Source organism: Falco biarmicus, chromosome 4 (genome assembly GCF_023638135.1).
Source record: "Falco biarmicus isolate bFalBia1 chromosome 4, bFalBia1.pri, whole genome shotgun sequence".
Classification (NCBI taxonomy): Eukaryota; Metazoa; Chordata; class Aves; order Falconiformes; family Falconidae; genus Falco; species Falco biarmicus.
Window position 1 is genome coordinate 43,538,886 of NC_079291.1, and position 134,802 is coordinate 43,673,687.

The 134,802-nt window shown below is 40.2% G+C and overlaps 3 protein-coding genes across 5 annotated transcripts; 1 reads left to right on the forward strand and 2 right to left on the reverse strand.

Annotated features, from left to right (window-relative positions):
• Positions 1–330: 330 nt before the first annotated feature.
• PRTFDC1 (phosphoribosyl transferase domain containing 1) lies at positions 331–49,478 on the reverse strand. 2 transcript variants are annotated; one of them, XM_056334440.1, is made up of 9 exons: positions 48,113–48,264; positions 43,974–44,080; positions 40,817–41,000; positions 19,995–20,060; positions 6,273–6,290; positions 4,785–4,867; positions 4,321–4,367; positions 2,254–2,330; positions 331–1,635 (listed from the first exon to the last, which is right to left on the reverse strand). In XM_056334440.1, exons 1-9 carry the CDS (start codon positions 48,170–48,172, stop codon positions 1,588–1,590), a joined length of 690 nt encoding a protein of 229 aa, XP_056190415.1. In that variant the 5' UTR covers positions 48,173–48,264; the 3' UTR covers positions 331–1,587. The 2 variants fall into 2 exon arrangements, with proteins under 2 accessions (XP_056190415.1, XP_056190416.1); XM_056334441.1 differs by lacking the exon at positions 2,254–2,330 and having other exon boundaries at positions 48,113–49,478.
• Positions 49,479–52,860: 3,382 nt separating this feature from the next.
• Positions 52,861–70,800, reverse strand: ENKUR (enkurin, TRPC channel interacting protein). The gene is made up of 5 exons (XM_056334439.1): positions 70,677–70,800; positions 67,194–67,339; positions 63,831–64,057; positions 62,088–62,234; positions 52,861–57,946 (listed from the first exon to the last, which is right to left on the reverse strand). Exons 1-5 carry the CDS (start codon positions 70,751–70,753, stop codon positions 57,773–57,775), a joined length of 771 nt encoding a protein of 256 aa, XP_056190414.1. The 5' UTR covers positions 70,754–70,800; the 3' UTR covers positions 52,861–57,772.
• A 3,640-nt stretch (positions 70,801–74,440) lies between these two features.
• THNSL1 (threonine synthase like 1) lies at positions 74,441–81,559 on the forward strand. 2 transcript variants are annotated; one of them, XM_056334438.1, is made up of 2 exons: positions 74,441–74,532; positions 74,961–81,559. In XM_056334438.1, exon 2 carries the CDS (start codon positions 75,020–75,022, stop codon positions 77,240–77,242), a length of 2,223 nt encoding a protein of 740 aa, XP_056190413.1. In that variant the 5' UTR covers positions 74,441–74,532; positions 74,961–75,019; the 3' UTR covers positions 77,243–81,559. The 2 variants fall into 2 exon arrangements, with proteins under 2 accessions (XP_056190413.1, XP_056190412.1); XM_056334437.1 differs by having other exon boundaries at positions 74,442–74,532; positions 74,958–81,559.
• The last annotated feature ends 53,243 nt before the right edge of the window (positions 81,560–134,802 follow it).

The following is a 134,802-nucleotide window of genomic DNA, read 5'->3' on the forward strand; positions in this document are numbered from 1 at the left end:
CTTCCAGGGGCTGTATGGGTGTGTCTTCTTTTCTGAAACAGAAGAAAGTTATCCTAAGAGGGAAAGCTTTTCCACAGAACTCTTTAAAAATATAGGTTAAAACAGTAAAGAAGAGAAAGCTAAAGCATTTCTCTTGCAATCACAATAATTCTTTGATCTTTATTCCATTAACATCATGGATTTTATCCAAATAACAATAGCTTATGAGCCACAGAATACACAACACAAGGTGTGTTTAGGTTACCAGTTAAATGCATATTTTTGAAAAGCTTTTAAACATGTGTGAAACATGCTGAAGCAGAAAAATAAACAACTGTGCAATGTAACAGGTGTTTTTAATGTTTCTTTATTAAAGGAACCTGAAGCTAAAAACAATCTGCCACTTACAGTTCAGAGCAAAGCTACTGATACACAGACACCTTCTTTGCATTGGCTTCTCTCAGGAAGTTGTTGAGAACAGCTACGTACAGTACAGAATTAAATTTTTCTCACTTATTACAGCATGTAAATTATCAAACTGCTTCAAACATGATGTATAAGGGAAGGAAGGAATCTAGAGTCTACGGTATTCCTATGTCAAAACCATTCCTATGGTTTTCTGTTTCCCTCTATTTTTTTTTCTTTTTTTATACAAGTCTTCTCCAACATGGCCAGCTCTGTATTCTTAGAAGACAATGCAAGGTTACAGAGTCTCAAATTAGACATGCTACAAAAACCAAATCATACCTGAATAATTGTCTGACTAGCATTAAACTTTTGTGCTTAATGAGGTTTAATTAAGAATATATGCACAGGAGAGCACCATGTTATTTTTTTATTTGTTTGTGTCCCATAGGATACCACGCAGAAATTGAAACCTGCCTGGCATTGTTCTGTCATGACTACAATTCAGCACATTGAACAGGTTAGTTCTATGGCTACATGACATACCAAAACCATGAATGACATCTTCCAATTTCAAGATGCACGGTGTCTTGCAAAGGCTCATTTCGCACCAGCATTCTAACTTGGCACATTCTGAGAGTTAAAACTTCTGTTTGGAAGAGGCAGTAATGAACTGCTAGAAATGTACTATCATACAACATACAATTTCAGCTGAAATTTTTTAATTGTGGAATTGTATCAAAATAATACTTTCAATTTTGCAGCAGTGTATCTGAGCAGGACTACAGGGATACTTAAGTCATTAAAATTCTGTAAAATAATCTTCACGCACAAAACGGCACTTTTGAATGATCTTATGTAACACAGTGAAGTACATGAATTGTAGTGGGTAGGAAGATGGACTGAGTGAAGAAAAGATACATGCACAATGAGACTTGAGGCAAACAAATTATTAGTCAAAAGGTATCATGTGGTAAATTTAATACTTTAAAAAGGTAATAACTTTAAAAGCCCCCTACTTCACATTTTAGGTAAGAGTTCTCAGTTCTGTAAATATTAATCAGTATCTCTAGAGTAAACGCCTTATATTGAGTTGAAAGAAACACAGGTCAGTCAACTGTTCTTCTGGGAGATGCTTAAGGGAGTGTAGTCAACCTTCTGCTTCACTGAGCTTTCAGATCTTCAGGTGAGGATGTTACTGCTTCAGACTCTGTATTTTGCTTTGCCATGATCATTGATAACACATATGTGCTGAAAAAAAATTGAACACTGATTGCAACAGCATATTTGATTACATTATTAATGAATTGTTCAGAAATAATTTTGCTTGACCAATCTAGTGACCTTGTAATTACCCCTTCCTTTCCAAAGACCTGGAATTGAATTCCGATTTCACTTTCTAGCTACAGTAAGTTCTCCCGCTTGCAATTCTCAGCTTTCAGGTCTGCCCCTGGGAGTACCACAGGAAGCAAAGGCAAGACTCAGGGCTTTTATCAATCATTATCCTTCTGTGAAAAGGGGCAGGCAACATAGCAGTAAAAGTCCAAACCTGTCTGAACTGTAGCTGTGTTTCGTTTTTTACTGCTGTGTCTGCACATACCGGGAATGGTGGACCTGTGAAGTCCTAGGCTCACAGAAGATGGAAGTGTAGCAGAGGTACGACAGGGGAAGAGATGAAGAACTGTTCACAGCACTGAGTAGTGACTCCTTTGGATTATTTGAGGTTTTTCAGGGACTACACTCACTGAAAGGGTCCCAGCAATGACATTAAGGCCCCAGGGAGGAGGCAAATTATGGGGTATTTAAGACACCCTGGAAAAGTACAACAGCAATTTTTTAACTTTTTTTTTTTTTTTTTAGGAAACTTACATTTAGATCTCTGAAGTGCTCGTTGTAGTCTAAGGCATAACCCACCACAAATAAATCTGGAATTTCAAATCCATAGTCTGTATTGAGACAAACAAGAAACACTATCAACACAAGATCAGTGGCAGTTATATAGCCCTTAAATTCATGTGTTTGTTCTCTGACAAACAGAGTACAGATATATGCAGTCAGTTTTGGTTATGTTACTTTTGACTCAGAAGTCAAGGTCAGCGGTAGCCCTATAAGCAGTTCCTGCTCATAGACCATTTGTGACAGGGATGTGAACAGTCAGTGGAGAGTAGGAGAGTTCTGGACAGTTATCACTGGCACAACAGGCACACTGCAGAAGGAAGCCAAAATCAGAGCTGAAAAATTCTGCCTATGTTTGGAAGCTCTATTGGTACATGTGTATGATGACAACTGTCCAGTATCACGCTAACGACAAAAAAAAAAAAGTAATATTATAATTCAGAAGTAACTTTGAGGGATTTATATATTTTCTTCTGCGAACAGCAAAAGCTATTTTGCATATTATGCTACCAAAACATGTCAAATGTTTCTTAAATTAAAGCAAAGCCCCAACCTTGTGAAGACTCATGCACAAGCTTAACAAAGCAAATGCATGCAGTGTAGCTGAATCATACAACTCACACACTGGAAGTTAAGTATAGGTATGTATCTTTTTGAGTGTGAAGGTCTGCACAGTATCAGCACTACGTAAATCAAGTTAGACCCTTTCCAAATTTTTCACTAAGTAACTAGAGAAAAACACAACCTTAGGGACACAAAAATAGGTCAGCATACAAAATTTTACACATATACAAGTAATGTATTTACTCAATTGTTAAAAATTGTGGGTAACAGACACTTTGGAATCATAAATTTGGGTGAGGATATCACTGCCAGTGATTTACAAGAGAGATCTCTGATGTTTTATAAAATCCATCACACTATGAATAAACAAGGACAAAACCTTTCATTTTACAAGGTACTGCATAAAAATATTAAGCTACCTTTCACAAAGTAATTTTACTGTATTTTTTTATATGTTTAACATTACTGAATCCAGTCATACATTTTTATCTATTGGATTAACTTCTATATGTTAAAAATACCACTATATAAGAAGTTGTACAACAAAGTGTTTCAATCACAGTTCAGATTTGGCTTAAACCACAGGGCCATGCCCAACACTGAGCAAATTTTGCTTCATAAAGTTTCCGTCTCTCCCACATCCCAAATCAAGACCCTTCATGCTGCCTCCCCGTACTCACCTACCTACTGTCCTACCCTCCTCCCCAGCTCAGCTGACCAGAGCCTTCTTCAGTAGTCAACATAAGTCAATCTCTTCTAGACAGTTCCGATGCTTTTCAGTATTTAGCCACATATACCTGTTATTACATCATTTATTCTAATAAGTCTAAAATGGCAACAGCTCGGTATAGCTCCATTTATGGCTTCATCACAGCACAGTAAGTAGATATACCAGTAACTCAGAGAGAAGAGATGCTGGTGTGACACAAACAAAGAGCAGCAGGAGGAAGTTTAAAAAGCCCAATTTAACTTTTGCTTTTTGGGGGTGGGATTTCATTGTAATATCATTGTTTACCCTTTAAACAATAACACTTCTCAAAAAATAACAAAAAGTGTTATTTTATTATAAAAGTGTAAACCTTGTGAATAACTGGGTCACAATAAAACACCTTTCATGTTCAGATGGAATCCTGCAGCTCCTCCAAAGAGATGCACTGAGGAAGGAAAAGGAAGAAATGGACTTTCTCCGCTATATAGTTTGCCAGAGACAGAAGATAAAAACACCTTTCATGGATAAAATTAAACCCTTTCATAACTTCCCTATAAAGTTAGTACTCTGCAGAAAACATCAGACTATAAGGAGGCTAGGCTTTCTAAACTAAACCACAATTACACAAATCCTCCCATTGCATCCCATAGTCCCATTGACAACTGGTATTTTACAATGCTTCTAGCAGTCCATAGAATGATATGCAAATGGTAGAGTAGTGGTAAACTTTTGTACTGTCATGTACTGATCTTCACAACAACACTTACAATCTGGTCTGTACCCATCAGGCTGAGACGTTCTTTTCACCAACAAACTGTAATTAAAAACAAAATAAAACTCATGTAACCCTAGATATTTATCTGAGTAACAGGCATTAAAACTATTCCCTTTATCAAAAAAAACTTCCGAGCTATGTGAATCACCATTCTCATTCTGCCTCTCCTCCTGACACTGTCCTGATGGCAGGGAAAAGATGGGTGTGTTCCCCTTCAAAGTCCATCAGTGCCAGGCTTGAAATGGCTGAAGGGTCATTGCCACTGCAGAACAATACAAAAACATTTCCTACCCTTTCCTCCGCCCCCCTGTTAGTGACTCAGGCAGCTCCTCCGCAGAGCTCCCCATGCGATACTGCAGCATCAAATTAAAGCAGGATCTTGGAATGGGAACCTCCACTAGAAAGTATGTTGGGCTAAACTAATTCATTACTAAGTTTTGCGACGGTTTTACTCACCTTGCCACTTTAATCATTTTTGGCTTGTATTTTTCTATATTATTAAGCAGAACCTTCATAGTCCTTCCAGTTCCAACAATATCCTCACAAAACATGAAAAACAGAATAGGTAAGAAACAAAGGAAAGCTGAAAACAGGAAATGTGGACAATGACTGAGCAGTTCCACCTTCTTATTCTGTGGAAAATCTGTATTTTTCCCAGCGTATTGTGAGCCACATCAAAAAAAGGTCATAATTTCTACTCATAAAATCACCAGTTAAAGGACTGTCCACTTCCTCTTGAAAATATTTGTGTTTTCAGTACTTGGGATGTAACACGGGACCGGAGATGCCTTACTGGGCACTGCAAGGATGCAGGGATCAGACTTTTCGTATTCTGCTCAAGACTACATTATGTCAACATCTCTCCATGTGGGGGCCAAATCTGCCCTACTTGTGTTTTATTAGTCCAGTACAAATGAGAATTCTCTAGGGCTGCTGTACCCAACCTGATCTGAATATCAGTAGATACCTGGCTACAAAACTGACCATGAGATGGAGAGCAGCTGTTGATGCCGAACTCTGTGAGTGTGGATTTTGTATTAGCAACACCTTGTCTCTGCCCCTCAGCTATCTAAAAGCATTAACAAAATTTGCTGCGGACATTTTTCATTTCTGTTACAGCAGTTAGCATTAGCAAATACGGAGCTCCTAGCAGCTATTCAGGTAACCAGCCATCTCTGAGGCTGATGACTTTTTTCCCCTCCTTTGCTAAGAAAAGACATTCCAACATTTATGCATTTCCTTCATTACACTGTCCAGCTTATTTCCCACACCAGCAGTCCGGGCCTGAAATGCCAGTCAGATCCTGAGGTGCTCTCTAACCTTCCCAATTGCTTTTCCAACATTTTAAGAGGATCACATACATTAATTAAGAGAGAATTTGCAGCACCAGTGAGGAAACACATTCTTTTCCTCTACTGCTGATTTACATCAGTAACATATCTGTGATGGGCCCTCCCCAGGGGACACTGCAGGATGCAGTGCTGAGGAGCAGGAGCCATGGGACTTGACAGAATGACTGACATTCTCAACCAGTGTGTGAACAACCCTGAAGTTGTAAAGCATGTGCAGGGCTACGCTACTATTTCAAAGTCACGCAACTGAGAAGTGCAGGACATCACTGCAGTTGATCCATTGTCCTCCAAGGAAAAGAACAACTTGCAGAACAGGCGTTGATGAAACCATAGAAAAAAGCCAAATCAAATTACACAGAAACAAAGACTCCTGGGTATCACAGGAGAGTACCAATTAGAGCAGCAGCAATCTAGTTTGGTCTGTCATACAATTGCAAAAACACTGAGAAGTCATTAAGCAAATCGACCCCTCTCCCTCTTCACCGCTTCCCAGCTAAAGAAGTGTAAACACAGACAGGTTTTAGAAATCAAACACACTGACTTGACTATGTGACTTTAGCCAAGTACAATATGATATAAGCACCCAGCTTACCTCCACGATTAGAACGTTCTGAAAGAAACAAACAAAAAAAAGGAATACAATTACACAATATTCACAGACTTAAAGAAACAAATGTTTGAAAAGGCAAAATGAAGACAGATAGGTCCCTGCACATATGTACAACACGGTAGGACACAAGGGGTTTCCTGTTTCATTTCTGTGCCCTGAAAAAGAGCCAGCCATAAGAGCAAGCCCTGCAGGCAGGGGCTACGACTTCATTCAGCTCTGTCTAGATTATCTTCTTTGCGCAAGAATGGATGTAGCTTCAGAAAATAAAATTAGATGGAAGAAATCCAAATGGGATGAGCTTCGCTTCATTCCAGTGCGTCTAGCTGTGTACTAGTGTACCCTACAGTTCACTACAATACTATTTCCAATGTTAATATGAGACTACAGCAGTAATATTCTTACTCTGAAATAAACGCACTTCCACCCCCCAGAAATCTCACAGTGAAGGGTTACAGGCCGAGTTGTATCACTCATTCTCATACTGTGAAGCACCCTCTTTCTCTTCAAATCCTGCTGCTGAGATCAGTAGTATTACTTGAAGAGAAGGGGAGCGGTCCAGCCTTACAGGCTGATGTCAAGCCTTACAGGCTGATCTTTTTGCTGAAATGGTTCATCGCTGTTCCAGGAATCATAATATCTAAGGTGACTTCTGCTCTTCTATTAAAAGCAGTAATAAGAAGTAATCTCCCTATTGGAAGAAATAAAAATGTATTTATTAGTGGGCATTATCATATGCATGTTCAAAGGGATGGACTCTTACAACCTTGGATTAAGATCTACTTTCTGAGGTGAAACCTGCAATTGCACAAGGAAAGCCATTTCACAAATACCTGTATCTATCTATGTATAGGTCTTACACGCATGTGCACATTGTACATGCCACAAAACCTTAAGACAGTTTTATATCCATGCAGTATTCACCAGACTAGCTTACATTCCACTTCCTTTCTATCAGGCTTCTTCGCTTTCTACACACATAATGTGGGGACTGTCTGATTTCCTTTTCCATCACAGAATCCCAAGACAGAGTTCTGAGAACGACTCAAACACCACAGAGGAGTGTGTGAAGGGAGTATGTTCATGAACAACACACCTTTGACAGTTTCATTAAATTATATGTACATTTAAAAAAAATCTTCAAAACAGAAATTATTAATATAGATTATCCGTATTTATATTCATACTGCAGTTCCTCCTAACAATTACAGTGATTGGTAGGAAGACACAGCATGCTTCACGCACCAACTGCTGCAGAAACATGTTACCACACACTGTATTATACCTGGATGCTTCTGAAATGGCAAAACACTTGGTAAAGGTGTGGAGGGAACTCCCGGTGGTAGCTCAGCAGATGTCAGCAATGGAGATATCGCTCAAGAAAGCCACTAATTTAGACTGAGCTCCAGTGGAATGTGTGTTAATCTTGGAGGGTGGCTCCTTTTTGGTGTTTTCATAACAGGTTTCACTGGTGGTTATCCTGCTTGGCACTCCTGACTTTCAACCTCTCAGCTGCTGACACAAACAACTCTGGATCTGAAAGACCTAGTCCTGTGGAGGTAAAAAGTCAAAGGCCTCTTAACAACAGAAGTCCACAGATGTCCTGTCTCTAGAATTTTCTTCCTTTGAGAAAGAATGGAAGTATGTCAGTCCTCTAGATAAGATGAAGAAGTTAAAACCACATTCAGGAGAAGCTTATGACAGGTGTGCAGGGACACATTTTCTTGAAGGAAGCCATTTGAATCCAAAAAGGGTTTGGCTCTCATCTGGCTTCCTGGATGAAGTCATAACTAGGAAAAACACTTCCAAAGTCTAGCCCAGGACACCTGGGTCTGAGGCATAAGCAAATCACTTGATTCAGTCAGTGGGCATCTGAAGATTATGTGCAGGAGTAATGGTTTAACTATCCCTCAGGGAACTTGCACAGCTGGTGGTACACGTAAATATTTATATGTGTACATATACATACACACATATATGTATATATGATATAGGGAGAGAGCAGAAGAGTTGACAAGGAAAGAACCTCAGCAGAACTGAAGACGGAGACGAACTCTTTTCATATGTGCAATCAGTACAGGATGACTGCGAGTGGCACCTGGCAAGAGAGGCTGACCTGACATCAGCCTGACATCCTGGCCCATTCTGCCAGCTTTCTGCATCTCCTGCTGCTCTTCATACCGTTGACACAGACTTTCTTCCCAAAGGAAAAGCAAAGATCTTCTAGTGACAAGACCTACCCAGCAGCTATGGCATAAGATGGGACATACCCAAACTGACATGGCAGAGGGCTGCAAAGTCCTGCATTAGCAGACTGTGTCAGGGTGCAGCAAAGGCTGGTGGCTCCCCGAGTGGAAGGTAGCCATGTGTGGAGTGCAGTGACACAGCTGGCAGAGCAGGGGCCTTGCCAGCCAGGGCCCAGCCCCGCAGTGCCCCAGCGAGGCGAGCGGGCAGACCCAAGTCTTGTCCAACCAAGGGTGCAAAGCATCAGGTGAGTTCATGGTGACCACGCAGATCTGAGGTCAAGCTGACATGTCAATCCACAGGTTGGGATCAGGTCCAGTGAGAGTAATCATGATCAGATACAGCCTCCTGGTCTTCAGGCAGGTCCACAGCAATGAGACAGGTCCAAGGTTAACTGGGAAGTCAGTCTGTGAGTTAGGGTATAGATTAACTTCTATAGTAACATACAGGCATGGCTGTATCTGAGCTGAAGTTCAGTACCCATACAGCATAGCTCAAGCGTGGACTAAAAGCCCAGGGCTGAGCTGAACTGAGGTTCCTGTGCCCACAGGTCTGAGTAGAGGCCCCAGGTGACACAGGTCATGGCCACTAAGGCCTATTAGTGCACAAAGGGCTGTGACTGATTGAGAGAAAAGCGTAGTCCTGAGATGTTTTGTTGGTAGATGAATATGTTTCCTTGCTACCACAGCTGCTTCAGCTATCCTGTAAAGAGCAGCAATAGGGATTCTCTTGCTTATTCACAAGTGGAAATCATAAAATTAGACAGAATGAGAGGCAGCAGCCTCCCTGGCCAGGGAATCAGGATTAAACCAACAGGGAAGAGCAGACCTTACTAGCTGTGAGAAAAAAATCATAAGACATTTATAGAAAATAGGGCTGAGGAGACCATGAAATGTCATCAAGACTGTTCTGTTGGCCTGAAGAATCAACCTAAAACTATCCCTTGTGATACCTGATTTACCTGTTCTTGAACCTGATGAGTACTTCAGAACTTCCCTGGGCAATGTCTCAGTGCCTCATTATCTAAGAGCAAAAATACAATCAGAAAACTTCTGTTGCTATTTGATCTGAACTTGTTTTGCAGTGGACACGGAAAAAGCTTTATTTTCTTCTCTTTTTAACTTCTTTATATTTGAAGATAGCTGTATTTCCTCAGTTTCCTTTTCTTCAGATTAAACAGCCCCTATTTATTCAACATTTTCTCATAAGTTATATTTTCTCAATTTCTGATCATCCTTTTGCTCTCCTCTGGAACCTGTCCAGTTGGTCAGAATCCTTCTCTAGCTGTAGTGCCTCAAACCAGAGAGAAGCCTTTTCCAGTGGCAAGAAGAACAAAAGAACCACTTTGTATGCTTTACAAATAATCGTCCTTCCTATATATTCCAGTACAACAGTTACGCCTTTTATAAAGGTACGCTGTTGTCTCATGTGCAACTTGTGATCCACCTATCATCTCTAGTTCAGAACTCACTTGCGTTTATGCAAAAGATTACTTCTATATAAACACAGAAGTTAGTATTCATTTTTATTGTCATTACATGTCATTCTGTGAACTAAATTCTTAAAATAATTTTTTAAGGTCACAGTACTATCTTGTAGTATTTCTCCAGGTAGTCTCACTAGCATTAAATGCTAATTCTATCTTTTCAGTCATGAATTAAATATTATATAGTCCCTGGAGAACATGCTTTAATGTATCCAGTCTGACAGTGAAGCATAATTAACTGTTTTTTGAGAACAGCTTTCCAGCCAGTCATACATCTGTCTAATAGAAACTTAATCTTGTCTACATTTCCTTATCACAAATGACTCATATGAAGGAAAGAAGATTTAACATGGATCCAGACATGCCTGAAGGGTTTGTCTGGCCACAAGAGTGATAGTCACCTGCGCGTGACTTCAGCTGAAGTTTAAGATCTCATGTTTATTGACTAACTTGAGAAGGAAGAATATCAGTAGGCCCTGAAATTGTCTGACCAACACTCTTTTATATTTGCCTCTTCTCCTCAGAGTCAAGGAGTCCAACAGTTGCAAATATATACACTGGGAAGTTTGGTCCTTTGAAAGTCCCTTTAATCAGGCAGTTGTCTAGGTCAGGAAACAGATTCTGTTTTGTATTATGCACAGGCTCATTATTTCCAAAACATCGATGAAGATTTTCTGTATGTAAGGACTTTGTAGTGGAAAAGCCACTATAAAATATATAGATATGAAAACATTTGGTATATATAAATAAACGGGCATCCTGATCGTTGAGAGATACATTAATCCCTGCTTTGATTAGGCTGAAGTCGTCATGTTTAACTTTTGCTTATGGCTGAAGGTATTTAAAATGGTTTGCCATCCTCTGGTACCAGAAACTGTCACCTACAAAATGAGATGATGTGCTGGGAAACTGACTGTATTATTGTCTATCCCCTACTTTCTCCTGTTGAAGCAGGCTACTGATAGAAGGGTTCCAGAAAAGAGATGGCATAGCATCCATGAGCAGCCAAGAAGTGCTTTGATATACAGTATCCAAGTCTAGTCAGTAGTGATGTGTAACTAAAACTGGTTGAAATAGATTAGGTTATCCTTGATTAGATGGATAGACTTTGTGACTGCACATGGACATTTGCACTGAGCAGAAATAGTATTAGTGGTGTGAACTGAATCTACACAAAAATAAAATCTGTGCTCTCATATTCTTTTTTAGACAGTAGTAGAAATGGTTCATAGCCGCATGTCTTGGGACATCTTGAAAAAGCAGGTTTTTGACAATATTAGTACTGTGTAAAATGAAGAAGAAATAATTTCTAACCCCTGCATTCCATGGGACTTTGTCTCCCACGTTAGAGAGACACATTTTCACTTATATAATAAATTTCCATGTATCTGTGTAAATTTTTTAATAATGGACTGAAAACCTACAAAAAATTGAACATCTGTAGTTTACTGATTTTCAAAGCCACATGAGCTTACACACAGCAAGAAAGTAGGTTGTTGTTATAATACATGTAAGAAAAATCTTGACTCGTAATAAGCTGAAAAATACTCTGGCACTGAGTCAATACATTTCTATTGTTTACCTTCCCACGGGTCAGTAATAAATGGAACAACGTCAGCTAAGAAAACCAAGCAAAGTAATCAGATCACGCATGCCTCCTGCCTGACAGTAGTAAGTGTTATGGAAAATATTTTTCACCTCCCTGGAAAAGAATAACAATTTCTCTAGATTTTGATTTTACGTTCCATTCAGAAGACTGATTTCAAAGAAAAATTGCTACAAAACAGAAGTGCTTCGAAATTAGCACTGAATAAGAATTTGAGGGAAAGGCTACCTTTGATTTAACATAAACCATAACATTTTAACAAGGTAAAATGCTAATTTGCAAATTTAGACAGGGAGATTATTTCCTGGAAAGCAGAAACTCTTCTTAAGTAATTAAATAAACAACCATACTTAATGCAATACTACAGCTAAGAGGACAAACACAGCCCTTGCACATATAGCAAGAAAATTGAGTAGGTAAACAAAGAAGGTATCTTCTCCTTAAATGTTTCATCATAAAAGCCATAACATACATTTTTTAAAAAAGCTGTTTAAAAATACCCTGAAAGAACTCAATACTGGGAAAAGAATAATGATTTGAGACCTGGAAAAAACACCTTACAGTGTAGTAACGTTTGTGGCAGGAAGTAATAGCTTTTATTTAATTAACAGGCCAGTTCCCAGTGGGAGAACATTTTTCACAAAAGAACTCTGACCTTTCAGCCCACAACCTCAAAGAGACCACAAAATACCTTCAACAGTTGAGCCTGGGAACAAAAATTCAGAACCGCTGTATGCACTAGAAATCATGGACTCAATAAAATACTGGCTTTACAGCACATTACAATCTTCCACTGCAGCTGACCTCCAACTTATTAATCAGTGTTCCACAGCTGATAATTTGCTCTCTTATTTCAGCTCAGAGGAATTCTTAACACTTTTATTTGCCCCTTTGGTCATAGGGCAGGCAATCATGTAGGGCACTCACTGTTTTCTCCAAAACTGATTACCACATTAGGTTAAAACTAGGAATTTCTACAAAGCTGTACTTAGCTTGAAGCTTGCTGATTCTGTTCAGACCTACAGAAGGATCTACATGCTTGAAATTTTGTTTCTTCCAACTATATCATCTGCCTAGTATTAATTTCCTGTTATTAATTCTACCTTCAAACCTTGTCTCATTTACATCCTATGGTATGCTAGTACTTTACAGCAGCTCCCAATTAGTATTAGTTTATGTAAAAAAAGCTTAAGTAATGACTGGATGATAGGCAAATATGCAACCATATGGCAATATAAATTTGATAACGGCAAGCTGCTCAATCTCGCAGACAAAGGTATTAAAAAAGGCAACAGTGAAAGGAAAAAGCTATCCAAATTCAGAAGGGAAAATTAGGTTCACCATTTTAGTAGTGATGACAGTTGAGTGTTAGTAAAATGTGTCTGAAGTATGGAAGCTTTTCTAAATCAAAATAGTTGGTAGCTCAAAAGCTACCTCTTCTGCTGTACACACAGTGAAGAAATTATCATTTGGGACCCTTCAATCTAATTACCCAGAAGTTCAGACAAGAAAATAATGGTGCTTTTGGACCTTAAAATATAGGAACCTCTGAAAAAAAATGTTTGTGATCACAACAAATAAATGTAGTAAGAAAAAAAAATTAACGTGGCAAGATTTGCAGAATTTTTTAAGGAAGGAATTAAAAAAGGCAGATTTACCTGTCTTGTACAGCTCATTACAGGTAAGCAGGTAGCAAGTTTGAAAGACAGAACTTCTGCACATGCTACTTAAATTAGAAACTCCTGGCTATAGGATCTTGTTGGACTACAGGTGTGATTGGAGTTACAAAGAGATGATACAGACATGGATAACATTTCTAGTACTAGATGTATTCAAAAAGATAGTTCAGATATAAACTGGATTTTGGAAGTCTCTGTTCTTTCTGTGTTTCATATATCCTTTCCCTAACAAAATACCAGTTGTCTGGTGCTGAAGACCTGACACAAGCCTAGACAAGCCTTCATCCTATTTATTATAGTGGTAATGGTGGTCTTACAAGTGGAGAAAATACATGGAAATTGGGAACGATGGAAATACTTTCATTTTTGAGTCCCCATCAGTGTCCTGTGTTCCTTCTTCTCTCCTTCTTGGACAGAATTATTCTTAAATTACTTGGCGATACATATAACATATTACTACACCAGTTTATAAAGTATGCATGAATACAAAGTTGCTGGAAAAGGTGAGTTCTTTTATACATCTGGTTCTACAGATGAAGGCGTAATCACAAAAAATACAAAAGTACAAAAAAAAAAAAAAAGACACATCCCCTTTTTACCTATCTCTATTTCTTTTTCTTTCTCTTTTTTTCTTTTTTTTTTTTGGGGGGGTGGGTGGAGGTAGAAGGCTACAAAATAGAGTATTTTCATTCCCTTTAGTTCAATTTCCATTCAGAAGTCTGCATTTTCAGTTAGATTATTTCTAAAGACACCTTCATTTTCATTTGTACTCCATAGCATCAGAAATACATAAATCGATAATGTGATTCTTCAAACTGAATTGTTAACGGGTTATCAGCTTACTCACCACACATGCAGTACTTGCTTTCTTAGCATTGTATTTGGGGAAACTCAGGTTCTACTGTTTAAACAAGACATTTTATGACAACTTGTTAGGCTTGAAGAAGCAGTGCCATAAGGCTTGAAGAATCATCAGCAAACAAAGGTTAAACAATAACGCACCGAGTTTCAGTGAAAAGGTCCAAAGGAAGCGACAAGGACTGCTGTTAGAAGTGAAATCATTTTATGGTATGCACAGGAATGAAATCCACATATATTAAGACTTCATCAAGATGTTAGAAAATAATATGAAAGACTTGTGAAATTAGACATCTAAATGGGAGGTTTCTACAGGGTTCTTTAAAAGGTCACGAATGTCCGATTTTAACCTTTTGTGCTGGGCTGATCCGTATCTTATGGCATTCCTGAAAGGACAGACATCTCAAAAACATTGGTTTTTTAGACACTCAGTTTGGTCAGTGTCAGCTGTTGATGGGAGCAACCTGGGCAGTGCATTAACAGTCTGTATTATACAGACACCAGCTACTTAAAACTCTGTAAAACTAGTTCAGTATCTCCAAGAGTTAACAGAGCGGAGGACATGACGGAGGGCATGATGATATGCTCTCACTGACGTTTTGTTCTTAGAGAGCATTGTGCTGAATGCTGTACATGCACATGTTCTGCTTGCAGCCATCTTTACAGCATGCTTCTGTTGTGCATAAGAAGTAGAGAAAATTACCATACTCAATCTAAAGGTAATGCAGGAATGGATCACTGTCTCCAATCTCTTACCTGAAGAAAAAAGTGTAATATTCTGATCATCTGGAATTGGAAGAGGATTTTCTGGACACAGGTGAAACCAAAAGTTATGGACACGTATGATATAGAAGCAAGTAGACAGTGGGTGAGCAAAGCCCATGTGAAAAATGGGATAGGAAGGCTAGGAAGTTTTTTTTTGTACTTTGCTTCCTCAGAACAACAACAACAAAAGAAAATAATGGTGAACAATAGAACAGATTACCTAAGAAGCAAAGAAAGGTGATTGACTTTGGGGAAGAAAAAAAAAAACATAACTGCTTTTTTCTGTGGAAAAAGCAGTTAAGGATGGCAACTGTCAGAAGAGTAGACGGTATAAAATCTAAATGAGAAAAAAAGGAAAACCAAAAGTGACTAAAGATGGCAGTTAAGATACTGAACATGTGGAATGTGTCAAGACACATAAAATCAACATTTGAAAAGACGAAAAAAGCAAGGCTGCACATCTGATAGGAAGGCAGTAAGATGTAGAGATGAGTGGGGGACATGACTATTGAAAAAGTGTATAGTGGCTTTTGTATACCTTTACTGTCATATAAATAGTCTCTCATGTACATGATAGTCTAAAGAAAAAAAATTATTTTTTCTGCAAATTTATGGGCATTATTCCAGAAAGGAATGCATACAGGGAGAGAAAACACATTAGTCAAGGCAGTGCATACTGAAAGATAAAGAAAAAATAAGTATTGAACCAAGAGAATTCTCAGACACAAACTTGAAATTGTGGAGACTATAGTATGTATTTTAAATCTAGAGAATAAAACCTTGTGTTATACAGCTATCAAATACTGAAATGTTAATGTATTTTGAAGAATGATAGAGAGACAGCTCTCAGAACTGTTGTTAGAACCTATGGCATGCAGAGAAAATGGTTTAGTAAATTAAGAGAAGAAATGAGAGGCATAAGAAAAGAAAGTGAGATTGCATTATGTTCCTGGAACATCTTCCCATATGACAAGTGGGGCAAGAAAATGGTAGACAGTGGATAAATTGATTTAGATGAGACACATAAAGGAAGTTTGGAGATTTTATAGTACAAATCCTGCCAGACGGAAGTGAGGAGTGCTGCATGGTAGATATCTTCCTCTGAATGAAATCTCTTTCTGATATGAGCTGATAAGTCATTTTAGAAGAATATTAGAGTAGTGATGGGAGTGCTCAAACTAGCAGAATGAAGTGCGGAAAGAATACAAGACGTTCATTTTCTTTTGTTCTTGATCGCTATTTATCACCTTCTACACTTTTCTGAAAATGCCAAAATCATTGTTTGTCAACAAGATGTACTCAATATGAACAAGGGAAACAGCCCTTCATAAAGAACATAAACATTGACCCATATTACAGATAGATGTAATATCAGAAATTCACTGCTCAATAATTGTATCATACTAAGTACATAACTACTTTAATTAGTTCTTCTTAAGCCAACAAATGAAAATTATTTTGTTCACATTCTATGTTATGTAGAAATAGTGATAATGCCAAGAATATATGGATCTCATTTTGACATCAATTACATTATGCAATTGTAATAAGTAATTGCAAAATGATAAAAACTTAAGTTTATGATATTGTCTAACTGGTCTTATTTGCAAAGAGACAAGGTAAAGTGGTATAGGAGCTTTTTTGAAAGGTTACAGGACATGTTACATATAGAGTGATATACAGAATGATTCCGCTCAGTAGAGACTTTGGACTATGTAACTAGCTGCAAAGTTCCTGGGACAAAACATAGACACATACAAGTGTAAGACGTAAATGGCAGCGATAACTTACAACTCTGGTACAGCTGAATGTACTGAAGTTTCTCGATGTTTTAAAATTTACTTTGTTTAAATGCCACGAATATTTTAAAATGTGTTAAAATTTTTTACAGTATTATACAGTATGATTACAGTATTAACCCTAAACAGGGCTATATTATTTGTTCTTTCACCTCACTGCGTGAATTTTTATAGCCATCTTGCTTTGAAACAGTGCCTCCAGTTTTCTGGATAGTTATTCACTATCTCCCCATTTGCAAAATTAATTCCTCTTTACAAACATGAATGATAATTTTTACCCAATGATCATTTCAGCTTTAAAGCAATTGAAAACTAAGCAGCTACTTAACTATGAAATCAGCTAGGGAGAAATTTTATGTTCACCACTTTTGTCATTGGAGATTTTGAAATTATATTTTTCTGCATAGAAATGAATAGTTACAAAGCATTAGAATCTTATGCTATATCAAGACTCATTCTTTAAGCACGTTTATTCATGGTTCATGTCATGGAAATCTTTATTCTTGCCTCTATGGCCTTCTTCAAAGAAGAAGAATTTCAAATTGTGCATGATTTTCTTCAAGCAACAGTTTGGGTCTGTATGCTAACTTCTCTCTCAGAATATTTCTCTTTTTCATGGTTTGGGTCATTATAAATTTTTTCCAGGATTGTAATATTTTTATGAACAAAAGCATATTGTAGAGAAGTACAGAGCAGATATTCTTCCTTCTGAAGAGCTATTAGCCTTAACAGCCTCTTTTTAATTAGCTTTTAATTTTTTTTCCTTTCTTTAAGCTTTCTCAGAAAAAAATATTGTTACAGAACAGCATGTTCATGAACATACTCAGTAATCTTTTTTTCCAATAATAAGTAATACATGGAAATGCTTTATTTGTTCACTAAGATTATAGGCTAGCTGACATTCCAGGTATTATTACTTAATGAAGAGCACTTTAAGATCAAAATCTCAGAATCCTTTGTCTCCGGGTTTCAAAACTGTTTATATTATTGATGCTTTTAAACTTTACAGAAACTTCAGGGAACTTACATTTCGAACCCATGCTGGCACTTTTGAAAACACTTCCATGATCATTAAGTTAATGGGACTTAACCTGGCATATTAATTTTTCAATACAATTACAATATTTTCTTAATAAGTACTCCAAGCAGGCAGAAGAAGCACCCAACTTGCTCAAAAGCAGGAATTTGAATTCTATCAGTAAGTCTTCCACTAATGCACTCAGTGACTTAGAATGGTTACTAAAGCCAGCAGTTTTAAAAGCCAGCAGCTAAACTAAGGTACTAAAAAACACTTCAAGGAAAGATTTACATTGACCGTAGGAGGCTCTGAATCAGTCCACAAATGGCTGATTAGTAAAATGTGCTGAATACTTGCACTAATTGCTTAAGTCAACAACAGATGGAGGAGCTGGCATCCATGGACATAACACCACTCCTTCATATATCCAACTTTAGATGTGTAAGTAAGAACATTTCAGCTCAAGCTTCGCATCCCATCTTTTTGATCAGTAAAATAAGTCTTAAGGAAACCCCATTCTCACCTGTTATAGTGAATATGCTATTAATTATTCACACATCATCTCTGTCACAGAAAACCATACATACAACCAACCACTGAAGATGCCCTTTCAGCATGTCTGTTCCCTGGGCAGTCCCAGCCCTCCCTTCCTGCTCTGCTGCAGCCTCTGCACACCCAGCTTCCAGCACTGGGCTCCCTTCCTGACCAGCAACTACCTTCGGTCCCAAACCAGCCCCTTCTTGCCTACCCAAAATCCCAGTCTCCTCACCAGCAATCTTAAACTGTATCGCTCTTCAGTTTTTTCCTCAAGTATCCGCTAGCCTTCCAACAGCCAAATTATATGTCCTGTTCCATACGTGGCAACGGGAGGGTCGTGCCAAGGAGAAAAAGGTCACTGGGTATTTCAGTGTCAGAGAACAATTTACTCCTTTTTTGGAAAGAACAGAAATACTTGGGGTGAAGTTTTCCTTCTCCCTCATACACATCAGGACGCACACACATACACAAAAGTACTGCGAAGGAAAACAGTGTTTTGCCTCAGTGAATTCAAATATACTAGAAAGATCATGTCTGGAAAATATATTAATAACTGAAACCATTCATCAAGAAAACTTGGGATTAGAAGATAAGGAAGGGGAGCTGGGCCTGGAAGCTGAGAAAGTGTTTGGGCTATCTGGGAAAGAGAAATGTTAGGTAAGATGAAGAGGTGCACTGCTAGTTCTGCCCGTGAGGTAGAGAAACATATGCAAAATCATAGAAAAACAGGTAGCTCCAGTGTGTGAATATTAGAAAGTAGCAAATGAATTAGTATTTCCCAAGAAGATGAATAACACTTTAGTGATAATCTGGAAACACCCAGCAGGAGTATTTAGAAGTGCAAATTGATGACATATGTATCACTAAAATATTCTGAGTATTACAGCATTTTTTTCATATAAGTTCTAGTTGGATCAAAACCTATTTAGTATTAAGGAACTAATTAAAGTTGTTTTTCTCTTCTTTTTCTTGTGTGCAATAGTACAACAAAACAAGGAAGTTTGCTAGTGCAACATTTGAGTGCTCTGAAGAAACTGATACTGTTTAGTGCTAGCTAATAGAAGAGTAACTGCACATATAGTACAAATAACAGGCTACGTACTATGTTGCCTTGATGTGTAAGTAAAGAATCAATTTTTGACTGTTTTCCACATAGACCATTTGCCTAATGAAATCAGCCTTCCTTCTTCTTCAAAGTACTGCTTTGTACTGCCATGGCTAGATGAAAATAGCCTTTTCACTGACTCAAACCCTCTCTCATTACCACAACGTTCAAGCACAGTGCAAAGCAAATTCAGTCATACAGCCAGCCTGATTAGCTGAGTCAAAGGTTCCACAACCAAACTCTGTGCAGTCTGCAAAATTGTATTAAACTCCTCATATGCTGAATTCAACAGGGATACCCTATGTGCAGTTTACTTGCATGCACCCATTGAAGGCAGAAAAAACAAGGCTCCAAGACATAAGCTCAGAAGAAGCAATTTTGCCCACGATCTCACTGATGGTACATGTGTAACTATTGGGAAATCCCTACACTGGGACCGAGGAGCTACATTCCAACCTTTCTGGGCAGCTGCAAACTGAGAGCAATGGCATTACAGCAATTTAATAATAAATTTCTTTGATTCCACTATTAGTATCTGACAGTCCATGTGCAAAATTACACAGCTTTTCTCAAGTGTTTTTAGTGTTTCTTAAATTTAAAATTAACAAACCTTCCCAGTCAGCTTTGAAAGATCATCTCCTCCCATTATCTGCATATCTTGCATAGACTGATCATTCTGAAAGAAGAAAGACCAAACTTTGAAATTGGACATAACTGTATAAAATAAAAGTATAAACATGTTAATTTTTTCTGATCTTTCACAGTCTTGGTTACCAATATTTTTTAATGCTCATTAGTATTGGTGTTTGACAAAACCACACTCTCACTTGTTCCTGTGGCTTCTATCATCTCCTGCTTGTACTTAAGCTAACGTCAGGCTCCAGGTTTTACTGAACTAGAAAAAGTCACACCTTTCTTTTTAAAATAAATAATGTTCCCTTGCTTGCTATTTCTTAATATGATAAGCATTGAGTAATGTATTTGTCCCTTTCACAAAGGGAGGATGGGAACATCCCAACACTTGACCAAACACCTGTAACCACATTCTTTTTTTGGAACAGTCTTTAGAAACACAGACAAAATGTGCTTACATCTGTCACTCACACAGAGAACTGGGCTATTTTTGAAGAAATTCACTCAATATTTTTTTCCAGGGAAAAAAGTTTTGCAAAATTATCAACTGTTGCCAAGAATAGTTTCAGTGTTCTATACAGTTTCAAGAGGGTTTTTTTTTTTTTTGCCTTATCAACTAACTCAAAGATAAAAATCCTTGAGGTCAATTTTGTAATATTAAATACTGCCAATCAGGTCATACTAATGCAACAGAACAGTATTTGATTATCCAATTAGAAAAGGTGTTTTTAAAAAAAAAACAAACAGTAAAAGTTCTTGATTCGATAAATTTGTTTTACAGGCATTTCTTGTTGAAATTCATTCTGATGGAAAATTCTCAACCAGCTCTAGTTCAAATTCACTGTCAGCAGCACGCAAAGTCAAGATCACATAAGGGAGACACAGGGAAGCCCTGTTTTTAAGGGAAGACAATAGAGGCCTTAAAGAAGGTAGCAAATTAAAAAATATAGTCATGGCAAGGCTACATGAACTTTCCAGAGAATGGAAGACCAAAACTAAGTATAGTTAATGTGTGCAAATTGGTGAGTGTGCTAATCTAACCTCCCTACCCACAGGAAGACAGTGTTACTTCAATTTTAATAATAGCTGTAGTACCACAATGTGACACTGCAGTTTACTAGTAACATCAAGAAGCTTTATTATTACAAACAACTGACAAAAATGCAGTGCTTGAATACTTGGCTTTGATTTCATAAATCAAGTGCTCTGATGGATAAATAATGGCACGGCAGGACTTGTAAGTTAGGTGAGGATATACTGGGCTAAGGGGTTTATAGCTGTTCTTCCCCTCAAAAAGCAGCACCAGCAGAGGTAGCACGCACATGCCTGCCATGCAGCACGGTTACAGCTGCACGCCCGTGCAGATGGAAGCTGCATCTGCCCACGCTCACAGCCCAGGTGGCAGAAGTCCAGGGACTCTCAAGGAACCTTTGCAGCCGCTTGATCACAAGAAATTTGACAACCCCAGGAACTATTTGTGGTCCCCATGGGAATGGACTCTCTAAATTAACACAGCCTTCCTGAGTAACTGTAAGTAAAGGTTGCAGAATTCCCCAGATGACAATTTATCCAGGTTTGCATAGTGCAGACCCACCAAAAGGCTCCCTTTTTACTCAGACTCCAATTCTCAAAAAACTCTCACACCACAGCTTTGTAAGAGGTCCTTAGCAGTCATTGCTTTAAATGACAGTTTTTACTTTGCCTTTACTTTTTCTGCGCTGGATCAAGGAGCTTTAGATCCTTTCCATGCTGCCCTGATTCATTTCCTGGGAAACACAGCTAGAGCAGGAATAAAGGTTACATCCCATATGTTTTCCAAAAGAAGTTCCAGTATTTCTCTTATTTTTGTGAAGAAAAGCAGAAAGAAAAAAAGAAAAAAACCCTACCAGCAAAGCAAGCAACTGATTTCCTCAAAAGATAATTTTAAAACTAAATAAAAAGTAGAGATAAAGAAGATTTTGAGTTCAGGCTTAAAATGAAAAGCCTTTTGTTGTACAGCAAGACAGGTCACTTCAAAAATCAGGGACATATTCAGGTCAAGACTATTATAAGACTATGAAAAGCACACAGTTTCTAGTATTTACCATGGCATGTGTAACCAAGGCACTGACAAAATATTTTTTCATTTCCAAATGAGAAAGTCTGGAATTTCATTAACAACCAACACACAAGAATTACTGAAGAGGCAGTTTGTCCTTAGTTGCCAGTGAAAAAGACAGGGTAAAAAAAAAGGTGAGGTGCAATGAATTTATTTATTTTTAACTAAAGAAAAAATCTTTTCCAGCAGTTTTCACAGCAGCACTGTTTCCTTTGCATTTGGTATTTCTGGCTCCAGCTGAAAGGAAGATGCTGAAATAGCATCTTCATTGTTGGCAAGCAGTTAAGCAAACACAAAAGCCACTGAGTGCTGCGGGATCACAGCATCTGTCAATCTGCATATTCATACATTGGCTGTTGTGACACAACTGCACACAATTATGAAAATCCTTGTGTTCTGACTGGGGAACGATCACTGTCAGAGGACAGGGCTAAGTATTCACTGTGCCTAAAAACCATGTAGAAAAATCCAGCTCAGAGCCCTCCAGCCAAGGTGCTTTCAAGAAATACAAAGAAATTACTTGCATCACACAGTAGAGTAACTCCCTTGCAAAAAAAAATCCGTATCACTGATTTTAATGCCATTATAACTATCTCTACACTCATCAATTAACTCATATTGTAAAATACATACCTGCCAAATGGCAGGACTCAACACCACGATGTCACATTACCATAATCATAATGTTCATTTAGATAACGTGCACGCTATGGTTGCCATAGGAACCTCTCAATGCTTTTTCCTGAGTTCTCAGTTTATAATCTCAAAATAACACTGCACTAAATGTTAAGTGTAAAGTACAATAAATGTCAGGAAAGAAATAAAATCTGTTTCATTCAGTACCAATTACTGTCAATTCAGAACTGTTTGTTTAATTTTCATGGTCTCAAGTCATTCAGGACTTTTTTTTCCGTTTGGGAGTTGTTCCATACCTTGACAAAACTGGTATGATTGAGTCTCTAGGACTTCTTATAAATGCAGAGACATGAATTAAAGGTTCACTTTCCATCACCCAAAGTTCCTCAATACTTGCTTCCTAGCACCCCTAAACCCTATCAATATAATTTTTGCTGTTAAACGCTTGACACTGAATATAATGTCCCAGATAGAGACATATCAAAATCACGTTTTTGATTAACGCAGCACAAAATTTACTGCAGCTGTTTCTAACAAGACATGACACACTGTGTTGCACGCCTACACCTCATCCCAAGCTATATTTAATATTGCATTTCTGATTTTTTTCTGGGTTTAATAAATCTGCATTTTCCAGAATAAATCTCAGTTTCTTTGGTTTTACTTGCTGTGTTGTGCTTTTTCACCTGTTCATCTTCGGTTTGTAATTTTATTTCTTTCATACCTTGTCAATATACATCTTCAGATCCTATGAATACTTGATGAATGAAAGCAAGAATGTTACCATTTCCACCTCCATTTTTCACAGCATGCAAGGTAAAACTGACTTTCTATGTTCAATGGATGTATAGATATTTAAATTCCATCTATACTAAGTCATGTCTTTTGAACTGGGTGGGGCACAAAATTATTACAACTCTTTTACATCTCCTGAGATCAACACTTGGACATAGTTCAAGTTACAAGTGAAATGAGTTGGGTGGTCTCAGGAAAATTTATTACAAACAGCATTGCTCATCTGAAAATTGCACCAAACTGTGAACATCTGTTACTATTCCAAAGAAACAGAATCTGGAGTGCATTAATACTGGGCTCAGTGAAACAAAAATTCTTTAATCATGGCAAAAAAGTAGCTTTAACATAACAGTTTAAATGCATAACTAAATCACAGAAAATGGACACCAGGTCATTATCACATATCTAGTTACTATAGTCTGCAGAGTTCATATGGAATTTCTTTGAAAAAAACACGATTACCTTTTTTCTCTCAAAATTCACAGGGGAAACTCTTAACAAACAAGGATGTGACCAATGAGGCCTATTCTAATTTGCTTTCTGCCACCTGGGTGATACAAAAGATCTGCCAACCTGAGGACTTCTATGAGGACAGCTCCCTTACTTCACACCATCATCCCGCCTCCTACAACTGTGTTTTCCAGGAAGGTTTTGACCAAAAAGAAGTGATTGACAGATGAACACTTTCAGTTGCCCCTTGGAACCTCAAGCCATTGAATACAGAGTCAGAGAATCATAGAATGGTTTGGGTTGGAAGGAAGCTGAAAGATCATCTAGTTCCAACCCCCCTGCCATGGGCAGGGACACCTTCCACCAGACCAGGTTGCTCAAAGCCCCATCCTGCCTGGCCTTGGATGCTTCCAGGGATGGGGCATCCACAGCTTCTCTGGGCAACCTCTTTCAGGGTCTCACCTCCCTCACAGTGAAGAACTTCTTCCTTATAGCTAATCTACATCTACCCTCTTTCAGTTAAAAGCCATTCCTCCTTGTCCTGTCACTACAGGCCCCTGTAAAAAGTCCCTCTCCAGCTTTCTTGCAGGCCCCTTTAGGTACTGGAAGGCTCCTATAAGGTCTCCCCAGAGCCTTCTCTTCTCCAGACTGAACAACCCCAAATCTCCCAGCCTGTCTTCACGTGAGAGGTGCTCCAGCCCCCTGATCATCTTTGTGGCCTCCTCTGGACTTGTTCCAACAGGTCCATGTCCTTCTTACGTTGGGGGGCCCAGAGCTGAATGCAGTACTCCAGGTAGGGTCTCATGAGAGTGGAGGAGAGGGGGAGAATCACCTCCCTTGACCTGCTGGTCATGCTTCATTTGGTATAGCTCAGGATATGGTTGGCCTTCTGGGCTGCAAGCACAGATTGCTTGGCTTATGTTGAACTTCTCATCAACCACAGAGCACAGAGCTTCTTGTCAATATAAAGCATCTCTAAGGCTTCCCTTGCCCTTTCTTAAAGCTCAGTGAAATGGCTAGGACAGAATTATTGCCTGCAAGGTTTCTGACTTATACCCACAGCTGGCAGAGTCTGAAAAGCATGAGTCAAGCACTGCTTTACCAATAGGTTTGGTGTGACACGTCCACTAAAGCAGAGCAGAGTTCAGTCTCCACATTCACTTTGGCCTTATCTTTTTATTTTCTTTTAAGATTGTCATTAACAGCATGTGATCTATTCTGCTTAGGTTCTCATAGGGTGACCCATGATCTTGAAATGTCTTCATTAAAGACAGGATTACTCTGCTCCTAATTCAGGTATCTGGAAGTTTAGACATCTAAATCTATACATCCTGGGCTCCCTTCATAATCAATTGAGAAAACAAGATAGATCATACAAATCGTCTGTTTCACCACATCAGAAATCTACAGCAAGTAACTTACACCTAGACTTCTAACTGTGAGAAATCTGAATTTAGGTGAGATGACTCCCAGCTTTAGAAATGAGATAAATATTTTCTTCCTCAAAGCCTCACTGAGCACTCAGAAAGAGATTACTTTCAGTCACATTTACCACAGGCGTGTAAGAAGCAATGATCTTGACTATTTTCCATTAGTAACACCCTGAACTATCCGCGCAGGCTCTGTCTCACACAAACATTTAACACAATTCTCCTTGGTACCACTCCAGGATAATTAGCTTGCACATTTACTCAAAGGTTTAATTTTCATCCAGGTGAAATATATTTAAGAAGAGATTTCAAAAGATACAAGCAATCTAATATGTCTTCCCACTTACATAATGAAAAAAATATTGGCAACAAGTTTTTGTGGATTTTTTTTATAAAGACATTACACTGGATGATTAATAGGGCTCTACACTCTAAATTTCTTGGAGCAGAAATATAAATTTACCTGTAGGGTTTACCCACTGAATAATGAAAACAATTGGATTTCATGTGTGTGAAGTTCATCATGATCAAGAATAAAGTCTCAAAGAACCTCAACAAAACCATAACTTGCATTCGATACTGGAGGAAGGATAGCAGCTGGGATAGGCTACACTAACAGTAACTTTGAAGGTGATCTGAACAGCTACATTTTGAAAGGCACTGAGGGAACAAGGTGGATGGCATTAAAGCCAAAGGGGAGAAGACATTTTCCAAGTTAATGAATTATGAGGATTTGAACAAAATTTTTGCTAGCTCATACAGTAAAGAAAATCTGAGACTTTGAAACATCACATGGACGCAACTGACTTATGAAATGGATATGTGTTTTCAGAGACATGGCTACAATACACTGCTGCAACAGAAATTGAAATGACAGAAAACCCAAGCAGAACTATATACTCTGGCATACAAATTAACACATATTACAGATATTTTTTCAGTTAAGAAAAACCATGATGCTCAGATGAAAACAGAGCAAATATGAAAATAGATTACTTTTCAGTTAATATCTTCAAAAAATGAAACTGCAGAAGCAATGTCTCTCACATAGCTTTGAAACCGAAAATTATTACTTCTATGTGCCTTAGCTGCAGCAAATTGATTCATAACATAACCAAGATTGCTGTACTTAAAAAATAGTATTGCAGAAATTAATTGCAGGTGTTGGCAGAATTTAGATACATGTATCTGCAGTTATAAAGACTTCTTCTTTGAAATTATATACTGTTCAATAATTATGATACCTTTTGCTACATGACCATGCTCTACCATCTCCATCATGAACATAATAATTAAAGTGAAAATTTTGATGTGCCAGTTTGGATGCTGACACCCTAATGCGAAGCTTCATTGTTTTGCAGCCTACCTTCTGAGAAGTACTTCAATATATGAATATGCTGGTCAAGGAAGTGTCAGTATGGCATCTACATCATCTGTTAACCTATTCTGACTACTAGGTAAAGTCAAACCGATATATAAAGTACAGGCTATGAAATTATCCTCAGTAGATCAGCAGCAGTAAGAACATCGGTGGAGTGGTAACACATCAAAATGCTGTACTTACAAGCAACATACACTTGAACCGATACCATTTTGGGTTTCTTTTGGGTTTCTTTTCTAGAGAACAGCTAAGAATAAAGGACCTCAAGGGTGTAGGTCAGAACACAGACTGTCATGGTTCTCATGGCAGGCAATTAGAAGTACAGTCCAAGCTTAAGTAGCAACACTCAGAGGACAACTAGTAAGTACTGTTAAGCTGGAGACTTGCAAATGAGTGGAATGATACGGATCGCTTCCCAGTAAAGACTGGAAAGCATGCCTTCCCTTTCCCAGAATCGAATGTACACCAAAGGGAAGACTGCAAGCTCCAGGGCACACCCACATTCAAAATAATCAAGTGCCAGGTCACTGATATATTTGTAAGAGGTGCTTTGAATACCTTGCAAAGCAAGCCAACAGTGCTGAACCAACTGGATATCAAATACAGTAAACTGGCGAACATCCACATCACATACCCTGCAGGGACAGTAAAGGTACATTTGCACTGAAGCACTGATGGTTTTGTGTATCTGTTAGCTTTAAAGCTGCCTTCCTGAGCTGCTTGGTAACCACACCACTGACCATACTGCACCCATTGCTATTGCCAGGATAACCTGTGATAATAAACTTTAAACTGGTGTAGGTATATCTACCAAAGATCTACAATATAATTTGAAGATTTCACTTATTTTTTATTCTTTTTCTTCCTTGTTCTTTACTAAAAGCTCCATCTCGCAGGTTTGGAAGTGCCTCAAATTCAGGCTAGCCTATCCAGTTCCAGGGAAAGCCAGAGTTCTGCAATGAGGAAGTTGGCTTTGGACAGAGAAAGACAAACAATAAACTTACTGACAGCAAGGTACTCCTTATCATCTGACCTGTGGTAACACCTGTGTATGTTTCTTCCCTGCTGTAAAAGCAAGGCAGAACACTCCGCTTAAGCAACTCTCAAAGCAACAGGCAGTTATTAAACCTAATAATACAATCATCTGTTCATACATTCAGTAATTTCTTGTGTACCAGGACTCCTGTATGCCTTCTCTGTATTTAATCCAAAGAAGGTAAGGTATCTTGAAATAGATACTAGAAAATTCATCCCCTCTAAGAACTGCTTCCATGGAGATTCTCTGGTATCTAATAAAGTATAAACTGCCATTGAAGCTTTTCTTTTCCCAGTCAAGGGATTTGGAATTGATCTCTTGGGTGTATTCTCAGACATCAACAAAGGTGAACTCTCAAGCAATGTTAATGCAGTTAACACAGGTTAATACAGATTATACCTGCAACTAAGAACCTATTTGCTAAGGGCAAATATTAAAAGCTGTAAATTCTTTACACTCCTTTATTTTGCTGGAAGCATGTGCTCAACACTGTACTTCCACATATTACTAAGTTCTGTAGATATACAGAATAAGATATCTCAAATATTTTCAAATAAAAAAACATGACTGCACACATGATCTACCCCTGTAGTTTTATTGTGGGTAGCTTTCTTTAAAATCTCTAAACAGAGATAGGATTTCAGCTTTATTGGCATGAACATGAAGTAACTCTACAGGAAAAGGGCCAAACTGTTGTAAATTGCACCAGAATTCAGAACAGCTGACTTCGCTAATAAGGCTTATAGACAATAAATTATTTCATATTTTCCTTTCTGGTTTAGCAATTGAGTTTTACATATTTTCTAAGTATTGGTTTGATGAGTTATTTTGTTTAAGGATGAGGCAGTAAGATTGCAGCACCACACATAACCATATGGCACAAACATCACCTGTATACTTAAAAGATCAGCAAGAACTGAAATCAAGAACATGCAATACCAAATGTTTTGAATCATATATAAATCTGAAACACAATATATCCTAAAAAATTAGGTCAGTTTTTAGAGAGTATAGTCTGAAGTTTCTTTGTACTGTAACTTCTTTTTATTCTGTAAAATAATATTTAAAACATAGAAATAAAATCTGCATATGTTCCAGGACGAGAAAAGGCACTAGCAATTTCATAAGGCTGTTCAGTTGTGTGAGGTGAGGTTCAGACCACATACTCTCCAGAGATGGGAGGCAAATAAAATGTAAAACTTACAACAAAAGAACAATTTAGGAAGCATATTTTCCAGAACTGCTGTAATCCTATTCAGGTATTCTTTTTGGACTGCCAGGACACATTACTAAGGGTGTCCACTTTTTTTGATAATCATGTATAATAATGTGATAAAATTCCAAGCCCTAACTCTTGGAATAGATGGGCTTCTTTCCTTCCTCAGCTCTCAGAAGATCACTGTAAGCTAAAGTGTATAGGGAAAATCTTCCTCCTGTTACTTAAATGCATACACACCACAACAGCAGAACCAGATGTCATGTTTCCCAGCATTAATGTTCTCACAGGGTATCAGCATGCCAGTTGGGACACTACTAGATCCATATGCACCACCTTACCTTCTTTTTTAAATTGTGTTGTAAAGTAATGTACAAAAGTAAATGAACACTATGAAAAATTATAAAGTGAATTTGTAGCTCCATACTAAAAACCCTGTCCCTTGGGGGGTTCTGCAAGCACAAGCGAAAACAGCTTTCTCTAGACTAAGCACGAAGTACTGACCTTCTGACCCTGACTATCAGCAGTGCCTAGGATTTGGTGATGAAAGGAAGGTAGGAGAAGAATCTCCAAATTTGTCAAATAGTCACAGGCTGAGAAAACAGATATATAGGTGTAAGCAAATTCACAAAAGATGAGACTGATAAAACCATCAAATGCTTAGTGTCTCCCAGCAATGTGAAGTCTACTGTATCACTGACTCTCACAACTCAGTAGTGCTCTCTTTCACACCACCATGTTTAGTCCCTTGGCTAATGACAACTTGGAAACTTTCCACAACGCACATATCCTTTGTGAGTTTTCTTGCAAGGTTATTTTATAGTATCCCTTCTCTATTTAAATATTCTAACTTCTATCAAATGAGAAGGGAAAAGAATTTTGTATTTGTCATACAGGTAAGTACTGCAGTAATAGAGTACTTCTTGTTATTGCTATATTCCTTTAAAGAAACCTTTTTGTTTTATGCCTTACAGCACCCCTGGGGTGTGGCACTGCATGAACATTGCTCATGCTATGATCTGTCTTCAGAAACAGCATTTAAGAGATGCCAGTAAAAAGAGAATCATAGAATTCCTTGGGAAAATTAGAACCCTCCAGCTTCTTTTGATTAATTTTGCCCAATTTCAGATCTCCATATAAACCCCCCCAAACTAAATGGTATTATTAGCATTCAAATAAGTAATCAAGGTGATATTCTTCCAATGCATAAACATGTCATGGTACTTTCAAACTTGTCAGATCTTATTTGTACAACAGGATTAGCAACCATTATGTTCTGGACCTTTCTTATGCGTAAGAGCCTATCTCCCTGGCACTGTAAAAATCTGTGAGGCAGGCTGAAAATACAGACTACGGTTTCTCCTAATGATGACATGTAGTATTGCTGCAAATGTCATAATTTAGTAGTTGTTTGCTGTATTTTGGCAGAATATGAGAGAAAACATTTCACTAAGATTAAACTTCAATTTTTTAGGCTTCGTAACAAACCACTGCTTTACAACAAATGCTGTATCCAGGGGAACTTCAGAATCTCATTCTTTGAAAAGGCAACCTCTTGAATGCTTTTAATGAAATCCCTTGATGATCTGAATCTGTTCTAAAACTGACCAACTTTAAAAACATCCCTGGTCTCAAATGTTAAAGATGTTCCAGAAACCTGGATTGCTTAAAAATACCAAAGAATTAAGCTCACCACAAAAAATATTTAAAAACTTCAGAAAAAAGAACTTCAGATCTAAAACTCCATTTGTACATAGTAGCTGTATCCCCTGTAACATACTGTAATCTAAAACATTTATTGCAAATTGGAAAACATTTTTCAAAAGAAAACATTACAGCTTGTTAGAAAAATGTGACCCTTGGGGAGACAACTTTCTCCAGAGAGATTAGAAAATACCTCTTGTGGAGTTCGCATTAGATCGGAAGTCCAGAAGAACAGAGTACCAACCGACAATACAGGAAAACTGTAGATTTTTTTTTTGGTTAGTAAAAAGAATTCCACAGCTGAAAATCACAGATTAGTATAAGGGAAGATAATACCTAAGCAGGAAACAATAGATAAAAATGAAAAGTATCTTGAGAAGGCAATTAGTTACTTGCTTTAATAAGCCCCATAAATGTCTTAAAACAATATTTTTATATTGCTGGAAAGCTATAGCACAGCTCAGTACCACTCTGCCTTCGCTGCCACATCTGTTCTTGTTCTGTCCCCATGGCAATCAGGCCGCTTCCTACTCAGTTCTCCCTCCACCGAGCTGTTTGGTTCCCCCAAATCTTTCATATGTGAGTCACTGAAACACTTGCTCATACTTTAAAAAAATCACTAAGAATTCAGATGGTGCTAACATATTTAAGTGGTGTGTAGGTGTGTTATCTGATGCATACAGTTACAGAGATCATCCCTCTATGACTAAGTTTTACATTACAGATAAACTTGATAAACTGACTATATGCTAGACTTATTACGACCTTTCCTGAACTATGCCCACAAATTAACACCTACTTGTATTATTAGTAACCCTCCAAGCCCCTAAGCAGTGTCCAACAGGAAAATACTGTAAGTTTTAATTAAATAACTTAAACCAGAAACACTTCCTCCTTATACTCAAGACAGCCTTGAGCAAGTGATGAACTTAAGCTCTCAAATCTCACAACTCTGCCGTCAGAGTTCAGTGGAAGCTGTAGATACCTAGAAAGGAGAGCATCTGCCTTCAGACCTGAGAAGTTTCATGACACTGAATTTTCAGGTCACATTTTATTACACATAGTACAGCCTTCTTCAGTTTGCCTTAGAACACTATGAAAAGTAGGTTGGTTCACAAAAATAATTACAGTTGAAATATCCATGCTCCCTCTGATACCTCTGAGGAGCACCCCTCAGATAAAGAAGAGGGGAGTCTGAGGCTTGCACACCAAGCGTGTGCAAATGAGGGTCCCTTGATTATGGGCAGACATCTTTTTCAAGCAATAGCTGTGCTGACTACAGAAGTTACTGCCCACAAGCTGTCCCCAGCTGTTTGTAACTCCCCCTCTGGCAAAGGGCTACTGGCAGGCTAAGCGGCACGTGCACATCTGGGTCAGTAAAAATGAATCCAGCAAGTTGAAGTGGTTCCAATAGAAAGTCTCCTGTAACTGGTCTCATCTGGGCTGAGACAGGTTAGAAGTGCTCAGGAGCAGCTGAGCTGGCAAGTGTGACTGGCAGGAGGGCACTGCAGTTGCTGAGAAATGAACTGGAAACTTGTCATTGTTCCAGCCAGAGCAGATGCAATCAGAAAAGAGACCCATTTCCAGTGTTTTAGTTTTCACACCAAACCACTGTCTGTACCTGATGTAAAGATGAATCTGGCAGGAGAGTTTATTCTCAAAGTTGCCTGACTCATGCTGTTACTCTAATAAACCACCAGCCACAATTTAACCAAGAAACTGCCATCCTTCTCATAACATTTTTGTAAATTGCTTAAAAAAATTCATCAGCTAGTTGCAAGAATAAGCTTTTGGGACAACTTCTGCTACTAACACATTTTCAGCTATTTGTCTGAAAAGCTTTAGTGTCTCTGAGGCTGACATTTTGTGGTAAGACACTACTGCACGTAGAAGTGGATTTTGTTTCTTTTATGAAAACTATTCTATTTTAAAGCAAGCCTTAACATTTGGAAAAATGAACATTTGGACACAATTAGGACTGTGAATTGTAGCATCTCCAAACTTTCTATCCACACAAAGTATGATCTGTTTCCACTGTTCTTCAACTTCTTAACCATCTCAGGTCTTCCTAAGTTTCAGGAAATAACTGAACCATCAGCGATACAGAGAGAGCGATACAGAGAGCGCATCAGTGCCTGTCTAAGACTTGGGAGTACCTTTGGCTTGGAACTATAAAGGACCTTTTACTCGCTCATTTTAGCAAGTTTGAGCATTTCACAGAGCTTTCACTCAAAAAGATAGTACTACTTTAGGATGCAAATGCCATTTTATCCATTCATAGACATGGAAAAGGAGACCAAGATAAAAATCTGGCAATTCTAGGAGTAGATTTGTAATCCCAAATCTCTGATCTTTAGCTTGCCCATAAGACATCTATTTGGCAGCACCATCTACAATCACTAAAACACATTTATCAGAACAGCAACAACTTTAAGGTCCATATTCTTGACACTGGTAGCTTTTGTGGACTAAATTAATGTCATATTTTCATTGCCCATTAGCTTCTAAAAGTATATCATGCTGCAAAATTCTCTGTACAGGTGTTCACTGTCTACAGTGCTAACTGCAAGGCATGCATCTGAAAAAGGCAAAACGAGTATATTTTAGTCTTTGAATGTCTGGTGTAGGCACAACTTCTCTCTAAATTAAATAAACCACATTTTGTCTACACTGAAGATATTTATTTGCATGTCAAATTGCTAATTTGCAGATAATCTGGAGTTCAATCCTGTGAAATTAATGCAGAATTTGGCTTTGAAGTTGATAGGAATTCATTCTACCAGGGAGGCTCCAAGTTGTAATTCTTCTATGGCTACTCAGCATCAAGAAAATGACATGGTCATCATCTAAACTGTATGCATGAAGCAAAATAAAGGGAACTCACAACCCGCCCAAGACAAAACCTGTAAGTACAAAAGCTAATGTGGATTCTCTTTCATCTCAGGACATGCACTTTTCTCAGGAGATCCTAAGTTGTGCTTTCATGACACACAGGCATGGAGGTAAACAATCATTCTAACACTGGTGTAGAGTCTGCGTACAGATATGAATCATTAAATGCAAGCAATATACTTAGTTGTTTCTTTTGTGGTGTTAAATGAATAAAAACATTATGAAGCTACTTGCTTTTTAGGGTCAGGATTATAACATAGTGTTTTCAGATGTAAAGTTCATTCTGATCTTAAAAAAACAAGTTCCATATAGTAAAATTACACTGAATAAGAATAGGTTATCATGCAAAGCAGGAATGTACATTTTACACTGTTCTCTACTCTGATTATAGTCTGATGCCTCATGTTGTTGGGTTTTTTAAGATGTAAGTATTTAGTAATGGTGTATGAAAAGTAAAGCTACACAGCAGAAAAATAAATTATTTTAGAACATTTACCAACTGTCTTTAAACTTACTCATTATAAAATTCCTCTGTTTCCTTACTCTTATAGTAGAAAGATTTAGCAAAACTATCTACTGAGGTGGCTTCATATAGCAAAAACATTCAGATTTCTACTAAACAATGCTTGTTTTGTTGCCTATTTTCAGAATTTTGCAGCACTGATGGTCCTGTTTATGCCAAGATTAATAACCAACATTTGTAAATATATTTTCAAACAACCGGAGGCTGAAGAGGAAACAGACCATGTAAATGGATTTGTTTGTGAACAGACTTCAATGCAACCCTTGCGCATGGATTACAATTCAGAGGTCACTTTTCTATTAGTTATGTTCTGGAAACCATAAATAATGTATTCATTTTAAAGAATCACATGAAATGGCCCAATCCACATAATACTCTGTAAGTTTCCTCCAAGTGACTAGCACACAATACTCCTTTGAAGTTCATTCATATTTTTCAGGATGATTTTCAGCAATGTCTTCTTGACATCAGAAGAAAACAATGCACTTCTAGAATCTGCAATTCAGATACTATATGGAAAACAGACCAGTATTCTGTAACAATCTGTGCTCAAGATGGAATTAACAACTATGATGTATAATCTGAATATCAACAATTAATTACTATCCTCTTTCAGAAGTGCATTCCACAATTTCATAGAATTATAGAATAGATTAGGTCTTTAAAGGTCATCTAGTCCAAGCCCTCTGCAATGAACAGGAACATCTTCAACTAGATAAGGTTGCTCATTCACCTTCAATGTTTCGAGGGGCATCTAGAACCTCTCTGTGTAACCTGTTCCAGTGTTTCATCACCCTGATCATGAAAAATTTCTTCCTTATATCTAGTCTGAATCTAGCCTTTTTTAGTTTAAAACTGTTACCTCTTGTTCTATCACAACAGGCCCTACTACAAAGTCTGTCCCTATCTTTCTTATAAGTTCCCTTTAAGTACTGAAAGACCACAATAAGGTCTCCCTGAAGGCTTCTCTTTTCCAGTCTGAACAACCCCAACTCTCTCAGCCTTTCATCATAGAAGAGGTGTTCCATCCCTCAGATCATTTTTGTGGCCCTCCTCTGGACCCCCTCCAACTGGTCCATGCCTTTCCTGTGCTGAGGACTCTAAAGCTGGATGCAGTACTCTGGGTGGGGTCTCAAAGTTATTCAAAATAACAGGGTTTATTATAACAGCATTATTTCAAAATAACAGAGATGACTGATTTTCTGTCACTTTAGTCCACACAGGAATAACCAAAGAAATCACAAAAGCCTTAAGCAAAAGTATCAGTCTCACTCTCAGTTTAGCTCTGCATGAGTTTCAGTGAAAAAAAGTTATGCCACCAAGTTCACTTGTCCTTCCCCAAAACCTGAGGTTTACTATCATTCTTACATTGCAAAATATAGTAATTAAGAGAATTAAATAGATACCTATAGATAAGGATATGGGAATACTAAACGTTTCACAAGAACAGGTAGCAATGCATGTAGAAAGCACACCGGTCTGCCTAATAAAAGTATGTGGTGTTTTTCCTCTCTTCCATCAGCCCCCACCATTAGTTTCAACAATGACTTAGCCTGATTCTTTCAATTATTAGCTTTCATCACCTGTCCACTAAAGAATTCTTAATTCACATGCATTTACTGTCTCTTCTACTGACAGGCTGCTGAGAACTTCTCAAGAAATTCTACAGACTCTGCACACTTCCTCTAAACCGCCACTTAAGTTTTTCCAATTCCATGTCAAAATTGAGCTTTGCTTTAAAGATCACATTTGGCATACCTACCAAACAGGAGTAGGTGGTATTATTGCATCTATTAGTAGGGGATTAGACCTGATGAGCCAGAACATCCTCTTCTGTCTCAAGCTCTACTTCAACCTTTACCTTTATCAGCCTGCCCTAAATCATCTCTTCCACGCTGAACAAAAAGATCTGATTATTGTTTGTGAACTCTCTACTCTTCTGCTGTGGTTTTTTACTAATGGTTCTCACGCTACAGTATTTTACTAATGGTTCTCACACTATGTTTTTTTACTAAAACATATCCCACTCAACTCTTTTCTTCATGACATCCACATCCTTCTATTCCTTTGTTCACTCTCACTTTTGGTTCATCCTCAAACATTCAGTCATGTCTAGTCCTATCCATTAATTTGTAAACACCCTAGTAAAACACCCTCCTGGTTCCTCTGTGGTACTTCCTTCTGTATTTTTCCTAATTAGTTCTTTAATCTGCTAAAGTTATCAATATCACAAACATATTAAAGAATGTCTGGATCCATGTTTCTTACCTCTCTTGCTGGTGTCATACTCTCCTTAGATGACATTCCCAAGCCAAACTTCTTCCTCCATTACTTTACATCCTTGACTTCAACCTACCATGTTTCTGAAAATAGTTTTGAATTCTATCAATCTGAAACTCTCACCTCTTTTCAACTTCAGAACTCTGGTCCCCTGTAGAGAAGCACTCAGGAAAAAAATTAGTATGGTGAAAATTGAATATATTAAATTTTATTCACCCAGTTTTAAACTAAAAAATCTCTGCAGTCAATTCCAATGTTCCTAACATGTTGTATTAAAATCCAGTGTCTTAAAACTTAATATATAAGAAGCTGCCAAATTCTATCAGTTCTTACGACAGTGTTTCCAGAATACATTTCCCCTAAACTCGGCACTCAGCTTTCCATACCTGCATCATATTTCACGAAGACTATTATAGTGCTTCCTGGTCTACCCACTATACTTACTGCCTCACTATTCTTGAGTTCATTCAAGAAAGTATGTGTTTTCTCTTCTCTGCCTCTTAAAACTCAGAACTGCTACTTCTCACTCAAATTTTCATCACCAGATTTTATTTTCCTCTCCATCTACTTCCTGACTCTTACCCTTAAGTCTACATGATACTTCCATATCTGTTTATTTCTAACTCTCACCTCAGTGCTTTCTTTTAATTTTCCTGCTGTGCTAGAAGCTTATAAAGTCACCATACAGCCTCTAATGAAATCCCCACTTAAATAATCCCCTTATTTTGAGCTCATTTAAATATATAAAATTAAAATGAGAACAAGTATATCTTATCACCTGTAAGTCTAAAAGAAACAAGATTCTCCAAAAATCTTATTTCTAGGGAGGAAAACTTCATCTTCCAGTCATGATTCTTTTCCATTTCACAATTATTTTTAATATAATTGTTACTGATTAGGAAGCCTTAAAAATCTGAGTTAGAAGATTACCAAGTGCTTCTTCGTGAATTTTCTATTTCTCAATTTACAGATACAAAACTTTGTTTACAATTAAGTGCACCTAATTTTTTCTTTATTGATCTACACCTGAGCCTGTAAGTTTCTACCCACACATGTAAACTCCTTAACTTCCTCTAATGTACCATTTTAGCATTCTAGTGATAAAAAAACTAAAGAAATGGAAAAATACAGTTCAATTTCTAAAGTAAATAAAAATATGCTTTCAGACAAGGCTTTACCTCCAGTTTCAGTTGCAGGAATTCTGTTAAAGGTCTAAGAACTAATACTGATGTCTGTAGAACATAAACAATGTAACCATATTTATTCTTTTTAGGCTATGGTTTCCTTAGTTGGATTCCACTTTGTTGCCTCTAAAAATAATAATCAAATTGTATTTTCCCACATTACCTGTATATATACTAAATTCAGTAATCTTTCAAGATAATGGAACAAGACACCACTTGTAAAACACAGGAAAGTTTCTCATAAAAATGTCCAAGCTTAGGCACATATGTCAATACTTTGCAAACCAGATAAAACCATCCTAACCATGGAAGTACAAGCAGCCACTCATTAATATCCAAAGAATCTAAATGTACTTGTATGAATAAGTCTAAAAAAGAATTTACATGCCCAACTTTCAGCTACTTAACAGGAAAGCAGATCTTAACATACTAATTGTCTAAATTCTGGAAGATGATGACAGGTTTGCAAAACAAAGAGCCATGTAAAGCTGGCCATATTTGCATGGCCATATTTGTTGGTCATGTCCTTCTCCTGTAATCATGTTTGTATGCCAGACATCATAGTACAACATTTTCCACTGATACTTTGCAGTTAAGATATACTTTCACTGATGCCAAGACCTGACTTTGGGTCAAAATTACAGCCCATTTTTGCTACCCGATTAAACCAAGATATCCTAATTTAAATTACAACCTCTAAAAATTGACTAACCTTTCAGTATTGAAGTTGGAATGACACAATTCAAATCCCATGAGTTTGAGCTGAAATTAGTTGTTGGATTTAAACAGCTGGAGGGGGGGAAGGGAGACATATCTGAAGGAAGTATATTGAGAGCAGCAGGACTCCCTTTAGGAGAGAAACAGAGAACATTAAGTAAAAAGAAGCAGGATAAATAATGTGAGAAGAAGAGTGTCTATAAAATGAAAAAGGGATAAAAAGAGAGAGCAGTAATAAGTCTTATAGAATGTGGAACAGAAAAGACAAAGGGAAGCAAAGGAGTGGAACTGGTGATACTCCAAGACCTTATGTAGAGTCTTACCTCTATAAACTGTAATTATTTGCCTCTGATTAAAATGTAAAACTGTAAGAGGTATGTTATTACAGAACAAACTGATCTGGGGAAAGATCTGGGAGTCTCATATAAGGCTGGGATAGAGTCACTCAAACTAGTAATAGAGAGTTCCTCAAGTGTTCTGACTATGGCTATGTTGACAAGGGTACACGCTCTAAAACCTGCAATTGGACGGGACACAACAATCACTCAAAACACAAAGGACAGCAGGTAGTGGTACTGGTACTTCAGTCAGCATTACATTTATGCATATCTCATTGAATGAATCCACAAATATTAATGTAATTTCAAATTTATACTACAGTGTCATTCAGCTCCTCAAGATCAGGCAGATATGAAGCACTGTTCCAAGCACTAAATCAAGCACAGTTTCCAGCTCTAACTACATGATACCTGTTTGGAAGCACTTGTAAGAAAAAATGGATTTATTTTCTGAAAACTAGATGTAAGCGTTAGTTCTAGGGAAGGTGCTACCCTCCTGCTAGAACATGAGGCTAAGATCCAGAATATGCACAGCCATTAAATGCTAGGATCATCTAAGGACTTAGTCTTCATCATTGCACCCTTGCATAACAAAACTGGTGGTGTAGTTTCAGCTTGATAGTCTTCATCATTGCATCCTTGCATAACAAAACTGGTGTTGTAGTTTCAGCTTGATATTACACCCTTTTATTTTATTTCCTAATCAACAATATGAAGATTTCCACACTTTTGTGGTATACATCCCCTGCGACTCATCCGTTATAGCTTAGTATGGCTAATAAGAGTTGACTTGTCACCAAGGAAATACATTTTAGAACCAGGGTATCTTCATACTGGATAGGAGATTAATACAACAGGAAAAGCATGTGCATTACCTATATGCTAGGTTCAAAATAAAAAACAATTTAAATAATTCCACTATTTGCCAAGCAGTATTATTGAAGTGCTAACATTACTACACCAAAAAAAATGAGTGTAATTTACATGTGCCTTTGAGACAAACTTTGTATTTTATTTTATTAATTAGTTCTGTAATACTGCTAAATAGCTAGAAATTGTATAATATTAGTATTGCACATGCCCTTCATAGACCTGACTAATCCTTGAAAGAGAAGTCCCAGGACTCCTGACCAAATGGCTACAAAAGGCTCTCATACATTTTTCTTCCATGATGGAAAAAATACAGACGGGATTTGTGAAAGTTATGAAAAGTTTATGGTCACTGGAGCCAGAGCAAAATGCCGACCAACCAACCTGTGTCTGTGGAAAGGACGTAGCTATTGTGAGAACTACTGGACTCAGCAAGCTGCATTTGTGCTCTGAGAAAAACTGTATTATTGTTCCATTTACTTAGTGTACTTCCTCAGACATTTCTAGGACAACTTACTTGTAGAAACATTCCCTCATCATGCAGTGTGCACTACAAGGTGGAATACAAATGTATAGCTTATGCAAATAGAAATTGTAATCACACAGTCTAAAAAAGGCTGGTCATCTCACTATCATTGCCTCACTGAAACAAGTAATTATTGCATAGTTTCCTCTGCAGATAACAGGATTTGGTTTAATGGGTTATTTAATTTTCTTATAAAACACTATCATCATCTTATGGTATATTTTGCCACTATGTAAACTACATGCTATGAAGATGAAAGCATTTCATTTACTTAGCATTAAAAATTCAGAATAAGACATAGACGTATCATCTTGCAGTTCTGCCAAACCATGTGAGAGTGGGGGTGGAAAATGAAGTAACATGAAATTAACTTGACAGAACTGTTGAGGATTTTGAGAACAAACAACATGCTGACATTTTACATGATGGAAATTTGAATAATATTCTGTCCAAAAATGAAGACAGACTAAATAAAAAAATACAGCTTGAGGATGCTCCATATCCTCATTCATAACATACATGAAGTATAAAGGGACATGAGCAAATATTTTGAAAGAAAATCTCACAGGATTTTCAAACAAAAATATTTTTCATACTTTTTTTTTCTTATATTTTTCTTATAATTTGGGTGTGTGTGGTATGTGTGTGATAAATTTCCCACATACAGAAGTACACTATTTATTATGAACATACGACCAGAATCTACACAAGTTGTTGACTTACGTGGTAACTTTTCAGTCTAACAAAATCGACTTTCATGGAGATGAACCTTTCTGAATTTCTGCTGAGATTTTTAATGTGCTCCACAAGGTCAGCACAGAACTTGTAGCCACCTTTGAGGACACAGAGAACCACAATATCATTGTCTCCAATGTCTTGCATAATATCTTTGGCCAATCGTTCTGTCCTGGGGCAAAAAAATTAAGGATAAAATAACGTTAGATGCAGATTCTCTATGTTCATGGTGTGCTTTCCATGTGGTTACAAAGAAACTCTATGGTGAGTATACAGCTTGACTAACGGCCTGTTTAAGTATTTTGACTTGACTGGGTTTGGATCAAGTTCACAGTAGGCAGATATAGAGTGATGGATGCAAGATGCAAAGCATGTGAATCAAACTGGTTAACCTTAAATGCATAAATTCCCGTTACAGAAAAGGGAGTAACACATCTCAGAGTATGTTGAATTCATAAGCATTTCAGAGACTTTGGAGCAAAGAATGTAACTTATCCTTCCATTTTACCTCACAGGAAAAATCAACATAAAATATTCCTGTACAATCCCCTAATTTGTTATGTTAGTTACTATGCAAGAACAATAAATTAAGTGAAAGGTAGGCAAGAGAACTGTTAGAAATATTTCATACTGATAGGCTTTGGAAGATGCTACCCCTACAATTTAATAAAAATATACACAAATACTATAAAGAAATATACCATTGATCAAAATTTTATAAAAGGTACACATTATCACTACTTCATACAGCAAAAGAGTGCAAAGAGCTCAGTGACTTGTTCCAAGGTCACACACATGAGAATAATCACGGTTATACTCCAATGGAACCAGAACTGCAGGGTTCCCATATCTGTCTTCTCTACAACAATTCTGCATTTCAACCACAATGTGGCAGATGATTGAAACCAAAAAACGTAAATTTCCACCATGCAATAGTACATAAATTTTCAAGATAAAAATAATAAACATGAATGCTTATCTTAAGTAGCTTTGCTTTCTAAAGAACAAGGTAGATGGCATTTCTAGACCTAAAAAAGGGTACCAGGTAATTTCTAGATTTAAAGCAGATATCATCAGAATACTGAACAATGTCATTTCATGTTTTGAAGAAAAACAGCTCAGTGCATTATTTTCTGTAAACACTTATGCTGGAAAGTTCTTTGATTCTAATTCTCTCTGAATTAGATCAGTAGTTTCAATGAGAGTCGATCTCCTGCCAGGATGCAATTTTAAATAAACCTGTAATTTATCTCACCTCTTTCATGATTACATTTGTTGGGGTTTTATTTCCTCTACCCACTGCAATATGAGAATCCATTTGCCACTACATAAATACACTGAACTTTAATGAAATCTACACATGCATGTACCAGAGAAGAATAAGCTCTAAACTGAAGATAATATACTAGTTATGAGCAAAAGCTTGTGCTTCATTTTCACATCTTTGTACTTGTAATGTTCAAGTAAATTCCACACAGCAGTAATTAATATTTTTTAGATTTGAAAAATAGATTGTATGATGTGATCATCTTGTTTGACCTCAAATACATTATCCCTTTTACTGATGTAAGAATGAAGAAGTAAAAGACTTTCTCTTACTTTTCTGAAGACTAGGAAAATAGTCTTTTATCATATTTTATCAAGTCTGAGAATAATGGGGAAGACCTCTCATTATGAAGAAACACTTCTCTGGTGATTTTAATTTTTTTTTATAGTCTTCCTCAGATTGTTTGAGGAGCTGAAATTTCCAAAAATTCCAAAGACCACTTTCTATTTTAAAAGAGTATGAACTCCAGCATAGACAAAAATGTACTAATTTAAATTTCTAAATAAAAACATACCAGTTTTTTAATCTATGTTTATTGCTACCAAGCGACAAGAATTTTCTTAAGTGCTGAGCATTCTTCCTACATGAAAATTTTGTGTGATCACAATATATTCAGTTCTAAATTCTTTTTCCATTAGAAGAGAATCAGCCTTTTCAGTTGAAGTTTAAGGAAAAACAGTGGAGTTCATTCTAGTGGAGTACAAAAACAACACTACAGTTCAATGCTTACTTCAAACAAATTTATGTTGAATTCTATGAGAACTGAAGTTGTAACATACTTATTTAAAAAAGAAGAATTAAAAGTAAATTGACTCTAACCAAAAGAGATGAAAAATTCAACACAATGATAACTGAAAATGCAATGAAAGAAAGCTTGTGTTTAAAAAGCAAATACAGGTGTCATAGTGATGGATATTTACAATCTTTCCAGGAGTTCCAACAATTTCAGTACTTGCAACCAGCTGTTTAAATGTGGTAGGTAGAAAGCTGAAGGCTGAAAATATCCCATGAAATTCCATGCAGATATTCCCAATAAATACATTGAAAATTATGATTTCTATTTTGTAGCTTTTTAATAAGATTTTTAACAGCACGTCAAAATAGTAACCGAGCATGAACACTGAGTTGCGCTACCACAAATACCAAAGCAGCATTGAATGCCTACACTGAGAGCACATGAGAACTACTACAGGGTAAGGAATGAGGGATGATCAAGCTTTCCCACTGCCACCCTCCAAATCTAGCATCTGGACCCAACAGTCCACGACACGCTATTTGGTTGTGCCGAATGGCAGAAGTCAATGGTGTAGCCAGGAACTATTAGGTTAACGGGCATTAATGATTTGTACTAGGAAGTGTGAAAGTTGCACATAACTGAATGTAGTTTTTTCTCCTTTTTATATCAAACCCACATGACATAGGGCAAGTGGGATATTCAAGTATAACTATATACAAAGTTTTGTACTTGTCTTTTCACTTTCAGTTCAACTCTCTTGTAGTTTACATTCCAATACCAATTTCACTATATGATCACACTCTCCTTTTTGTGGGACCATTATCTCATTCAACGCCCAAATCAGAAACGAGGTGAAAGAAATCAGACAGGCAGTTGCAAAGGCAACTTCAAGTCTAGCATTTCCCAACCTTCAAGCATTTTTTTACTTTTCAAATTAAATAAATAAAAATATTTATATAATTTCTAATATAATATTTTAGGACAAATGTTATACACACACTGTCTGTGGATGACAGGCTTTATAAAAAAGAGTAATACTAGTGACCAAAGAATTTATCTAGTAACATTCAAACTACACATACCTGTCAACAATAATGCCATGAGGTATGAGCACATATTCCAGATCTCCATAGTAGTGCTGAGGATAAGTGAACAAATCCAGACTGTATCCAGGCCAATTGTCTGAAATCTGAATATCAAATAGCAGTGTTAAGAATACTTCATGGTGTTTGACAATACATAACGGATATAAAATCAGTGTTCTAGTACACTCTATTGGCTGAATTAATTATATGACATGCTCTCTTCCAGTTACAACTTACTATTTCACTTTTCCTACTAATTACTTTACTTCTCAGTATATCTCAGAAATTAAATGCTACATTTTTTCCCCCCACCGAACGTGGGAAATTTCACCTGAAATTACAAACAACTAGATAGAAAGAGTAAATATTTAATAGTAAACTAGTGGCAAGTCTAAGTTTCTTACTACTTTCAAACTCATTATGCAGATGTAGGATTATCAGCTAGAAGAGATTTTCCAATGGGAGACAGACAGTGGGATTAGAAGCCATAAAATTGTACATTAAAATTGTACATTTCTTGTTTAGAGGTATTTTGAAGTTGCACATAAATAAATAATTATTCTACAGATGAAACAGCACATAGGGATAATAAACTATGTGGTTCATGGATAGCATCTGTACAAATCAGTGGAAGACTGTACTTCCTGCCACAGGTGAGGTTCTTAGTTTGGGTAAGTTTACAAAATGCTTACATCTCACCTCACTATCAGCTAGCCTGTAAGTTGATACATTTACAGCAAACATATTTTACAGGTTTAATTATGTTAGTTTCATAGTATTAGAATACAACAATTAGGAGATCCCACAGTATATGATGGCATTAGAGATTGAGCAGGGCAAAAATCAGCCAACATATAAAGACTTCAGAAAGGTATGAAGATGAAAAGTCATCAGCACAAGAACTAAACAAACTCCAAACCAACAATTTTCACAATTCCTTATGAAAGACAAGACCTGCAGGTTCACAACTTATCTTGGAATCATTACAAAGCTTTGCTTCAATATTGGTTCAGGATAAAAAGCGACACCTAATAAGTTTTCTTTACAGTCATGTTCCTCAGGTCACATATTGTCTTTCTTCTTTCTACAGCTTGGCCACATGAACCTTGAGCAGAAGGATAAATGGCAAGAAACCTGCCTTTGTGAAGTGCACATCTTAACGACATTTCTGCTAAATATAGCCTTTAATGGACCATCACTGAAACTAACCTCTGCTTACAATTTCATGTAGTAGAGCAACAAACCATGCCTCAAAAATATCTAGGCTAACACAACATATTTGATGTTGAGCTGTTCCTCCACATCTAGTTTTCTTTAACTTAGGCATAGCCCTGCCTCACGCTGTACTGAAACAGTGTTCTGCCTCATGAAGTTTGTTTGGTTGGGGTTTTTTTGCATATTCGTTGACAGCTACAGACACCTCGACTGTTGTGTGTTCTTAACTCTGCCCAACAATTCCTGTATCAGGAAAAGCTACTTGTTGGTAACTAGTGCTGAACATTTGTCCATAAATAACATGATGCGGAGATCACTGGAATCAATGAAAAGTTTCCCGCCTGACTTGCACAAGCCTTGAAACTACACAAAAGAAAAAATTACTTAGTTATGTTCCTCATTTCCATAGAAACAGGAGACTTGTTGCTGAGTTTTTTAATCAGAGGCAAGTCTTGCTCCGGAAACACGGCTGCAGAAGGCCTGGGAAGCCTATTTTCCTGTCTTCATTTTCAGCACAGAGGGGTGGCTGACACTTCTTAAATGTTTTGTAGCAATGAACTGTCTGAAATGGTTTTGTTCAAAAACATTTTAACATAAAATGAAATAAATTCAGATAGTGGTTTAAACTGCATGAGTACTATAAATACCTACCAAGAACCCTTGTCAGTATTGTTTATTTATGCTTTCTCCTATAAAACTCATGCAAATTGCATGGTTTTAGTGTGATGCAGAAAATCAAACTAAATGGATGGAATCTGCTTCAGAATTCATCCAAACCAATAGCTTTTACTTAGGTCAGCCATTTATGAAACATGATCAGGATGAAATTTTGATTCTCCTATCTATCCTGCTTCTCTTCAGTGAAAGAACATAAACTGCATCACTTGGCAATACTACAGAAGTTCTCATTTACAAGTGCTCACTGGCATTTGACAAATAAGATTAAATTCACATGTACTTTCTAAATAATTATTTTTCAAATATAAACAGCCTATTTCATATTCTTCTTTTAAACAGGCACTTCCCAACAACAAGGCTTAGAAATTCTCATTTATCCTAAAGCTATTCACAGCATTATGCTATACAACAATCTTTAAGTAACTGTAAATTTTTAGGAGTATTCTGCTTGTGAATTTAAAAACAAGTGCAATTACCCTCAGTTTAATAGCTAAGCATCAAGTAATATCCTCCCCAAATTAAATGCAACTTCTCTTTACTTCTGCCTTTAGCCTTTGAAAATATGACAGAAGTATTTGTGATTGTTTCGATAAAAAGACAGTATTCAGCTGGATAAATAAATAAATATGCTAAATATATTGGTACACAAGTGTGTAATAAAAGTCCTACTGTGAAACAAAGAGCTATTTTTTAAGTTCAAGCTTGGCATGTTAAAGCAGCCCAGTAGAAATTCTTCAGCAGATCTTTAAAAAGTTGATGTGAATGTACACAAAAAGGAATAACAATACATGGCAATACCTGAAAGCTATTCCCTTGAAGTATAAGAGAAGCTGGAGACATTCAGTTGCAACACCTCTGGATGAACATTGCTAGTTTTGTTGTCTGGCGAAGTGGGTACATGTGAGCTTTGAGCACAGTACTCACCAAAGCAACAACGATCTGGATTCTGCTTTGGTATAAAGTAAGGGTGCAAGCATCAAGCAAAGTCCAGCTTTTGTAAACTTAGATCACACAGCATTGGCCTTACTTTTGGTTATTTTCTTTGTGGAATGCATGAACACATTAGTGTGTAGCGAGCAGAAGAAATGAAATCAGCATAGCAGAATATGGTTACGAGCATTCACCTCCTTTACAATATCCTCACATTGCTCTGGCACCAAACACAGTCACCCACTTCAAAAACGCCGATTATTAAACAAGTGTCAGGAGATGCATGGTGGTTTCAGACAAAGCTGAAACAGCCAGCGATGGGTTTCTCTGGAAGGGGGACTGAGGGGATGCTGGTGGGGTCAGGGTGTACCTGCTGCCTGCAGAGAGCCCCCCGCCCTGTGCCACAACCTGGGCAGGCGTTCTTCAACTCTATTAAAATCCCAGCGTCACAATAAAGTAAGAGCATGCCTAAGGTGGTGGCAGTGAGGGTATTTGCTTCACAGGAGAGTATGATTTGTCCCTCAGAACACGGAACATACTCGTTCATTTTTTGCATAATTTATTCAGCCACACTGGTCCTCAAAACGCACTGCACAAGTTCGGGCATCGTCCCACCACAGAAGCAAAGGCGCAGCCTGACAGCGCCCAGGGATCCTCAGGGCCCTGTGAGCACTGCGGTGGGAGCCAGACACCTGGGGATCCCTGGGGATCCCTGGGGAACCTCGTCTCAGTTGCTCAAGCAACCTGGTGACACGCACAGCCACAGCCGCCGCTCGGCATAACTCGGGACGGCAGAGGCCGAAAGGTCGGCGAAGCCCCGGGAGCCGGCCGGCCTGCCTGCCTCCCAGCCGGGGAGCCCAACAGCCACCCTCCCGCCGCAGCCCGGGCCAGGCACCGGCCCCCTCCGGCGGCCCCGCAGGGCTGGAGAGGCCCGCTGCGGCGTGAGGTAACGCAAGAGCGGGGCGGACAGCGGGGCGAGGAGGGCGCGGAGCAAGCGGGGACCCTCGCAGGGCGGCTCGGCGGCTGGGAAGGACGTTGAGGGGACGGACAGGGGCCGGCGGGGACCGGGCGGAGGGGCAAGGCAAGGAGCGGAGCGGGGCCGCGGCCCAGCAGGGAAGGGCCGGGCCGGCGCGGGGGGTCAAACACAAAGCGCCGGAGGAGCGACGGCGGTGGGGGAGCCACGACGGCGGGGGCGGCGCAGGGTCTGCGGCAGCGCATGGCGGCGGAGGGCGGGAAGGAGCGGCGGGAACGCGGGGGGCGCGCACCGCGGGGGGCGACCGGCCGGGGCGGGCCGGGCCGCGCTTTGCATTTACCACAACGCCGCGGCCTCCGCCGCTCCGCGCCGCCGCGCCGCTGCCGCCTTGCCCGGCCATCTTCCTGCGCGCCCGCCCGAGGGGCCGCGGCGGGGCGGGGCGGGGCGGGACAGGGGAGCGGGGCTGGGGCCGCGGCGGCGGCTGGGCGGGCTGCGGGGTGCCCGGGGCGGGCTGCACCCCGGTGTTTGGGGCCGGTCCCCCCGCCTCCCTGGGGCACCGAACCCGCGTTGTGCCCGCCGGCGGTCGCGGCTCACTAAACAGACCCTCGTCAGCTTTCCTTCCGCCGCGATGCGATAGGCTTGATTGGCAAAGGTCTCTGAAGAGGCGAGGCAGCGCGGGCTGTTGGCGTTGCCTGAGCTGTCTGCGGAGTCGCGGGCCGGGTGTGCGGGACGCGCTGGGCCGGGCACAGTGCAGCGGTGCCTGCGGGCGGGTGCCCCGCGTCGGTGCCACGTATCGGTGCAGCGGGTCCCCCGTGTCGGTGCAGAGGGTGCGGGGCGGCACCAGGTGGGCGCCGGCGGGGCCTGAGGGGACCCGCGCGCGGGGACGGGCCGGCGGGGTGGTGGGGAGCGCTGGGCAGAGCTGGGTAAGGAGCCTGGGCTGGATGAACTCGTGGGTAAGGTTAGGCTGTTGTGGTTTAGACTGACATTTTGATAGCTTGTTGCTTATACTCTAGAGAGAAAACAGGGTGCGAGGAAGCAAACTTCCAGTAGTTCATTAATCTTGCTTTCCATCCTTGCTGACTTCTGCACTGGTGTGCCTTGCACCCCGCCGCTGTGCACATGCTGGAGCAAGCCATGTCTTCCCGCACCTTCAGCCCGCTGCCGTGTTGCTCGTGCTGTCATTGAGACGTAGGTCACAAGTTACAACAAGTGAATCCAGAGAACACTATGGGTGTGTCTACAGTAGGAGTTTGGTGTCCAACACAGGCTGGTTTTTAGGTGCATCCTGTTAGCGCACTTACATTAGAACTGATAGGGCAAATAATAGCTCAGGAATCTGGTGTTAGGAGAGCTTCTATAAATGAATCACCAATTAAAGTCTGGTTAAGTACTAAAGCAACTGAAAATTATCTTGTGATAAATGCTTTGTTATATGAAGCCAGATCTGTTTGCTTTTTTGGTAAATTAAGGAGCTACTCTTAGAATTATTGCTACAGTTGACAACATGTCTGAAAGGACAGAAGACCAGGTTTACAAAGTACGACTCCAGAATATGTGTGCCTCAGAAGTGATATGGTATATCGTGTATATGAAGACTGTATCTATACATACGTATATGTATGCTGGAAAAAAATCGTTCCTGCTCACGGTGCTTTAAAATAAAACTTAATTAAAAGTGGTGAATTTGATAAACAGCATATACAGACTTGTACACACCTACATAAAGTCAATAAAAATATTTTTGTAAAATACATAAATTTTCATAATGGCCAAAATCCCTAAATACATTTGCATTTCAATTGCATGTCAACATTTTGTACAACTATTGAGAAAGAAAGTCATCAATTTTTTCATCTAAACTTTGGGATTAAATGCTACTGATCTGTACTCACAATCACTTTTCAAAATTTGAGGATTCTTCTTGCTTAGAGGTGGGCAAGAACCCCTTCTAAAGCCCACATTTGCCCTAAAGCTAATGCAATCTTTTTCAGTTATCACCACATTACAGATAAAGCTGCTGTTGCATAAACATCACAGAACTGGGCTCTAATAATTCTGAAGCTATTTAGATTACAACTAGAAACTCAGATTAATTTTGCCACTGCTGTTTGAGTAATGTTTTCTTCTACCTTTTGGACTAGTTTGGTCGCTATTACAGAGTTGTCTTTTTAGACAACATTCTTTATCAGACCACTGTCTGGCAGAGTCCACTGTCTGACCACTGCATCTCATAGCACTGGAGATTGTCCTAACCACACCACAGACAGAAGCTTAACGATTTGAAAAGGATTAACGTGAACAAGATACTAAAACATAAATTCCTCTGGGATTGTACTGAAGAATTTAGGCAGGAAATGTTTGTTCTTCCCGTCAAGGTTGGACAATGGCATTTTGTAGTCTTACTTTTGGTATTCTTCTCTTCCAGCATTTTTACAAAAATCACTTAAGAAGTGTAATGAAGTATCCTGTCCTGCTAATAACAATAAACATGGAAATGAAAAACTAGATAAATTTAAGTGGGGTACAGTTTGAAGGGTGGTGCTGCTATCAGTAACCACTGGTCCAATCCACAAAATTGCTCTTCTCCATGTAAGATTTTTTCATTAGCATAAAATGTAATACTTTTTTTTTTTTTTAGTTTGGTGCAAATGAGACAAATTCATGGTTCTGTAAACTCACAGAATTAATAGAAACCAGAATTAATGTGCTTTATTGCACATGAAGGAAATGAGGCTGCTAAGGATTTTGCTGTGATGGTATATGTACTTACTGAATGTTTACATGTTTTCTTTATAGTATGAACTGGTGCAGAATGAATGAATTTACAGTAGATTTTCAAAAACTTTTTTTAATTAGGGCCAAAATATGATTATTTGAAACATGGTATTAGGGCCTTAACTGTGAAAAAGTCCGTAAGCATTCTGAAGAATGTTTGTATTTGTTTAGCTGTTTGTTTATAAACTAAAAATAGGAGGAAAAGAATAAACACTTCTAGATACACAACCATGGGAAATGATCAAAGGGGGAAAGAACAAAGAAAATAGGGTAGATCATACTAACAAGTAGGTCTGGACACATAGCCAAGAGACATAAAGGAGCAGATGGAAGAAGCAACACACACAGAAACAACGCAGAGTTAAGGCTTAGATGCAAATCCCTTGTGAATGCATTTATATCTTATGCCTTTACCCAACAAATTTTATAATTTCAGTTACACATCTTTTCCTCTCTTACCCTGTTACTGATAAAAGCAGAATATAAAAATTCCACCCTTTCACAACTCTTAATGTAAAGAAATATTAAAAATAGAAGGTTGGGGGCAGGAATATACCAAGAAAGCAGTCCAAGACCAACATCATGGAGTTACCTGTTAGCCTTTGCAACTCGATTATGTATTCTTCTCCCAAGAAGTTATAACAAACAATTGACAATTCAGTTTAATATGATAATGTCAAAAATAGACATGAAAAGCATGAAAATCCAGAATATTTTAGGAGGTGTAGCTTACCTAGGTAAAAGCTTGCCAATTAGGGGATGAAGTAAGAGCACCTATTCTGGTTCTGCCTGTTGCTGCAGCTGTTACGTGAACAGCAGAACTGTAAGCAATCTTATCAAGCATAAACCTGCATTTCTTGGTGGTTACAAGGTAAGCAGCCCCGCCAGTTGTACACAGAAAGACATTTTTGGGTAAAATGGCCACTGAAGAGAATATTAAACACAGAAGTCTAGCATATGTAGTACTTTAGGACATGCTGAAAGCCATTCTAGGTTGCTTTCGTATCCAGTTTTAATATATTCCAGAATTTTGAGAACTTTTGCATTACCTGAGGCAGTTACCCAGCCCATAGGGTGGGTGCTGAAGACCCTGAGTGCAGCAAAACATACTTGAAAGACAGTGTTACAGACATCTGGGAGAACATGAAGCAGTATCTCAAACCATTCCCCCACATTCAAGAACCTAGGGAGACCATAGGAAATGCTGTCCAGTTAGGCAGGGTTACACAGCATCGTGCAATGTACAATAGTATAGATGCTATACTCCCCCTTTGCAACTACTGTACTACACCAGGTGATGGAGTGGCACTGCAAGCTGGAATCTAGCTTCCGTCAAACTTCAATTTCAGCAGAATTAGCGCCTTGAGGAACTGGAATGTTCCATTTCTTTAAAGCAATTGCAGCATCTAAGATCCACAAGGGAAGTTCAGAGCATTTAGCTATCACAGTTAACCTGTGCTGAGTCTATGAGACTGACTTAGACTTTGAAAATTACCTACAGTAACTTTGATATCAAGCAAAGGGCTAAAAGCTGTTGTTCAAGATGTTAGCCATTTTTTTAAAATTTTTTATGACCTTTAAATCAGTGTTAGACACTGCTTCACAGAATTCTGGGCTTTGACTTATTTGGTCCGTGATAAACATCTTTAATACAAAACTGCATTTTTGTTTGTTATTAATCTCAGTGTGCCAGACTTGAGCAGCGCAAACTTCACTTTCCAATTTCCTGGCTCCTGAAGATACTCTTCCTGCTTTTCAGGTTCATGTTATTAATATGGAGTTCTTTATACCTGAAATAAATGCAAACAAAGTTTCCTCTTGTCCTTTAATACTAGAATAAACTTTATTTCCCTCATAATACTATGTAAATACACCTCCTAACCAGCTATTGAGAAGTAATGACATTTAAATGATAAAGCATTATTTTCAGGAATGCTGTTCACATCATATCCTATGACAAAATCGTCATGCATGGCCATGAAAACTAGTCAGGGAATTGTAAATACATAGTGGGTCACACCCAATGTAATGAATTCAACTGTTAAGAGTTTCTTTCCTTTTTAAAGGAGGTTGTTCACTTGGCTTCATCCCTCTTTTTTTCTTCTAATAATCTACAGTAAATTTGGGAAAATCTGCAAAACAAAAGAATTCTGAGGGTTTTTAACCAAGTAAACAACAGTTTGAGGACTTCCCCCCACCCCACCTCCCAAATAGCGCAGTAATCTTTGATGTAATTTTGTATACTTCACAGCTTGCCTAGAACAAACAGTGCAGTAACAAACGTGTATTGAAAAGCAGAATCTGGTCCAGCAAGTTCTGTAGCGCAGACACACTACGTGCCTCTGGCCAGCCAGCCCCTGAGCTTCGTTGCTACACAGAATGACCCGCTCCCTAAGGGTGCTGGAATGCTGGATTTAGACCATTTGCTAATGTTATTGTTTGTGTAAAAGACAGACCGTTCCTCCTAAGCAAACAGCAAAACGTGGTCATTTCTTCACTGTGCAGTGCTTGGGGCCATATGTTGAACGCTACTGAATTTTTTTGCTTTGAAGAGAGCATTATTATAGTGCTTCCTCAGCTTTAATACAGCTCTCAAAGCAATGCGGGAACAGTTCTAGAGGTACTTGTCTATCTTTACAGCAGCTCTGGGAATTAGAATACTGAGTCACCTGAATTTTCCATATGGGGTCTCTCACCTAGTGAGAGTAAATGAAACATTAATTTCATTAATTTTGAGTGACCAGTTTGAGACAATAGCTTTCAAACTATTATATAGCCCTGTCTAGATTCAAAGCATAGCTTCTAACTTTAGGCACAAAAGTCCTGTATTTCAGACATATGGGCTCAAATTGCAGAAATCAAGAACCCCAAAAATGAGAAATGCAGTATTAATGACTACCAGTGAAAAAGCCAGGTTTAAATACTTTATCATTGCATTTCAAAAACATTATATGACAAAGACATGAATAAATCATATTGCTCCAGGGAGTAAGTGCTTTAAATCTCATTTCTCTTCCTTCAACTCCTACTTTCCAGTTGCTGAAACAAATGAAATGAGGGTTCTTGGAAAACAGATCCTTTTAGTAAACAACTTGAATCCATTCCCTTTATTGCATGGTCTTAAATCATCCCCAGGTGAACATCTTTATTATTATAAGCACATAGGAGCTGTACTTACAGACAAAAATTCTATTGTGTCAGATGCTAAGCAAATAGAGAAAAAAGATGATCCACACAACAGATAATTTACAATCTAAGCCTAAAACAAGAAACAACTGGCTACAGTGGCAGGGGAGTTCAAGTAAACCACACAGGTCAGTGAGATAAGCCCTAATCTCAGCTCACCAGCAGCTCAGCAGTTGTTAAAGTTTTGGTGGGCGCCATTACAAAGAACATTTGAGGAAGGATTTGAAGACAAAGTTATTCCAGTGTTTGCGTGTTTGTGTGAACTTCTCCATGCTGTGGAGTCAGTGTGGAGGCAGGCATGGAACAACAGATTAACTGCACAGGCTAGTACTGTGACTGAACAAAAGTTCATCCTCATAGCAGCACCAACAAGACCAGCTGACATGAACGTAGTCTACAACATGCCTATGCCTGCTTGTCTGCAACCATTTGTTGGAGGTGCAGTCTATAAAAAGAAATTAAATATGTTTTTTATAACTTGGTGAAATGGAAGTCACATTTACTTCAGCATCCTTTAAACAGCAAAGAAAAAAACACAAACAAGAAACTCATCTCACCTTGGATTCCTACCATAATGCCACTGCTTAGTCTGGAGGATGGAAACCTTGAATTTACTCACATTTTATTTACATAACATTACATAACAGAAAGGAACTGGAGCAAGATCGAGACAAAATGAAAAAAAAACACAAACCAAACAGTCTAGGCATTCAGCAGTCAAATACACATCACTACCTCAGATGTCCACTCATGGGAGGAGAAATGGCTTGTCCTCCTCAGCTTGGTCAGGCTCAATATGCTTCTAGTTACTGGGATGGACGATCCCAATTGGCTGCAGGGCTCAGCAGCTAGCTTCCTTGACTATGGGAAATGTCAGGCAACCTTAATAATAGGTTTTGCCACCTGTCTCTCCTGTAATTATATTATTAATATTACAAGCATCATAAAGCCAAGGATGAAAGCATTGACTACACTAGCATTTATCTAGGACTCTCATTAATCTGCATGTATGTGAAATTTTCTTTCTGAAAGATGTCTGCCTTCATTAGGACTGAAAATGTTAGATATGTTGTTCTCTGAAATGTCTGCCAGTGAAAGGACTAGGTTTTAGTTTTGTGGCAGAGCAATCACAACAGCCATTCGTGCTGCCAGTTTTTCACAAAAACATACAAAGGGCCGGAACATGCCCTCCTGCAATAATACAGAGACTAAAGAAAATGAAAACAGTGAGGAATTTCTCCCGTATTATTTCACCCACAGAATTTTGCCCTTACTATATTGTGAAGGGAATGAGGTTGCCCCTCTGCAAGGAAGATTTTGAGGAATTCTCTCAGACTTAGTCCCCAGGAACGCATGCAGAACCCAAGAAACCACCGCGCTTTGAAACCAGCCACATGGAGCCCATATGCTCCTGTCAGATCTGATGCTTGCTCGAGGCAGCTCTGTCGGAGCCATACAATCAGGAACTCCCTGTGTTTGTGATGATGCCATATCTGATCCCTTCCTTCCTGGATATAAATAGTTTCATTTTGAAGAACAGCCAGTGAGATATTTATCATAATTTCATGTTGCTATTTTTAAAAAATAGATACACAGTTTTGTCATGCACAACTTCCAACAGGAAATATTTCCAGTTTGTGGCAACATAACTTATTGATGAATAGAGTATTCATACCCTGTTTAGCATGTGTTTTTTGGTGGTTATCCAATTTAATATAGACCATTTATAAATTCCAGTTTAATAATTACGAAGTACTAAAAGCATTTTGATGATTTTCTTTCTCATCATTTCATTGACTACCAGTAATTGAATAGTGAATTCTCAGAATGTTTCAACTAGTAATGCTACTTTTAAGCCTATGGACAGACTTATTTCTGTTAATATTTAAAACCTTTTATGAAGGAACAATTCTATCAGAACAATTGTGTTTACTCACCTTTTTGCTTTAGTTATACTGATGGTACATATTAGTTGATTCGTGAACATTACGCCTTCAATTATTGGCGTTTCATGAACATACAAATACAGTTACATGCTTTGGATTCTGTGAATCTACTTTGTCAAAGTTCCCAGAGAGAGTTAAAGGGTAAGAATGTTACCCTTCTCTGTGTGTTTTCAATAGTATCATTATGATTTTCCATAATCAGAATTGTTGGTAGTTTGCATGGAATACACATCAAAATAGATGGAAGGAACTGTAATATCTCCACAGGGTGACAGAAGCTATTCACGTGTATCGAGAGGGGAACATCTCGTGTGGCAGCAGAGCTACCTGCAAAGCGCTATGTGAGGTTTATGCAAAAAAACCCCACAGTACTGTGAAAGATGCTAGTGAGAGCCCACTCAGCTACAGAAGCACGGTGGCTTTAGTCTCTCCCTCTCCTGCTAAGCAGGAATACTTTTTTCATGCCTTCCCATTCACTTCCTAACTTCCCAATAATATACTAAGAGCCGTCTGACAATTTTGAAAAACCAGTCATTATTGCTGGTGAATGATTAATGTGTCCAAGCATGGCCTAGCTGCTTGCCCCAAATTTTGGGATAGGCCATCACCTACTTTACATTTCCATAAAGTTAGCACTGATGATAAATGGAAGAACAGATCCTCAACCTAACTCAGACAAATGGTCTTTGGGGAACTAAAAGCTGAGAGTGAGGCAGTGGGAATGCATGCTGTTCTGGAGTCAAATCTAGTTTTTTATTTTAAGCCACAGGAAACAGCCATGTTTGATTATATTGCATTTCTTAAAAAAGGCATCTTGTACTTCACTAGGAGATAACGTGATGTGTTATTAAGTGCTTATAATTGGTGTGGTTTTGTTAAAATATACAGTATAAGTAATTCTTTTAAGTAAACAGTAAATGAAATACATATTTTACAAAACCACAGCTTTCTTCTGGCTTGTATCTTTCAAAAATAAACATGACTGCTGAACAGTAAGTTACAAAGAACAAAATACACATTCCTGCTCACCCACGCTTTCCTAGTGCAGGTCACAGACAAATTTAAGATGCACAAGAAATATAGCCTAGAACCACTGTGAAGTCTTCAAAGACATTCCCTGACAAATTTATGAAAGAAGTTTAATGTACGTGAAAATTTGGTTTTTAATGGTTCATTTGAACTGTTTTACTTCATCCTCTGCTGATGTCAGATACTGTGATGTCACAACAGCTGCTGGTGGTAATGACTGATACCATACAGAAAAAGCTGTGATCTAAAGCAAAGGTTAAGCAGTAAGAAAGAAAAACATTTTTTCTTTTTATGCAAATGATTGCAATATAGTCTACTGAATATAATTTCTGCCTAGGTCCTGACTTGCATGTTAATATATTGCTTTCATGCTAATATCATACACATAATGGCAATCAAAACACATTTTTCTACTTCAGTTGTAGATTTACTATAGTATTACATAATTAATTATACATAAACACACACAGCAAGCTACATGTGGTATTTGTATTGCGTGAAGTCTGTATTACTATGGGCTTCCACTGTAAAAACTGGTTTTGGTAATGAAAAATGAGTACACAAAATGTTATGCACAAGCCAAGCTGTTTAGAAATACAATCACTCAAGCTTTTAAGCACAACAGCTCTTTAATAACTAGTCCAGAAGCCAACCCACCCTGAAGTTCTATTTACCACGCTGTCTTCAGTACCCAATTGTTTCACTTTGTTTTGGCTTTGCATGGAAAGAAATGATCCAAACATATGAAGCAGGTTTTTTTATGCTTTTTGTATGACGTTTATAGAAGTCTCAGTAGTTAATAAAAATTACAAAGAATAATAAATTAATGTTTTTATATTCAAAGTTTAATTCAGAAATTTATTTCAAAACATTATGTGACTTATACAATGACAGCTATATGTAACAACTTTTCTAAGAAGCTATATGATTGTATTACTTAAATATGTTCTTCTGAATAGTTGGCCTTGTCAATTTCTTCTGAGAATTTAGGGGGGGGCACTTCTTGGAGATGTAGCAGTAGAGAAAAAAAAAGGAGGAAAGAGGCAATAGCTGAAAAACAGTCCTTACTCCTTTGCAACGTAGATAAATTTGTGCTTCTCAATTACTTCTATGTCATGCTCCAGTTGTTTCATCTGTGATTCCAGCTTTTCTTTATATAACTTCTGGCGTATGGTGTCTACTTTTATTGGAAGACTCTGAAATTCACGATACGCTTCCTCCCAGTTCTTTTTCAGCCCCTAGTACCATTGCATGAAAAGAAAATATATGAGGAAAACTTAATTCATTAAGAATAATAAGCACATGAACTACTTAGGGGTTTTTGTTAATACTGCGTTTGGTGTCACTGCAATGTTACAATAATAGACAATTATATGGATAATGTTTAATCACCTTAATTGGACCAAATAATTACTTAAAAGTCAAACCAGTTGCAACAAATAATTTTGACTCATTATGATGCAATATAAAGAATAGTCTTGAAAAAACTCTGCCTTGGAGAGAAAAAATGAGTATCTTTAAGAGGCAACAAAACAATAATTAAACTAGCTTATGAAGGACAAGCTACAAAAATGCTAAACTGAAAAAAAGTACGTCAGTGTGACTAACAGTAAACTCTGCAGCCTACCGGGAACTCAGGGAAGCCTGTACACTTAATTTCCAGTCCTCAGTATCTTCAAGAAAAACTCCACAAGGTAAATGAAGAGTGACTGTTCCTTAGTGTAAGAGATTTTCTATGCTTTCAGTGCTCTATAGGTAGGCAACTTTGATTGCTCCATTGTATCTAATGCCAGTATGCTCACTGAGGGACTACTAGGATTCATTAAAGCTGCCTCAAAACTCATACCACTTAAATGCCTTCTTTTCTCCAAAATGTAACAGGAATAGTCTTAGAAACTGCACTACAGAAACCATTCCCCATAAACAGCAACATGGCAGCCTAGCTACCACAGATATCACTACATCACGCACAGTGGTGTTGCCTACCTTAAGTAATCACAAGAGTACCAATAGTTGGAACTCCAGCCAAAATTCAGCAGCTGTTTCACTTTATGTCACCACCAGCTTCATTTTCTGTAACTGAGACTTTGCTCAGACCATAGACACCAAAGTGATCCCCCAATATTTTCATCTCTGTGAACTACTTTGAAAAAATCCTCAGTAATTATATTCCCTTCCTAATCTACGTTTACAATAACATTTACAGGCAACTTATTTATCATTTGGACTAAAAAAACTAGCTGTCACTGACCCTATCAACAATAATTTCAGTAACTGCTACCTCTCTTGAATGCTGCTATGCAAAGAATTACCTTACTAGATAAAATGAACTGTATCTTCCATATATAAAAGCCCAGGACTAAAACCCTGCCTAAAAAAATCCCAAGCAATCATCTAAAATGTACTTATAAACCTGTTATGAGTACCAACATCACAGAGACAAACTTTTGTCCACCAATATATGCTGAATGGAATCAGTCTGTGGTAGAAAAATTAAATTTAAAACTTGGCTTTACATCCTCAGAATTACTGCAACAATTGCTCTTACTTTCTTCACGAGGATAATCAAAATCTACACATCCTGTACATGCATATATGAGGATTTAGTAGAGTTTATTCAGTGCATCAAATGTCCTCATGAAAACTGTGTAAGTGAACTTAATAATCACACCTGCTACAAGGAACACATACAGCAATCAGTAAAGAATACAATATAGCTATCAGTGAGATAACACTTCTCCAAAATGTTTTTGGCTTTCAGTTCTGTTTCCTTACAGGAGATTACAAAGTATCTTCAAAAACCAAAACCTGAAGTTACTCCCTTGACAACTAGTTTTCAACTCTCCTCCATAACTAAAACCAAATTCAGCTGACACACTGATTTTGTGGCACATTGCGATCTCCAACTTCATGCCCTTCTCCAGTATTGCTGAGCACCTTTTCTATCGAATTGGCTAATTGATTAACATACTGAAGTTAAATTTAGAGAAATTATTCTTAATACATATTTAGCTTTGAAGATTGTTGCTTCTGTTTCAGAACTCAAGGACTCCTGTGCTCAAAAACTTGTCTGACTTTGTCCGCTGTATGAATTGATTTAACAGGAAAAAAAAAGACCTCTCACTGCCAATACTGATTAAGAAAAAAATACTTTTTAATGTGAACTAATATTTTACTGACTCAAAGCAGCGTATTTATTGCATAGCAATTCATTCTTTTTGTTTATTCATATTAAGCACCTAAGAGTTGTCCATGAAGGCTACTCCAACAATCTTCATATAAAAACATCTACATAAATTGAAAAACCCTACCTCAACATGTGAAACTTGGAGCAACATGGCTATTTATTTATTGTCTTGTAATGCTACTTGTCTTCGCAATCCAAGGCTACAAAGTACTTAAATAAAGCTCCTAGTCTACCAGGCATCAGGTATAGTTTACAAATATATAGTCATGAAAATAAATACCGTATTTCCAAAGCTTTCCTAGAAGAGTCATTCACTGCTTCTTTTAAATAATTCTTTGTGTACATTAGTAAAAACTAGTTTGGAAATCACTGAAAACAGTGAATTTTAAAACACATTACAACAGGCATTGATCACAATTTACTCTATCCCTACAGAGTGGAGAAATCAAAAGCAGATCATGACTCTCTCCATAAAAATCTCCCTCACAGCTCCTCTAACAGCAATATGCTGACCAATATTGCTATAGGCTAGATCACAAACTGACTATCTAACTCTGTATAAAGAATACATACTGGATCAGTGAGAAATATGTACTGCATTTATCAACATTCTCTTTTATTCTCATAAAATCCCAACCAAAGTAAGCATAACGGAGAGTTCAAAAAATGTTGGCACAAATTATTTCCCTTTATTTTTGTAAGTTCATGAGGCTTGATTTTGTTCTCAGACATCTATTGCCACATATTCTTTCAAAGCAGATTGTGCACATGTGTTCACTAGCAATGTCAATTATTTTAAAAGACAAGAATTCCCATATGTCTACAGCTGAGCACTGGGTAGAAGCCACATACCCTGGGGACACTAATTCCTCCTGACAATATAACTGTATAAGTAATCTGGCCCATGAAAGAGCAACGTTTTTTTTGTTTAAAAAAAAAAAAATTCAAAGAAAATACTGACTTAATAAAAACAATCTAAAACTTGCAAATTAAAAAATATTTCAGTGCACTCTATTTTAAAAATATACAATGTAATTTTAATCAAACTAAATGCAGAACTGTGAGCAGCTGAACTCACATGCCTTTTTGCACATGTATTTTTGCTGCATAGTTAACTTGCTGAACCATCAGCTTGTCCCATGCCTTTCCCACCATAAAAATCATCTTAATCTTCACCCTTTCTGTTACATTCTTTATATTTCTGTCAATGCAATACCCTCATCTCTCTCCCATACTCCTTCCTAGCTTCTACTGCTTGCTGCATAAGCAAGAGACAACCTTGTGCTAGCTATTTGGATCTTGCCAATTAACCAGTTAATCACTGCAAGTAGGTTAGACACCATGTTTTCTCTCTAGATATTCTGCTGGCTTTTTTTTTTTTTTTTGTGGGAATTGAGCATCTTGGAGATGTCCATCCATCTGCTAATTTGTTTCATGTGGCTGCTAAGATCAAGTTATTAAGGGACAGCCTGATAAACAGTTATCACAGTAATGTAAGCCTCACTTTCATAGGAAATTTGGCTAAAATGTGGTCATGAGAAATTCCAGTGCAAGGATATGATATACTTTTAAAATATTTCTTTTTTGCTCTACTTCTTTATGGTATTATTTCTTTTTAGAAAATCTTGTGCAATAAAAAATGTATGAAAACTGTATGAAAGACAATATCCAAAACAGCTTAACAAAATACAATTTTTCCAGTCATCATTCTGTGAATATATTGAGATTTAATTCTGTTTTCTGGTTTTGCCACACTTTAAAGCATGAGCTTATGCTTTAGTCAGTAAAGCCACAGTGTGAAGACAGAAACTGCCAATAAGCGTCGATGTTATGCATCGGGAGAAAAAAACCAGCCATTTGTATTTTTCCATGATTCACAAGAAAAGTGTCAGAACTGTCACTAAACCCATATAGGTAATTTTCTGCATTGATCTGAAGTTTCACTGAAATTCGAAGTCATTAAGCGGGATAGGAATCTTAACAGAATCGAAATACTTGCAAACCTGGACTAAAGCAGTAGCTAGATCAGCTCCCTTCAGTTCGGTTTACAATTGTTCTACAGCTCCATCTAGTGAAAAAGTAGCTACCTCACCTGCCTCGCCTAAAGTATCTACTTTTATTATTTATATGGACTTACACTGCCTTATTTAATCTTTTGTATGTTACTAATCACACTAGATCAAAATACATACCTGCAGAATACTTGTCTTTTCTTCATCAGATAGCTGTTTCATGGCTTTTTTCTTGAGATGCTCCAAGATACTGGCCTCATATTCTTTCTGAGCTCTCTTCATTTCTTCATTTCTCTGTATCACACATTTCGGTGTAACACCATAATTCTATAAGGGTGAAGAAGTTGTTTCTTATTTATAAGAACTGATGGTTCAGTGAGGAGTTTGAAACCTGTTAATGACAGCAAGCTATTGTATGTTTTTTATATGGTGTCAAGATTCTACGTTCTGAAACATATTCCTTAGATACTTTCTCTGAAAAGTTTTCCTGTATCCTGATTTTTGCTGAACATTGCATGCCACAGAAGACAGTATGTAGTGTTAATACATACATGAAAATTTACTACTTAGGAATCATAAACTGTCCCATACTGGACGTGGCAGAATTGTGTTTCTGGGAGGAAAAATAATTTCTGCATATCTCAGATGTACTTACGGGAACACATCTATTTTGCCTTATCCTTTGTAAAATGAAGCCTATCTAGCTCTGCCAAAAGGTGCTGGAGCTTACCTTCTTTCTATCAAGTGCAAATGATTCACAAATCTTGTAGCGTTGGGTAGCACTATGACTAGCATTGTTTTTTACATATACGTGTAGCCATGCAAAGGTATTGTGCAAGGGCTGCAGGTTCCTTTTTTTTGCATCTTCTCCCTCACAAGTTGTGCCATATATTGTGTCTCTCTCCACATAATGCTCTTTTGTGAGTTACCTGGTTTAGTAAGCCAGACTCCTGATACGTCTTGTTTTCCTGAGTAGTGGAATAGACTGTTCTTGTGGTTCAGGATGTTGTCCTTAAAGGCACGCTCAAGCTCCTTTGCTTTTCAGAGATATCTCCCTTGGGTTCCTACCTACTAGTTCCCTGAATAACCTGATGTTTGCTCTTCTGAAGTACAGGGTCTGTACACTACCACCTGCCTCCCTGAGGAGGAGAGGATCTTGAACTACTTCATGGCCTGTGCAACCAAGTCTACTATGGATTATCACACCTCTCACCAGTTCTTTCTCCTTTGTAAGTAGCAGAACCAGAAGAGCATGACCACTGGTTGCCCCATCCACCATCTTTGTTAAGAAGCTGTTGGTGACATGCTCCAGGAACCTTTCTGGACTGCTTTCATCCCACTGTCTTGTCCTTTCAGCAGATACCAAGGAAGGTGAAGTCTTCCATAAGAAGCTGCACCATGATCTGAAGATTTCCTCAAGTTGCTTCAAGAGATGGCCCATAAAAACCATACTTTTGACACTTACTGGCCTTTCCTCTGATCCTGACCCACAAGCTCAAGCAGGCTGTCACCAATTCCATAGCGGAGCTCCATATATTTGAACAGCTCCTTCACCCAAAGGGCGACACCTCCTCTTCTTCCCTGCCTATCTTTCTAAAGAGCCAGCATTCATTCATCACAGAACTCCATTTGTCTCCTCATTAGATATTCCCTGGGTTCCCAATGCAACACATATGCTATTGCTTTAGCAGCATCATTCTGCCAATTTTTTGCTGACAGCATAAGCAAGCGAATACAGAGCAAAGGCAAGGCACAACTGTAGTGCCAGTGATTTCTCCTTGATGAATTTCAGAGGTCTACCACAAACAGCACTGGTATGTAAACATCTCAAAAAGAATCATAAACATTTCATAGGAGAATGCAATAGAGAACCTAAAATAGGCACTGCTACTAGCATTTCCACTATAATTTAATAAAACTTACCTTTTTTTTAATATATTTTGGAACAAGTCCCGAAGTTTCAAGCAGGTATTTATCTCCCTGTCTTTTATCAACATAAATAGGTTGAGGCTTTTTAGGCAACCCCGTGATAGCAGCAACTGCGTTTGCATTTATAAAATTCTTTTTACTGTGAATTCCCATAACGGGGTGATCTGTCCTCCGTGGCACTGATAATGCAGGCAATTTCTTACTATCCTCTTCTTTTTTTCCTGTGAATTGAGCATGTAAATATTCTTAGCAATAACCATGAAGAGTTTTGCAATTTAATGTTATTACATTTTTCAAAAGGGAAAAAATACGTACAAAATTACATAAAAGCAGAAACCAACTGTATTGACAATGAAAGAAATGACTGGGAATATACTGTGATGAAAATGAGTGTGCTTGTTTGGCAAAACAGAAGTTTCATAACCTAGGAAATACTAGATGGGTTTTCCTTATAACATGCCACTCATTTCTTCTTAACTGCAAGAGTACAGGACTTTTTTCAAATGTGATTAAAACTACTCTTACTAGAGATGCTCATGGCCAGGGCCCTTAGGCATTAATAATGGCCCTGCCCAGTTTTATCTGGGGCATCCACCCTACACCCTTGGGCTCAGGACCACATTTCAGGCCAGCCATGTGCTGTCAGTGTCTGGCCAAGCTGTCTCTGCCATGCCTGCCCCTAGTCCTGTTCCTGAACAGCTATGTGGGATCAGTGGATGGACCCGGCCTGTTACCCCATCTTACCTGATGGTCACCAGGCCATTGACAGGACTCATTTTTGTCACCACCCCACTCTGCTTGCCTGCCTTTGGTGTGGAGGGACTGCACTCTGTTGGTGAGATCATTGCCCAGCCTGCATTGTGGTTGCCCTCAATTTCTGGGCCACCTCCCCTTAGGGAAAAGCCCTGTTCTTGCTGCTCCTTAACAGTCATAAACAACTTCTCACAATCCTTTCTCCAGAGAAGATATAAACTCTTCCTTTAGTGTAATCCTTTCTCCAAGGCACCAACAGAAAGTCAGTAGTCTCCTGAGTAGTCTCACTTCAGGTGAGTGACGAATGACAATTCATTTCCCACCATATTTCTCACTAGATATAACTCTGACTCATAGTCATTATCAGAGATAACTTGATTCAGGTTGTCTGAGTTCATGTTCTTTGGCAGAAAATAAGTGCAACATTACAAGTGACAGAGCTCATTCCTGTAACAGCTGGTTTCCTGATGCTGACCCCATGAACCAATACTTTCCTGGGTGGTGTTTTCACAACCTGATTGTTTGCCATAACAGTACCATTGGACACACAGACTAAATCTCTGTTTCTCTTTGAATGTGTTTGGAAACAATTTATCTGAAGCTTCTCAGTGAGCACTAGCTCACCCTTATCTGCAGTACACTGGTACACATTCACTTGCTGTTTTGGGAGCCCCCATTTCTTCTGGAGCCAGCAACTGAGCTTGGTTAAAATGAATGCCAGAGTCCAGTAATAATACAAGCTTCAGTTAGGAAACACACCTTTTGTAAAGAAGTGGTGAATAACCAGACTCCAAAAGAATAACACTATCCCAGACTTCAGGGGAAACAAAATTCAGTCTTTTTGTTCTGTCCTTACAATCTGTGTTTTAACTAATAAGGCAGCACAGATACCACAATCACAATGCCATAATCCCATTTAGACAGCTTATAACTGGTTAAATTCCAAAGGATGAAAGCGCCGTGCTTTAAAAGAAATGATTAAGCCTGTAACTTCTCTGAGGTAGGTATGAAATTCCATCCAACAAAGATACAAGAACTTTGAGTTAATGATACAGTTCCTTCTCAAGATCTGTTAGGATGTAATCATGGCAATGAAATTACTGGTCTGGATCAAAACTATGATGTGTCATAGTAATATTGAGGCTCTGGTACACTGATTCCAAATGCAAACACCAAGGCACATATTGCTATTATGAAGCCCTGAATCAACATGTTAAAATAGAAATAGTGAGCTGCTTGTCTGAGAAAAATGAGTCAGAGTGCTTACCTCAATATATAGCAACTTTAAAGTAGATAACATTAATTTTATAATACAAGTACTTAAAAGGGGTCTTACAGACTGCTCCAAACTATTGGTGAATCAACCTTCTTTCCTATGCCCATTTAAAATGCTAGTGTGGTAAATTAACAAGGTCTTGAGCCTGGAAGCATTCATGCTCAGATGTCATGAAGTATTACATTCCAGTATACCGAACACTTCAGATCTCCTCAAAAAGTGAAGGCTTTGTTCAAAAACAACCCAGGATGCCTACAGGACCTCTGGAACCAAAGTTTACCGTAAGGTTCTAATAAGGCATGTTGCCTGAGACGTCAAGACTCTAAAGCCTCCTGTGCTAAAGCCATTTGCATGTGCCATGCAAATTTGGGTGCTGGACTTCTACATTCTCTTAGACAGCCTTTTTTTTTTTTTTTTTAATATACTGTATGTTAAGCTCTTCTATTTCTCCAAACTAAAACCAATTTCAAGTTGAAATGTTATAACTCAATTATAAATTCTGGCAGCAATGTACTTAGAACTCCAGCAGCGCTAAGAAGTTCACTCTACGCTTGCAGAACTGGCCATGAAGCTAAACATTCGAACTGTCAACTTCTTAAACACAGAACTGTGGTTTGCACCCAAAGATAGGATGCATTTTGCAACAGAACACTCCAATTTTATTTCTGTGACATTCAGGTCTCCAAAAATGTCTATGTTTTGAATACCACCAGCCAATTTAATGGTACGGGATGAAGAGCCGACAGTAAGTGCTGAAGAGAGTAAAAGCTGTATGTTGCTTACAACATCATGAAAGGCACACTTACTTTTCCCATATCTCTTCAAGCATTAAAGCAATTAGTCCACTTTTAATACCCACATTCATATTATTTAATGTTAATGATCAGTTGCAGAAAAGAATGATGTACATACCTAACTATGTAATTACAAATTGAAATGTCAACAGGATAGAATGTACCATCAACACATCTTCAACATCTGAATAGTTGTACCCAAAAGAGATGTTTTTTTTTCTTTATATTTCAGCTACTTTTGTACCACATGACAGTAAATACTTATGGTAATTTCTACATATATAATATATAATCTCCTTGTTGCTTGTTTCAGTATTTTGCACAAACAGGAAACATTTTTGTAAAATAGAGAAGGAATTCTGATATCACAGATACTATAAAAGGAACAATGGAAACTGACCCAGCATACAAAACTGATCTAAACTTTTTTAAAAATTCAATCCTCCATAACTAACTGTTACTTTCAACATTAATATTACAAATTTTAAAATTTAAAAATGCATTACATTTCATATATTTAACGTCTACACTTACTTTCTGGTAGCTTGGGTTCTTTTGAATGTTTCTGCAGAAAATTTTTTGGAGATGGCAGTGCAACTTTTGCTGGTCCCATAGTTTTCCACTGAGCTTTATTTTTCTCTGCTTCAAGTTTCACGGATGGTCTAAATTTGGATATATACCTTAGACATAAAAAAATAGCCATCAAGAAGTTAAAGGTCAGAAAATTATTAAAAATACTTCTCCAAATATACATTTTTGCAGTAGTTCATGCCAAAACCCTAAGCTAATTTGTTTTGTACTCTCTCCCCAAAAAAGGCCATCATTAATATAACCTCCATGCTAATGTAAGCCCAGCACTGCACTGACAAATGTTTTTTGTGATTCTGAAGTTAACTGCTTCTTCCTTCTTCTCTTGTGTCTCCAAGGTCTGCATTATCATTCTTTGTGAAATGGTTCCTGTGTGCACTGTTCATATAAATGCTGAACACAGACATTTTGAAACAGAAAAAACCCCTAAATTTTGGAAATAAGCTGCTTTGAGTATTGCTTGCATGAATTCGTAATTTTTATGAGTTTGTGCATCACACACCTTGGCCTTTATTTCTTAACTAACACCATTTTGAAAAGTTTTTTCTGATGTTGCTGTTTTGTTCAAAAATGCATCCAAAATATGCAGCTGTTATGCATCTACAGGAAAACAGTAATCATGAACCTACTTTGATAGATTTTCTTCTATATTTTAAAGTTTGTAGTATGAGAAAGATGCAAATGCCAATTTATGTTGGCCATTTCAGGAGCTGCAGCTGCAGAACATTGTAGGGCCTTACCCAGCAATCAAACACATCTAAGGAAAAGCTCAGTTGGCTTCAAAAAATGTGAGGTCTGTATTGATAATGAAAACATTCATGGCTTCATTCTGTGAGATGAAACATGTTTTAGAGGTATGTAAAACCTCATGCTTCAGAAAACATGTCAAATGTAGTTGAGAGTTGGACATAATGTCCTTGATCATCAGTTTATCTTATGACTGTCCACCGTATTGTCTCAAATGTTCCTGTTGAACCATCTGTTACAGACCATTATAAGACATGAGATGGGTGGCTGCTCCAAAATAGCACAGCAAACCATGTATTTCTTGTATTACACAGATCTGAACTACTGTAATCGGTTGTTTTGGCACAAACTGAAACGGCTAATATGAAAATCAGTAAGGGCTCAGACGTGAAAACCTGTATGCACATGGTATGCACACACTGCTGTTTTGGTGTAACATTGCTTATGGCACTGTAAGTTCTGCTTTAATCATAAGAATGAAAACATTTTCTCCAAAAGAAGCCAAATGCTGATCATTAGCTGATTACCGGCACCTCGCCCCTATCTGAAGACCTCAGCTGTCACAGTTGTTTTCCTGAGGGACCAGAACTCCCCACTCCTGAAACTAAGGCTCCTTCATTGTACCTTTTAAAATCTGTCTATCTTTAAGAGACATGTTATATTAATTTATGATAGACAAAAGCTGATGAACAGTTACACTATTCCTTCACAGAAAAAAAAATGTGTTATGAAAACACTATTCCATGTTTTTAGCTAAGGAAATAAAGAACAAAAACCATTACATATAACACAACCTATTTTATGGAAATACTGAAATAGTATGAAAGTAATGTAATGCTGGGCCAGTGAAAGGGATTCATAGCAGCAACACTGATAAAAGCTTTTTTATGTGAGCTGCAAATGTCTAATGCGTGTATTTGTACTTGATCATAACATCAGAACATGTAAGAGGACTTCATTAAAAACGTGGAGTTATTTTGTCTTCTGGAGAGTTGATCTCCAAAATCTGAAAGAGAATTATGTACCTAAGATTATATACAATTCCAGAAATACCTCTTATTATAAGGAATGAGGTATTACTTATTTTTTCTGTTAAATTCATGGCAAACAACTATAGACATAGGAACAAACCCACCACATTCATAAATAATTGTATTCCTCACCATTTGCTGGGAGTGGCATTGTAGCTACGCAGTAGAGAAAGGTAAAAATTATTATACTTTATAAGGAGTTTGACCTAGTACAGTTCACAAAGACTCGGAATGAGAAGGTATTGAGTTTATTACATGTTGTCATAACGTGAAGACATCTTTTGAAGACAGCTGTGGGCATTCCTTTGGACAAAGAGATGTGGCAGTCGTATCTTTTCAAGTGACTCTTCAGGCCACAAAGGTGGCTAAATGCTGTCATACACCAGTATCATAGAGTTAAAGAAGGTTGTAAGGGAGAAAACACAGGTATAGGGGACTTAAAATCTTAATTCACTCATCATTTGGCAAGGGGAAAAAGACAACACATTTGTAAGAAGACAGTTACTGTTCCTTAGGTGTCATCTTGGGACATCAAAGTTAGGGAAAATGATGCTTGCCATGGTTTCACGAGTAGAACCTGGTCAGTTAAGAGTGAAATATATATTATTTCATTTGGGGGGCCGGACCCTAGATACTGTATGCACCAGTTAAAACTGGTCAGAGCATGCTGTTAGCGAGGTTCAACACTGTTGTTACCAGCAGAGTATCTGGCACATTGTGAACCAAAGGAGGAAGTGGGGTGACAACACAAGTCAATGAGATCAGAAGGGGATGTAGTCAGATTGTATCCAACCTAAGGAATCCCTTGCCTAAACTGAACTTGATGGTCGTGGAGTATCTAAATTCTTGAAAGGTGTTAGGACAGGAATGGATTTAGTGTGCTGTGTGTTTTGCCATACAGTCATTTCACTTTCCTGTGCCTTTCAGAAATATTTCGTTCACACTGGAAAAAAACCCCACAACTATGATCTGTTTTTACATGGAAAAGGTTCAGAACTAGGAATCTCACAAGTCTGAAGCCTTTTGTCTGAAAAGGAGTAACCATTCTGATGAGTGTCACTGGTACTTCTACTCATTTAAAGCTATTGAGTTATGATCGACATTAACCTTTCACTGAAAATGCCAACTAACAGCTTTCTTTCATATAAAGTAATAAGGATTTGAAAAAAACACATATGTTTGCATAGTTATCAAATAGGAATTTTACAAAAACTCTCAAAAGGAATTCATGCCAGGGGGCAAAAGGCTATTTTTGTTTTGTAGGTAGGGGGTGAGAAAGAGAAGCAAAAGAAATGATGTCAGAAGACGCACCTGACACATGAAAAGAATGGAAGTGCAGCACTGAGAAAAATTTTAAGAATACCCCAAGTTTTCATCTGCTCACTGAAAATTTGTTGTAGGTGCAAACTGTAAAGATGCCATGTAATTCTTCTGTGGGGAAAGAATGCTTTGTAAATTCTTTGTCAATGAAGATGATGGCATTGAAGATACCAAACTGAATCATCAGCTCATGGAGCCGGTGTTGGCTAGTGACTCATTTGGAGGCGCAACAACTAGACTTTTTTTTCTTTGATACCTGTTACCCATAGGATATATTGCCTTGCCAGAACCAGTCACCGTGTCTGCAAGTAGCACTGTCACACCGACATACCTGGGCGGTTTGCCAGACTTCTCCTCCAGGGGGGGCAGGAGGTTATAGATGCTCTCCTGGGCACGCTGCGTTGCCATCCTCCAGCCGAGGGGCCCGCACCCGAGGGCAGCGCCGGCCTCGCTCAGGGGGCTCGGGGCTCGCTCAGGGGGCCTCGAGTTTCCTCCCTCTTCACAGCTCCCGCCGCCGCTCACTCGCCTCGGCCGACTGCGGCAAACGGCGCCCGCCCGCCCCCTCAGGCCGCCGCGCCGTTGTCGCCGCGGTTACTAGGGAAACCCGTTGCTAAGTAACAGCGCCATGAGGGGGCGGAACCTGCGCCACCACGCTTCCGCCTCCCCGCGGCGGCAGACAGCCGCCGGCCGAGCTGGGGCCAGGAGCAGCCGCCGCAGCCGTAGCAGCAGCAGCCGTAGCAGCAGCGGCAGCAGCAGCGCAGGCGTCCTGCCCCCGAGCAAGGCCCAGCACCGTACGCCATCCGGGCGCGCCGGGCAGCTCGGCTGCGCGTGCGTCGTGACTGCGGGCGGAGTCGTGAGGGGGCGGGGAGGGCAGGTGACTGCGCGTGCGCGGTGGCGGGGGGAGGGGGCGCGCGTCACCTGCGGCAGCTGTCACTGCCCGCGCCGGTACGTGCGCGCGCGGCGCTGAGGGCGCTTGAGGGCGAGGGGCCGGGCCGGGCCGGGCCGCGGCGCGCCGCTCCGCTCCGCCGGGGCAGGGCCGGGCCGCCGCCGGTCCCGAGGGGAGGCGGAGCCCTGGGCTGCTCTGGCCGAGCGGCGGCGGCTAACCCGGCTCTGCGCGGTCGCGGTTCTTCAGCGCGGCGCGGTCCGGCCGGCCCCCTCCTCCCGCCCGCGCCTTGACACCTTCGGGGCGTCGAAACGGTGAGGCCGGAGCGCGGTGGTGAGGCGGGAACCTTTGCAGGATCTTGGTCTGCGGGATGGTCACGAGAAGGCTGAAGCTGAGTGGTTTGCTTTGGGATTATTTTTTTTCTCCATGTAAAAGCTCTGAGAAAAGTCAAGTGGAAGTTGTCCTGGGTTAGCAATTTTGAAATGTTTAAGCTATCAGTCTTGACCTACTTTGAGGTCTTTGACAGCTCCAAGCAGCCTCTGTGTTGTTTGGTTGCTGAATTTCAACTGTATTTTATATTGTTGCAAACTTTGTGTCTGTACTGGTAACAAGGCCCAGTTTTCACTAGAACTGTTGTCATCAGTAATAGTTGTTAAAATTGTGGGTGATTCCTAATAATACACAGGTGCTCTCAACATCAAAGTGAGGGGTCAAGGTGTATTGTCAATATTTCTTTGGAGGCATGGGTGTAAGCTCTGCTTCAAAACCCCCTCCACCTTTTTGGCATGGGATTTATATCTAAAGTTGAATGGTTTGGCATTCTAACTAGACTGCTAAACTGTACTAGCCATAAAGTCTTAATTCGAGCTGTTCTTACCGTAAGGTTTTGCTAATTGAACAAAGAATTATTTCAAAGAAACAGGTTGCATTCAATGGCTGCAAGCTTCTGTGTACATGTACTTTATGTGGGTACAAAATTGGATTACACTGAAGTGGGTTGAACTGAATAGCTGAATAAAGGAATTCCCTGCAAATTTTTTCACCTGATTGACTAAGTTGATTTCAAACAATACCTATGGCCTAGATTCATAAAGCAATCCAGATGTTACATACAGCAGCTGTATACATACCACGTGACTGCACCTCAAAGTGAATCTGTAATGCATCTAGACATGGCAGGCAGACCGCTATACTGGGCATGGTTTGTACTCCCTTTGCTCACAAATAACTTGAAGTTATTCTTACATTCAAGAAATAAAATAGCTAAAATGTTGTCTCTAGTTTTTTTGTAAACTTGAATATAACTTTCTTACATCTGGAATTTTAACACTAAGATCTCTTTCTGGCCCTGTAGTGATGAATAAATGCAAACAGAGCTGGAGTACGTTACTATTGCAGTACAGCTTTATAATGATACTGAACATTACAGCTACTATTCACAGATAGTTATTTACAAAAAAAACAATTAGGAAAAACTTGTATTGCATCTACACAGGATGATTCCCTTATACTTTACAGGATTGAGAAAAAAATGTACGGTATGATATGCCCATCTTTCCTCAGATCTGTGCCTTATAATTACAGCACATGCATGACAGCACTGGGTGCAAACTCATGACACTTAACTGTCTGCAAGCTCATCTCTCCACACAGAAGTGAGCAAATGCAAAGATTTAAATTATTAGAAGTGCTTTGACTTTGTAATGTATGCTCATAGTTTGGTAAAGAAAGTAAGAGTGTAAAAGATTGAGGAACACAGAGCACTGGGGTTGTTTAGTCTTAACAAGAGGAGACTGGGAGGGGGAATCTTACTGCTCTCTACAGCTACCTAAAAGGAGGTTGTAGGCAGGTGGAGGTCAGTGTCTTTTCCAAGATGTCTAGTGACAGGACAAGAGGAAACTGCTTCAAGTTGTGCCAGGGGAGGTTTAGACTGGATATTAGGAAAAAAAAAAAATCACTGAAAGGGTGGTGAAGCATTGGACCAGGCTGCCCAGGGAGGTGGTAGAATCACCATCCCTGCAGGTATGTAAAAAACACATAATGTGGTGCTTAGGGACATGGGGACATGGTTTGGTGATTGACTTGGCAGTCCTGGGTTAACAGTTGGACTTGATGATCTCAGAGGTCTTTTCCAACCTAAATGGTTCTATGATTTTATAGTCTAGAGCAAGGAGCATCTGGAAGTAGAGAGTCTTCAGTTTTGTGGTTTGCTCTGACAAAACTCGAGCTTCTCTGGCTTTTTTTTAAGTTTGTGACCTATATCTCTGTAGTCATTTGATATAATGCACTCTGATGGAGAACAGCAGGGTCTTTAAAGGATGGTTGTAACAACTGTAAACATGGATTAATCATGAGCGGGTCTTTGGAAGATGTTGCAGTTCCCACTGGTTGCCTTCTACTGCAATTCCAGGCCACCTTCTGCTCTTCACAGTGATAAAAGGCCATTGGACTGGAGAAAAGACACTGAACAATTGAAGGATTTGGAAACTTAGTTTATAGTGAATTCCTTTAATTGTTCTGTTTAGTCTGTCTTGGTTAATGTGGGAAACACTTTCTCATTAAAATTTTTTTCACTGGTAAAAGTATTTTAATAAACATTGCAAAGCAAATGCTGGGGTGCTAGCAGCTAGATTGAATCTTTAAAATGTAGTTATTAGAACCATTTTGGTTATGTGTTGCAGTGTCAGGAGAAAGAAGAACTTGCAGCTTAGTCAACCATCTCTCTGTATTGCATACTGTAGCAACCAAAATAATTTTTAAAAATGGTGATTTTATATATATATATTTCAAAAGCATGTTTTTATTTTGTATATATTATTTTTTTAGAGTTGATGAGCAAGCAGTGGGTTGGATTTTTAAATCTAAAATTTTATTAATTTCATAAACGGAAGTTCAGTATTGCTTTTCTTCAAGCATCTTTAGTCATTAAGAATGAAAAATTAATAGTAACAAAGTGCTTCTGCTTTGCCTACCTAAAATGAGAAATGAATCTATAGGGATTTTCTGTGTAAATTTATGTTTAGTCCCTGGGCCCCCCCTCCAGTTTTACGGAGATTTTGAAAGTCCTTCCCACTTTGTTGAGAGCTGCTTGCTTAATCTTTGCTGGAGATCCAACTTTCCTAGGGATTTTTTTTGAGGTTATAGTGTCTTCATGATGTATTTTCTCTCTGTCTCACTTTACACAATCTACACTCAATACAATTCCATTGTAGGAGTTCTTCACAAATCGTGTGCTTGGTTTGCCGCCCCTTCAGAAGAGAACTGGATGCAGCTCTTCCAGCCTGCCTTGCTCTTGCACAAGTCTGTGAGTTTTCTGTGTATTTAAGTGGGTTTTATTCAGAAGGAAAGTATAAGAAATCAAAGGTATCTTGGGAGGTGGGACATGCATATTTTTAAGGTTTTGATTACAAGAAGGTTAATCTTCCTTATTTGTTAATGTGTACTTAAAATAAGTCTACTAGAGGAAAAACTAATTGGTTTTGCATGTGTAGTGTTAGGCTTGGGTGTCCTCATTGGGGATGTAGACTGTTTGAAGTTAGATTTGTCAGTGGAAGTGAGCTGGAACTATGCAGGAGAGGAAAATGAGTCTTACTCTGAAAAATACCTCCTTGGCTCTCATGAAGTCATAACTGGATTTATGTTTGAATTCTTGTTCTGAATTTCATAATTTTTAGGTTTTTTTCCTAGATGTTTGCTGAAGGACTAATTACTGTTTTTTTCTCTTTGAAGCAGTTGGGTGGATTGCCAAGTTGGCTTGGGTAAAAAACCCAAACAAAACAACACAGCAGAAGATGTTTCACGTTGTTCAATGTCAGCCTTTAAGGCTTTTAACCCAAAACAGTCTTTCTGGCATGTGTTTAAAACTGATGCTTTCAAGACCTGTTGCATTTGCACAGATATGGAAGTCATGGTTCTCAAGCCATTCTCTTGTTGGAAACAAAAATATTATCCTGATGGGACTTCCGGGTGCTGGGAAAACAACGACTGGGAGAATAGTAGGTCAGAAGCTAGACTGCCCTGTCATAGACATAGATGACGATGTCCTTGAAACAACCTGGAATATGAGTGTGTCGGAAAAACTGCAGGATGTTGGTAATGAGCAATTTTTAGAGGAGGAAGGAAAAGTCCTGTTGACATTTTCAGCATCTGGAAGTGTCATTTCCCTTACTGGGTCCAATCCAATGCATGCTGCTGGCATGCAGCATATGAAAAAAAATGGGATAGTTGTGTATCTGGATGTGCCCACAGCAGTCATTATGAGCAGGCTGAAATCGATGAAAGTGGATCGCATTGTGGGCCAGTCTCCTGGTATTTCTCTCAAGGACATACTTCAGTTTAGGAAGCAGTTCTACAAAAAGTGGTATGACATCCGTGTTCTTTGTGGAGGGGATATTGCAGCAGAGATTGTAGCAGAAAAAGTACTTGATGCCGTGAAGAGATACCAAAACTCGGAACTGGAAACTTTCATTTCAACTAGATCTAGTAGGTCTGGAAGAAGTATGGAAAAAGACTCTCATAATTATTTCAGTGATGTTGTTATTCAGGGCTTAGCCCCTGACGGAGGACTCTTTGTTCCTGAGAGAGGACTTCCCAGATTCACTGCTGGAGAATGGCAAGGCCTAATAGAAGCAACTTACATTGAAAGAGCCCAGGTGATACTAGAAAGATGCATACATCCTGCTGATGTTCCTGCTTCTAAGCTGGCAGAAATTATTGGAACTGCTTATGGAGAAAACTTTACTTGTTCTAAAATTGCTCCAGTTAGACATCTGGCAGGCAATCAGTTTCTCCTTGAGTTATTTCATGGCCCAACAGCATCATTTAAAGATTTTGCATTACAGATGGTGCCACATATATTTGCATACTGCATTCCCAGAAGCTGCAATTACTTGGTTCTGGTAGCTACTTCGGGTGACACAGGGAGTGCTGTCCTAGATGGCTTTAGTCGCCTCCATGACACTGACAAACAGAGAATTGCTGTGATTAATTTTTTTCCTGAGGATGGAGTAAGCCCAATTCAAAAATCACAGATGATTGGCTGTCAGAAAGAAAATGCTTGGTCAATAGGTGTCAAATCTGATTTTGATTTTTGCCAGACAGCTATAAAGCAAATCTTTACTAATTCTGATTATACTGGCTTTCTTACGGTAGAATATGGAACAGCTTTAGCTGCAGCAAACTCCATAAACTGGGCACGACTGCTTCCTCAGATAGTTTATCATGCTTCTGCATACCTTGATCTTGTTCATCAGGGTATTATTCCTTTTGGAAGCCCTGTAGATGTTTGCATTCCTACAGGAAACTTTGGCAACATACTAGCGGCTTTGTATGCTAAAATGATGGGAATTCCTATTAGAAAATGTATTTGTGCTTCCAATGAAAACAATGTTTTGACTGACTTCGTAAGAACAGGTGTTTATGATTTGAGGGGAAGAAAATTAATTCCCACATTTTCACCAGCAGTAGATATTTTGAAGTCCTCCAATCTCGAGCGATACTTGCACCTGATTGCTAATGAGGATGGACAACTGGTGACACAATTATATAACCAGCTGGAAAATAAGGGCCACTTCCAGCTACGGAAAGATCTACTTGAAAAGCTTCAGCGAGACTTGGTGGCTGGGTGGTGCTCTGAGGAGGACTGTCTGGCTGCCATTCACTCTGTATACAGTACTACAGGATATATTTTGGATACACACACAGCTGTTGCTAAAGTAGTTGCAGATCGATTACAAGATAGAACTTGTCCAATTATTATTTCATCTACGGCTCATTATTCTAAGTTTGCACCTGCTATCTTGAGGGCCTTGAGGATTGCAGAAATAAACCAGAATCCCTTAAGTCAGCTTTACTTGCTGAGTTCTTACAGCCCTCTGCCTCCAGTCCACTGGGGCCTGTTAGAGACCTTGAAAAAGAAGGGAAGTGAGGAACACCAGGTCTGTGCTGCTGATATGAGTATGCTAATGTCCTGTATAGAAACCTTAATTCAGAATCGATTTATGAAAGTTTTCTGAGCAACTGATCAGATGTCCACTGTGTCAATTGTGATACGTTCTTAACAAGCTGCATGTTTTAATAAAGCCATGATTCATCTGGCCTGTGTCCAGTCCACAGCATAACGTCTGCAGTTTTATACTCTGTTGTCAAGTTTTCGACAGTATTTGTAAGTAACACATGTGAGATTTCTAGTAGTGGTGAAAGGTTGTGAATTGAGAATTTATAAAAAACTGGAATACTTTTTTGCGGGTCATATGTAGCAGAGACACTAGTACTGCTGGCTTTCTTTGGCAGTGCTGTCTCCTTCACAAGCCTGAAGCGTTCTCCATGGAAGGAGGAAGATAATGAAGTATGACCGACCTTTCTGAAACTAACAGCTCTGGTTTTGTTGCAAGAATGATGTGATCATTTGGTCAGTGGGTGATTAGTTAAACTTGAACTCACTTCACTTAGGACACTGGAACATGATAAGGTACTGTAATGATGTTCGTATATTACTAATGAGGGTTGATTTCACTACAAAGATTGAAGTATACTTGTATTGTTAATCCTTGAACCATCCAATCTGGTAGTATGTTATCGTCTATGTTATACATATCGTATATGTATTGTGAGGCCAGCATTTATGTAAAAAAATCTGGTAATTTTGGTTTTTACGCTTTTTCTCCCAGATATTTTCCTGTATAAAATAGAATCCTTTGTTTAATATTTTTAATATTTTTTCAGATGTGACTCTTCCTCCGGTGTGTTGTAGTCTCTTTCCTGTATCTTTTCTATTGGAACTTTCAACTTTAGAATCCTTTTTTAATGCTATAGAAGAATTTGCTAGTAGTAGCAGCAGTCTCCTTAAATAAGAACCAGACTTCACCATTTATTTACATTTATTTCTTGTATTCTAAGTTTTTAGAATGTAAGTTTTATCTTTGAGGTCATACAGCTTTCTTGTTCTAATAACTTCTGTTTTCATATTTTTCTTAAATCTTCTTGACATTCTATTCTATTCATACTTCGCTTGACTTAGTGTAAGAAAGAAGCTTCCCAAAGTACTTGGCATCCCATCAAGGAAAGCGAAGGATGAATTCTAGTGTGTGGAAAATGTGATAGCATCAGAGGTATTAATTGTGTAACCTAAAATAAATCTACGTTAGCAATCTGGTTTTGCTAATGACAGGCTCCTTATTGGGTTTTAGCATTAAAAAAACAATAGAGCAGTTTGTCCTAGGAGATCATGTGGTTATGGACAAACATATTCTGCTAACTGTAGATGGTATTTGGCAAGGACGTAAAATATAACTACATTTCATGCTAAGAGAAATGGTAAAATGATGTATTGGCAAGTTTTGAATGGCATGCAGTTAGAGGTAAAGAGCTAAGAGTCATCAGGTGTGAGGACATACAACTATGGGAGGTTGTGTTTCCCACCAAGATTCAAATAGGGAAGGTGTTGGCAAGAGAGATGGTAATTGATAACATTTTTTGCCTCTTTGAGAAGCGACATCTAGATACCAGGACTCATTTGGGGCTTTGAACTGTTGCCATATCTGCCAGCTTCCTTTGTGTGTCTGCTTGTACTTTTTGCCACATTAGGGTTAAGAAGATGTCATCTAGCAAACTGTTTTAAAGACTTGTCATTTCTTCCAGTGTAAGATAAAAAGACCCAAGCATGATGTGCATTTGCCACAGTGAATACATTATACAATAAAATTTAATGTAGGTGGTAGTAAAGGTGTGACACAGTAACTTTCTAGATTCCGCCATTCTTGGATGCCTTTTTAGGACCTTTCTAGTTCTTTTCTGTGCTAGGTCCTTGTTCACTATTTCTGCAGTAACTTTGGAAAATAATTTTTTATTTTCACAGAATCACAGAACAGCCCAGGTTGGAAGGGACCTGAAAACATCAATCTGGCCCAATCTTTCATGGGAAAGGGAGCCTAGATGAGATGAGCTAGCACCCTGCCCAGTCACATCTTAAAAACTTCCAGCGATGGGGACTCTTATCACATCCCTGGGGAGGTTGTTCCAGTGATGGAGTGTTCTTGTTGTGAAAAATTTCTTTATATCAAGATGAAACTTCTCCTGGTGCAACTGATAGCTGTTTTCTCTTGTCATCTCTGTGTGGCTACTTGTGAAGAGAGCACCTCCATCCTCTAGAAGCCACCATTTAAGTACTGGAAAATTGTGATGAGGTGCCATTTTGTTCTGCAGGGTGATAAGGCCCGGAGTCTCATTCAGGTTCTCCTCATAGGGCAAGAGGAATTTTAATCATTTTCCAGACACAGCATGAGAAAGACCATAAATACGGAATTAAAAAAATAATCAGAGTTCTGTAAGGACAATATAGCATACTGCCAAAAAAGCAGCATTGCTTGTGTGGGTGATAAGTGCACATCCACCATGTATTTCTGTATGTTTCAGACTGATTCTTAACAGTAGTTCCACGTGGAAAAAAAATAATGCTTTCTCTGGGTGTGCTCAGTACAAAACCAAAATTCTATATCCTTAAAGTAACCAAACCGAAACAAAACCCCCAAACAAACCAGACTGCCTGAGTTACCGGAACAGGAGGTGATTTCAGCATAAGATCTCTGTGGAAATCCTGCAGTACCTGGTTCCATGGGGCTCAATGCCATTACATCTCATAGGGCCATTTGTTGTGCACTGCTATGATACTTTCCAGAAATGTCCACAAAGAAGAGCTTGTTTTCATAGAAGGTACCTAAAAGAGAAAAGCTGAGATTCTAAACAAGATTAGTCTAGAAGCCAACATTCTGCCTTGAGTTAGCTCATTATTAGATAAAACAGAACTAAACCGAGGATTTATTTTGGCATGACTCAAACAATCAATATTTCAAAGTTCATGGCAGTAACTCAAGCTTGGCTTGAAGGGGAAAGTATTAGTAAAATTTCTAGTTGCTATTTGCATAGCACATGAGCCATTGTAACAGCTGATGAATAAGGAAATGAGCAATTACAGGCTTTAAATGTGGACTTAAGGTGTATAAAGGCAGGGGTTAAAGAGCACATAGGGTATTAGTACATTTCTTAGAATGTCTAAAGGCTTTTACAATACAGTATTTACTAGTTTTTAAAAATCATAAGTTAATTTTTGGACTTCTTATAACTTCATTGAACTATTTTTGTGCACCACATTTGCTTGTGGATTCTGGTAACGGGCACCTTAAAACGCTGCAGTAGTGTTGCGATCCTGGATGTACACAGTATCTGTGGTCTGGTGCTAATGCTATGTTGTGGTAGCTGTAATGTACAGTCTTCTGGTTTGCCTTGTCCTGCAGGGCCTGGAAGAATGCAAGAGAAAAAGTTTCCAAGTTTCCAGCATACTCAGTATAGCTGGCTGCAGGAGCGTAGGATAGTGAGGGAAGCAATCCTGCTTTCTCAGCCCAGCTTTTCTGAATGTCAGTCAGCAAAATACTGTGGTTCAATATTCTGCTACTGTTACTGTACTTTTTTTCACTACTGTCAGTGTTATGAAAGGTTCAAAAGACATTACTGAATAAGAGTGGACACAAGTGCCATTTTTTTTGTCTTTTGCAGACATCAGGCATGCTGTTGTCATGCAATGTTTTATATTAACTTCTTAAGGTAAAAGTGATAGGCTAGTGATACACAAAAGCAAATCAGCATGGTGATGGTTAGCAGGATTGTTTAAGCGTTTTAGGCTTGGTGTATATGCAGTTTGCCCCTATTTGTCTAAAGATAGGATGTTGCAATCTAAATCAACATAAGCCAGGTCTGCAGAGAGTGTGAACATGCATATATACACATTTCTACTAGCTTTGTTGACCTGGAGTAATAGCATAGCTTTAGTTAAGCTTTTATTCTTCTGTATAGGTAAATCTTTGCTGAACACTGATATTACATGAAAAACCTTAAGGACAAAAATAACAAATGTAAGGACAAATGTAATGCCTATGTTTACACTTTTTATTATAAGACTGTTTGTATGAAAAATACTTTGTTTTGCTTACAGCTGCTCATTACTTGCCTTTAGTCAGAGTCCTGCTTCTCAAGGTGACAGTGGTTTGAGTTAAAGGCTGAATAGAGCAGATAAGGATAACTTCAGAAGATAATTTTGTTTTCTTAGTATCTTACAATTTAGAAAGAATTGCAATTTATGTTTTTGAGGTGATGGAATATTTTAGCAGTAACAACTCTAAAGGGAAGGTTCTTCTTTTTCAAGAGGTCAACTCTGTTCTTCAAGCACATCAAGAACACACATTGTTATCAAGTATATCATGTTTGGCGTGCCTGAAGTATGTATTAGTCACTTGTATCCACTGTATTTTCTTTAAATAAATACTGCAGGATCCACTCTATAGCACTTTATTTGCAAGTATGTTCATAGTATCAGTGTGATATTAAGAAAATCTACTAAAAGAAGTGGTTTCAGAATTTTATATTCTTAAATCTTGAAAGACTTGTTGAGTCCTGTGTTTACTTGGAAGTTAGGTGCATAGTAAACAATCTAGTAATTCCCTTTGTTGAGACTGACATATTAGTGAGATAATTTGCATTATCCTGGGAGGAAAGTACCTTACAAAAAAGTAAACCCACATCAAAAATAGCAAATGGCTAAACATTCTGTTTATATTGCACCACAGACTTGTTTGGTGCTGCAGGGGAAGTCTGTGTATTGTGAGGAATTAATACGGAAATCTGACAGTTTAATCTTTCTTGTTCATGCTTAGTTCAGTGGAGGAATGAGCTGATTGTTAACAGTTGTGGAGCAGCTTTGGTTCACTTGGAATATGACTTTAGGATCACAGGCTTAAAAATTACTTGAATGGTTGAAGCAGCAATAAGAAAGGAGTAAGTAATTTCAGTGAATTAACGTGAACAAGCAGTTAATTATGAATATATATTAGCAGCTTGAGGAGGATTTAAATGTTACTGTGTTTTTTCACAGTATCATAAATATGCTTAGCATGCTTATCAGAACTGGGAAGCTGTTGCTTCAAAAGTTTTTCAGAATGAAACATTCTAAAAGACACAACCTTGGTCTTGCTCTCCAACTTAAGTAAAACTTTTGAAGGGCTCTCGGCATGGAGGTAGTTGTAAACTGTTTGTGCCTTTTACCTGAGAAGACTATTCCTTGGTAACTGTTTAAGATGGTCTCTGGCTACTTTGTTGACAGCAGAGGAAATAAAATGTTTAACAGGAAAATTGTTCAGCAGAATTAAGAAAACACCTGATTTACTTGCTTAAGTACAATTTCTTAGAAAATTTAACCAAGCAGAGAAGTCACAGTGTTTTTCCTGTGCAAGATGATGGGGACGCATTTTTAAATAAAACCTCCACAAAATCAGTTACATAGCACAGGAATTATTGCTCTAGCATTTTATTTAGGTATTTCATTACTAGTATTTGGAATACCCTTAGATTTTCAAATATTTTATTTTAAATATGTTATTGCTATAGAAACATGCAGTGTATCACCCCTAGCTTTAAAATTCATCATGACACTAATTGAGTCAAAACCTGAAAGATCTCAGAATGTAAATCCTGGAGGGACAGCTGTGACTGGACAGATTTGTTACGTGAGCTCACACAGGATTTGGCTCTTAACCATGGGTTTGTTAAGAACAGAGAAGGGAATAAAATAATGACTGCTCAAATCTATGGATGCTACAAAGCTTAAGGACCCACTTATTCTGTTTAAGATTAATGACTTAGTTGGGAGCTATAAGCAATCTTCATTTTACTGTAGCCTAAAGTAGACCTGTGTTTCGAGGAGCAGAGGTCTGAGGACCTCTACTTTACCAAGTAGAACAATTTGCTGTAGGAAATGCTGGGAAGATGTACATGCTCATCTGAGTATGGATATTCAGTATGCCCGAGAACATGGCCAAAAGGACCAGTGAGATCCTCAGGTTTAGAAACGGGAAGCAAGGGAAGCAATATTGCTGTCTATATTTGACTTAGGTGTAATCTTTTGTAAGTATGCTATGTCCAGCTCCAGTACTCACAATTTCCAGTAGCGCTGGAAAACTGGACAGAAAAGACTAATGAGGGTAATAAAAGGATTAAAAAGAAGCAGTGGCATGAGAGTCTCAATAAGCAGAATATATTTTGTTTAATGAGAATTAGCCTAGAAGAATCATGTTTGGAGCAAAAATTTGATAATAAAATAATGTTGTTCCATCTAGCAGAGAAAGAGTGATCCAGCGATTTTAAGCAGAAGCTGGACATGTTACAAGAAGCAATAAAGGCACGTAACAGAATGGTAAAGGTTTCTCTAGTCTGGACCTGTTAGATGGTTTCCTGAAGAGATGTGATTTGATAGAAAGAGGACTAATTCGGGCAAGTCAGATTCATGTTACACAAGAGGTCAAACTAAATAATCAAGGCAGTGCAATTTGGCTGCCCCAGGAATAATCGCATACTAAGGCAAGTATGAGCAGTGTTTCACAGAGAAGTTTGAGTGCTAGAGCTTGTGAACTCATTTCAGTCTGCTGTACTGTTACCAGTACACAGAACAAGTTGTGCACTAAGTAGGCTACTGGATATGGTTAGCCTTGGTTTTTTCTGTCTCTAGAGAATTGCGAATGGACTACTAATGCACACCGTGACTTCACTCATGGCTATTAGGATATGGCTCATCAGTTTTAAATTTCATTCTACAATATGTGTTGTGATGGTTTGGGCGATAGTATATACTTTCATTATGAAAATGAGATGAACATACACAGGAGGAAAGTGCCTATGCAAATGTGAGCTTTATTCAATGTAGCTAATTATTGTTTATTTTCCCAAGCTTTTAAAAGTTAGAGATCTTTTAAGGTTTATTAGATGCTTTTGGACCCCTTTTTTCCATTCTTGTTTACCTGGCATTTCTGTCTGCTTTCATGAGCAAGTTGCGATCCAGTGGCCATTTTCAATTAATTTTCAGCTCGTAATAACATCTATATAAGACAAATAGAAAAATCCAATGTTTCCTTTTTATAGTTAGACTCGACCTTTTATATACCAACCAAAGACGCTCTGTAAAGCTTAGAGAAGGTAAAGTGTGCTTATAGGGTTCTGCTCTAGAAAGGTATCTGGAGAAAAAATGTATTTCCTATACATTTCAGACTAATTCACTAAATTATACCTAAATAGAGTAGGCATTTAGTGGACTATTTTACTAAGTACATGTGGCAGTCTGGTTCTATTTAAAATGCTAATAAATGCATCTCATCTCATAATGAAACTACTGGTCCCTGCATAATTAATTAGCATTGTATACAGATGAGGACAGGAAAGCCATATTGACAGTCATTTCTATACAGAATGGTTAATAAAAGAATACTGCACAGTTCCAAAGGTCATACATGAATAGCTCATTTCTGCAAAAACGTTATTCTGCAAGTAAAAATTTAGTTAAAATTACCTAGAATCGTCGTTGTATACAGCTTTTAACCACAAGATGGCATTCCTAACAGAAGTTTGCTAGACATGGTAATTTCTTGCCGTTTTTGAAGGGCTCTAAATGAAAGGCTGTCATAAGCATTTATGATGTTATATGAGCTTTTTATATTTTCATTTTTATGAAATGTAAGTGACAGAAATTTCGGTAAGAAACCTTAATGATAATTAGGTTTATAATCATTGGTATGTGGAGTACCCAGAAATATGTGATGGTTCCTGGTCGGTGAAACACCACATTAATTCATGGTATTATATGCTGCTGGAGACTTTTCAACTGTAAATCTTGTGTTAATTTTGCTTTAGTATAAGAATCTAAAATAAACCACAGTTATTTAAAATTTAAATCAAGAGCACAAATAATACAATGGTTTATACGCAAAACCCAAGTGTTTGGGGTTTTGAATGCGATACAGCATGTGGGGGTTTTAGTGAGTTTTGGAATAAAGAAGAGCAGATAACGGCATTCGCAGCAAAAAGCAGTATAAATAATATGTCTTGCTGTGCAGGGGCAAATTTTTCATAGATTAATGTAAAAATGACCAAGATACATATTTTCAAATGCCTGTCATCCAGGTTGCTAACAGAGCCCACAGGCAGCCCTGCTTTATTTCAGGCTTTGTATCTTTTCCAGTTTCTTGTAATCTTTGCATGCTACATTCAAATACATTGTTATTCTTTCTCCTTAAATACAAGCATGGAGGGAGCATGGTCCAACCTACTAAACTAATACAAGTGCACTGGATTTTATGTAACAGAGACATGTATATCATACTTGCTTTTTTCCCCCCCATGGTTAAGGTCCAGGTCTTACTTTGCTTATTTTTGCTGACTCTCTAAGATCAGACCTGAGCTAAGTAATGATTTATATTTCCATTCTAGCTAGTTGCACTAGTTGCATTTTGGTTTGGAAAAAAAGACATTACCATAAGTTTATGCTCAAACTGGAATCCAATGTAAATTGTGGAATTGTTTTCAAATCTATTTCAAGTCAACAGAAAGGATTATGATAACTAATGTTCTTTTGTTTTGTTTTGTTGTTTTGTGGTAGCAAAACTTCATGGCATCTTTTCTAGTGCATGTGTACATTTCCTGCTAATCCTTTTGCTCCATGTGCCACCTCCCGCTGATGCCTCAGCCTTCTGGTTTTGGTTCCTGTCATTTGACACAGCTGAGAGGACAGAGTAGTGGCTGCATCCGCTGCTGACACTAATGACAATCTTTGCTGAGTGAGCAGGTAGTACTTTGACATTAAGCAGATGTTCTTTTTCCTCCTGTGCTGTTATACCTCCATCATTTCTCAAAGGTGGCTATCCAAAACAGAATATGAATTTTTGTTTGCTGAAAACAATTGTCAGTCAAAAACCACTTTCAGAATAATCAGGTTGGTAGAATCTACCTGCTGGTTGAATCTGGCACCAGGAGTGCAGAGGCAAACCTACTGAGTTAATAGTACCTTGTGTTGACTATCAGTAGAATTTGAAGGCTTGAACATCTACTTGCTGCAAATTTTAAAGAAATTTGTTGAAGTGGAGATGACTGTTTCAAGGATGTGGAAATGGCAGTACAAAGAAAGTTACTCACAATAATTATGAAATGTGGATGGGGAAGTAAATGATTTGTTGCTGTTACCTTTCAAGTTAAGTTGCATACTGAGTTTTCTTTGTAGTAATTAGACATAGCACTAAGTAAGTAGATGTGGACAGGATTCCATTGAGAAGAACAAGAAGCCTTCCCACAGAGAAGGTGTAAAAAAATGAAAACAAAATGTGGTGAGGAAAGAAACACTCTGCTCTCAAGGGCTGATGGCTGGCATGTGGAGAGGGCTTATTGTGAAGGATAGTTTGTAAGTAGAAACATAGACAGCTAGACAAGTGAAACAGGTTAGTCAAGGCAGAGGCAGGGTTCAGGGTTCCCCAACATGCCATGACGAGTAGGGTGTGATAGACATCACCAATAGAAACCAGTGGTCTCAGCCATTGCAGATGTTGCTTCTGGGACATCTCATGATGTCAAATCAGACGGATATGTACTCCAGCATCCAGAAACAGGGGAAATGAATGTCACTGAATTTGTCCTTTTGCCTCAGGGTCTCTCAGCCACTGTAAGTTCATATAAACAAGCACTTGCAGGTAACACTGTCAGAAAAAAATGGCCATACTGACTGCTGACATGACACTTCATGACAAATCTGCAAATTTCTTTGCTAGTACAAAGCACATCAGGGGCTAATTTGATGCAATTTATTGCTTGCAAGAGGTGGATTATAAATGTTTGGAATTGCATTTTATGTAACTGCTACTGTATAAGCATAGCTATGGGCAAGTGTGAACTGGGAAAGGGAAATGTGATACTGGGAACTGTAACCATGAGTATTATCACTTCCCAGATGTAACAAACTTATGCCTAGGGCAAGCAAGCACAATTACTGGCAGAAGCTGTGTTTGTTCATGCAAGTGATTTTATTGTTCTAAATGATTTATCACTCTGGATTATATTTTTTGATGAAACATTTTTCTGGAATACTTGTATTCCAAAGACAATTAGTTGGTTTACCTTGAACAGATGACCAGGTTTGCCTACTGGAAAGAAGTTAGATTTATAAAGCACTTCCATGAGGTTTTTAAATAGGTGGGATACAAAGGGTCATTATGCAAGATGGGGATTTTCTTCCCAAATTTAGTAGCAATCTCTTTCACTCTATCCCTTTCATTTCCTCAATCTCAGAAATCTAGAAATACACATTATAGCAAATTATCAGATACTTTAATATACTTCCAAATTGTATAATTTTACTTTATCTGTGGTCAAAACAATACACCAGATTCTCTGAATTTATGTTGGGTGCTGAAAATGCACTGGTGATTACTGGAAACAGAAAAACAGTCCTCACTTCCTTTACAAAAAGCAAAAAGATGTTACATTTTCAAACTGTTAAAATTAGCATTTAAGTCCAGATTCCAGGAAGTGTACAGCAGTTGAATTGCCAACATCTCTGTTCCTTGTGCTCCTGGGTCACTGATGGCAAAGCTCTTACTTTCTTGCTCATTCATATCACTGTGAAAAAGTGGTAGGTGTAAGTACAGGTCTTTTCCTACTCAAAGGCATCTGAATATCAAACAGACATAGCTAGCCTCTGTGTTACTTTTGCCTGACACTAGAGTTGCTTTACTAAAGAGAAGTCCAACCTAATACACAGTCAGTCCCTTTTCAAAATGCAGAGTGGTGAAACTGAGCCAGAAGATACCAAGTACAAAGTGAACTTTCCAATGCTGTATAGTCAGTATAAAAGGTAGATGAAAACTATTTCACAAACTACTAAGATCTCTGTAGCACCCAATATCCAAATTGTTACTCATTTCCGCAAGGCACAGCTGACAGCTGGTGGGGGAAATGAAGAAATATAAACTTTTTTTTTTTTTTTTAATCCATCCAAAATAAGATTTGCCTTCTGTGATCACTTAGCTCACTGTTGTTCTAAGTCTGTGGGGTGAAGAGTGGGTCTGCCACCTCCCACAGTGGTGGCTGTTCGGTTAGTTCAGGGGCAGAAGAAGTATCATCTCCTTTAGTGAAGAGATTTTGTTCCTTATATTAATTCCGTGATCTGCTTCATAAATCATATTACATATAAATGGAACAGCTTAAAGGTGCAGCTGAGAAGCTGACAAGTTGCTGTGCCATATGGCTACTGTGGCTGTGTGGATAAGGACCACAAAGGCAAAAATTGGTCTCTTTAACCTCTGATGTCCCTTGACTTTCCCCCAATGAGTTTCTGTCACTTTAATTTAAGAGGTTTTTTGATCAGCTTATGAAAGCAATTTTGTTACGCAGTTGTCTCAGATTCCCCAGAAACAACTACACAGTCCTGCGTTCCTAAATTGTGCTCTGTATGTGCTGTATTTCCTTTGCCTTTCCTTTTTTTCTTTTGTTTTAACAGCTGCAATAGATGTTATTAGTGATGATGTCGTTCGTAGATCTGTTTTTACAGGGTAGACAGAAGAAATAAGCCACATTTGGAGTGTCATTGAGACCACCTTGGTAATTTTTTTTGGTTTGCGAAGCAGATGTCTGTGTAATGCACTCAAATTCTTCACCATCACCTGTTATCATGAAGTCATTTTAGCATAACAATATTTTAAAATCTTCTAATCCTTTTCAGAGGAGAATTTCAAATCAGTCTTTGTACAGTAAATTTAACTCTATATTACAACTCAAAATACTGGAATCATAAAATTAAAAAAAATAATCTTTTAGTAAGCATTTTGTGGTCAATGTAGTTAAGTTCCTTTCAGGCTGATGCTTGGACTGCAAGTCAAGAGTTTTATTTCCCTTCTGGAATCAGGTACCATTTGAAATGTTCATACTTAAGGTCTGTGAACTGTGTTGTCATTAACTCTACTTCTGACAACTGTCAGACAGCAGGATTTTACAAATTGCCATGAATTCTGCAGGGGAGAAAAAGTGTAGGTGTGCTACAATTTTCAATGGAGAGGAATGGGGGGTGGGTGGGGGGTTGGGTGGTGGGGAGTGTTTCCTGCCTTCCTCCTCCCCAAATTCACAAATGAATGACACAAAAATGAAGAGCTATTCTTAGAAGCAGACTTCAATATGTAGAAGGTAAAAAGGGGAGAAACAGCGGGAAAAATCAGATCCAGTGAATAGTCAGAAACTGGACACAATTCTGCTGAGTGCCTGTGAATTAATGCCCAAGATTGGAATTCTGACCCCTTAAACAATTCTTTTAAACATGGCTGTGACTAAAACAGGCCACCTCTAGCCTTAAAATCTTACTATAAAAGTAGAGCTGTGGTTTTCTTGACAGATTTCTTTAAATTCCTGCTGCAGTGAGAGGCTAGATACCAGGGAAACAACTTTTTTGGAGCTTCAGGGGGTAGTTCTACTTTTGTCTGGCAATATTTGAGCTAAAGGAAGAAGAAAGCATTTAAAATTTTAAAATCTCAAAAATTGTGTTTAACATGGGATGAGCTTTTATACTTTAACAGTCTATTTAACTGAAGCTGTATGACTTCTTCCTGATTATGAAGGTTCCCCGGATATCCTACTCAGTTTACTGTGTGTTTTGAGAGACAGAAAATGTGAGAGTTTATGCATATGCCCATGTATATATGAAGTGTATGCATATCGATTGTATATGTATTTCAGTTTATTGTATGCACAGAATACCATGCTCGTAGGATCACTCTGAAAGTCAGCTTGGCTGATGCATCTCAGATCATCTGTGGAAAGAGATGTGCACCCCCGTGGGTACCAGTCTGCCGCCTCAGCAGGTCCAGGTGGGATGTGGCCCGTGCAGTTGTCCCTGCTGTGCAGTGTGTGTGAGGTGTGGCAGAGGGACCACACGACCTTCCTGAGCCGCGCAGTCAGGCTCAGGCCCAGGTCTGCAGCTGCCGTTGACCCTTGGCTGGTTTTGTGCAGCATTGTTGCCTGACCTTGGTGCACTGTCACTGTCGCTGAGCTGTGCGAGTATGTAAACTGAAACCGTGCAAGGTAATAAAAGTGAAAACAGGCAGAACTTGAAGTGCTGAGCTGGTTAGAGTGTCTCAGGGACTGGGGACAAAATACTAACACGGATTCTATAGAACCTGGGGGGGAAAGCAGACACTTAGAAGATGGCATCTCTGCAACTGTGCGGACTTACGCTGATTTACTGGAGTATTTTGACATGACTGAAATACTTCCCATAGGAAATACGATGTCTACAACACCAATAAAAAGCAACAGAAACCACCTCATGATTTTCTCTTCTTTCCCCCTCTCCCTTTTCCATGCTTTTTCTGCACCGATCCTTATCTCCTCTTGTCAGGTCCCTCCTGACCTGTCCGAGTGATGCTTCTCTATCAGCCTCTGGTCAAAAGTGCCTTTTGATACCCTTAACCACTTTGTTGTCATTTCCCTTGGTGAAATCACTTGAAACATATGACCCTCGAGGCAGACTTGGCATGTGGTACTGTGCTTTCGCTGCTTTTGACCCCAATGTCCACACCAGCATGGTGTGGTGGCCCTGGAGCGCTGCAGGGACCAGCCAGCCCTCCGGCCACCCACACAGGTGCCCAGCTTAGCATCAGGGCTGGAGGAACAAGAACAACATTCCCAGACCTGATGTGGGTATCCAGGGTCGGGGCAGGGACTAAGGGTAAAAGAGACGTTGCACTATTGCTTACGCAAGCACACAGATGAAAATAACTTTGTTTTCCAATCACAGCAGCCACCTGCGCTGCTGGCATAGGTCCCCCCTTGCTGCCACAGCCAAAGCCAGCAGCCATTTCCAGAAGCACACCACATTTCAGACATGGCAGAAGTAGATGCTCAGCTGCCCTCAGACCCCTCTGATCAAAGAAATAGTCTTAGTTTGGGCGGGTCTAGTAGCTTTTATAGGCTTCATGTTTGGATGTACTATGCATGTAAATAGGTGGCATTCAGATACAGCAAAGCTTTATTGAACTTGTGTTGGTTTTCAGACATGGAAGAAATTTGTGTGCCATCTGGCATGTGCTCTGCAGCTCCTCACACCTGACTGGAGATGCCGTGTCTCCCTGTCTCTGCACGTCTTTCATACCAGGTTCATTCCTGCCAGCACTGTGTTTCTTGTTGCCAATCTCTTCATCTCACTTATCAAACCAGGCGATTAAGCAAGCAAAAGGGCATTGGACTAAAACGGAATACCTGGATAATTTAAGCTGGACCGCGAGTATACATTGGTTCCATCCATTTTAATTTGGGGTGGGGTGGGATGGGGGGTTTGGGGTTTGGGTTTTTTGGTGTTTTTTTGTTTGTTTGTTTGTTTTTTTAAATGAAGATGCAAACGCAAAGTGGTTGGCAATTTAGCTGCCCCTAACTGATGTCAGTTCTGAGGAGCAGGTTTGAAATGGGATTTACCTCTGATTTTGCTTAGTTTAGTATCCATTTCGGCATATAGTGAAAGTGACATGTGATTCACTAGTTTCAATCAGACCATTATGATGATATATAATAACATTGTGTGGATTTCAGCTGTAACTTCAAATGTATGAACAATACTTGCTATCTGCCAACTGATATTTAAAGAAAAACCTTAAAGGCTGGCAAACAAAAGCATTCAGGGGAATTAGAGATTTGGATTGATACCTGAAGTAGTTAAGAAATTCCTTCAACATATTCTTAACTAAAGAGAGGAATAAACAAGTGATGGAAAACCAACCAAGAGGCAGGAGCATAAGATGGGAAAGTGATTGTATTGTTAGGAACAAGGTCATAGCTCAATGTAGTGGAATGGTTTGAAGATATTAATGTTATGGTGTACAGGGGGAGTGCAATAGCTTTTTAGAGCATTTGGCAAAATTTCAGATCAGTGCAATGTCTGTGATGCGGGGTAATGGAATAAGTGAAAAGTTGGCTCATTAAGTTGATAATTGGGCAAAAAGCAGGAAACAAAAGGTAGCTCTAAAAAGGAGCTTTTTTTATCTGGGAAGAAATCAGGCATTCTTGTTGGAAGGGTGTTTATTACAGAGAGAGATATGACCTCAATTTGGCCTATAAACTTTGTTCTCGGATGATTTTCCATCTGCAGCCGTATAACAAAACCCCCATGGATGTTAACTGTAAAGTAGTGATGACACGTGATGTTGGTAAAGAGGTCTCCAAAGCTACTAAGTGTGAACCGGATACTGACAAAAGGCAGGGAAAAGTATCCCTCGAACTTATGTTGCTGACTTTGATTAAATCACACAAGAACCTGGAGAACTGGGACTTTGCACAGCAGAAAGATATGAAGGTGCTCAGCAGGAAAAGCTTCCCAGTCGCACTGTGAGCTCCTGCTCTGGAGCAGGTGCTGCTGCCCAAGCTCCTCTAAGCAAATCAGTCTGTTTGGTGTAAGCCTAACCCCAGAAACGTTGTTGCAGAGTGTACAATAGCATTTACTTTGGGGCATTTGCTCAACAGACAAAAGGCACATTTTGGAGAGAGACTTGCAGCAGTCTAGAAACTGGAAAATAAATTATTCTTTTCTGCAGCCCACTCTATTATACCCCACTGTCCTTAGTTGCCTCCCCTGAACTTGGATTCACTAAATTTCCAGCTGCACCCGGGCTTGGAGAGCATATTATGTAGCACAGGGAGAGCAGGTGGTGCTGTGCAGCCCTGTTTGTGTGCAGCCGAGTCCAAGGGATTGGCTTTTGGAGGAGGGGCAGAGATCTGGGGGCATATATGCAATTAATCATCAGTATTTTCAACTGACTGCGAGAAACTGCTACACCTGCTGCTCTGCTTCAGATGGGCTTTGAAATATAGGCAGACTGAAGGATGTATGAGTTTTTCTTTCATGATAACAAAAATAAACACTTTGTTCTGGTATCTGTAAAGTTAAGGCAGTTTCCTACAAGCAATGATAATTCAAGAGCAGTTTCTGCCTTGTGATTGATACATAAATGAGAAGAGTATTTTTGGAAATGCTGGTTGCTTTTATAATTAAAAAAAATAAAATCACTGCTAATTTTCAGTTTGCCAAGTCTTTTAATACATAATTTCCAACAGAAACACTTTGTGTTATCAGACAGAGGGGAAATATCTCATCGCTGTGAGACAGTCAGCTGTCCCGAGTGTGGAGTCACTACCAGAAATCTGCATCTTGCTCTTGGGAGGGACCTGGGTGCCTTTATACCACAAGAAGTCTGAACAGTGTTCAACTGGGAACCAGGACCCAGAATAATGATGTAAACCAAATGCCTATTGCTTTATACAGCCTGTCCAAGGGGAACAGGAGTGTGTTAGAGGGCTGGCAAGATGCCTAAACCAAAACTGCTGGTATGGATGCCCCGATGGGAAAAAGACCCGACAAACAGTAGCACAGAGGGTGTGTTGGACAATGCAGCTGTGAATGCACTTTCTGTGTTTGCCAGGCACGTTAATAAAAAAATGGGAAAATTCGATCCTAATTCATCAAATGCTTTCACAAATCTTCAGATGCCAAGCCTGACTTTGAGGTCTAGGAGAGGCCACGTGCTGCCTGTAGTGACCGTTGCTGTGGAACTGCCCTCCCCAGAGCATCGCTGACTGCCCTGCTGTGGGGAGTGGGTGGGTATCGTGCCCAGGGTGAGCGCGGGGCTGCGTCCTGCTTCCCAGCACAGCCAGTGCCAGCTGCTCCACCACATCCCGGCCCCCTTTGCCCTTTCCCCTTGCTGTGGTACTGCAGCTGCCTGGTGCCACTGTCCTTCCCCGCAGTGAGTGGTCTTACCTGCAACGCTGAGAGCCCCTGGGATAATCTGGGTGTTTAGGGAAGGCTATAACAGGTATCTTAACAGTTAATAGATAAGGTAATAATTTCACAGAAACATAGAGTCATAGAATGGCTTGGGTGGGGAAGGAACCTTAAAGATCATCTAGTTCCAACCCCCCTGCCATGGGCAGGGACACCTTCCACTAGACCAGGTTGCTCAAAGCCCCATCCTGCCTGGCCTTGGATGCTTCCAGGGACGGGGCATTTACAGCTTCTCCGGGGAACCTGTTCCAGTGCCTCACCACCCACACAGTGAAGAATTTTTTTCTTAATACCTAAGCTAAGTCTACGCTCTTTCAGTTTAAAGCTATTTTATTTTGGAATAAACATTTGGAATACAGTTTCCAAATGGCATTTTAAAATGGGTTGCAAGAACAAGCTGAACTTCCCTTGTGAATAATAAAAATTATAATTCGTCCATTGGAAATAGAATCTGTAATTTCATTGAAACTCATTTGTTTAAGCAGGCTATGAATTATTATTTTCTTGTCCATCACCTGACCATCTGGCTGACTCTGTAATGTTAGCATCTATATCTGTATAATGGGAGTAATATTACTACGCATCTTTGAAGAAGACCCTGGAACATCAGAATAAAGGGTTTATTGAAGTGCTGGATTTCACTTTATGATAGCTCTGCAACCTGTTTTATTTCAAGTGAATGACAAAACTGCCACAGAGTTCAGTGGGAGCAAGACTGGATTATTGCAAAATGCAGACTGGGAATTAATTATATATGTATTAATTTTAAAATAATTACCCACGACATTCCTGCTTAACTCTTTCATTATTGTTTCACACAGGCTAAAAGAGCTACCCCAACAAGTGACTCCGTATAAATTTGAACATGAGCAGAACATCATGCTTTCCAAAGCAATTAAAATTCTCATTCACTCTTTCCATCTCCCTCACGCTTGCCATGTGTAATGAAGCTGAAAGACAACATGGGACGTGGTCACTGGAGATACTTGTCAAGTCTGTGTCTGAAGCTGCTGAAGTTACCTACTAGTACGACATGTGAAAACTTGGGTAGAGAAACGCTACAATTCCAAGGTCAAACATTCAGCTACTAGGAAATAACTAAGTCATAACTTCCAAGGGAGCCTTAGCTCAGCTTCTCTCTAGATACGCTTTATAATATAGTATTTAATTACGTCATCATAGATAATTCACTCCTGACATTTCCTCCTAATACCTACTCTGAGCATACATGTACCTATGTAGCCCTATAAGCTGGGTCTTCGTGCCTCCCAGAGAACGTTGCATTAGAACCCAGCAGAGAGAGATTAGCTCTAAACTCTTGATTTCCTAAAGCTCCAAAGGCAAAGCAACCTGGCATGACAGACCTGAGTGAGGATAGCCATGGGGGGCCCACAGAGGAGACAGCGAAGCCGCATGTCTGTTTGTCCCATCCACTTCTCCTTTATATTTCACTGGAAATCCAGTGATCAAAGTGATGGTCTGGTGCCTTCCCAGCAATGCAGCCCCGCCACTCGCTGATTAACCAAAGCCCCATGCCCAGCTGGAAGAGCTCATCCTCGTGAGCTGAAGGTTGTGCATTTTATTTTGCTCCAGGGACAGGAAAAATGCAGTGAGGTTTCAAATCCTATCGCAGAGGAAGGGTACAGAGCTGATGGCCAGACATGCTAAGGAGGGGTTTGGAGTTAGGCCATGGCTGGTCTGAGACTGGGAGGCATAAGGAAACACCTCACAAATTACTGGGAACGAGAGCAGCCGAGCAGCTCTGCGAGTCTCCCTTTCGCTTTTGGCAGTAACTAATTAGTCTCTGCGCAGGGAATAGGTTCACGGTGAAAAGCAAAGCCCTGCACTGGCTGTTACCAAGCAATTATTCATTGCCATTCAGGCAATTATTGCTGCCTCTGGGACAGCAGCTACTTTCTTATTTGAGAAACACAGAGGACGACTTTCCATTAAGCAGTCAGTCTTGTTTACAGAAAAAGCACAAATAAATAATAGAAATAATCTACCAAGGCAAAATTGTACCTTTTTGATTTAAAAAAAAAAACCAAACAACTGAGGGAAGCCACTGATCTAGAAAACACTGAAGGTTTTTGGCTCTATCTAGGGAAAAAAGAAAAGGAAAAAACCCAACAGTTTAAAGCCTTTTCTGTAAAAGATTTACCTTATGTTTTCAAAAATAATGATAACTTCTCCAAACAGGCAGAAAAATGTCGCTACTCACAAGTTCGTGAGGGAACAAAGAGTTTGCATATCTTTCCTTTCAAACATTTAGTTGCTTTCAAGTGTTCCAGTTCCTGATAATTTTGATAGGAAAGTTGGAAAGGATGAACGTGTCTGTCCGATGCCCAGGTGACACTCAGGGTGGACCTGGCTGCGTGCATGGGCTCGGGGTGGCCGAGCACCTGTGTTTGGAGCCACACGAACAGCAGCGAGGTGGCGCGTTTGGCGTCACCAGAGCCACCTGCGCTGTAACAGGCATTTCTTTATCTGTATATAAGCACCGCACATGCCTACGTCTCCATTATGCTCAATTTTGGGCTTTCTTGCAGGACACTGATTTATAAAAAGCTGGTGAGAAATAATGAGCAAGATCAAATGGAAGTGAACGGCCCGGCGGTGAGAGGATCCCTTGTGTCCAGGAGCCGTGTCAGTGGCAGATGAAGCGAGCTGGCCTTCCCTGGAGCACAGCTTGGCGGGGAATTGCTCTCGGGAGGGGGCCGAGCCCACAATGGTGTGGCAGCACAATCGCTTGGAAAACTGAAAATGCTGCTTTCCTGGAGGGCTCACATGGCACATTGTGGTGCAGAGCTGGGGAAATAATGTGCATGTTGCTCTTTCAGCCTTACATGTTGTGAGGAGGCTTTTTCAGGAGTTTTGCTGGCTTCTCATCTTTTGTAGCCCAGAGCGGGATCAAGGCCATGGAGGCGCCGCAGTAGCCTGCGTTCTGCTTGGGGGAGCAAAGCCAGCTCTGGTGCTGACACCGCCCGGGGTGGGAGAGCTCCCGCGGCACGCTGGGCTGGGGGACAGAGCAGCCATGAACCTGTCACTAAGAGATCAGCTGCGCTCGGGGGCATGATCTTTTCATTCCCAGTTTTCCGGACAGAAAGGCATCCCCAGCAGCCATCTGCCAGTCCTCCGCCCCCAGCCCGGCTGGGTGTAATGGCTTCTGGGGGAAGCATCTGACTCATTTACCCTGGGCTAATAACAAATTGCAGATATTTTGCAGAAGACAGCTGAGCTTTTTGATGCCCCCTGATGCCTGAAGGTGTTTTGTTCCTTTTGCCTACGTGCCGGCTCCTCCATGGTGTTTTAGAAGGCAGAACCTGTCATCCCATAAGATATTGCTTGCTTTTGTACATCTGCCTTGTCTGAGGGAACTGGGAGTTGGTCCTTCTGAAGACATCATACAACAGTCTTTTAAAGGGGTGCTGTTGGTTAAATAAATTGCTGTGTACTTAAGAGTGCATGGCCTGCTATAGGTGTTTGTAAAACTGGATTAATGCCTTAAAATCAGTTAACGTTGTTGTTCTGTGCTGTTCTGTTCTGTTCTGTCCTGTTCTTTTCTTTTCTATTCTACTTTTCTATTCTATTCTATTCTATTCTATTCTATTCTATTCTATTCTATTCTATTCTATTCTATTCTATTCTATTCTATTCTATTCTATTCTATTCTATTCTATTCTGTTCTGTTCTGTTCTATTCTATTCTATTCTATTCTGTTCTGTTCTATACTATTCTATTCTATTCTATTCTTTTTTATTCTTCAGCTGGCTCTTTTTGCTCCAGCATAGCTCTTATGCAACACATGTTAATATTAGTAGATCAGGATCAAAGACAGAAAGAAAGAAACTCTATTACTGTCTCTTTTCACCCTCCCTTGAGGATGCTGTGACTTAGTCTCTAATCTGGAGGGCACTGTCATTGGGAATGATGCCAAGTCCTTTTTTCATAGCATGTATGAGACTGAAATTGCTTATTAAAATTCTTTCCCACCTTAGTGCACAGTGTTTGCTGTGGGCTGTGCTATTATTTGACTGTCTGTGTCAATATCGTCTGGCCGCTCAGCATCTCTGGCCTGGGAGGGCTGTGTTATCCCTTTCTGACCCTGCCTTGGAATACTCGCAGGACTGTATTCAGGTGCCTTACAAGTTTCAGCATCTTCCCTTTATGGATTTAATGGCCTTACCAGTTTTATCTGCTTCCTCATTTATCTTAGTTACATTTAGTTAATTGAGACTAATGTTTTGTTGAAAAATATCTCTCTCAGTCCCCAAGCTGAGCTTTTGAAGTGAATAGATTCGGGTAAAAATTTGCAAATGAGCTATTAATATCATCACGGCAAAGATACTCTCTCTTCACCCATCATTTCCACATTGGCCTGGAGGGGATTCCCTTTCCCGAACTGATAATCAAATAGTTGCCAGCACCACTTTCTCCTTTCGATACAGCTGAGGCTTTATGTCTGTGAACCTGATCTGCTTCTGACTGCTCTACTAGAGCAATCTGACTTCTGAAGCTGAGACTTTTTTATATTAGATTTTACCCCAAAAGAAGGGAAAATATCTCTTTTATCTCTGACTCCTTAATATCATTCTAGAAATCAATCTGAATCCCTATTTGGCTTTTAGGTTTGGGTATCACCAGATACAGTTTGGGAACAGGATGCAGAAGTAGTTACACATGCTAAACCAAAACCACTCTTATAGGAATTACTTAGGAATGTGTGAAACCGTGATGAGCTACTTCACAGATCCTATCACTGCAGCCAAAGACCATCTCCTGAGTGACGCAGTTCAGCAACATGGAAGCATCGAGCAGTCTGTATGGAGCTTGTCTGTCCTCTTGCTTATAGAGGGACCCACGGTTTTCTCATGTTTATAGGCATAATGTTGCGAAGTGATTAAGGTGCACCCATTTTTCTATGTTAGGAGTAGTTCTTGGCATTCTTTCAAGGCAGGGTGAGCCTGGGTTTGTCTCAACCCTGGATTCCCATGGTTGGGGATGCCTCCACTGCCTCCCTCTCCAGCCTGGGCACTGTGGTACACACCGTGCCAGGTCCCTGTGGTCAGGTCCCCGTGGTATAGGCACCACGAGGGTTGGCTGCTTGGCTGCTCTACAGCTGCAGCACTCCACTGCCCCGCTGGAGAAATGCCATTTGTGCCAGCTGAGGTCTTCCTCAAATCTTTAGGGGCCACATCTTCCACAGCTCCTGACCATTTTTGTTTCCTGAATGATGTGTGAGTGAATAATTAGACAAAAATAGCAAAAAGTTTGGGAAAAGTTGGATCTACAACCTACAGAAGGAAGAAAAATGTCAAAATATTTGGTCTTGCATTTGTTTGAGTAACTAACTGATCAAACTGTGAGAGTTACGGATCAAGTTGAAAAGCAAATCTTCGAATTCCCAAAACTGGAAGAAAATTTGAAAGACAGCTTCATCTTAAACTAACGAGTCATTTTATTAGGGGAGAACCAGAAGAAAGAGCCAGGCCAGCAGAAGCCCAAGCTCCTCTGTGTGTCCATCCATGACCACACAGCACTGCTGGGGCAAGCGGGAGCGGAGACCTCGGGGAGGTACAAGTTTCTTCCCCGCTGGGCAGCAGGAATGAAGGCAGCACCCTGAGCAGGGCAGACAGACGGCATTTTTTCTGCAAAGTGGCCATGGGAGCGTCCCACCTCCGAATTCCTGGGCTGTGTTTCGGTGGACTGCAGAGGTTAGTACCATGTCCAGGGACAGGGAGCCAACGATCACAAGGAGACCTACCTGCACCTTCAACCACCTCCCGCCAGTAAGTTACATGAGAGTGACCAGACTGGAGGTGGGATTTCTGTTCCTCATGCGTTTTGCCTCTGCAAAGATACATTACCTGACAAACCGTGAGGCATTTCTAATACTGTTACCATGACTTATTATCATGGCTGCTTTCTGCAGAATACTCCCAGCCTCACAGTCCACTTAACATTTATAGCAGCTATCACCAAAATGAGTGCAATATGTCTTCAGTCTCTTAGTCTGTGCCAGGGTGGATGGGATGCAGAGGTCTTTGGCAGCGAAACAGGGAAGGGGAGGGTGTTTGTCCTGGAGACCCTCGTCTACTGCAGCAATTTAGAATGTGCTGAAACTAATCACACAGGTCATATAATTTAAAAGGAATACTCCCAGGTGGAGTGAGGCTGGGTTAGGGGCTAATAAACATCCCTGATACTAAGGGCCATTTAATGTGAAATGTTAATTGTGTTACAGAGGCGAGTTGATAACAGATATTTTACTCTGTTATAATCCATGGATTATCATCTAATGACATCAAGTTACTACTAATAATGCTAACCAGTGGCACGGGGTTCAAGAACACTTCATGGTGCCTGCATGTACAGCAGAAGTGCGCCCCAGTGATGGTGCAGGACTTGTGCTGAACGGGGCAGTTAACACAACACGTGCTGGCACAGGTGAAAAGTCTTTAGGAAGGCAAAACATTTTTCTTGCTCTTTGGAAAGTGCTTTCTCCAAAAGCACTGCTTTGCCTTAAAGCCAGCAAATTCACTTCATGTTGCTGTGAGGAGGTGCTGAATGAACAAGATGGGATAACCAGGTCATTATTGGCAGGTATTGGTATGACATTTATTAAGTAATATGATATTTATACTAAGGAAGCTCAGGTTGCTGCTCCCTGGTCTTGCCTTCACAGTCATAGAACAAACTAATCCCATGACACATGAAAGAAAATAAACCTCAATATTTCCATAAGTAACTTGTGTTCTGGAATAGATTTGCTTTTTGGTACCCAAAATTAGACATCACAGAGAATTTTTTAGAAACTGTTGATCATGTTCCAGCTCTGAACATAAAGGCTCCTGGCAATTCAGCCATGGTGAGTATGCACAGCTCTATATTTAGGTATCTGAATATGAAAACCCTGGCCATGATCTCCAAACTGACTTCGTGAAAGCATGCAGAGCTGCTCACCCTTGCTATTTTCACAACCTTTTGTGCTCTTATGTATATTTGTGACAACTGAAGGAAAACAGCCCTGTTTTATGGGTATCTCGGGAGCAAGATAGCATTTATTGACTATGGGGTGGTTTTTTTTTTTTATTACTATTTAAAGCTGAGCAGAGCACTGAAGCTTTTGGCCTCCACAAATACAATAAAGTGCTTAAATACTGAACATTTTCACTCTTGGCTCATTACTCAGGGCTTTCAGCATTGTGTTTGAAAAGGAGCTATTTATGGGCTATCAAACAACAGGCTAGAAGAAAGGAATTTAAAGAATGTCCTTGAGCCTTTGGAGAGCTTTGCAGAACAGGAACAACAAAAACTTGTGCCAACCCTTGGTGCCTCCCCAGCGAGGCTGCCCTACCCGGTTTGCACCCGTCTGATGCCACAGGATCCTCCCCCTGGGCTCATGGGGATGGTTACAGAATGGAGTTGCTGCATCCCTTTAAAGATGGCTCAGGTGCTGTTCTCGAAGGGGAAGGAATAGTCACTATGCTCTGCAGTGTAGTTGTAATTGGGATGGATTCCACATAGGACCCAAATGAACAGCAGAAGGTGTCCCACAAGGGAAAAGCCTGACCGAAACAGAGCCCTGACATCATTTCTTCATACTGGGACAATATACAGTGATGTTTAAAGCATGTTAACTGAATATTTGTATGAACCTCTTTTAAACATGACACATTTTGTAGATTACAATGGCAACAAGAAGGAATACTAGAAAACTCACTCATTTCTCACCATTAAGTTTAGTGATGGGCAGCAGGAAAGGCTGCCTCAGCCACTGTGCAGGCTCACATGCCCTGTCTGGACCTTCTTCTGGCTCCTGCTCTCTCCCCTTTTACATGAGGGCAACTTCATCAGGGACACCCAGGAGACTGTCCCATTGGCATGTACTGGAGAGCAAGGATGCTCTGCCATTTGAGGGATGACTGCATGGGCTTCTTGCAGAGCTCTGTCAGTGATCTCAGAGACGTGTCCGGCCTGCCTAGGAGCTGTCAGAGTCCTGTGTGGCTGCAGAACAAGCCCAGCAAACCCCAACGTCCCTGCCTGCCGGTACCTCTAAGGGGAAACATCGGGAAAGAAGAGATGCACCTATTGAAAGGACGGTATCAACCCACAAACCAGCATTCAGAGAGGACACAGAGTATGCTTAAGTCAGAAAGTTTCTACCCCCTAGACACTGAGGTTTTGCAATAAGCCCTCCAAGGTATTCACAGGGCAAATGCTTTGCTGTTTTGCTAAAGAAAAGTGGCTGGCATCTGGAGGGGTTGGCACAGTCTGGGCTGTGTGACAGCAGGAGACGGGACTTGGCGACCTGGCTGTCTGCTCTAGGTCTCTGTTCTCCTCTGCCTTCAAGGAGAGCTTCCCTCTCTGCCCCCCACCCTCACAACACGTTTTCAAATGCACAGCATTTCTAAACTTGCTTATCCTCAGCTGGGTGTAAATCCTACAGTATCTTTGTAAGAAGGAAAAGCATTAGCCTCATCAAACACAAGTAAATTAGTATCCCACTGCAGAACAGCAACCTAAACTCTGGCTTAGACAGTTGGTATTTGTGTTATCTTGGTGTTTTGTAGCTCACTGGGAAACAGCTCCTGTATTAAGCTGCTTCCATTGAACCCAGGATGATTTCATGCTTTGAGGATGCTCGGTGGTGCCTCAAGGACACACTTCCCACCTCAAGCTCCTCCATGCCCTGGATGATCAGCTGTGGGCAGCTAGGAAAAGTGGTAGCTGAGGACAGAAATCAGCTCTCCAAACACCAAAGCTATAGAGCTGAGGAGAGAAAAGAGGGCTATGCCAAGAGCACTGCTTATGGCCTAAGTTACCTACTAAGGCATAACAGTGGGGGACATTTCCCCTCCCTCCTGCCTGGCCAAAGACTGACCCCAGGGAAGGGCTGTAAATCCAGCACCTGAATTTTGAGTTTGTTTTACCAGCAATGGCACTTGCTCCTTTCTGAGTTGGAAGTGATGAACTAGGAGAAGGGTTTGAACTCCAGCCAGCTTCCCATGAGCCAGGGAGATGTACTGGAGAAATCCTGCCACACGGAAGAGACAGACAGGCTGTTTCTTTAAGGGCATAAAAAAATCAGTGGCTGAAAGAACAGATCTCCTGACACTACAGGGGTGACATTTGCTGTATGACACTATGTGAACTTTAAGATAATTAAGTGTGAGGTCTTCACTTGGCTTTTACACTTCTATGGCACAGCAATTGCTCAGGTTGCTCCTGTTGGACAGGAGGAGCATTGCCAGGGTCCCTGCCATGCACTCACAGCTGGCAACACCATAAGCATTTTCCAGATTTCCTGCCTTAAACTAACCTGAATTTATCACCTGAAAAACTCAGCAGAGAAATTTTGTTTTTATCAGTCACAGAGCAGACGTCACTGGAAAAGAAGATCCATTACTTTCTCCCCGGGACTGCGGTGCTCTCCATTTCACCTGCCGATCGCTGACCTATGGACTGGTCACTCTGTCTGCATAGCTGACAAGGGCTGTTGCAGATGCCATCTCATCACTGATTCAATCATGTTGAGATGAGGGAGGATGTGGTTTTGAAACCTTGAATGCCCTTCACTCTCATCTGCCGTTCAGCGGCTGCTGTGCTGTGTGGGCTCTTCAGTTGTCTCCTGGATGAAATGATCTCATTAGGTGATTTCAAAGAGCTGGATGGAGCAGAGCCACCTGCTTTCTCAGAAAGAGAGTCTCATCAGCTTTCCTGGAATTGATAAAGCACATGTGAAAGGGATGTCTGCATCCCCTGAAAACCTTAAAGATATAGTTCTAAGATTTCTTAGTTTGGAGAGCAGTTAAACAGACCAGCCCTTTGCCTCCTCTCCTTCTCCCTCTTACCCTTTCTCTCCCCTTTCCTCCAAACAGCTTAGGGATATTCAGCAGTCACCAATATATTTATTCTAGTACATGTAAACCAGTATGGATGCACAGCTATAAATCCCCATGGGAAATGCCGCCTCTGGAATAACAGGACATTTTTTTATTTCTAATCCACAGTGGTAAAGTTAAGAAAAAAGACCTTGACCTGGAATAAGCCTATGTCTGGAGGGGTATTACCAACATGGCTGTAATGGCTTACATGTGCTGGTAAAGCTCTTCCACCTACAGGAGCTGCAGCCTGGGTAGAAGCACTGCCCTGAGACCCCACGAAGGCAAAAGCCTGTTCCCGTCTGCTGAGTGGCAGAGGGACAGCAGCCAGAGAGTGGAGCCTGGGCATCCTCATCCCTGCCTGTCCGTATGCTGCACAGAAGGATCGTTTCTGGGAACAGGCGGAGGCCTGGGACCGAGTTGTCTACCTTCGGTAAGAAAGACGATAGCTTTGACGATGACTCTTCTAATGGGAGTATCTACTGCCTCCAAAAGCGGGGTGGTATTACCGTCTCATTTCATACAGATCATAATGTAGCTACCTAATCTGACCTGAAATGGTGGTCTGCCCAGTCTTGTGTTTCAGGACCATTCTCTGATCCTCTTTCTGTCCTGTAAAACAAGCAGTATTAGAGCCATAAGTGTAGCTATCATTTGTGGGGTGGCCTATTATCTTTTTAATAAACAGCATAGACTACTTGCTTGGCTTAAAATTTATATTTCTTCATCCCAGTCCTTTTAAAAATAACCTGTGTGCTGGAAAGCCAGGCTGGTTTTCTGCAGTGCAGGCACACTGGTAGCTGAAAGGTAGAAGGCAGCATTCAGTTTTCCCAATGAAGCAAAGGGCAGACAGGCTCTGCTGCTTCTTCTTGTGCTATTGCCTTTGTAGGGCTGGCAAATCAATCTTTTTGGGTGGCAAATGTGGCTGGGTATATCAGGAGAGAGCATGTACATACAGGATGAAAGTGCTGTTTCATGAGGGTTTTTTATCTTAATTGAATTTTTTAAATTACAGCTGGTTTAATCCTTTATATTGCTTTCACTCAAAAGCTGAGGAACAGCTAGATAGATTATGGAAAACACGCAGTCTCACAAGATGTTTTTTTAAGATATTATCAGAGTTACTATAGGAAAACATCCTTTTCTCACAGCATCATAATTTTAGTCTTATGATCTTCAGAATGGTTACTATTTAATTATTGATATGTACAACACGGCAGTAGTTAAATGTGGCTGCAGTTCCGCAGGTAATCTTCATATGTCTACATTCAGTGAGGAAAATATTTGTATTATGATGAGTCACAGGAACTGATTTGAAATGCTATATGTAAACATCTACACAACCCCTACCGGCAGCCCGAAATTCTCAGTGCAAGCCGCGGTTGCTGACTGAAGTCTGCAGGGTTTAGTCTGACTATTGCTTCCCTTTGCTGACACACGGGGAATGGTGTGCTTGCTCCTGTCTCTTCTCGTTCGGCAGTGACTGTGCCAGGATCAGTGCCGCGGGAATGCTGAGGCCCCTCAGCAGCATGCCTGCAGCCGTACCATCTTGCTTTCTTTATCAGACACATCCGACGCTGCCTTATGCTTGCGCAAACCCTCTTTGCTTCTGTGCCTTTAGATTTTGGCATCACTTCCCTGTGGAATTGCTTGCAGCGAAAGCTCTCTGCAGTGAAAGGAAAAGCGCTGCTTTGCTGCTGACAGGCATCCCCAGCCCTGGCCTTTGCTGCTGACACTTCTCCAGGCGCTTGAACCTCCTCTGTTACATGCATTAGCAGCAGCACTGGGGAACACCAGCTGGAGGCACCAGGGCCTTGGAAATCTGTGTCGCTGTCTGTGGCACACATTTGGCAAAGCATCAGTGCCCAGCAGCTGAGATGCTGCCTCTCTTTAGCACCAGGCTCACCCTAGCTGGCCAAGGGATGAAGATGCTTTTGCCCTCCCTTCTGCCAAGGGCATGCTGGCTCTGGCTGCTGACAGCCGGTGTTCCTCCGGTTAAGCCCCATGCAATACAGGTTCAGCTTTTAGTGAAAATGTGACTGCGGCATCGATCAAAACAATCACACATTAGGGCTCAGCAAGCTCAGTGGTCTCTCTTGCAGGCGAGTTAGTAATGCCAGGATTTTACGCAGGTAGGTGGGTGGGGACCCATCCTCTAAAAATGCCTGCGGTACTGGTGCACGGTGGTTCACACTTCGGTAGAAGTGAGGTTTCATGCAGAGCCCTGGTGACCTCCACCGATCTACTGCTCTCAGGATGGGCTGACGAGGATTAATTGATTCATCTTGGGCCACCAGCTTTCTCAGCTGGTTACCACTCCCTGGGAAGCATTATCTTCCTCAGTCAGCTCTTGACTAATTGTAAGCCTTTAAGAATGGCACTTCCAAAAAAGAGGGGCCTGCTGAGTGAGTTATTAGTCATCCTTATCTGGGAGTGAAGCGGCTGCTCTAACAGCTTCTTTATCTCTGCAACACCATGTTCTCCGGAGCGGGGGCTGTGGGGATGCTGTGCGGCAGGGAGCTGCCATCCACCTTTCTTCAAGGAGAGCAAAGGGCAGAACAGTTTGTTTCTAAAGTGCTAGCTCTATGCTCTCCAAATCGTGGCTTTGTTTTTAAAAGCTATTTATTTTTAACAAGTTGTGACTAATAAACCCCCTTGTATTTTTCTAATGATGTCTGACAGATTTATTTATATTTTTTTGGCAAATAGATGGAGCTCAGTGTTTCCCCTGATGAATGATCTGGCTCTGTTTGAGAGCTTTGCACCAGACTCTAAATGTCTGGCGGGAGATATTCTCACTCTGCAAAAGTGTGGTCCTCTCTGTTTGTGCGCATGGTAGAGACCGGAACACATTTTGAAGTATATCATTGTCAAAGTCACTTTGGCAGCTGCATTTTGTCCTCTGAAGCACTTCCTCTCAGGTTTTAATGTGGTTTCTTATATTCTTTCCAAACTTGACGGTGTTGTTGCTCCTTTTCTGTGGTAATGAAGAAGTCTCCAGAGAGCATGTTGATCACATTATATGGTACACAGATGTGCAATCCACTGTTGGGAAATGGCTAGTTATGTACCAAACCAGGCTCGTCAGAAGAGGTGTCCTAAATGGGAATGTGAGAACATCACTATGTCTCCTCTCTTTAAACCTCATATATCTCCAGAAAGAAGAAAATACCCTTGGTCCAAACTTCTAGAAAAAAACATAGTGTCATCTTGCATTTCAGTGTAACTGGTAGATCTCTTCAATCGAAGTGTTGAGTTCGGTCTGTGGTTCATAGGTTCCTTTATTGGCATTTCCTATCAATTAGCAAAATACTTCTCCTCCAGAAAAACTGGTAGTGATCTGCCTGTCCAAAGCAACTGAACTGCTGCCAAGCTGTCTATCTTGTGCCTCCTTTGCATAATGCACTCTGTTACAGTGCCTGTTTAATACAGCAGCATTGTCTAGGAAATGACATTTGGCTTTTGCCTTGACAGGTGTTTGACAGTATCTCACCACCTTTCCCATTATTTCCCTATCACCAGTTTTATCCATAATGAGGTTGAAAATAGGGGCCTCTTTGCACTTATCACAGAGATTGTCACAAATATACTTATCCCCAGCTTCTCAGAAGGACCCATCAGCACCCAGTTTACATGGCTGTCACTGATCAGTCTCTCTAGGACCATGGGACTCTAATCATCAGCAAGGTCCTCTGGTGTAGCAGAAAGATGCTTCTCTGCAAAGCCCTGACTTCTGCAGGTTGAAACGCTGCTCTGTTATTTTCATTAGCTGTATTATCCACACAGGCATTAATGACTCAGGTTTTGCTCCTTATCTGTGATCTTCAGTCCCCTTTGTTAGGACACTTGTGTGCTAAAAGAGTGCACCCCCCAGGCTGATAACATTGTTTTTTTCATGAGGCATGCATTTGCATGCTAAATACAAAGTATTACTTGCAAAAATAAAAATAAATTTAAATTTAATATGTCTTGTTTGTAAAACATTCCGGGCAAATTCTGTATCAAAAAGGAATTACAATTTCTGTTTCACAAATTTTCCATTTGTTCTTCCATCAACAGAATTGACCTCATATGGGCACACAGAGGGAATGATGTCATTGTCAGGGGCTGAGATTAACATCAGGTTCCTCAGTGTCATCCTGTATGTTTGTTTCCCAATGAAAGAAAAACAGAAAAAAAATGTGTTAAAATACTTTAGAAATCCAAGTATTTACTCCAGTCCCATCAAGCCCCTCACAAGGCAGACATTGAGGTGCTGGAGTGTGTCCAGAGAAGGGGAACGGAGCTGGTGAGGGATCTGGAGCACAAGTCTGATGAGGAGCGGCTGAGGGAACTGGGGTGGTTTAGCCTGGAAAACAGGGGGATCAGGGGGGACATTATCGCTCTCTGCAACTCCCTGACAGGAGGCTGTAGGCAGGTGGGTGTTGGTCTCTTCTCCCAGGTAACAAGGGATAGGACCAGAGGAAATGGCCTCAAGCTGTGCCAGGGGAGGTTTAGATTGGATGTTAGGAAAAATTTCTTCACCAAACTGTTTATCCAGCATTGGAATGGGCTGCCCAGGAAAGTGGTTCAGTCACCGTCCCTGGAGGTATTTGAAAGACATGTAGATGTGGTGTTTAGGGGCACGGTTTAGTGGTGGGCTTGGCAGTGCTAGGTTAGTGGTTGGACTCAATGATCTTAAAGGTCTTTTCCAACTAAACAATCCTATGATTCTATGGAAAGTCTTCTAAGTCAGAATACACCAACTATTCATTGAATGTGCTACAGAGCTTATCATTTTCTACAGATTACAAAAAGTTGTGAATAACTGATGACATAAGAAATTTTGCTTCAGCATGTGCTTCTGGTTAAAGTCATATATGGCTGGGCTCAGCTTTCACTATGATTTATATAATGGGACAAAAAAACTAATGGAAAATTTATACTCACTTTGCTCAGAATTTATTCAGGTTAAGAAGCTGCTGTAACAATACATTTTAATTTGCACACATACAAATTTAGTGAGATTTCCCTTTTAATGACATACCAGATATATGTCATCGTGGTGACAGGTAGCTAAGTCTCCTGGCTGATACAATACTGTTTGTCAAGCAAATGGCATGGAGAGCAGGTTGCAGTAGCTCCTCCGCCAACAAAATGCCTCCTGCCAGCGCCGTAGGTGGCTGACTGACGGCCCCTTCCAAACGGGGACACTTACATAATGATAACTCCGCTCTGTGTCACTGGTGATGCTAATGTATGCAAAGGCTGATATAATGAATCCAATTAGATATCTTTATATACAGAAATACGCCAAACTACCTGTATCTAATCTCATGATAAGGGGAGAGGAGTTCAGTCTTGGAGATGTTGCCCCTGTCTCTGTGGCTGGAGCTGCCCTGCGTGGGCCTGAGGGTGCCAGTGTGCTGCAAGAACTCTCAGCTCCTGCAAAGTCCTGGCTGCTGCTGCCGCCTGGGAAAAAGTGACACTGTGGCCAAGGTGACTCTGAGGTTGCCCTTGCCCGCTTCTCCAGGCTGCAGTGGGTTCAGAGGTACACTTGGTCAAGCCGACAGAGAAACAAAAATCTGAGGAGTGTGATCACCTGATTTATATTTTCAGGAGCTCACATTCACTTTTATTACAGAGTCATAGGACATCCCAGGTTGGAAGAGACCTTGAAAGATCATTTGGTCCAAACTTTTTTGGGAAAGGGACCCTGTTATCTAGCACTGTTATCTATGGGCTGGCCCATCTCAAAAACCTCCAGTGATGGGGCTCCTACTACATCCTTGGGAAGGTTATTCCAGTGAATGGCTGTTCTCACTGTAAAAAAATGTCTTTCTTCCATCAAGGTTAGCTTATTGCTTTCTCTTGGGACAGGTAATCAGTGCATGATGACAAATCTCTGCTGCCCTTTTTGAGTATTTTCAGTGTATTTCCTGAGCACGCTAGTGAATAGACTGCTGTGCAAGGAGGCTGGAGGGAAAGCTGCTAGCTCACTAGTCATGAATGAGACACTTCCAGGCATCATGAAAGAGGGGGTGTTGTTTATTAAAGACAACAAAATTAAAATTTTACTTCAGGGCCTCCTGAATATTCATGATGTGCTGGTTCCTGCTGATCAATGTTTCTGTTGTCTCAGTTAATCTGCTGATCTTGTGAAGAGTTTTAATCAGCTCCAACATTGCCAGAAAGTAGCCCCACTTCAACTGAGGAAATGTGGCTGTGAGCAGCTGACGGACGCCCAGCTGCGCGTAGGCCTGGAAGCTGGGTGCTGGGGGTGGTATGTGGGTGGGCTCCAGGAGAAGGAAAGACCTACCTGTGTGGCTCTTCTTTGTATAACACCCTTCATGCAACCTAACCAAACTGGTTTCTAATCAAGCAAAATGGGAAGACAGATAATGCTGGTGTGACAGAGCTGTTGAGAAGGATGAGCAAGAGAGGAAAGGCTGGGAAAGAGTTAAAAAAAAGAAGGATGGGTATAAACCACAGGAAGCTGTTGTGTGAGCAATGGCTGGGAGAAGGCAGGGGTGCCGTTAACAGGGCAACATGCAGTTGTCCAGAGAGGCAGCCAGTGCTAATGGCTGGGGAAAATCTCCCGCTTGGACTTTTAGGTCACGCAGTGAAAAATGGGGTAGATGCTGCACAGACCAGAATCAGGACAGGTAGACTTCATTTAGCTGTATTTATACCACTGGCCCTGATCCCCCCGAGGAACAGATTGACTTAAAATCACAAGCTTTTCAATGTAATATGTTTGTGGTTTGGGGTTTTTTTGTCTCACTGATAGAAGTAATACCAAAAGTTTAATGTATAACCTCAGTATATGTATAACCTTAGTATAATTATTAAATTGCAATCGATAAGTCCTTGTATCAGTATAATTATTAAATTGTGATTGAGAAGACCTGGTATTATATGGATATTATATAGTATTATATGGATAAGATTTATGAACCAGCTTGAAAGGAACATCTAGGATGAAAGAAAAGAGCTGACTGAATCTCATGGAAACCTAGCAGATTTTGCCCAGAACATCGTAAAAGGACCAAGATGACCGGGTTATAAACTGTTCAGAAGCCAACAACATCTCGGTGGTCACAAAAGCAGCCCTTTGACTCAAATAAGAAGAAAACTATGCATGTGTACAAGAAGGAGGGACTAATGTAAATGAACTCTGGGAAATAATCAAATATGTATGGGGTTTCAGGGAAATGTAATGCATATGTATGATTATACAGAATATAAAGGACATGTATTTGGGACAAGGTGAACACCTTAGGAGGAGATACTGCCCATTGGCCATGCTCCCAGCACCACCGTAATAAAGAATGCCTGCTTTCTAAACTTCAAAACAAGTCTTAGAAAGTTCATTGAGCTGATCTTTCAGTAACATCACAGCTGTGGATTCACCCAATTCATATGCTACGTCTTTTCCCTGCAACAACAAGGACCACAGCTATAAGGACCATGGCTGCCTAAGTTTGTCTGACTGTTCAAAATTCAATGAACCTGTGGGCACTGCTGCAGAGATGGGACATGCAGCTGCAGCCCTCTTGGCAAGGCAGCAGACTCAGACGTGGCAGCTGGTGAGCTGTGGCCATGCCGCGCCATGCAACTGCAGCCAGGCCAAAGCAATCATAGGGGAAGCAGCTTAATGGGAAGCAGCTTAATGCAGCCTGTGCACCTTAAGACGGGCAATACAGCAGCGTTTCATGAAAAACTCCGGCTCCCCATCCCCTCAACATAGACATAAGGCTTCACCCAAGCTAATAAATTCCGCCAAGAGACCCATTAGTTCCTTGCTCAAATGGAGCATGACATGAATGGGATGAAGCCTCCCAGGCCCAAAGCTGGACTGAGCTGCTGGAAACGGTTGCTCAGATCTCTACAGGCACAGGGACTTCTGCAGTGCTTCCCAGGGCACGCTGGAGCAATGCCCCTGCACTCCTGCACCCACCAGCAGGTTGCACACCATCAGGCAGCCCTTTCTAAATGCCCCGTGCAGATGCTGACCCAATGGCCGCGTTTTATAATGAGATTTGCATTCCTTGTGCCAGCAGGGCAGCTCCAGCTTGGTGACTGCTTGGCCTGGCTGCAGCTTGGCAGAGGACAAACTCTCCACACATTTCATGGTCCGTCTCTTCCCAGAGCTCCAACTTTTAGGTGGTTTAGTTTGTCTTCTCAGAGTCAATGGAAATGCATACCTGGCTGCCAGGTACCAGCTGAGGAGGGGAAGGAGCCTCCTTTCATCATCTCAAGTGTAGAATGCCCCTTCCAATGCTGACTCTCCTATCAGCCACTGGTGACAGCGAGTGCTAGTGACCCATGGACATGGGCAGCTGAGCTGGAGCCTGCTCTAAAGCCACCTCTTTCTAGGACCAAATTCTCTCTGCCTTCCTCACTTCAGCCTGACACTGGATTTGTTATGCGTATTTCTTTACCTGGTGTGAACAGAAAGCTGATCAGCCACGAGGTGCAGCTGGTGATCATCCTTTATACAATTCAGTTGCTTCCCTATACGTTGCAGCATACATTTTTTATTGGTTTTTCTAGTCCCACGATGCATTTTTCTAATGGCTTAATTAAATTATCCATATGCTAAGCATGTGCTAAGTGGGGTCCTGTCATGAGCAGCTGTTGATCTGTAGACCTGAGCTGAAAGGAAGAAAGTCCAAGGAATGCACTCCACAGAAATGATGCATTCACTGTTGTGGATGCAGAAGGGATTTACTTTTATTTTTGAACACACGATAAAAAGAGCAGGAAAAGGACAATGCAATGTTGCTAAAGCAAAAGAGTTTCTTCTATAAGGCTTCAGTACTACATTTCTGATAACAGGTACAGGAGTAGGAATTACAGCTGAAAGTTCTGAGCTGTGCCTTAAAGATCACTTACTGATAAGGGGGCCAGTTCTCTGACAGAGGAGAAATCTTACCTAAACTTACCTGAGCTCTAAGGAAGCTCCCAAGCAGATAGGCATCTTTCCTTGAACATGAGCTCAGATATGGGTTGAGTTCTTCCCGTAACAGCTTATCTTTAATACAAAAATATCTCTGTCTTTTTAAGGCCAGCAGATACACCTCCTTGCTGTTTGCAGTCCAGCTTCTTTCTGTTAATCCAGCGGATAGGAAATCATGGCTTATCGCTCACATCTGACACTTGGCCTCTAATGCTTTCCTGTTGCTTGATTTCCTATTAACCTAAATTAGCATCATTGAAGTCAGGCCGAGGCTTGTAGTAACATTCTGTCATGTTCTGCTACCTCTTCAGCTTTTAAACTACTTCTAGATTATCTTACACTATTCGATACACCAAAGCCCACAATAATAATGAATATTGAAATATACTGAATAATTAAGATTATTCAAAAATTATACAACCGTGTGCGCAATTAACACTGCATGTCTTGTAATGCCACACGGAGCCATTTCCTGGGCTGCATGTCCCGCTCGGGGCAGTACCACAGCTGTCTCGCCTCAACCTTTGTCACCTCTCGGAGGGAACACACACAGGCGTAACATCTAGTGGCTTATCTGTCACACCACCATTTCATTTGTACAGATACCGTAATAAGGTTTCACAGTTTTAGGGCTTTGGGGTATCACTTTTGCTTATCATGTAACCCTTGATCAATGTCACCAGCTGTTTAAAGTCTTCACAGCGGGGGGTCTGTTGATCAACTAGCTGGTTTTCTTCACCTGGCCACCATCTCTGCTGAAGAAAGTTCCTGTTTGAGTAGGAGGCACATAAGCTTTAGCAAATCTTGAAATTTGTCTTTTGTCATCAGTGTTGCTGTCTAGGCCCCAGAAGAACTGGAAAGACAGTGGCAAGAAAAGGCAGATTGGACTCACAAAATGAAGTTTGCAATTTAATATGTGGTTGCTATTGCCTACTGAGAGTTCGTAATAGAAGTCTTTAATTGCAATTTATAAATTGCTGATAGACAGATTTCCAAAATGATCATTATTACACTTACCATCAATCTGCCAGTATAAATGACTGACCAAGGTAGACAGACAGTTGATATAAAAATCAATCTTATATCCCTTTTATCAGGCTTGGCTACACAATTCTGTCAATTTTCCACAGAAAATCAATAGCAATAATAGCTGTCTCATTAGCAGCCGTCACAGTGTCACTAATATGGCTCCTTTGTAGGGCCAAAACATTGGCCTGCCTATTTTTTTTATTTCACAGGGACTGTCTAGGGATCTAGAAATACCAGAGATGAGACAATTGTTCAAATTACATTTGGAAGATTTCTTCAAAAGAAGTCCCAGCCTGCTTTATGAGGACTGGCGCTAATCTTCCAGGGCCCAGTTTTTCATCTAAGCATCTGTTTTCTTGCAGAAATAGTTTTCTATCTAGGATCTGGCACTGCAATTCTCTTGAGCTTTTTCAAGAAAATTGATGATAAAATTAAGTAAATTAATTTTCCAATTTCATCTATTAAATATCCACTCAGCCCCATTAGCTAAGACTTCTTATAAACTAACAAAGACCAAACCAAGCCTTTCTTCTCTCTGCCCAGTGGGGTCGGGCAGGGAAGCATCCAAGTAGGACAGCGCACCCTGAACTTTCCCGTCATTCCTGTTCCCAGAAAGGGGGTTGCCTGTCACCAGCCCCGGTGCTGCAGAAGTGCTGTGTCCTGTCACCGGCCTCCCTCAGTACCTCCTTTGCCCTGGTCCATGATGTCCACCCTTGGAGAACCTTGCCATGCAGAGGCCGTGTAATCATGCAGTCCCTGCACCACCTCAGTATTGCCTGCTTTCACTGCCGACAGGGTTCCTGCTGTTAAGGTGGGAATTGGTTTTTCAGTGGTGTGCTGAAAGGGAGGGGTGATGGGGCCCACTGCATCCAGGACTCATCTGCCACAGCTTTACTTGCCATCGCTTGGTGGTCCTGGCCCAGACCTGAGAGCCGATCTGACTTAGAGAGCTGAGGGGTTGTGTTTAGAGACAAGGAGACAGCAAAGCCAAATAGTTGAGCAGGAAACTATACCCTGGGAGGAACTGTTACCAATTAAATTCTGATTTAAGAATAAAACCAAAAAGAAATTGTAATTGTTTTGAAAAGGCTCTGACACTGAAGTTTTTCACTTGGGTGATGTAAAGGCTCTCTAGAAGGTTGCACTGGGGCTACTAAAGGGTGCCACGGTGAGGGGCTTTGCTGGGAGGGTCAGCCAGGTGCTCACAAAGACCAGCTTTGCTTCTGAGTGTGACCAACACCCCTGGCAACAGGGAGCTTAGTCTCCACCTGGTCCTGAGCATTTGGTTAGAAAGGTCAGTGTTGAAAGAGCTACAACAAAAAATAATGGATTATTGTCAGTTTCTTTAAATGCTCCTGCCTTTCTTAGAGACCAGACAGCAGGCAGAGGATGCAGTAGGCCCTTGGCCAAGGTCATCCAGCGAAGCATCCCAAGAGGGGACCAGAGTGGGGGAATTGTACCTAGTCACCTCAGTCGTCCCTGCAAGTGCCTTCACCTTCACAGGGCTGGAGACTTCAAACTACACCAGCTGTTTGCATTTCATTGGCACAATGAACCTCCCCACCACCAATGCATCTTAACTCCAAGTGCTCAAATTGTTTTTCCTTTTCCTGTTCCTTTATGCATGGGCAGCACTGAACTAAAGGGTGGTTTTGATTGTGTTTATGTAGACACAATTTGATCCTTGGAAGTCTGTTTCATATCCCTCAAGTAAAACACTGCCCTGCTCCAAGGGAAAAGCAGCTTTTTGCCAATCATCACCTTGCTCTTTTATAAACATTCTCTGTGTTAGTGCTAAATAGAATAGGATCAGTGCAGAAGAAGCACCTGTTCTCATGAGACATAAGTGAGATGCCTCTATACGTGGTTTCTGGAAAACCCAGGAGTCTCTGCCCCAGTGCAGAGAAGAGCTGTGTGCACATTTAATTTCCAAATGCTTCCACCTTGTGCTGCCTCTCAGTGATGGTGATGCTTCTGACCTCACCATATGTGTGCAGACTGCTGGAGCTGTTAAATAACTGCCGTGTTTTCACCCCATATTGGTGCCTATCTGTGGTGACCAAAATGTTTCCTAGGACTATAAGGCTATGTTTTATTTTCCCAACTTTGAGTCAATGGTAGAGCTTTCAAGCTGGCTCTGGCTACTGATAAAGAAGGGCCGCCTGAGACACTGCCTCGTCCTTTTCCCTCATAAGCAGAAATGACATAAGCTGAAGAGATTTCCTGGGAGAATGAACGTAGGAACACCCTGCTTTCCTGTTTGCCTCTCCAACTCCTGCCATAAGTATTTTTTAAGGGATTTGGACTCTGCGGAGGAGTCTTGGTGTGCATGACTTCTGCAAGGGCAACAGAGCTGGAGGAGATTGGAATTCCTCAGGAGGGGGTATGGAGAAGCAGGACTACTGTGTGGCTGTCTTATGGCTTCATTGTCTCCTTATTTCTGTGCAGATGTTATGGGATACTGGTGGTGGCTGATTTTCCTGCTTTGTCCTTGAGAAGAAAAGTGATAAGCCCAGTGCAGCTGGAGCAGGAAGAAAGGATAGGGTGTTGTGAAGGGAAACTCACTGACTGCAAGGTACTGAACAGGAGTACCCAGAGAGGGAAAGTCATTTTGGTTTACGGTTTACAGACCAGGCAGTAATTTGTAAAGCATTCGTATACCCTTCCATGCCAAGATGCCAGGCAAGTGTGACACCCAGTCAAGAGGTACAGATGGCAAAAATAATTAGGAAGTCAAGGCACGTAGTTTTGATAATCTTATTTAATGACAATAACAACCTCCATTTCATCCTAAGAGCTCTGAGGCTAATCCTGCTATTTTATTTCTGAGCATTCTTGAGTGTGACTTTTAAAATCTCTTTGACTAATTCACTGCCTTCTATTTTAGGAAAGCCTTGAGAGGTGCTGCTAATGAAGACAAATGAAGGAAAAGGAACTTGACCCCAGAGTATGAAATTTTGCTCATTAACTTGTGCTTCCAGTTGGCTTTTTGATATTATTTGGATGTAGATGGGGTAATTAATGACAGGAAGCAATGCAGCAGGATATGAGTTGTGTGGAATGCACTTCAGTAAATCTACCTTTTATTATGTTTCGGTTTATTTACGTGCACTGTATTTGTTATGCCACTGCCTGATGCAGTTACCACCTTCATTCGGAATTTCCTTAACTGAATTGTTTTCTTCATTCTTTTATGCTATTTTGGGAATTTTTTGTTTATGTTTCTGTGTGTAACAATCTCCTAGTCTGTTTTTAGTAGCATGAGGATGCATTTTCATGGCCATAGGGAACATTTCAGCATGTGAAACATTTTTTACAACAGGAATTTCTGTTGAAATGAACTGTACTTCCTTCCTACTTCATTGGACAGGCTATTGGTATTGCCAGTAAATTAATGGTCACAAATCTCCTATGTACTCTCACTTACATTTTTCCTCTGTCGCAGAAGGAAATGAGCTAAATATGAAATGTTTTACATTTTTGGGGTGGGTGGAGGGTGAAAGGCTATGTCAGAACTTCTGTTAAATGTCACATCCTCCTGGGAAGGAAATTGTCCTATGATTTGAGCCAAAGGATTTTAAACCAGTAAAATATCACTGTGCTGTTGATTTAGCTTCTTGATGTGTGTGCAACATATATCACCAAAGGAAAAGATGAGCTTAAAATACTAAGTGATGCGACGTGACCCCTGGAAAGACTCTGTAAATGTTTATGCCTGTGAATAATTTTACACAAACTGACTGAGGTGATAAAGAGAATATGCTCAAGAAAAAGTTATTGACCTGAATGTTTGTTTGAAGGATCAGGCTGTTCCTGTGAATATTTTTACTCAGGTCTCTCAAAGAACACTATGTTTTATATGTTTGCCTGCCCACCTGTCTTTTGCCACCCAAAAACCTTTGAATCCTTGGATATAAAACCTGTACTTACACTTGAGGTGGCACAATGAAACCTCTTACATAGCGCATGGCTCATAAAACAAACAAAAAAAAATTGAACAACAAAAAATTATGTACTTTTATGCAAGATGCAAAGCAGCAGATGGAAGAAAATGCCAGGACAGATTAAGAATGTGAAATTAAGAGTTAATGCCTGTGTAAATGGAGCTGGTATGGTCATAGGCACAGATAGATTCCTAGGAAGGAGGCAGACAAAATGGGAGTTACAGCTTGGGGCTACATGGCATTGTCTGTGTGTACCTCTCCAGATCAAGGGGACTGAGACTGCTTATCTGTGAAAGAGGGGAAGATAACCTCACATGTCCTGCAAGGAAGAGCATTCAGATGAGCAATTATCAGACAATAGCAGATGCTCTGAAATTTCCTCTAACAATAACTTGATTGCTTGCATATTCTCACAGGCATTAAAAGAGAGAGGCAGGGAGAATCAGGTACTCCAGGTACTCCAACAACTTTGATACGCCTCATGATTTTATTTAGAAAATGTTGAGATAAACATTGAAAGTGGTGATACAGTGTTGTATTCCTACTGAGGGTGACAGTGTGGTTCAGGTATATGCTGCTTATAGATTACAGAAGTATCCTTCCCCGTGCCAGACTGCTTCATCCCGCTCACTTCAAACATGAACATCTGGGTGTCCAGCATCCTTGGGGCATAAAATGGAGATCTTAACCCTTGAAGACATCCAGTGTTGGCTGCAGAGTCTTTGCTAAATATGGAGTGACTAAGTCATGATACTTAGCAGTGTCCTGTACCTAAACATGACATTTACTTGTTATCTTGGATCATTATGCAGTGAAAGTGGTATCGTGTTTGTATTTCACCCCAGACCTGTCTGCATTCTTCACTTTTTATAAATGAAATGGGTTGGGAAGAAAAATCTCTCTTTAAAGTTGCTTAATTTACTGAAACATCCTTGGAATAGTTCAGGTGTAGGCTCAGTAAAGGATCTTTAAGTAATCTTACCTTTTAGCCTGCTTCAAAGAGCTAATAACACCTTTAAAGTTCATAATGTAATACCCTAATAATGAATATTACTTCATGTGGGCTATTTTTATGTGATAATAACAATGTGAAGTGAAAGTTCATCTTGCCAGAAATACATAACACAGCCAAGAGAAAAAAAAGCTCTCACCCTCTCCAGTGAGAACTGCAGAAAAGAAAAAGCAGACTTCTATCATTCAGAATTTACTGAAAACATGTTGAATGTTTATTTGAAATGAGAGGAATGGCCAGCCAGCTGGCAGCCTTCTGAAAGTCTGTGTGTCTCCTCTCAGCAGATGGTGCACACAGAACCCAAACACTAAACCCTCCTCCTTTTGTCTTAGGTGCTTCAAAATGTGCTTCGAGGCCCTGCGGACTGCTCCTGCTGTGTGACCACTGCCAGTGCTTTCAGGGACTAGTCAGGGTAGGAAGCATTTTAAGACAGGTAACAAGCCATTTAGTATGAAGCATTTTATTTTTCCTGTTGAAATAAGCCTTGATTTGATTTTGTGTTCCAATGTTAAAAATAATAAAGAGAATAATCCCTCTGGTCATATTACATAGACTTCATTGTCTCTTCCAGTCTCTCTTGCTCTCCTTCACTCTCCCAGAGTACCCATCCTTGTGCCCTTCCCCACAACTGCTCTCCTGTGCTCTGCCTGCATTTATTGTCTGTAACTCAAATTCACCCCTTTGAATCAGAACTTTTATTTTACTTTTTCTCCATTTCTTCTCTAATGGTGATTTATGAATTAACTCACACACATTGCAGCTGATACGAAAACAATAAATGTTCTGGGAAAATTACTGTGGTAAACTGCATGGGTCATAAGCCCCAAAAATTGCAGGGAAACTGCCAAAAAATTTCATTGTATAGGCACGACAACCTGGGAGCGCGAAGTTCCTATAGCTAATGAGAGTGATAATTAGCCAATCAGTCCGTGGATGTAAAGACTACAGTTAAAAGTAACTCTCTGGTATTTCTGACTTTTTGTCAGAAATGAGAAAATCATTGTTGGTAGTTGGCCACTTCGAAGAGCGGGATCAGCTGGCTGCCAGTTTTTCTAATAAGAAAATAACGTGTAACTGGCCTGACCTTACTGCTCCCCAGCGCCGGCCGCCCCTGCGCAGCAGGCTGGGGCTGGGGGGGAGGCTGGGGCAGAGGTTGCGGCAGAGGCTGGGGGTGAGGCTGGGGCGGAGGCTGGGGCGGAGGCTGGGGCTAAGCAGGGCAGGCAGTGGCTTCCCGAGAACTGCAAAGCCCTGCCCGGCCAGCTGCACAAGGCCTCGCAAGGGCGCTCCCCCCAACGCCCGTGTGTCACACACGCCCGGGCTGCCGGCCCTGCAGCCCCGGCCGCCGGGGTGCCGCTGTGGCACTTGCCCCCCCCGCAGGCTCTGCCCGCGGAGCCCTGCGGCTCTGGGGAGGGATGCTCCGGGTGCCGTGCCTGAACGAGGAGCCTTAGTTAGCCCACCCCGAAGGTCTTAGCTGGTTCCACTCCTAAGACTGAGCCATATAAGAGCTTAATGACCATTCCTGGTGTTAAGCCTCCTAGGAAAAGCTTTTCGTAGCTATTCAGGTTGCTAACTCTAAAGCAGGAACAAAGTGAAAACTAAATTTCTAGCCTACCTTTAAGGATTAAAGGCATATTCCACTCACTGATGTGAGAGGATTGCCTTTTTCCGCTGCAGGTCCCAGGGTACTGCTCAGGTAGAATTATTCAGCTGCTCTGTTAGTCATTGAATACAGCTTTATGTAATGTTTCTTTAATCAGCCTTGAGGATCTCAGGTGTGATGGCTGCTTTTATTATAGCCACAGATCCCTGTGGCAGATCCTAGGAATTATGTAGTAGAGAGAAGCTTTTTTTTTTTTCTTTTTCCTTTTAAACCTCCTTCCACAAGACAAAACAAAAAGGCTGTTGTTTATGGAGAGTAACATCCACCCTATTTTACATGTACTCAAGCATCTCATCTCTGAAGTGCATAAGCCTTTCACAGATAAAAATTATCCTATCAGACATCAACAGTTATTGTATAGATATTCCTGTTTCCATTCAGATGTCCAGAAGCCTGCACAAGTCTGTAAGCTATACGTAACACAGGTGCATTTAAGAAACTAGTGTGACTTGGAAGGGGTGGCATTCTGGGTGAGGTTTGTGGCTGCGTTAGGTAAAGGATCTGAGTTATGCTGCCTGTTGGCAGAGCTTGATCTGAAATACCATCATGTGGTGAGAAATATTGCAAAGGCTTTAAGGAAAGCCCCAAAGAAATGGCTCAGGACAGGAGGACTATAGACCAGACTAGCATCACTGCTGCAACAAAGCCCCATGTAGGTCAGGGTAGTTAGAACAGACACAAGGCTAAAAAAATCCCCGAGTTCTGAACTTGGAAACCATCTGAATATCCTCAAAAAAGATGTAGACAGGGTGGCTACAGCATGCAAAGACTGGAATATTATGTAGTACCCTTCACTCAGGCACAGTGCATTGACAGCAACCAAGAGGCGAAACTAAGGTGCACAACTTGTAACTGGCTGCCAGTTGGATGTGACTCTGTTCACCACCACTCCCTGGGCCTGGCCATCCAGCCAGGATTTTACCCAGCAAAGAGTACACCTGTGCAAGTCAGCTTCTCCAGAAGAATGCTGTGGGTAAGGTGTCCAAGGTGGACAACATCCACAGCATATATAAGGCTACCTGAACTACTGAAAGAAGGGGTCCAGACAAGGTTTAAAAAGACTTACTTGACTTTGTGTGACTTGAGAGCAAAACTTGAACCAAAGCTAGAGCTGAAGGAATCTTGGGTGAAAGAAGTGGTGTTGCTTATTCTCTTGGATTTATCTGTCATAAAAAGTTGTATTTCAGCATTTATAGTTCTTTCAGATTAATGTCTAAACTAGTTTTTTAAAGTAAAAAAGGCTCTCTGGTGAGATTTGTAATAAACTTCAGTGCAAAAGTTCACATCGTGACCTCAACACACTGTGTGTCTGTGCATGTCTGTGGATGGACACCCACCTCCGACAGGTCTTACCTATCACTCAGAGCAAATCCTCCTGATTCATTTTACTGTGTTGCCCTTTGGGGCATCCTCATTTCCTACAGCATTGTCAGGACCCACAAAGTTATTGTAAGGAAATTACAGGCTTAACATTAGCTGCAACCTTTGTCACAGGAAAAAATTAGACAGGACTCTCAGAAATAACTACCTCAGGCAGCCAGCATCTCATTAGAGGAAAAATCTGGCCAAATGTGAATTTTTTGAGCACTTTGGCCTGAGGATAGATGCAAAAGTTGTGAATAAATCAAAGTGTAAAATAACTGCTATAAAATCTTTTCTTGCAAACATTACACCAGGGATCCCAGATATTACTTTTCCCTAATGCTTGTATTTTTCATCTGTCAGAGTTTTTTCAGTGTGATCTAATGCTGCAAATCCTGAAAGGTCACTGGTTGTAGGTGGATTTATTTCCTTCTGTTATTTCAAATAGAAATACAGCACTGAACTTTGTGTGTTTGGGCCTTTATACATCTCGAGGAAATTCTAGAAATGAAATACTGATGGATAACACAAATCTGGTAGTTAACCCCTGCTATTTTAGGGAGAAAGAAAACTGCTGGTGAAAAAGAAATGAGCTACTTAGAAGTAAAATCTTATAGACTAGAGGAACTGACAATGAAACCAAGGGTACCCTCAGCTCAAAGACACTACTAAAGGAATTGAGAAGAATTATTAGGAAAAGGAGACTACCTTGTGGTGCAAGGATGACAGAGGAGTGAAGCAAGCATGTGCTACATCACACCAGAATTATTTCAAATGCTTCTATATATATTAACAAGCATTCCCACTTAATGTTTAGATGACATAAACCACAGACCCGAGCACTGAGACTTTCTCTCCAATACAGAAGAGTGTAAGTTTTACTGGGGAATGTGCAGATTAATGGAGAGGCAAACACGTCTCTTCAGTAAAGAGGGGTAAGTGTGTTAGTATGAGTGATCTGACAGGGAGAGAGATCTGAGGGACCTAAGGAGAGAACGCAAGAATGGTCAGAGCACTAGAAAATATGACCCATGAAAAAAAAGGTTGAAATACATGTGGCAGCTCAATCCAGAGAAGGGAAGGCTGAAAGTGGATATGTGCAAAATCTGAATGTTACCAGAAAAAGAGGAAGGAGTGAATAGCTCACCATGTCCAGTGTGCTGGCACAAGTAAAACAGGCTGACACTGCAACAGGGATAAGCAAGGACAGGGAGCAGGGCTAGCAGGGCAGGGCTCAGACTGCGTGGGAAGGCTGTGGGAGCTCCACCACTAAGGAGTTTTGAGAAATTATTTAATCCGAGAACAAGAAGTATACTTTCAGTGCACATTTTTGTGGCAAAAATGAGTGACTGAGAACAGCAGGGCAAGGTTTTAGGGAAATGATGATTTTCAAAACTGGCATGGAGGTACAGACATGGACAAGGAGATAAACTGAGTACCAAAACCTCTAGGCTAGACAAAATTGATTGGCACCAAAACCAAGGGTGAATCAGAAATCTTGGGGCATAAATCTTTTTCCAGTGCTATAACTCACCAGGATCTAGAGACCTGTGCACTAATTTTAACACTGTTTGCAATCTGGTATTCCTTGATGTTGAAAGAAAATTTCCTAGGAAACAGAACTAGCTAACAGGGCCCTTCTGTCTCTGGGATAAAAAGGATGGGAGAAGCAGAACAGAAAAGATTAAAAAATATGTGAAAAAAGCTATGAAAGGCACCAGGAAACCCAGCTGAAGAGTAGACTATGCAAATGCAGACCAGATGTAAAAAGAGAAGCTGGGGCACAAAAGATGACAGGTGTTGCACAGAGATGAATAGTTCCTGCAAAGATTAAGAGTGGCCACTGCCTATAAAAAAGAAAAAGGGAGAAAAGAGACAAGAAAAAAAAAAAAAAGCTTGCAAAGCTGCAGAGGGAATAGCAGGGTGCTGGTGAATTCTAAAGGTGTGGGAAATGAATATGAAATGACGCGGAAAGAAAGTCAATAGAGAAGATAACCAAGAGAAAAAGGAATGAGAGAGAAAAAAAAAACTATGAGATTTATAACCTTTACTATAATATGTTATCAACTCCCAATAAAAACTGCTATTATCAGGGTGCTGCCACCAGAATCAACAGAAGAAAGGAGACGAAGGGAGACAGAAAAGATGGAAGAGCACCAGGCATTTACAGAAGATTTGAAGGAGAGAGTGTTCAGATAACAAGAAATGGAAGATGGTAAGGGGTGGTAGACTGACAAAACTGGATGCAGGAAAGGCATCAAAGGGGCAACATCCAAGAGCTAGCTGCAAAGGAGAAAGCAGAGATGGAGAAAGAGTGCATGCCTGTTTAGAGAGGTGTGGCTGAGCTTGAAATGGCTGAATCTATGAGGTGAAAACAGGAAAGGCAGAAGCCAAGTCAGGTAAGAGCTGTAGGCTATGTCTGCATAGTGTGAAATGGCCTGGGCACCACTCAGAGGCTGACTGCCCCAATGCAGTTTGCACCTATAGGGCTAAATGCTTTCAGACCACTGAACAGGGTGGCCACGTCCAGAAAGCCTGTTGGGAATGGTCCCAGCTTGGCATTAATGCCCAGACTCTGCCATGGAAGTGGTGCTGGGCAAGGCCAGCAGGCTCCCAGGGTCTGGACTACCCGTGCAGGCTGTGTGCTGTCGCTCAGGACTGTGCCCTTGCTCACCCTGTCACAGATGGCCCCCACGGGGGCTAAAACTTCAAGGGACGGGGAAGATTAAAGGCCTGTGGAGGGTGTTCTACCACTGCTACTGATAGCACCATGCCAGCTTCTGCATCCTCCTTCAAAATAAGGTGGCCTGAAGCAGAATACGTCAAGCTGCTGAGTGGGGTCAGGAGTTAAAATCCTGTTCAGGTAAATAACACACCACTGCCAAAACCAAAGGTAATAATTTCAGGTAACAGGAAGATGCAGAATTGAGTCCAGTCAGCATAAACGTAAAATATATGCATAATGAATATTCCTGGGGTAGAGGAAATGAAAATAGACTTGATAACATTCCACTTTGCTAAACATGGAGCTTATCTTCTGTTTGCAATGGGAATTTATCAAGTCTGATGGCCTAGAGCAAAGAGACAGGTGAACATCTGCAGCACAGTGAACAGCAGTCAGAATATGTGCCCTGGACCTCAGCTGACTTAACCCTTACCTCTCAGTACTGCAGTCTTTGTTCTAGCCAGCAGGCACTAGTCCTGGGCATAAGGGGAACGCTGAAAGAGCCCTTCCACCTGTCTTGTCCCCTGCTCCTTCCCAGCTGTGTGAGCCAGCTGCACCTTCCTCTTCTCATCTTTGCAGATGGTTGCTGTGACATTGCCTCAGCTGAGCAACAGAGTCTCTCAGGGTTAAAAATGTAGGTGGGATAAGGGGGTTGGAGTAGTAAAGGAACATGGTTAGGACAGTGTCATGGGGCTCACAGAATGTGGATGGATGGATGGATGGATGGATGGATGGATGGGTGGGTGGGTGGGTGTGTGTACACACATAGATGAATACATAAGAATGCAATGGAAGAGATGAAAGCAGAGAACTTAATTAGTATCAGAGGATCAGAACTATTAAACAGTATGAAGATAAGGGAAGAAAAAGGTATTTTTTTCAGTGTTGGATTATTTTTTCAGGATTTGATAGCTTGATGAAGGTACCTGGTACATTTAGTATGAGGCATTTCACTAGTACAAAAGCACTGTCATTCATAGCAAAGAAAAAGGCAGTAGGAGATAATCTGCAGCACCACTCCCATCACTAAGCCTGTGTCTGTGTCACACTGTATGGTGTTGCCTCATCCTTCAACAATACCTGGGTTTCAGGCAGACCTTGGTAAACCCCAGCCAAAAGCATGCAATCCTGTGCTTGGGTCAAGGTGGGGCTGCTGGGATATATGCTTCTAAAAACTGGGTCCCTCCTTGGGAGGAAGGTATGGGTTCAGCCATGCGGAAGGTTGAAACACTGGGACACTAAGAACCTGCAGAAAGCAGGTATGATGGGCTTTAAGCAGATGATGTGAATTTTACCCAACTGGTACATCAAGATGTCAAGTGAAAATTTTTCATTTGGGCAGAGGCAGAAAAAGAGGCTCCTACCACCTTAGATTGCAGAGATAGTGGGACCCAAGCCAGCTGCAGGTAGCTGAGGTTTTCATTTTTGTGTAGTGTAAGCTACAGTATTGTGCAGGCTGTGAAGACATACTTCTTTTCTCTTCCCATTTTTCATGTAATGGAGCCCTAAAGCCAGCTTGCCTTCATTCTTCAATCTTCATTTGTTGTGATTGTTTCTATACAGTCTTTGCGGAGATTAAAGTGCCAAAGTTATAGAATGATTTTTCTAGAGTTAGGAGGAAAGCTATTACAACTGATTTTACCTGTAGGGAAAGAATGAACTCACCAAGTATCGCAGCTGATTTTTATAGAGAAACATTTCTTCACAAACTAATCGAGCATATTTAATTAAAAAAAGCATTAAAGCCCCTTAAGTACAATATTTCTGCCTTAAATAAAATTACAGAAAGTCATATGGAATGGCTGGAAGAGGAAAAAATTATCAAGTCTCATATTTGATTTCCCTGGCTGCTTCTTGTTGGCTCACTGAGCACATTCACTTTTTCATCAAGATGGTCACCAGAATTTTGTTCTGCTCTGTTTGTTGCAGAGCATCACAGACACTGCAGATCTTAGGAAAAATCTATTCTCCCTCCTTCTCTCAATGTGTTAAACTGCCATCTTGTAAAATGAACTAACCTTGCAATTTGGTATTAAAATAAACTGCTATACAAGTCATTTTTACAGCAGGAACAAAATTTAAGCAATGAATGCTGATACACCCACACAAATACACATACATGCACACACTCCCACACAGCCATTTGAAGTGAATACTGAGTTCCAGCTTCTGTATAAAATTGATCTGGGTTGTGCTCGTTTTGGATGTCGAAATCTGTAGGTTTTGTAGAAAATGCCTTAGAACAGTGCACAGGGCAGTGACAACACATTTGCAGAAGGGCAGTATAAATAGCAGATCTGAGATAAGATGGCTGATAAGTTCTGGCTTATCAAACAGAAGATGCCTCTCCTGTTTGTGGAAGAGAACAGATGCTTTACATATCTTTTAACATAACTCTGAATCTGTGAGGAAAAAAAGTAAAATGTTGTGAATTGCCCAAGTCTAAAGAGTCCAAGTCTCACTTTCTGAAGTAATTTTTAACTAAAACATGGTGATTCAAAAGAATCAGCGGTGCACAGGCTGCTTACACTTGCTGAAAATATTAGCTGCAAATGATTGATCCTGAGAACAAAGCTGAAAGTTATCTATCTTCTAAATCACAGCAGGGTAAAACTAGAAGACATGCTCTTGCAATTAAGTAAACCAAAAGACATTGACCTGAATTGTCCTCAGCATAGTTATATGTGAAGGGTGCCCACTTTCCACAGATCCTGTCCGGCAGCATGGGATGGATGTACTTGTGCTGTCTTTACAGCATTATCCAGCTGCTGTTTCAATCTCCGTAACACACACCAAGGGCAGACAGAGTGAGGCACTTAGGACTTACAGTGTCAAAAGCTACGTTATCTGTATCTTCCACTCTCTTGCATTAAATGTTTTGCAAGGGACATCAGTTCAGTGCAGAACTTGATGGTGTGTCTTTTTTGCCAGTGTATGCTAAAACACTGACTCGCCCAAGAATCAATATGCTTCTTGATCCCCACTGTGCTCCAGAAAGAGAATTATGAGCTACATCACTAGGTGGATAATACTGTAAAGACAGCTCAAGTATATCCATCCCATGCTGCTGGACAGAATTTGTGGAAAATAGGCATCCTCCACAAATTATGGCTTGTATTAAGCAAATATCATTAGTCTATTAGCTGAAAACTGTATATGAGCAAAAATGTCCTTGAAGGTATCACTTAACATGTAACTCACATACCTTTGTTTTGACTTTATTACTTCAATTGTCTTAGAAAAGGAATTGAGGTAATCAATGCAAAAATTGGACCACTGACTATAATATGTCTTAGGGAGAGGAACTACAGAATGAAGTTAGGGGTCAAAAACCAGTTATCCTTCTTTTCTGTTTCTGTGAAGTAGTTGTGTTTTTTCCTCACGGGAAATCATCACTCTTCTGGAGAAGGTAAATTGAAATGTTCCTCTGAAATAGCTTTCTTCTTGACAATAATGGTTGAATCCCCCTTCTACCTCATCCACATTAGATTCAAATCTTTTTGGAAGCCACTGATTTGTAGAATCAGTGGGGAACAAGCACCTTCTCCCGAGTGTTATCCTTGCTCAGTTGAACCATAGATTTAAGAGTCTCCAATTTTATAGAAATGTACAGAAATTCTCATCTGCTTTTGAGCTGACATTCATTTTGAAGAGGATTCTACGGGAATGCTGGATTGGCTGAAGAGACTTCTTAATCTATAGGGATTTTTTTCTGAGTTCAAAGACCAAAAGCTCTTATCCCCACAAGACCTCTTTACCATCTGTGTGAAGGATGTCACTCTGTGCATCATTATTCACTACAGGTCCCAGTGACCAGCGATCCACATCAGGAAATATGAATGCCACAGTTGCAAATAAGGGGCATTAATGATGACAGTCTCAGTGGAGAAAGTGTGTTTTTCAGTCTGCTCCTATCCAATGCCTTACTTCTTCACAGCATGCCTCCCTCTTCAATGTCAGAGGACTCTTGAGTCTGGATCAGCCCTACAGAGATCCCACCCGAACAGTGCGATGGTAAATGGCTGTGTAATCTTGCTTGTCTGCTGTCCTTGCTGTATAGGTTTTATACAACTACTAAAGACTTCTCCCTAGGGTATCCAGCCACGTGCCCTCTTTTCCATTAAAACTGCTTTCATAAATGAAAAAGATGGGTGTTTTAGAGCCTTGTACGTATGACAAGAGGCTGTATCGTTATTACTTCTTTTTTCACTGTACTGCCTCCAGCACATTGCCTTTCTCCTCCGGAGTACAGTGTGGCTGACGTATAGTCAAGAAGAGTGTCTCTTTTTATAAGTTATTAAAAGCAAAAAAAAAAAAGAGAGAGTCAGAAACTGAAATTTTCTTGGCTCCTCTTTCTCCTTCCCTCTCTGACATGATTGGTATTTCCCTCTCATTCACTGGTAATAGGAGTCAAAGTATCTACGACATTTCACCTCTGGCTTCACTGTTGCATGTGGCATGGGACAGAAGGAGTAGGGGGAGGGTAATCTGGTTTTCTTGGGGAAATAGTGTTTTTTCCAAGAAAAAAAATAAAAAGTAGCATCTTAACTGAGAGCTTATTTTGAATATGTTATCAGCATGGAAGCAAGGACTGCCTCAAACCTCAAAGCCCACAATCAGTAGCTTCTGCTATGTACTTATTTCAAGTGGACAGCTCTGCATCAAACAGCAGAGCAGTTAAAAGGCTAATGTCTACTTAACAGCACAGTATAAAGCAACCATTTCCAAACTGAACTTATTTTGAGATTGTGATTTAGCTCCCAATTAATTGAAATGATTCCTCCCTTTGAAGTTTATTTTCATTAGCTGACATCTGCAGATTCTTAGAACAAAATGTAACAGGATGTAGGTTTTTGAAACATTTTAATAGGAATTCTGGATTTTGCCTTCTGTATGTAAGGTGAGTGGGCAAATACTTATCTATATAAACTCATGCAATTTCATTGGCTTCAGTAAAGATATGCTAATCTACATCAGATGACAATTTGTTCTATTTTCCTAACTGAAAGCAAATGCAGTATAATTTTAGTGTTGAAATGTATTTGAAAAAGAGCCATTGGGAGGAAGAATATTGAATCCAGACATACAGTTAAATGCAAAGTAGTTACCATGCCATCATATAGCAGGTCACACCTTTCAAAGTTCAACAAAGTTTACAGTGCCCTAAATCCCAAGCAGAAAGAAAGCAAGGAAGAAAACAACAGATAGCATTTTACTGCTGCACAGACTGGATTAGGATAGGAGGGTAAGACTTTGGCAGGATAGTGTGCATTCATGATTTATGGTTTGATATGATTGAGATATCGTTGGAAATACTACGAATGTTACTCTTGCAATAAGACAACAAAGAAACCCACCTTGCCTGTGTTCTTATCCAGCACATTATTCTTCTCTGATAGTTCTAAGGGATGTATATTAAATGTTTTAAAGCACCATATTGATAAGTATGCTTATTGTAATCAGCTGGTTCATTACTGAAGGCAAGGTGCTCACAGGAAAATTAAGCTACTCAGTATAACATGTCCCAATTGAGATTTAATTTTCCTGATACTTATAGTTTGTTTGCTTGTTTTTTAAAAACTTTACTTTTCAGGTGATTCCTCCTTTATCTTGTCTTAGTGCATTTATCCTTTATTAATTTCTTGTGTGCTCCATTCTGGCCTTAACAAGCTGCCAGTTTGCTGTTGGGCTGTCTTCTCAAAGTTGTGGTTTTGAAGCTTTTGTTGAGAAGGGCCTCCATCTATCTCACTTGCCACAGAAGTGTTCTAGGCACTGGCTATTAATCCAAAGGTGAGCAGTACCACCACCTCTGGCTGTGCTTTAGCAGACATCCATTAATCTGTACCCAAATACATGACTTAGGTGGCTAAGCACAAGTATTTTTTACCCTCTGAATGAAAGGCTGCAGCCAAATGCTGCTCTTGCTATAACTAAAGCAGATGAACAGGGAAGCCAGCACTCCCCCTCCACGTGTTACTGCTCTGCCAGGCATGGCCGAGGGGCTGAGCTCAGTCATTCATTCTGCTGCAGGGGCTGGGGGTTTAGGCTAGCTTTTAGGCTTCACAACATAGGGCCTGAAACAGCAGTATCTCCTTTTGGATACAGCTCTGAGTCTTCTTCTACCGTTATTAGGGGTGTTGCCCACTTAATGTCCTTATTTAGCACAACGTATGTATTGGAACTTATGGGGAAGCGGGATTCACTTACTGAAGGCAGCCCAGATGTAATGTGAGCCATTTATTCCCTTGGCCACACTGCCTTCACTGTCATAGATGTTTCTGGTTTACCTTTGTTGCAGTTTCGCTCTCCTTAATATAAGTGCATTACACCGTATGTCCTTGCAACATTCTGAGGCCACCAGCAGCTTCTACTATACTTGTGCAGTGTTTCCCAACATTCAAATTGTGTCTGTAAAGCACACGCAGAATGGACTGGGTTTGCAGTCTTAACTTCAGCATCCCCTTGTCTTTTCCCAACTGTGAATAGGCTTACAAAGATTTTGAATAGTGTTTATTTAAAATGCAGATTCTGCATATCAGATGCAAGCTCTCCATCAACAATTAGAAGTCAAAGCCATCAGTATGTTGTCTGACAGCCAGTTTTGTCCTAATCTAGAATAACATTTTCTGTTGGAGATAAGATGTGATCTTTCAAACATATACTACCACTTGCCATTTCAAGTGTTTGGGAGGAAGATTCTAAAGTTGGAAAAAAATCATACTATGTATTTTCAGAAAAAGACAAGGGAGAGTATAAAGAAGCTCATGAAATAATTATCACCAGGGAGATTCAGAAAAGAATTATTAAACTACTCTTTACTAATCACCTAGAAAATAATAAATTGCTTAAAATCACCCGGTGTGAGATTGTCAAGAAACTTCAATATGAAACAAACCGGAATTTTCTTTTTTGACTCATAACTGACCTTATGATATGATGATAGTGATGAAGCAGTAGATATGCTATATGTCTCCATCAACATCATTCCTTACATATTTAGCACGAGGTTCTCATCAGTAAGCTAAGGAAATTTTGTGTAGGTGGGTCATGAGTGGGTAAGCAATTACCTCTGAAGTCATTGTCAAAAAGTATCAGTTGTGTACTATCAAACCAGGACATTTTAAGTAGATTCCTGAAGGGTTCTGCTCTCAGATACATTCTATTAAATAGGTTAATGAACAAATTGGATAAGGAAATAAAAGGTCATAAAATTAGCAAATGACTACAAGAAACAGGGAAACATTTAAAAGTATTTTGAAGAACAGAATAGGAACTAAAGATAATCTTGAAAAATCAGAGACATGGCCTAAAATCAGTAAGGTAAAATTCAAGAAGGACAAGTGCAAAGTACTACCCAGAGGAAGCAGAGCTCAAATCCTCAAATGAAAATAAATGACAGATAACTAGGAAGCAACGTGTTTTGAAATGTTACGAGGATTACATAGCATTACAGACTTGAGTAGTGGTCAATACTGTGGTGAAGGTGAAAAAGCAGACAGACCTCAATGTGGGGTACATTAACAGAGAATTTTACATAGCCTGCAGAAGATGCATAGCAGGAGGCCTTGTCTGGGACACCTAGAGAAACAGGCTAACAAAATGGATGGTCAAGAAGAGAACAGCAGAGCCAACAAAAGTTTTAGAAAGCATAGCCTGCTAAGAAATCTGATTAATTTAGCCCAGAGAAAAGAAAAAAGGAAGTAAGTCAAAGTGGTCTTTTGCAGACAGATACTAGCTTATGGTGATTGTGGTCTGAGAAGAAAGCAAAGAAAAAAGAAAGAAAAGAAGAATTTGAGTATATTAGGGAACCTCCGTCCCTCACACTTGGTGCTAAGGTGATAAAACCTCGAAGAAGGTAGATAGGGTGGCTGTGGAGGCTACCTGACTGAAAGTTCTCTGAAAGAAGGTAGATAAACTCCTGCCAGAGATGACCTTGCTGTAAGTAATCCTGCCGCAGTGCAGGAGTGCTGTGCTGGGTAACCTCTGTGAGATTCCTTCTGTCTCAATGTTTCTATGAAAATATCCAGTTGGTTTAAACTGCTCACTACAAGTTAATATTAATTGGTACGTAAGCCCTTGGTTCTAAGTTAGAACTTTTGTACTCTGCATTTTCACAGAATCACAGAATGGTCAGGGTTGGAAGGGACCTCTAGAGATCATCTAGTGCAGCCCCCTGATAAAGCAGGTTCACCTAAAGGAGGTTGCACAAAATCACATCCAGAAGGAGACCCCACAGCCTCTCTGGGCAGCCTGTTCCGGTGCTCTGTCACCCTCAAGCTAAACAAGTCCCTCCCCATATTCAGACGGAACTCCCTCTGTTGCGGTTTGTGCCCGTTGCCCCTTGTCCTGTCGCCGGGCACCACTGAACGAGCCTGGCCCCAGCCCCTGGACACCTGCCCCTAAGGTATTTGGGTGCATCGGTGAGATCCCCTCTTGGTCTTCTCTTCTCCAGGCTGAACCGGCCCAGCTCTCTCAGCCTTTCCTCATCAGGGACACGTTCCAGTCCCCTCACCATCTTTGAGCCCTCTGCTGTACCCTCCCCAGCAGTTCCCTGTCTCTCTTGTACTGGGGAGCCCAGAACCGGACACAGCACTCCAGATGCGGCCTCACCAGGGCACAGCAGAGGGGGGATCACCTCCCTTGACCTGCTGGCCACGTTGCCCCTAATGCCCCCCAGGGTACCACTGGCCTTCTCGGCCCCACGGGCACACTGCTGGCTGACGGGCACCCTGGTGTCCAACAGGGCTGCCAGGCCCTTCCCCGCAGAGCTGCCTTCCAGCAGGCCAGCCCCAGCCTGCGCTGGTGCGTGGGGTTACTGCTCCCCACGTGCAGGACCCTACACCTGCCCTTGTTGAACTTCAGGAGGTTCCTCTCTGCCCAGCTCTCTGGCCTGCCCGGGTCTCGCTGAATGGCAGCGCAGCCTCTGGGCTACCAGCCGCTCCTCCCAGTTTGGCATCATCAGCAACCTTGCTGAGCGCACACTCTGCCCCTTCATCCAGGTCGTTGGTGGATAAGCTGAACAGGACTGGACCCAGTACTGGCCCTGGGGAACACCGCTGGCTACAGGCCTCCAGCTGGACTCTGCGCCGCTGATCACAACCCTCCGAGCTCTCAGCCCACCTCACTGTCGCCCCATCTAACCCACACCCCTGAGCTTGCCTGTGAGGATGTTATGGGAGGCAGTGTCATCGATTGTCAGTTGGATATTTCACATTGTTCCTGTTTTGTGAAATACAATGCATAATTCCAAAAGTTTTAATACTTACTCTTAGTGAGTATACTCTGTATATCACCTAATTAGTTTAGGACAAATTTTAATAAATACATTTCACAGCTACAACAATCTGTCCTTCATTCCAATTGGTTTTAACAATAGAATAGTTCTGATGCTTCTAGCATTTCAAATAGTCCTGATAAACCAAGTTCTTCTTTTATAGGCCATATTCAGAGAAAGTAGGTTAGACTTACTCTAGTCTGTTAAAAATTGCTAATATTTTGCACTGCTATTTTTTCTACACTGTAATTAGACTCAGGCTGAGCTCACACCACATCAAAAGGCAGACTTCTAGTCTCATAGGTCACACAAATTGAGGTCCTTCATGTACAGGTGCTTTGCATGCAGCAATTGTGATAGCTGCAACAACCCAGAAATACATGAGATAATGGTCAGATGCTTCCTGATTCCTTGTTGGTGGATGGCTTGAAGCAGCACCTCTGGCAGAACTGAGGCAGAAGCTGAGGAAACATTATTCAATCACAGTAATTTTGTGTCTCAGGGACTCCCAGTCTATTTGTCACATTGTGGTGGTCACCGCTAAACAGACTTCTGATATAGTCAACTGTTTACAAATGACAGGCCAGAATCATCAGTGCATTTTAATATTAAAATACAACTACAATGATCAAAGGTTCCTACCTCGTTTCCAATCCTTAGTGAACTAATGTAAATGAAGTATTTGGTAGATTTCCTTAATCTAAGAGGATACTATCCATATTGCCAGCTCCTTGGATCTCCCACAGCACAGTTTTTACAAAGCTGTAAGAAGATGCATATTTGCAATGGCTTAAAATCTGTTTGTGTCTCATTTTGGACACAGTTATACACAATAGCTGTCGGGGAGCACGTCTGAACTGACCATGGGAGGAAGCCCTAGGGGATAAAGGAAGGCTCTCCAAACGCTCTGTGATGCAGCTTATACAAGACTGAACAATGAACCTGGCACCCTTAATGAGAAAGTCCTCCAGCTAACCTCTCCTCTCTCCCTCTGACTCCATGGCACAGGGAGCACAAACACAGCAAACCAGTAAGGCAGGAAAAAGAGAGCCTTCTCTTGAGATAAGGGAG

Excerpts from the sequence above, each read along its gene's own strand:
- ENKUR (XM_056334439.1), bottom strand. The coding sequence starts at position 70,753 with ATGGCAACGCAGCGTGCCCAGGAGAGCATCTATAACCTCCTGCCCCCC. Across the intron at positions 64,058-67,193 it reads AGAACCCAAGCTACCAGAAA|GAAAAAAAGAAGAGGATAGT; the intron begins GTAAGTGTAGAC and ends CTCAATTCACAG. Across the intron at positions 62,235-63,830 it reads CAAAATATATTAAAAAAAAG|AATTATGGTGTTACACCGAA; the intron begins GTAAGTTTTATT and ends TCACCCTTATAG.
- PRTFDC1 (XM_056334440.1), bottom strand. The coding sequence starts at position 48,172 with ATGGCCGGGCAAGGCGGCAGCGGCGCGGCGGCGCGGAGCGGCGGAGGC. Across the intron at positions 20,061-40,816 it reads TTAGACTGAAAAGTTACCAC|AATGATCAGTCTATGCAAGA; the intron begins GTAAGTCAACAA and ends TTCTTCTTTCAG. Across the intron at positions 1,636-2,253 it reads AGCACTTCAGAGATCTAAAT|CACATATGTGTTATCAATGA; the intron begins GTAAGTTTCCTA and ends ATTTTTTTTCAG.
- THNSL1 (XM_056334438.1), top strand. The coding sequence starts at position 75,020 with ATGTTTCACGTTGTTCAATGTCAGCCTTTAAGGCTTTTAACCCAAAAC.